Source organism: Ylistrum balloti, unplaced genomic scaffold, assembly GCF_031769215.1.
Source record: "Ylistrum balloti isolate Yb309-2 unplaced genomic scaffold, AGI_CSIRO_Ybal_v1 Utg369668, whole genome shotgun sequence".
Lineage (NCBI taxonomy): Eukaryota > Metazoa > Mollusca > Bivalvia > Pectinida > Pectinidae > Ylistrum > Ylistrum balloti.
Window position 1 is genome coordinate 2,551,132 of NW_026781915.1, and position 144,179 is coordinate 2,695,310.

A 144,179-nucleotide genomic window follows, 5' to 3' on the forward strand; every position below is an offset into this window, starting at 1 on the left:
GAGGATCTAATGTAGAAAAAATCATCAGTTATATGTCTGCAAGTAAAGCTACATATCCAAGAAAACTTATCATGAAACAATTTACAAATATTTGATCCAAAAACTGAATTTGAAACAGCAGAATATTCACCAGAAGTAAAACAAATAATCCGAGCACTTTTCATGATTTGAGAATGTTATATTGGTAATGGTTGAACAGAAAATCGTGAGTTGATGGCACTGATGGAGACATTAACCAAGGTTGTGTTTTGGTGCATAGGTGACTTATTCGGACCTACTCCCAATACATTCCTATTGTATTTTTGAAAGGGGACAAAGAGAAATATCCCAGAAATCATTTACTCACCACCATATCTTGTAGTCAATAGATTATGATGAAATGGAAATATTTAAGAATAAAAACAAAGCAGTTTCACTGTTTTATCTTTATTAGATAACTGGTGAATATAGCAATACTTAGCTATAATACTGGATCTGACATTCAGCTACATCATATATATTATTGCTTAGCAGCAATAATAGTCTTTTTGACAGTCTCTTCCAATCTCTCTGATTTCTGAATTTTGATATGATCATAAATGAAGTTCCTGTTCTTAGTTATAAACCCTTATGATATGAGTATTTTCTGTTGAAATTAGAATCCTGATTTAACACGGAACCTCTCCTGTAGAAGTAAACTATGATCAGAAATTGTGAAAACCAAATAATTGATTTATCATTTCCTAAAACAACACTATCTTACTTTTTTTGATACTGATATATTAACAAAACCAAACCTACATCATACATCAAATACTTCTTTCATATCAACAGGTACAGGCTTTTGTAATATTTTTCTCAAAAAATTAAACGCACAAGTCAACAGCATTCCTTACATTTAAAGCTTGGATAAAAGTAATTCATGTCTGCAAATCATACAGAATTTCTATAAATCATCATCAAGTTTTCAAATATTTTGCAAGAAAAAAACTTCATGAAATCGAAAATGGAAATCCCTACACTAATGTAAAGGGAGATAACCAGTAGATTTTCCTTTTCTTCAAATAAAATATTTCAAACACCCTTGTTTTTTTATAAATTTTCAGGAATACATGTACATTTACACTTACATTTATAATTTTCACACATTTTTCGAATAAATGCAGCTCTCCCCTCTCCTCACATACTAGTATTATAGATCAAAGTTGATTGATAAAACTTTCACATCTTCACATGATTCTGTTATACAAAGCATAAAGTGACATAACAAATAAATAAACTGGTCAAATGTAAATCTCAAACAATATTAAAGAGAGCATCATCAGATGTTACTTACAAATATGGTAATTATCAATGTACTTAATGATTAAAGGATTAAGTATCAATTGCACCTAGTTACACGTACCAACACACACTTATCACATGTAAACTATTTTGACAAGTCCTGAGCCTCATCGTAAAAACACAGTACAGTACATGTTACAATGTGTTATAACACTACACAACACCTCATAGTCTATAAATCAATGTTGAACTCATTTGCCCTCCACCATTTTATCACGAATGATCACAGACTCGTCAAATTCAATCATGAATGTTGTTCCTTTATGCCAATGAGCTGTCACCTTGGCTGGCTGGAAAATATGATGGTGAAACACAGGAGTTAAAGTAATCCAACAAAACAGGAAGATCAGAGCATATTAACCTAACTAAAACAGAATCCTTGTAAGATAAATCAATACTTCACATACTGTAACCCCATTATCCACAAAATCAAACAGGTTTAACTCTAAAGTTTAAACTCTGCAAGACGTATTCTTGATATCCTCAGTTCACTATATTCTTTGTTATAATGGTGTTTCCAGCAACCGTTTCGTTTGAATATTTCCTGATGTGAAATTTAACTAATATCAGAGGATCTGTATCTTAAAAGCACAAGTCTTATAACAACGGATGTGATTAACCATAGGTTTTCCACAGGAGCATCATTAAGGACTGATAATGTTAAACACAATTTTACAAAACAAAAGCACAAGTGTTTCAGAGAGCTTTGTTATTAGTCAAGCAACACATTAGTGAAGGTGTGTCACATGTTAGCATGTTCTGCTGATCAGTTTACAGTTTAAAAATAATACATTTATCTCTATTTCACTACCATAGGTCCCAGAGAGATCTTGATGCCCACCATTGTTTGATCTTTATTTGTTCTATAAAAGTTGGATTTTTTTTCTTCTCTCTACTCTCCTCTGTTTCTGTTCTTCATTATCAAAATTTCTCAAAGAAATTGTGATAATAACCTTAGTCATTTGGTTTTCTGATTAACACAAAATAAAATAGGCACAACTAGGAAACAAAGGAAACCTATATAGGAAAATTGAAAAGATCCCTCCTGCACTTCTCCAGAAATAGTGATAGCAAGAACTGTTAATGTATGGACCCTGGATGAAGGGCAATTCACATATCCCATCATCTATGATTGGCTAATGATGTACAATGTAGGTAGCTTGTGTCACTTTGCTTTGTGCAGTTATATTGCTGTTAAGTTCCATGACCTGTAATCTCAATCCCACGATCTTTGGTTATTAAACTTACCTGGCATGTTCCATTTTCATCAAAGCATGAGCAGTATCATTATAATTATAGGTCATAAATACATTTCTACATGACATCTGCATTACTTTCATCTCCTCAACTAATTATTGTTTTATTTAACACATCCTCTTTATACTGTAATAGGCCAGTGAGTCACCACAGCACTTGAAGCTCAGACCCAGTAAAAAGCCACTGCGAACCACAGCTGGCCAAGCACTCTAGGATTCATTCCCTCTAACAAGGCCAGGGAGTTTTGGCCAAACATAGATAAAGACACTAGACCTCCTTAAATTATCTTACATGTACCTAAGAAACAGTGAAGATTTCCAATCCATTTTGCATTGCCAGCAATTTTCCTCAAAACTTTAAAATGTTTCATGCAAGGCCATTCTCTCGGTATATCAATTATGACAAGAAAACCTGAATACATGTACTTCTAAGTGCTATTTTGCAGTATCTATGTCAGTAGGTAAAACAACACTTCATCTTAATTGGTGTTCATACATGTTAATTAGTTATTGGCAGGTGCTTTTGTAGCTCTGCTGGTATACACACATTTATTTTTCTTCTGAAATTCTAGAAATACTTGTCTACTTACAAAGTTGGCACCATTTAATATGGCCTCTATGATTCCTGCTGTGAATGCTGCACAGTTTAATTTGCCTGTAAATAAAAACACAGGTATTATGACAACATGGAATTCCAGTTTGTAATAGTAATGGTACAATAGAAACAGTGTTCTTAACCATTGTGACTTTTCAACCAATGTTTGATCTGTGAGGTTTTGATTCTTATAGTATCACAGAAACTACTGAATGATGGGACATGATACTGTCTAATCACTTATTTTCATTGGGCTCAAATTTCATGGTTTTTAGAAAATGATGCATTTTCCTTGGCACTTGATTTCTTAGATAAATCTTGCTCACAAAATCCACAAGAACTGAAGTCCATATCAATGTGTACTTACCTTTATCCTTTGGAACTGATATAAATCTGTTGACCAGGTGCTCCGATTCTATTATGTAATCTGGATGAGTCAAGGATTGAGATACATCTTCAGACTTAACAAGAATCATCAAAACTATTCCTACTGCACTAACTTTGGTTTGTTTCTCCTGAGCTGACTAAACAAGGTTTACTTCTCCTATACTGATTAAACTTGGTTTGTTTCTCCTAAGCTGATATAACCTTGGTGTTTCTCTTTCACTAACTAATGTTGGTTCATTTGTCATGTACTCAAATCAACCTTTGTTGGCATCTCTTGCACTAAGACCAACCTTGTCAACACTGACTAAACTGATTGCTCCTGAATTGATTAACTTACTTAGTTTTGTTTTTCCTTAACAAACATTGGTTTGATTCTCACTAACCATTGGCAGTTTCTCTTGTACTGACTCTTGCTTTGTTTTTCCTCTTCTAGCTAACCTTGGTTTGTTTCTCTAGTACTGGCTAACCTTGGTTTGTTTCTCTAGTACTGGTTAACCTTGTTTGTTTCTCTAGTACTGGCTAACCTTGGTTTGTTTCTCTAGAACTGGCTAACCTTGGTTTGTTTCTATAGTACTGGCTAACCTTGGTTTGTTTCTCTAGTACTGGCTAACCTTAGTTTGTTTCTCTAGTACTGGCTAACTTAGGTTTGTTTCTCTAGTACTGGCTAACCTTGGTTTGTTTCTCTAGTACTGGCTAACCTTGGTTTGTTTCTCTAGTACTGGTTAACCTTGTTTGTTTCTCTAGTACTGGCTAACTTCGGTTTGTTTCTCTAATACTGGCTAACCTTGGTTTGTTTCTCTAGTACTGGCTAACCTTGGTTTGTTTCTCTAGTACTGGCTAACCTTGGTTAGTTTCTCTAGTACTGGCTAACCTTGGTTTGATTCTCTAGTACTGGCTAACCTCGGTTTGTTTCTCTAGTACTGGCTAACCTCGGTTTGTTTCTCTAGTACTGGCTAACCTTGGTTTGTTTCTCTAGTACTGGCTAACCTTGGTTTGTTTCTCTAGTACTGGCTAACCTTGGTTTGTTTCTCTAGTACTGACTAACCTTGGTTTGTTTCTCTAGTACTGGCTAACCTTGGTTTGTTTCTCTAGTACTGGCTAACCTAGGTTTGTTTCTCTAGTACTGGCTAACCTTGGTTTGTTTCTCTAGTACTGGCTAACCTTGGTTTGTTTCTCTAGTACTGGCTAACCTTGGTTAGTTTCTCTAGTACTGGCTAACCTTGGTTTGATTCTCTAGTACTGGCTAACCTCGGTTTGTTTCTCTAGTACTGGCTAACCTCGGTTTGTTTCTCTAGTACTGGCTAACCTTGGTTTGTTTCTCTAGTACTGGTTAACCTTGTTTGTTTCTCTAGTACTGGCTAACTTCGGTTTGTTTCTCTAGTACTGGCTAACCTTGGTTTGTTTCTCTAGTACTGGCTAACCTTGTTTGTTTCTATAGTACTGGCTAACCTTGGTTTGTTTCTCTAGTTCTGGCTAACTTTGGTTTGTTTCTCTAATACTGGCTAACCTTGTTTGTTTCTCTAGTACTGGCTAACTTTGGTTTGTTTCTCCAGTACTGGCTAACCTTGGTTTGTTTCTCTAGTACAGGCTAACCTTGGTGTGTTCTATACTAACTAAGCTTGTTGTGTTTCTCCTGTATTGACGAACCTTGATCTGTTTCTCTTGTACTGAATAACCTTAGTTTTTTTCCCTGTATTGACTAACCTTGTGTTTTTTTTTTTTTTTTGTCATACACTGATTACCATTAGTTTGATTTGTGTCAGGTGCAATTATAATCATACAGGTGTAAAGTAACAAATATGGGCATGTAACAATAAAGACTAGCATGCTTTATAACACTACTTATTGTATTTGTATGTATAATGTGTGTGGTAACAGGATTGTAATAAACTTGCAGGTGTGATTCCTTTAGAATTCATACATCCCCAATTTTATCTTACTAATCTAAACATGACACCAGAAGTTCATAAAAACAATTACATACCCAAATTGATTTCCTGCAACCAGCACTAGCTGATATCACAGACACCAGAAAATTAACATATGGTTTACACAGCAACCACGCTGTAAATTAAGGTCATAGGCTGACATACATGTGTAAAAATAGCAACAGGAATTAAATGATGAATTCTTATGAACATTGTGATTAAATATCACAAATAGTTGTGGTTATTATTTCATTCTTTATGATGTGAATTAATGGTATCCAAATGTTATACAGCAATCAGACATTCCTGATATCAAATAGAAAGTTTAAAGACTTGTTCAAAAGTTAATGGATAGCAACTTTGGATCGGCGATGATTCAGACATAAAGTAATCTAGACACAAAAACCTTAGCCCTAGCTAATTTGGAATATAACAAATTTTGGTAGTAGGATATAGTAAGAACTTTGAGACTTCAGCCAAATGACTTTTAAACTGAGTTAAATCATTTATCCTGAATTATATCAATACTTTCTGTGAATGAAAATGACCACTAAACTGGGCGACATTAAACAGAGATTTCCTGTTTTCCTGTTATACTGTTAATAATACCTGATCTGTGGTTGTTTAGAATCAGAATTTAGTTTTACAAACCACAAAATTCTGACCAACTAATGTTCACTCAGTTCTTGCTTTAGGTTCATTAAAAATTTTAATTCTTGCCTCAAATGCAATTCTCTGAAAACCTTTTCAACCACAAATGACTAGCTAAAGTATAATGTTGTACATTTTGAAGTCAACTAACAAAACTTTTCACAAGGTAGTACCTCTTCAAACACTTTGATCGAGGAAAAAAATACATAGAGTTCAGTCTTATAAGATATGTCAATGATAGCTTAGTGTTCAAGGATACAAGTCCTCTCGTCATCATTGGAATGCTCCAGTGTGTCTGCTTGCTTTCCAAACAGGGTCTAAAAAAAAAACACAGGTTATCATCTTTTTCTCAGCGAAACACCCTTTTACAATGTACTGGTGGAAGTGGAACACAGTTGAAAAGTTTCTAACCTACTTACTGAAATATACAATGAATAAGTATTTCTGGTTACAATTTGGACGACCCAGTATTTAAGCAAAACATATATACAACAGCTTAATTTCAAATCAATACATCTAGGTCAATAGTGATAATCTAAAATATAAATCTAATGCCATGAGGGGGATTCTCAAAGAGAAAAGATAAAATGATAGGACGTCATTCAGACATGATACAATCACAGGATCTTCACTCAGACAATGATAAACTTTCACTCAGACATGATCAAATGAGGGAACCTTCTTTCAGCCATGATAAATTGTATGGGGCTGCACTCAGACATGATCAAATGAGGGGACCTTCTTTCAGCCATGATAAAATGAAGTGGCCTTCACACAGACATAACAAGAATTCCACGCGTTTTATGGAACAATAGCCATAGATGTTCATTATATTTATTCCATTTATATCATTTGTATTGCTCCAAATATGACAGGAACAGGGCCAACCCACCTGAAAATCAATCTCAAACAAGCTTCTTTGGTTAAAAAACATCATATAAAGTTTGAGTCTAATTGTTCAGAGAACACTCAAGTAATCACACAAAACAAATTTTCTTTTTATAGCTACAATGACCTTGCCCTTTGACCTTTTGACTTTTGAAAAACAATCCCAAACAAATACCTTTGGTAAGATTATTGTACAAAAACAAATTTTCTATTTATAGTAACAGTGAGCTTTGACCTTCAAACCTGAAAAGCAATCACAAGCAAGCCATTTTCATAAGGAAATACTGCATTGAGTTTGAGTGTAATTGTCGAAAGAAAACACAAGTTACAGCATGAAAACCAATCTGTCCCACTGTCCCATCACTCAGACAAGATAAAATGTGATTCTGCTTAATATTTCAGTTGTTATTAATATATGAGAGAGAGAGCCCATGAAACATTGTTTCAATGGAACCATTAGAATGGATGTTTACAATGTGGTGAGTGAATTTTGAGACAAATGTGAAGTCAGTGTTTGTAATAAAAACACAACTTTTACCGACTATACTTCTATGTATTGAAGACATTTGAAATTTTTAGAAATCTTTTTCATTATACAAATGACCACACACATAAAGAAAGCACCTGCTCATTCTTTTATCTCTACACAGAGAAGAAATACATGTAGTGCAATTTTTAGTGATGTTTATCTGTATAATTTTGAGGTCAACATAACCTTTTTAAGTGGTATTTATTGATGTTGAAGAAGAATGACAGATTTATGACTGAAAGCGAAATATTTCTCCTCATCAGTCGGACTCTGGTAAGATAATTACAGATCAGTTATCTTGATATGATGTGATTTTTTTTCAACTTTTTCATGCATGTTTTCCTTTCCACCTGCAACTGTACATGTGGGTCCAACAAGTAAAGTAATTCTGCTGACAGCACATGTATGTATGTAAATTAGGTACAACGAAATACTGCTGACTACCTTAAACATCATACTTAATCTCTCTATTTACATGTACACATAGTACATACTGCTGACTACCGTAAATATCATACTTAATCTCTCCATTTACATGTACACATAGTACATACTGCTGACTACCATAAATATCATACTTAATCTCTCCATTTACATGTACACAGTACATACTGCTGACTACCATAAATATCATACTTAATCTCTCTATTTACATGTACACATAGTACATACTGCTGACTACTGTAAATAACATACTTAATCTCTCCATTTACATGTACACATAGTACATACTGCTGACTACCATAAATATCATACTTAATCTCTCTATTTACATGTACACATAGTAAATTAATCTCTCCATTTACATGTACACATAGTACATACTGCTGACTACCGTAAATATCATACTTAATCTCTCCATTTACATGTACACATAGTACATACTGCTGACTACCATAAATATCATACTTAATCTCTCCATTTACATGTACACATAGTACATACTGCTGACTACTGTAAATAACATACTTAATCTCTCCATTTACATGTACACATAGTACATACTGCTGACTACCATAAATATCATACTTAATACTTAATCTCTCCATTTACATGTACACATAGTACATACTGCTGACTACTGTAAATAACATACTTAATCTCTCCATTTACATGTACACATAGTACATACTGCTGACTACCATAAATATCATACTTAATCTCTCCATTAACATGTACACATAGTAAATACCACTGACTACCGTAAATATCATACTTAATCTCTCCATTTACATGTACACATAGTAAATACTGCTGACTACCGTAAATATCATACTTAATCTCTCCACAATCACATATACAGAAAACATAAACTGCTGACTACCAAATTTAGTCTCTCCACAATCACTTGTACACAAAGTACATACTGCTGACTACTGTAAATACTGCTAAGTACTGTAAATACCAAAATTAATCTTTCCATAATCACATATACACATAGTTAATCCTGCTGACTACCATGAATACCAAACTTAAGCCCTCGTTTACGACATATACACATAGTAAATAATGCTAACTACCATAAATTTCCACAACACAAGTATGTACATTTCAGTAATTTTCTTACCCTTTTTCACAGGACCTGTAATTTTATCAAATGGGAAAATATAGAAGGGTTTTCTTATAATTAAATTTGGAAAATAATTCTTACCACAAAAGTAACATGGATAGATCTTTGTTTTTATCATTTAAATATCATTACCAGTAAATCTAAGTTTTTAACTTTTAAAGAGCTACATTTTGGAATATAATGTGAGTGCTTTCACATCAAATGTCAGGTTTGGTCATCTCTCTTGTTTATAAACCAGATATATTTATGACTTTAAAAGAAAGTAATTTCGTCCTTTATTTGAAGGTTAACTTATATGCATGTCTGTCTAAATGACATGTAAATTATTCTGTATCAAAGTAAATTGATTTTCTATGGGAGTGCTAATGTTTGCAACCACGTGGTACCAGTTTTCTATTCAAGATATGAGAGATAGTGTATACCTGTTCTAGATACCAACAGGTAGGAGCTGATCATCCTCATGTAATTAGTAAATACTTTCTAAACATTTTGTCCAAATGGCTAAAAGGCCTAATAATTGCCACTTTGAATATTTCTTTTGACAGAATCTAACTGCACCAGGTGCAAATTACCAGGTTTACATTTACATACACAAGTTTAATTATAAATGGACCAAAATCTGATTTTGTAGTACATGTACCAGCTGGTTCATTATATTTAAATGTTGTTCACTTCTTCCTTCCTTTCTTTCCCCTCAGTGAACTCTATAGTATTCCATCTCCGCAGCTTACATTTTATATTGGGGTGATGTAAGACAGTTCTGGCCTACCTACAGATCTATCCAGCCTTGGACATGATCATCACAGGTGGCAAATGAAATATGAATGATCAAAATGATTGACAACAACACTAACAATATTGGATGTCATATATAGTAATGATAACCTCTGACCCAAAATGATCACACAGGTAACACACACCTGTACATGAGTTGTAAATTTGAAGTCATTTTCATAAAAAATGTCCTGAACTTTCAATTTAGTTTATACAGCAGTCATAAATTGTGAAACACCTGATGTATATTATAAGTATTGTGCTATATTCTTTATTCCTCGTAAAACTCATTATTATAGTCTTCAATGCTGCATGAAATTCCATTCTTTGTCTGCTTAAAATCTAGAGCACCAATACATAAATGTCAAGAAATGTTAGCTTTATTTAAAAACCCAAGTTGTATATATATATATTTTATTCAAAATGAAGTTCATCATTATTTTCCTTGTATTACCAACTCATCATAAAACACCAACATTTTTACATTTAAATTTGAAAATGAAGTTTGAATTTTACATAGTATTCTCACAAAGCTTTATCAAGCTAACAAAACTTGATAAAACCTGTATACTATACCTCCCACAGCGTATAGGAGAGAGAGAAGATGCATCACAAAATAGTTTCGGAAGCTCCAGTGATCAACCCTTTAATTTTCAATGTAAGACAAATTTTATGAACATAATTATCTTTAAATTTAAAGATGTGAACTCCAGGACGGAAATTAAAGTACACAGATTTCAATAGCAACAGTGTCAGAAAATTCAGACCCAGCAGATTGAGCAAGAAGTGATTTTTATTTTATTTAGAGATGGGAGCAAAGAAATTTTGGGTTGAAGGAAAGGAAATATTATAGACACGATTCCTATATATATATAGTATAATCGAAAGAGAAAGTGACAAACACAGTTATTATAGGAAAATGATGTAGTTTTCAAATTTTCCGCAACAAAAGCACCACAAACGGATGCAGGATATGACCACCTAGCCTCAACGGAAATCTTTTGATATCATTATTTGAAAACCTGATGTGTTCTTTATTTCTTACCAATCTAACTACATCTTAACAGGCCATTTTAGGCCTTTCAAATCAGTCTACATAATACAGAATTTATCCTAGTAAGCATTACATATATAGGAATACTGATATAGTTCTAGTAATGAAAATTTCACAAGTTAATTCATCAGAGAGACCAAACAACAGCATTCAGGGGAAAAAATATTCATGATAATCAACACTTTAGAAAATATTTCAATCATTATGAATAGGACATGGACAATTTTTAACTTGAAAATTTTGCTGGAAAAAGCAATCTCTAGCTGATGCAAATACTGACAGATTGACCAATATTGAACTCATTTGAGATCTCGCTAATACAAAGAAATAAACAAAATTTGGTTAAATCTAATGAAATACTCAATGGTTATTTAAATGAAATCCTAAAACAGACAGACAAGTAGACAGACAGACCAAAACCAACATGCCTCTCAATCTTAAATCTCAAAAGCATAAAGGTCATGTAACACAATGAATTCAATATTACACCGAAATTTTATGACCCGATACGAACTTCTATGCAAATTTATGAATCAAAACCATTGCATCATCTTAACTAATTAAAAACACTTAAAGAAACTACGCTCAAAAATTATGAGGAGAAAAGGTACTTAGATATTGTGGACTCATCTTAAATTGATAACTTTAAACAGAATTAACAGGAAGAAGATTGAAATGTTCCCCAAAAAATAATCAGGTGTATGCATACTCTTAGGAACAACCCTACCATTGAAACCTGAGTGAATGTTAAAAACATTTCACTATGATAGGTATATTGATGGTACAGTAAATACATTTTAAAAGACAGCTTGATAGTTAACCTGAAAAGAAAATGCCAACTGTACCAGAAGTGATGCCTTTTTACTATTATTTTGGTTACTATTAATTAAAATTACTGATTTTAGAAAAAAAATCATAAAAAATACTTAACAATTCATTTTAAAAGGATATCACTTTTTAGAACAATTTAACAGTCTATTTTAAAAGGCTATCAGTTTTTATCCTGGATATAATCACACAGGGTGTTGATACTGTTGTAAGCAGATGACCTCTTCTACTATTCTGTCATGTCCAATCAGAGAATCATATCATCTACGCTACCCAACTATTCAATATTTTTCTATTTGCTAACATCAGGAGGTGGACTGGAGAAAATTAAATTCTTACAGACAATTACATTAATATAGGAGTACATGTATATCATTCCGCCATGATAACACCCCAAACAATTCTTACAATATCTTAGTCTTAACGTCATGTTTTATCTGGTCTATTTCACCTGTAATCCTTTCATCTGACAGGTGTGAAGTTTAGAATATTTGGGATATTTGGGACCAGTTCATAGAGATAAGTTCAAGTAATAACTCATGTCAATATTTAATATGTAGACTTACCTAAGTCAGAAAATCATCACTAATTTTACATGTATGTTTAAGTACATTAAATGTTGTAAAAATGTATACCCAATCAAAGTCAGATATCAAACTTTTTCTGAAATTGACCTTGTTTTAATGTCTGTCAAATCATTAGCAAATATGGAAAAGTGCATAATTTCAGGTGATAAGGAATAAGAATTAATTACTTGAAGAAAATATTAGACAAGATGATCAAAATCCCATAACTCTGTAAAATACGGGGTCCTTTAACAAATTGTCATCACAAGTGTTATATATATATATATATATATATATATATATATATATATATTCAAAAGCAAACTATCAGCATATACAGGTGAAAGAGAAGACAGGTCTCAGATAGAGTGACAAAGCACAAACTTCCAGTAGTGCCAGCAGGGGACTGAAATCTCTACTTACTAGTCCATTATCTCAATGTACTCTCTATAAAGTACTTATGGAACATATTTAACGACAGTTTTCAAAAATGATTAGAACACTTAAGTGCAAATTGTGATGATGTTTGTACCAACCACATAACATTTCCATCTGATAATAGATCTCAGCTGGTCAAAGACCCAGTCGTAATTTGTCAAACTCAAACTTTAAACCACAAATTAGTCTGCATGGAAATGACAACATCATCGAGTGACTCACAGATCTCCATTTTAAATGTGTTGAAATGTTTTCCAGGTGTTCTTGTAAAGGTGATTAGCTGATAACTTATAGAGGAACTGCACATCAAAACACCATGGAAACCCAATCTGACACCTGTGCGATGTCAGTATCAAGATTTGAGGCATTTAGAATGGAAGGCTGGGTAAACTTGTGTAACTATCTGTCTAGGTCTGCACCCATACATGTACAAATTGACACACCTGTGTACATATATAGCATTTTTAAGATTATTATATGGATTTCATACACATTATATCTTAAGGCTAAACAAATGGTACACACCTGTACCCTATGATTACAGCATCCTATGAAAGAAAAAAAAATGTCACGATGATGGAAATCTGTTTTTAAAAGACTACCAAAATTAGCACTTTGTGCTTAAATGATTTTATTTAGTGGGTATGTAATTATATACACCCCACTGAAATCTTTGTGGTATCATATATGTACGTATAGTGTATATGTAAAAAATAGAAATAAAACCTTAACAAAAAAAACTCCTTCCTAGTGACTCATCTTGCCTCCATTATTTTATTGGAAAAGGTCTAAAGACTTTTAATGAACAAATATATATGTTGTATGTATGTGAGTGTGTGCATTTTACTGTGTCAGCGTTCACCGTGTATAAGCTTGAATTAAGGTACACAAAGACACCAGTTTCAACATGAACTCTTTATAATATTGTCATATTGTAATTAATGTACTTCAGTTAGATTGATATCAAGTGTGAAATTATACTCAACCAATTTTCAGAATTTTCATTTGTTTTGTGGAATTCTGATAAAATATTGCTGTTACCTGTATTGTATACACTGACCTTCCATGTGATCTGTTGCAATGCTGCGTCCTTACCTGTATCCTCTACAACACCTTGGATTTGCATATTTACAGGTATGTTAAGTTTAATTTACATATCCCATAAAATTATTTGATATATGTTTTTGCCTATATTACCAGAAGTAAGCTGCATGACAAATGTACTGCATACATGAATGCCTACTTTTAAGTAGATAACTTGTATGATATACATTATGTTAATACATTTGTTCCTTTTTCTCTTCTCAATAGGTAACATATATGTACTTAAATTTTATTTCCTGTTTGTATTAAATAGATGTGTCAGTTTTCACATTAATATATAACACTCTGAATTTAACTCAATACAAATTTTTTAAAAACTTTTCAAGAACTGTACCTTTTTTCCAAATTAGTAGATAAATGTTAATACATTATGTATAAATAATCTAAGAATAAAAATCACTTTTCCAAACTATTTGTGTAACATCATTACATCTGATTTTTAATACAGAAAAGATAATATTGAAAACTTAGGACCAGAAAAGTATTTAAGTAAAGGTAATTCACATGATTAAAAACCAGCATTATACTTTGGCAACATTGAAGTAACTTACTGTTTCCAAAACAGTAACATATTTCCATAAATCTGATGTGGAAGATTGACAATGAAAAAAAATTCAACATATTAATAAATTTTCGATAGATTTAAACAATGTGTTTAATTAGTGAGTAACAGTCTAGGTATATATATATATATATATGAGGTAGGGGCACATGAGCAACTTCACTAATTATATATATCACTAATTCCAAAATACACAGATATTTGTAATGTTTTTTCATGTTACATTATATACATATAAATGTAAGTCTCGGCGATGCATCACCATGACATTTTCACACCTCCTTCATTCTGATGAAATATAACTAAATGTCGCCAAGACATTTTATGTTTTCTCAACAAGATCAGCTTTCCCATAGATAAATCTGAACTGCATCAGTAGTTTTAATATATTTATATCATTACACTCACTTACACATGACTGTGAATATGACCTTTGGAGTCATTTTAGATCATTCATAACTGTTGTGTATCTAGAGGTAGATCTATTTTTACTAAAACTTATGTACATATTAAATTACCTCAAATAAAGTACAATTTTCCTATATTTCAAAAAGGTTGTCAAAATTATCATTTCCCAATAAATCAGATTTTCTATTCAAGTTTTAAAATATCAAACAAACTTGAAATATTGAGTTTTGGGGTAAATATAAATGGTTGAGAAAGACCTATATAATGTATGGCTTTTTCATCATAATCGGCTGGACAGGTGCAATTTCTAAACTGCATGTGACTAAGAGTCTTGGTTTTATAATTTTGTTGCCAATTAACTCTATTTTATTTGGCAATAGCCCATGTCTGGTAATAAGCCCCCATCCCTCCTCCATGTGTAGCACTCTTAAGTAAATTAATGTTATTTCATTGTCCTGTCATATGCCCCCCTCTTCCTCTATATGTAGCATTCTTCAGTAAAATCATGAATAAATACCATTTTCTTTTCTTGTAGTAATTCCACCCCTGACTTTGAGTTATCAGCAATACATTGGTGCCATAGTAAATTTTTATTTGAACTTAATTTACCTGAGACCATTTAACCTCTAAGACAGACACTGCAAAGCTTCATTATTAATTTTTCTTCAGGTTAGTTATTGACTTTTTGAAACTTGAGAATTGGTCAAGATGGACCCAGACGGTCATGACATATTTCTTTCCTCAAGCTATTAGAGGTTTATGTTAGCAAACCAAGTTTAGATTGGTTTTGGTTTGAATTTACATTGCATAACTCCTATCAACAGTGTTTTGTCATTTAATGACTGAAGATGACAATATAAGGAAGTGAGAATAACCCAAAAAGACAGTGTAGGAGGTGATATCACAGTATAGACCTGACAGCCACTTTTCCAGGGTCATAGAATAATTATCTATATCAAGTATTAAGTCAATGTAAGACTGAAGATGAAATCATAATGTGCAAAAGCGGAAAGTAAGCAATGGAAAAACAGACAAATTTAAGTTATAAATCAACTCAGTAATCAATATTTAGGTGGGGAAGTAAGGGTCAGTATAGAAGTCTTAGGCCTTGTAGAGAGTTTGTAGAGTTTATGTTACAAGTATACAGTACAGCTTGACCTATATATAGTTTATAGAAGTGTTCTCTAACCCTCAACTGCCCTTATAATCTATCATGTTTCACCATGCAACTGTCACAACATCAAAGAAAAACAATATGACACCATCAAATATTCCATTTTTCCTGTTTTTTTATTAAGTGTATAAAAAGTGTGGAGCAGTATTTGTCTAGATACATGTTTCATGTACAATTCTTTATATCAAACATCTACAGTATAAATGTTAAGAGCACACAGATATACTACAAATTGGTCAATGTGAACACAGAAGGCTAACACATTTTTAGCACTCTGGTTATTGTAAATACACAAACCTAACACTTCTTTACCAATGGTCAGTGGAAATATACAAATCTAGCTCATGTTTGGTGCTGGTAAATGTAAATACACAAGATTAGTACCTATTTAGCACTGGCTAGTGTGAATATGTAATGCGTGCAGCTCTTTAACACTCAAATCAATGTAGATAAATACATGTAAGGCTAACACCTCTTTAGCATTGTTCAGTGTGAATACACAAAGCAAGCACCTCTGTAGCACTCAGATTAGTATGAATACACAAGGCTAGAGGTTCTTTAGCTCTGCTCAGTGTGAATACACAAGACCAGAGGTTCTTTAGCAATGGTCAGTGTAAAAACACAGTGCTAGCACTTCTTTAGCAATGGTCAGTGTAAAAACACAGCGCTAGCACTTCTTTAGCAATGGTCAGTGTAAAAACACAGCGCTAGCACTTCTTTAGCAATGGTCAGTGTAAAAACACAGCGCTAGCACTTCTTTAGCAATGGTCAGTGTAAAAACACAGCGCTAGCACTTCTTTAGCAATGGTCAGTGTAAAAACACAGCACTAGCACTTCTTTAGCAAGGGTCAGTGTAAAAACACAGCGCTAGCACTTCTTTAGCAATGGTCAGTGTAAAAACACAGCGCTAGCACTTCTTTAGCAATGGTCAGTGTAAAAACACAGCGCTAGCACTTCTTTAGCAATGGTCAGTGTAAAAACACAGCGCTAGCACTTCTTTAGCAAGGGTCAGTGTAAAAACACAGCGCTAGCACTTCTTTAGCAATGGTCAGTGTAAAAACACAGCGCTAGCACTTCTTTAGCAATGGTCAGTGTAAAAACACAGCGCTAGCACTTCTTTAGCAATGGTCAGTGTAAAAACACAGCGCTAGCACTTCTTTAGCAATGGTCAGTGTAAAAACACAGCGCTAGCACTTCTTTAGCAATGGTCAGTGTAAAAACACAGTGCTAGCACTTCACAGTGCTAGCACTTCTTTAGCAAGGGTCAGTGTAAAAACACAGTGCTAGCACTTCTTTAGCAAGGGTCAGTGTAAAAACACAGTGCTAGCACTTCTTTAGCAAGGGTCAGTGTAAAAACACAGTGCTAGCACTTCTTTAGCAATGGTCAGTGTAAAAACACAGTGCTAGCACTTCTTTAGCAATGGTCAGTGTAAAAACACAGCGCTAGCACTTCTTTAGCAGTGACTGGTAAGCATGAATACACAAGACTTGCAGCTCTTTAGCATTTTTACTCTGAATACAGAGTTAAAGTAATAGCTATTTCCTTCTTCATAAAGCCTGAATCAAAGGAGTGGAATGAAAGACATATTACAACTGAAAATGTTACCTAGTATGTTAGTATTAATGACCAATCATGAACATATATTTTACATCTTTGTTATTTCAGTTGATAATTTGCCTGACATTTAACTGCAATAATATTAATCAAACAAGATATAATTCTAGGTATGTCATATAATGGTTCAAGACAAAGTTGGTCTTTTACACAACTGATCCTGCAGGTTTTAGAAATGATCTATTTATTTATTCCATTCTTTCCTTGGTGTAGCTCAATGTAGGACTTTTCTTATTTAGCACAATATTGTTTTTCATTACAACCAGAATTGGTAGAACCAGTGTCTATTTCAGGAAGAAAATACAATTCAATGAATGTTTAATGGAACAAAATAGAAGTGATTATCAGTCAGAAGTAATAAATTCATAACACGTTTGTACTAACTTTTTACATGCTTTGCTAACAAATGTATGCCCTGCTATTAAAAAGATGCCTAAGTGAGAATGTGTTCATAAAGGATGAGGTAGGGTAGGTACACCTTGGGTAGTTATTGGTCTGTCTGTAAAAACCAGCTATGGTAGACAAACCAGCTCATAAATACCATGCATGGGAGAGATCAAATATTGTCTAAATGTTACAAGTATACACTGGTCTATCGAGGTAGTCCTTGATATATTATTTATAAAAAAGGCTTTCAGCACTTCAAGACAATAGTTTTTTTACTTTGGATTGGCCTCAAGGTATAGAGGTAACCTCAAAAGGTATGTCACAGATCAAACACAGCATGATCAAGTAGGATTGAATGTTTAATCCGAATATCAATTTCAAAAGTGGTAATTACACCAACAGGTCTACAATAACCTAAAATGAAGTCTAAGGAAACAAACTCTTATGATAGAAGAGGAAAAGGACAAATTATCAATGATGAGTTTAACACAAGTCACTGAAAATGTCCTACAACTGTTTAGTAACAGATATTGTCAGAAAGCAATATCTTTTTTTCAGGTATTATGTACAAAATCTCTGTGTATATATATATATGTGCAATTATTTCAGTTTCAAAAGAACATGAGAACAAATTTAGAGTTTCTGATGATACTGAGATACCTGCAAGCTGTCCACATTCCAGCTTTGGAACAGTGTTCAAATAAGTGTTACCAAACCTCATCATATCTTTGTTAGAACAGGTAAAGTAAGACTCAAAGATCCATTATAAGACTAGTGTACAAGCCATTTTTGCAAATTTTGTAAGTGCTGTCTCATACATGTGTGCATATACTAACGCTGAGAAATCTGTTAAAGAGAATAGATATATACCTTCCAAAAGTTGTTTTTAATAAACAGCAGCATGTTGAGTAGCTTGACCTCTCGCTTGTAACCTTTCTCCCTGACAAAAAGTAGATCTAGCAAGTGTGATCCAACATGCTGGCCCATGTCTGAGAGTCTTAAAAGGAAGAATATAATAAGCAATAGCTATTCAAGAATGTGAGGTTCTTAAACTGAACATTCATCTAGATCTACAGTATAAGCAGTTACTACTAATCTATAAATGTATATAAAAATCAGCATCTAGAAATATTATGTCTCAAACAAAATGAAATGAAATCTGTCCTTTACCCACTGTTAAGCAAAACATTATGACAGCATTTTTGCTTTCCTGAATTTATTTGACTTAGTTTTTAAACATATATACAAGTACACAAAACATCAACATCACAATAACTGTGCAATACTGTAACAAGCCAAATACTTTTTTTCGCTTCTTGAAACACTCTCAGGTTAACCAAAATTTCTCGTTGTTTTATTTTTTTGATACTTTTAACTGAGAATGTCATAGTGACATGAAAGCTTTGCTCTTTCCTGGCACTGCCTGACTCATACCATATCATATATCGGGTAAGAGAGGGGTATTTCAATATTGTCTATTGATGTAAGTCAGGCTGTCAGTGCAATATATTTTCCTTAGTTTTGTATATAAGTTGCACGTTTAATTTTACTACTACAATGCCATAGTTTTGTTGACATTGGTTAAACACACACTGCCAAGCGGCATGTGGTACATCCACTCAAGTGATTACTACCGGTAGGTGTGCATGGTTAAAAACGATTTCGCATACATCACAATGCATTCCAGTCTGATTCTCGAATATCTTTAAAATAAGGTAAATACATTTCAGTAACCGATTAATCACTCACTTGTTCTGTAGTTCTGACACACTGTACACACGATTCTGGCTGTACTGGACCATTTCCGAGAACAGCAGAGCAAACGTTGCTACATTTACCTGCAAATATACAATATGTGTTCTTAAACTTAATTACATATAGACTTTGTATCCATAAAACATCATTTAAAATATGCGTGTATATAAATAAACTACCGCATACCTCTGGTTTCCCTCTACCGAGAGGTTTATCTAGATTGCTTGACTTCTGTTTTGTTATGGTCGACATCTTGGAACGGAAGTGGAACTCTTTTTTCGCGTGACGGCAATAAATTTTCGCGGGAATTTTAATGTTTATAGTAGGATTATTAAAAATCATACCAAGACAGAGAAAATAATTGTCATTAAAAAATAACGCTATTTACTGCAAATTCAGAACATGATACATAAGAGCCAATCAACGTTTTGAGCACTTTATGTAGATCTCTGTTCTTATAATCATTTTACTTCTTCTAAGTAGCATAGAGGAAAGATACACCCCTGACTGGGAGGTCATACTAATGTAAAACGAGTCAATGAAACTACCATGACATGTATTCCATAAAATATTGGAAGAGAAAATAGAAAGAAGTTCGGCCATGTTGTAGTAAATACCCTTTGTTAATAACACGTTTAACGAAACATTTCATTTCAAATCATCTGCCTGAAAAAAAAAATCCACTGCCTGAGCAAGCCTGACTCAACTAAATGACTTTATAAGCCCATTAGAAAATGTATCAGATATCCAAGGACAGGCAGTCATTCTTTCACTCTTATTGATACCTTATTAATAAGAATATACTGTTTGATCACTGCTCATCCATCAGGTGCCATATGAACACTGCTGCCCACGCGCATGTAATCTAATTATATTTTTTTAGATAAATCAGTCATGTATTCTATTACTACTTCCCTTTCATCATCTAAACGGATTTCACTTATGATAAGTATGCGAAGAATTCATCAATTAACGATGTACCTAGCAAGCAGACCTTTGAAAAAAACATGGTTAGTTAGAAGTTTAATTTCGACTGTCTAAATTTTAATTGAATATGTTATCATAACCTTATGACATTTCCTGTGAAAGTGAAAATCCGTATACGACCTGTTTAATCAATATTTGTTTGAAAATGAGATTTGTTTACGAAGTCATTAACAAATTCCCGAATCTAGGAACGTAACACCATCTCATAGAGTGGTAAATCAAGATTATACACAAGGCCGAATACAGGACTACTACACTCAGTATTGATACCACTACCCAATAATGAACGCCAGAATCACTGGCATGTTTCCCAACCCTTTCACCATTAAGAATTTAAATATTGATCTTAAACAAAACAAAAAAGTTACTGAATTTTATCAATTACCAATTATGACTTTAAAGAAATCTTCAAACGAAACCTTAGACAATTTTTGATATTTTCACATTTTATCATATAAATGACTGAACCGATTGCCCTGAGAAAGACGCTGTTATCATATTACCTGTTTTAGTTTTACTTCCCTTCTTAAAGTGACACTAAAAGACATCTAAAAGAAATGTCAGTTGAAATATACCACTTATCCCTCCTAACGACCTAACGAATGATGCTAACTTGGTACTGTGATCAGTGGGATTTTTTGGTTATCACGGGGGGAGGGGGAAGAGAGAGAGGGGGGGTCATAGTTTCAGGTCTGGCACCAAAGAAAACAAGGTAAGACATCGTAGACAATTAATCTTATACAAAACCTGAAATACGTTCGAAGGCCTCAGGTACTCTGAATATCGATCTGGCGTCAGATCGATATGAAAGGTCGGTAGAACGCCAGAATAATTCGGACTAGCCTCGAGGGAATTCGGGTTCTTTATAAAAGTTTATCGGTTTCAAACCTACAATTTAAACATGCAACACAATCCAAAAACACATTTGGAGACCAACCAATTAGGAATAAACCAGACTAACCAGTCGTTATAAGGAAACTGCGAGTGAGATTAAACTTAAACGTCCAAATAGATCTCCATTTTTATCCCATTTCATTTTATGTTGATATTGCGGCATGGAATAGAAGAATATAGCATTAAACCCGTCTTTAATTGTACCTCATTACAACCATATAAGTTAATTAGGTTCGCAGTGTCGAGGACAATTAACTGAATAAGACATTGCTGGTGATCGGGTGGCTCAGTTGGTAATGCACTCGCTTCTCACCTCGGCCACCGGGGTTCGGTTCCTCACAGGGACAGATGAAGGTCACCTGCATGACCATGTTGGTTCTCTCAAGGCACAGTTCACGTCCGTTTGCGCTAAAACATTTTTGATGTAAGTCAATATGACTTGATTGATATATCTGGTAAAACAAAGTTTAGTTAAACGAAGGCCAGGAAAATAACCCCTGTCTGTTACCCGAACGACATGTTAAAAATAGGGTATCACAGTATAAATATGGTTTTATATCGACAGGTTTGAAAAGCAGGGTAACACAATATAAATATGGTTTAATATCGACAGGTTTGAAAAATAGGGTAACACAATATAAATATGGTTTATATCGACAGGTTTGAAAAGCAGGGTAACACAATATAAATATGGTTTAATATCGACGGGTTTGAAAAATAGGGTAACACAATATTAATATGGTTTATATCGACGGGTTTGAAAATAGGGTAACACAATATTAATATGGTTTATATCGACGGGTTTGAAAATAGGGTAACACAATATTAATATGGTTTATATCGACGGGTTTGAAAATAGGGTAACACAATATAAATATGGTTTATATCGACGGGTTTGAAAATAGTGTAACACAATATTAATATGGTTTATATCGACGGGTTTGAAAATATGGTAACACAATATTAATATGGTTTATATCGACGGGTTTGAAAATAGGGTAACGCAATATATATATATGGTTTATCAGTACAAAAATTAACATTGTTTGAAGATTCCGTCAGATCATAACGACATGAAACGTCAAAACATTCCCACTAAAACTTCATCTGCACCGAAATCTGGTGCGAGTGTAGCGTCTGGCAAATTAATCAAAATATCATATTAAGAAAACTTGACCGTCTCTCAGTAAACATTTCAAACATTCATATTAAACATCTGTGTACTTTGTAAAAAAACAAACAAGAAAAAGATACTTTGTTACAAATTAAATTCTATTTATTCCATGCATATTGAAACAAGAAAAGTTCACAAACTTACTGCCATACTTTGTTAATTTGGAATCAAAAACAACGATAAATGGATACGTTTCACGTCTGTACTCATTTGTCTGCAATGTATACTAAACTTCAACGGTTTTGATATAACCCCGCCCATCCGTGTTCGTTACACAAATATCATTTCAGCATGGTCGGTGTAAATTTCATCCGGCAGAGTTCGATACAGAAGAGCGCAGCTTCTCCACCACCCAGACACACATCGCATCAATTACGGGCGTGCGCCGTACAATTAAAGCCACATAAAATGAGGGGAACGAAAATTGGACATGACCCATATAACATTCCTCACACTTCAGGAAGTGGTTGGTAGGTACATCAGTTTAATGTAGAATAAACTATACACGTTGTATAATTCATCACTTTGGTATAATAATCTCAAACCGGCTACTTGATTCGGTTATGTTTATATCATAAAGTGGGAAATTGCTGAATTTGTATTGTACACTTTGCAGACTCCTGTTAGTATGAGCTGTTTATAGTTTGATAATCATGAATAATAAAATCCACTTCTATCTGAATTCACAAAAGCGGTCAAAAACTCCTATAACAACACGTCGCACTGAAAAGTAAGAAATACGTCATACGACCATAAACGTCACAGCTGAATTTCAAAATGTTTTCGACTTAAATCTAAAAAAAAATAAGTGCTTTAGTTCAGATTTCTAAAAAAAAGTTGGACACAGCAGCATGACCTCTTTCCTTCGTTTCAATGCAGCCGATGCAAGTTTATTTAAAATACTTTTTGTTTTAAAGACAAATGATTATCCTACGACAGCTTCGGTTTCAGAGTATACTGAAAGCGCCAGTGTAAGATGCATCTTAAAATTGTTAGATAAGAAATCGAACCGATGACTTCAAATGCGCGGCTCGCGGCTTTTGCTTTACTAAGTAACTAAACTACAATAAAAAATATTCAACTACCGTAAATAACGCGTTTTTGGCTAAACTTCATGTACAGAACACTTTGGTTGATAGATGACGGGCTTCTGCAGCCCGTAAATTAACTTTTCATAACACGGAACACTTCGGTTCATAACTTAGTCTGAAGAGGAACGCAATTTCCGTGCTAGCGGAGTCCGAAACCAAAACTGCCTCCTTGGAACCAGAATGGAACCTCATTGATCAAGATTGAACCTCGTTAGTCTTGATACATACCAGATCTAACAAGAATTTGTTCAACATGAAAAACTATAAATATAGAATAAGTTAGTATGAATTGAGAACTCTTGGGGAAAATGCAGCTTGTGAAACAGCAGACTATGATAATCGGACAAGCCCGTTATACATTGATCCGTTTGTCTTTTGTTGACCAGGTGTTGATGAAGGCGGCTACCCGTTTGATCTGACCTCAACACCGATTATATGTATAAGATGATTATGGACCGCGATAGACGTCCTAAGTTAAACAGGTCAAAAGGAAATATTCTGTTTTACAAACTCGGGCAAGGGTATTACAAATAATTATATAGCTTCAAGAAATAGACTAAATAAAATGGAGTAAAAAAAATCATGTATCTTTGTTATCGGAGATATTCTTTTAAAATTGTTTAAAGTATTGGCGGATATTTTCATTTGAAATGTATATTATTGATGAGATATGGCGTGTTTTATGAACATTGATACGTATTACAGGTGTCGTTATCTATGAATATTAAAAAAGACATCGGATGTTTTCTATTGGCATAATGTATCAGATATATGTCACGTTCTATAAATGTTATGTTACATATCTGACGTGTTCTATATATATATAATGTTAGATATCTGACATGTTCTATATATATATAATGTTACATATCTGACATGTTCTATATATATAATGTTAGATATCTGACATGTTCTATATATATATATAATGTTACATATCTGACATGTTCTATATATATATAATGTTACATATCTGACATGTTCTATATATATAATGTTACATATCTGACATGTTCTATATATATATATATATATATATATATATATATAACGTTAGATATCTGACATGTTTTATAGATATTACGTTTGATATATGATGTGTTCTAAAGATATGATGTATTTGATATATGTCACGTTCTATATATGCTATGTTAAATATCTGACGTGTTCAATAGATATTCTATATTCAATATCTTACTTTGTAAGATATTTGACGTGTTCTATATATATATTATGTAAGATATCTGACGTGTTCTATATATATACTATGTAAGATATCTGACGTGTTCTATATATATACTATGTAAGATATCTGACGTGTTCTATATATATATTGTAAGATATCTGACGTGTTCTGTGTATACTTTGTAATATCTGACGTGTTCTATATATACTATGTAAGATATCTGACGTGTTCTATATATGCTATGTAAGATATCTGACGTGTTCTATATATATATATATATACTATATATATATGTAAGATATCTGACGTGTTCTATATATATATTGTAAGATATCTGACGTGTTCTATATATATACTATGTAAGATATCTGACGTGTTCTATATATATATTGTAAGATATCTGACGTGTTCTATATATATACTATGTAAGATATCTGACGTGTTCTATATATACTATGTAAGATATCTGACGTGTTCTATATATGCTATGTAAGATATCTGACGTGTTCTATATATATACTATGTAAGATATCTGACGTGTTCTATATATATATTGTAAGATATCTGACGTGTTCTGTGTATACTTTGTAATATCTGACGTGTTCTATATATACTATGTAAGATATCTGACGTGTTCTGTGTATACTTTGTAATATCTGACGTGTTCTATATATACTATGTAAGATATATGTTCAATAGATATTATGTGAGATATTTCGTTGAGTCTATATATATGTTAGTTATCTATTGTTTTATATAGATATTATGTGCGATATTTCGTTGAGTCTATATATATGTTAGTTATCTGTTGTTTTATATAGATATTATGTGAGATATTTCGTTGAGTCTATAGATATGTTAGTTATCTGTTGTTTTATATAGATATTATGTGAGATATTTCGTTGAGTCTATAGATATGTTAGTTATCTGTTGTTTTATATAGATATTATGTTAAATTGATATGTTAGATTTTTGTTGTGTTCAATGGATGTTATGTTAAATATCTGTCAAATTTTTTATATGTTATGATATAAACCTGTTAAGTTCTTTCCCCGTTCCTCTTTCATTGTGATATCATGAAAGAACGTCATAAATCTTTGTTATTCGTGTTCCTCACAGACCTCCTCCTCAAACATATTGCTTCCTCTTTAACATACCGGAATCAACTTGGGTGTTGTCTTATGACACTTACAGCTAGTGTGTTCTGTAAGTGTTCTCATAAGTTTTTCATTTCTTCAGAAGTAGTCTCTTTCTTGATTTACAGGATGTCTCTGTCTCAATGTTATGACCTGTGATTTCTAATGGTGGTGAGGTCGCTCTAGACAGGTACTAATATTAGAGTTAACTACTGACTCGTGTATATATATGTTATGTCTAGGTGAGGTCGCTCTAGACAGGTACTAATATTAGCGCTAACTACTGACTCGTGTATATATATGTTATGTTTAGGTGAGGTCGCTCTAGACAGGTACTAATATTAGAGCTAACTACTGACTCGTGTATATATATGTTATGTCTAGGTGAGGTCGCTCTAGACAGGTACTAATATTAGAGCTAACTACTGACTCGTGTATATATATATTATGTCTAGGTACATACGACCTTGGTCACCCCAGACACAACAATGGTCGTCTCCGTTTACATTGAATCGGCAGCAATCTTACTCCGAGTGAAATTTTTATCATATTCTCGTACCTTGTAATTACAGCGTGATGTTTGTGGGAGCATGAAAGCGAGGTTGGAGTAAAATGGTCGTCCGCAACTCCGTCTGACCTCGAGGCTAAGTTCTAAATGCCCATTTCAACAGAGAACGATGTGCTTACACTGGTCTTTCGGCACCATTCAATAATAGTCTACATCTTCTTAAAAAGCGATTAGAACAAGTTTTAAGTCGTTAATTTTACCTAAGACACATTTCCCTTCCATACCGGTGATTTTCTCAAATCTACATACAATAGGCGTTTACAGTGGCCCTTAGATATCATACAAATATTATAGAAATAGGACATTATGATCTCTCTGTATTACCGGCAAAGCATTAGAATAGCCCTTCTACAACTATACCAGCCATTCCTGATCAGCTTGTGGCGGGTTTGGTGAGAAATAGAGGAAAGGCCCACTATTATCGAAACAATTAGTTTCGGTTACGCTCCATTCACGAACCTAGCCTGAGCATACGTTATAAACCATACCGTATATAAGATTGACAAGGGGGAGGCTGATAATATTCACCCCCTCCAATTCACTGGATCTGAGAGTGACCTAAACCAGTAACTCAGGGACTCAAGATGTGTGCACTTTAACATTGATTCTGGCTTTTGTTTTCAAGAATTGGACGTGATGATTAAACTTATGGGATTTAAACGGATATTCTTTTCGAGTGGGTATGTTTTTAGTCTTGTTTTGTTTTGTTTTTTTCTCGAGTTTATTTCGAATTTTCTTGACAAATATGATATCTTAATCCTTTATAGGTATATCAAACAATATATTGTACGCTCCCACAGAGAATGCATTGTATCATTATGTTTGTTACGAGATAATATATTATTTAACATACATTTGTGTTCCTCTGAATACATCACACTGCGTATTTTTACCTAAACACAACAAACATGCAAAATATAAAAAAAAAGGTGAAAATGCACGTGCCTCGGTGTAAACCCATCCAACCTGATTAACGATTATATTTGACAGAACGGCATCAATAACCACAGCTTGGAACAGGAATAGAGGTTTGGATGCCAGTGTGAAAAAAAAATACCGCAAGCTGGTAGTTTCAATATCGTACATAAAATTGTTTGTGGTTTATATATTACAGAGATTTGCCCATGCTGTGAAATCGCCAGTTAACAAGATAAATTGGAACACAAGAAACCTACTTGGATTCTTTTCAACAATTGTAACTCTTGACGCTTTTCTATGAAGATTGTGCTGCCCATGCATATACGCACTTCCTTATATTCTAAAGTTCATCCGGTGAAATGACGTTCCTAATGTGATTATACGAGATATTGCCAGTGTTTGTATATAAAGGTAGAGGTAAACCGAGGTTACGTATATTTACTTTCTTTCTGGCGCTTATTTAATGGAACTCTCCGCTTATTACACGAATGGTATTCGAACCGACGAACTTTGTTAAAGGTCGAACCAGTGTTTCGCATCATTCTACGTAAAAGAGGAAAAGTGATTTATTTCTGATTGAACAGCCAAAAGATGAAAACGGAAAGTTGACACCATTGTAATTTAGACATGAGACGTCGTGGGTCCTTTTATGCATGGAATGAGGGGAAAACGATGAGGTTGCTGTTATCTTGATGACGTCACAAAACCTAGGTGATCTATGTCTTTATGGTACGCGTCCGGGGGGTTCCGGGAGATGATTTAGTATGTTCCTTTTGAGGTGTCTACTTGTGAGTCTTGTTGCTGAAGCCCTTACTTCCGCCACAGATCTGGATTCTTCCACGGTCGAGGCCGTTGGAGAAACTACCCAAGGCAAAACAGGTAAGATATGTTTATTTTCTTTCCCTCTATTACCCTCCCCGCCGTTTTCCTCGCCTTCCCTGCTGTTTCCGTATGCTCGGAGATGCTGTGAGGTTAGCGTCTGTTTGTTCGCGGCCGTTTGACCGCCACTTTCAATGGCTTCTTATATCTGTTATTCGACCTTGTGAAGGTCACTTTTATGTACCGAAAAAGATCTAATTATACGAACTCTTTAACCAGAACAAAATTGCTGATTAATTTTATGATGTTGATATACTAACTATGACGTCATAAGTGTCCAACCTAAAGTGCACGGACTAAAAATATCTGGACTTTAAAGTTTTTGGAGTGACAATTTATTTTGTATAAGAACTACAAGAATCATGGCTCTATACGAAAACTGACCCTGTCCAGACCAATTTAAACGATATCCAGAATGTCTGACGTAGAACAGAAACAAAGTCACTTCGACTGAAACAGAAGTGTCCGAAATGAAATAATTGTGAACGGATTGAGAGAACGATATTGGACTGACACAGAAGTGATCAGACTGAAATAAAGTTACCTTGACTGAAACGGTGATGTCTGGGCTGAACATAAACGGCTTGAAACAATGTCACGAGAATGACATATTAATGTCCGGACTAAAACAGAACTATGTGTATGCAAGGGCAAAACATAAGTGAACGGACTGGAACTTGCATGTGTCCGTACCAAAATTGTCACACTGTACATATGGCTTAGTCCGGATCAGTTGTCTCTTTCTGCACAAAAACAGTCTTGTAAAATTTCTTATCACGAATGGTGAAAACTTTTTCTGTATTTATATTCTATATTTTCTATTTCATTTTCCAGATCGCCTTTTAAATAAACTTGGAAAATACGAAATGGTGATTCCTGTACTTGTTGATGAGACGGGACAGTTTCTGAGCTACAACGTCAAACATAGGAGATCGAAACGTCGGAAGCGTCGAAGTGTTAGCGACCATGATACTCCTTTGGAGAAGGAACATCTGAATAGAATATTCTATAAATTATCAGCGTTTGGAAAAGATTTTCATTTCGATCTCAAATTAAATGATAAGCTTTTGTCAACCGGATATGAAGCAGAAGTATGGACAAAAGACGGACAACGCGATTTTGTTAACCGGAAACGGAACTGTCATTATGTTGGATATAGTCGTGAACCATTTACCTCGATCGCCGCAATTAGTAACTGTTTTGGATTGGTAAGTATAAATTATAGACTTTTCTATAATAAAATGTGTATCCTAAGCATATCGAAGGTAGGATCGTTAATACGGAAGCTCGCTACAACAACTGATATCAAATTTTTGTAATGATAACCTGATAGTACTGTGTCAATGCCAATTTATCATCGTGTTTGGTTAGAATTAACTCCCCTGTTCTGCCTTTATAACATTATTTCATTGACATCATCAGACTTATATTTTTCTCATGAATAAGAATGTGACAAATATAATCGTATCAGGTGCTATCAGTGGACGCGGGTTTTGACGACTTTTTCTCCACGAGAGAGCACCACAGACGCAAAATCATTTGCAGTTATACTATACGATTCTTTTTTCCAATTCATTTCAAGAATGTGGTATTTTAAGCTATGTACCGGTAGAAGAGTGAGGTATTTTGCATTTCACCATTGGATGTTCTAAATAAACATGGATTAGCACTAAATAACCACACTAACTCCCGCCAAATATCGTAGATGTTTTAGAAACAGACAAAACAATCTTCGACTTGGTTTTGGCGGTCGAATACAAAGGTCAAATGACGTAACTAAATGAAGTACTAGATGTTATTACCTAGCATTTAAACCAATATTTGAAGTTGAAAACAAGTAACAAATGTCTAGAAACATACATGACAATAGCTAAAAAGCATTTTCATAAAGGCAAATATGTGCAGATATTGAAGACCTGCTATCAAATTCAACCCCCTTTGAGGCGCAGTATTTTAAAATTCAAATTTAGACAGGAATAAGATGGCTGATTTAGATGCGTAAGTCAACACGAGAACAATATCTATGGACCTGTTTGAAAGATATCGCAGCAAACTTATTGAACTCGAAGCTCATGAACAGGTGATGAACGCTTAGTCATGACATTGTTACCAAACACATATTAATGTCGTCATTTCAAAGTCTTATTTCTTGTCATCTGGACGCCACTTTACCAATTATTTCAAAATAAGTAAAAAAAATAATATATATATATATATATTATTCAGTGAATGGCGCCCACTATCTTCCGTGATATTTTGTTTACATATTTTTCACATATTAGCAATTGTTTTCTAGGAGAAATAGTTAACTTATCCAGTTATTTTTCACAAGGAAGTTTGGGGAACAGATTCTATCATGTTTTGATTTTTTTCTAATGTGTAAGAAGATTGTATTCAGCTTCCGAGTTATCGTATGCGTACAACAACACCTTTGAAGACAACATACGCACTCTTACAAATTTCAAAGGGTCTGCAACGGTATCGATGTTGCTGATGAATGATAATTTTGAAAGGAATTCTTTCAAAACCAAGGTACATGTGCTGATATAGCAGAACTACACGAAACCAGACTTGAATTCTTTGACCAGAGAATGACGAACTCTTCTCGGTGCGAAGACATGAAAAAAATCTTCCACAGATGTAGATTAGGTACCAGACAGCGGTATTCATTGAGTGATTAAATCTCTTCTGTTATTGTTCGGGGTTTAAAAATAAAAAAGTTAAACTTTCTACAGCATTGGATATATAACAGGCAAAATTGGGGCAAGGCTGGTTTAGGATGTATTGCTCATACAATACATGAAGCCCGTCTGTCGTTAATCATAAATTCGAGGAAGCGGGAGTATAGGAAGGGGAGGGGGATTCCATTTTGTTTTATCAACGGTATCCGTACAGTTATTTATGATTGACAGAAAACATCTGCAAGGCACTAATCGGTAAGATATGGAGATTTTAGGAATAGCGATGGGGAGGGGAAAGTAGGAAAAGAGGGGGAGCAGGAGGGGAATTGATAGGAGGGGGATTACACACACCCTGGTGCAGGTTGTAGTTGTAATTAGTATCAACCCAAGGAGAATGTTGTATGCAGCGTATCAGAGAGGGATACATAGAAATGAGCAGAGATTTAACCATTCCACTAAAACTTAATGATACGGTTGGCTTGGTCAGGTATATTGTTTTTATCTTCAAATTCAAACACTCGGTGATTTCCGTGTACCAAACTGTTGCTGTAACAAAGGAGACGATATTAAAGTATAAGGCATTTGTAAAGAAGTACCTTGGGAAGTCTGCAGAGTATTACCATATATGTAGTACGATATCTGTGTCTAAAGTGCCCATCGTTGTACCAATAGGTGGCATGATACCGCCAATCGTACCCTTGGTAGTCCCATTACATTGTATAATATTTCCTAGAGTACTAATCAAAGCCCCTAAATATCTTACAGCATTGCCTATCGCACCCATGGGAGCCCCAACAGACAACACAATAGCGCCCAAAAAATCCACCGAAGCCGTGATAGATATCACAATATCGCCTTTAGTACCCATCGTAGTCTCAATGAATAACACAGTATCGCCTATAATACCCATCGTAGTCTCAATGAATAACACAATATCACCTATAGTACCCATCGTAGTCTCAATGAATAACACAATATCGCCTATAGTTCCCATCGTAGTCTCAAGGAATAACACAATATCACCTATAGTACCCATCGTAGTCTCAATGAATAACACAATATCGCCTATAGTACCCATCGTAGTCTCAATGAATAACACAATATTGCCTATAGTACCCATCGTAGTCTCAATGAATAACACAATATTGCCTATAGTACCCATCGTAGTCTCAATGAATAACACAATATCGCCTATAGTTCCCATCGTAGTCTCAATGAATAACACAATATTGCCTATAGTACCCATCGTAGTCTCAATGAATAACACAATATCGCCCATAGTACCCATCGTAGTCTCAATGAATAACACAAGGGTGGTCCGGTGGCGCAGTGTTAACGCACTCGCCTTTCACCAAGCCGACCGGGGTTCGATTCCCGGAACGGACGTGAAAAGGTAAGGGGCCACCTGCCGGACCACGTGGGTTTTCCCCGGGCACTCCGGTTTCCTCCCACAATAAGAGACCCCTCGCGCGCTTACATCCGGGCCAACAAGAGTGATTAGTATAAGTTGACATAACTTGTTTCGCAATTGTTGTAAAATAAATAAAGTTTATATTTATATAATAACACAATATTGCCTATAGTACCCATCGTAGTCTCAATGAATAACACAATATGGCCTATAGTACCCATCGTAGTCTCAATGAATAACACAATATGGCCTATAGTACCCATCGTAGTCTCAATGAATAACACAATATCGCTTATAGTACCCAACACAATATCGCTTATAGTACCCATCGTAGTCTCAATGAATAACACAATATCACCTATAGTACCCATCGTAGTCTCAATGAATAACACAATATCGCTTATAGTACCCATCGTAGTCTCAATGAATAACACAATATCGCCTATAGTACCCATCGTAGTCTCAATGAATAACACAATATCGCTTATAGTACCCAACACAATATCGCTTATAGTACCCATCGTAGTCTCAATGAATAACACAATATCGCCTATAGTACCCATCGTAGTCTCAATGAATAACACAATATAGCCTATAGTACCCATCGTAGTCTCAATGAATAACACAATATCGCCTATAGTACCCATCGTAGTCTCAATGAATAACACAATATCGCCTATAGTACCCATCGTAGTCTCAATGAATAACACAATATCGCCTATAGTACCCATCGTAGTCTCAATGAATAACACAATATGGCCTATAGTACCCATCGTAGTCTCAATGAATAACACAATATCGCTTATAGTACCCAACACAATATCGCTTATAGTACCCATCGTAGTCTCAATGAATAACACAATATCGCCCATAGTACCCATCGTAGTCTCAATGAATAACACAATATCGCCTATAGTACCCATCGTAGTCTCAATGAATAACACAATATGGCCTATAGTACCCATCGTAGTCTCAATGAATAACACAATATCGCTTATAGTACCCAACACAATATCGCTTATAGTACCCAACACAATATCGCTTATAGTACCCAACACAATATCGCTTATAGTACCCATCGTAGTCTCAATGAATAACACAATATCGCCTATAGTACCCATCGTAGTCTCAATGAATAACACAATATCGCCCATAGTACCCATCGTAGTCTCAATGAATAACACAATATCGCTTATAGTACCCATCGTAGTCTCAATGAATAACACAGTATCGCCTATATTACCCATCGTAGTCTCAATGAATAACACAGTATCGCCTATAGTACCCATCGTAGTCTCAATGAATAACACAATATCGCCCATAGTACCCATCGTAGTCTCAATAGACAGATACCAATCATATCTCCAGATGGTTATTTTCCAAATTGTATACCCGGGTATCGTAACTAATTCATTTTGACTACCATTTTGACTTCATTTTGCTTTAACAGATAATACAAATATATATCTGATAAAATTAAAATGATAAGCTGACTTTCCATAGTAAATGTTGACATTCTTCAATACTTTTTTTGTCTGTTGTTCTAGTAATGTCAAAGTTGACAGTTAATTTCAAATTTTAGGAATAGGTCAGGTTACATTAGAGCTATTAACTCCTGTCTGTCAAATATTATACATTTAATGGCTAATGCGCTTTGACCTCTTCTGTTTATTTTCGGCTTTTTAATCCTCAATCCATATAACTGTTGAGAGTGTCTTTTTTTGCCTCAAAATGTCGAGCCTTGTGAGCAAATCATTGTTGGTTTTTCCCGGAGCATCGCATATTTTTTCGGCTACAGAAAAAAACCATCACAGAGTTAATCAAAACTTTCGAATGTTTATTTCGACCGTATCGCAAAGGACTTCATTAATTTTATTGGAGCCTTTCCTTGGTATTCATGGACTGATTAGAACTTACTTCGTTATGGATGATACCCAACAGCACGGTACAAACATTTCGCCTGTTATCTCTTGATAAAACTGATCAAAACTCACTAATTTCATATAGTTTCTTAATATTTTCAATCGATTTCACATATAACGAAAAAATCAAGGATTTTCTGTAAGCCATGAATTTTTTTATTTTGGAAAAAAAATCAAATTTGATGTCAAGGTTTGTGTATTTTATGATAAACACGATCAATTTATAGATGGTGATGATCTAATAGGCAGATCGTATTCCGGAAATTAACATCCGGAATGCAGGTTCCGATATGACATTCCTTTCTAATGGTTGATGTTGTCATGTTGTAAATTAGGATAACATTGCGTAAACGCCTTTGTCCTTATCATGTTATGCGGTTGAAATAAAGTTTACATACCAAATTTATATTTGACGCGTCAGCGATGTCGTGGTGAGTGTTCGGAGATAGTCACTCTTCATTATGTTTTTCTTCTTTACTTTGGGTTACAACACAACAAAAACTGAACCAATGCAAATATCTTATTCAATTTAAAATTCGATTATATGTAGATAAATAAGATTTTAATCAGAACAACTTTCATCTTCATTTATCTCGGACGGTCTTTTTACAATGTATGACACGCTTTTAATTTGAAGATGAGTAATTGATAAATAGAATCTAACGATTGGTTTCACCAGTTTATCTAATTAAAAATCATGATGAAAAGTGGATTTTGCATGAATTTCCATTTCATATGAGATTTAGAGATTTATTAAATTGACGATATCTTATACTTTGATGTCGTCACAATGCATATGACGTCACAAACATATGACATCACAATTGAAGTACCGAAAGGTGGTTTTGCACGTGTGATCATAACAAAATGTATTAAATGGATGGTATGATACTGATAATAGGGCAGTTATGTGTTGAAAGAGATTACCAAACAGTCAAAAGAAATTTCAGATGAAATATCTCATGGGAAAACCGAAGTACAATATTTGTACCGTCAAACAAGACAAAAATCCAGAAGTATTGCGTACCGTCCTGTATAATATGCATCATTTAGAGGGAAATAATAATACAATTGCAGGTTTTTAATCGTATCATGATTAGTATGATATCACTGATTTAGCGATATGAATATCTATTTGCTTGTAAACTGAACTCGAGAGAACATCTTATCAGGTACTACAAAACTTTCTACCTCGTCATAAGTAGTATGTGAGTATTGTTTTGGTCTACAAATGTCATAAAGAAAAACGTGTAGTTATTTCATGTGAAAGAAACGTATACATAACAATTAAAATTGATATGAATGAAAAATGGGAGAACAGCTGATTTGGACTGAAATGTCTCTGTTAAAGTCATATAAGAAACCGTTTGTTGAAGGTCCGTGTACTAACATTATAACAGAACTGGGTCAAAATACGTCGGGATTGAATTATAATGCTAAGTCATGGTCAGCAGTATTTTTGGTTGCGAATTTATACACTGACCAGTCAAACACTAAACACCCGATAGCTTATCACAGCTGCGCGAGCTCGCTTACATACTTATCAGCTGTAGGACTTTCTCATTTCGTTTCATATTTCACTAAATCATTAGAGGAGTAATACACGTAGCTCTTTAGTATACCACAAAAGACAGTCTAAACTCCGCCGTAATCCCACACCGGCTCAATGTACGTACAGTTCACATCAGAAACTCCTTTGTTAATCAATGAAAAAGCAACGGCATTTTTATGATGTATGACGATTTTATGGCGAGTTTTCGTGTAGAAATGACATATATAATCTTATAAACGTTTGTATAGAGTCAAAAAGCTGTTTCAGATTCGATAAATATACCGTTTTACTGGGGACTTAATTCCAAGTGTTAAATCCAGTGACATTTAATTACATCTGCGAACAAACTAAGTCGACACGGAATTTACTGCGGACGGTTTATCGTAAAACGTCTCGTGGCATTTCAGTGTTAAAACAGTTTTTTAAATGTCTGTTCCTTTGATGTACCGATTTGAAAATAAAAATTCAAAGTGTGTTTATCGGTTCATGTATTTCGTAATCGGTAACTACATGTATCACTATTTAGATTTGCAAAACACGTAACCATCTAAACATTCCGTCAAGTCTTTGTCATTTTTTCCTCTCCATACTTTAATTTCCCACTCACATTAAGAAAAGTTATTTACGATAATTACAATGTGACATAATTTAATGTTAACACAAATCATTTGTACTTCGCAAGGAATTAATACACTTTAAAACTTGCCCGACCTCCTCTGGGTATAATAGGCCAGGGGAGTGACAGGTTACCAGAGTAAAAGTTATGATGGTTTTATAAGAAATTGAGTTAAAGGTGTATGTATGATTTCCGAATATTTCGACATGGGATATCAGAATATTCTGGATGTCGATCAATCAGTGTGCAATATGTTTCTCCGGTTGCATACATTTACAATTTCCATTAATACACCTTTATTTATAGTTCGAAGATTCTCCAACTATTAAAAAATAAAATATAAAAAAAAATGATAAAATAAAAATATGCTAATATTTCACGTCTTTGGAATAAGAAACGCACTTCCATGTATTACTGATGACCTATCACAAATTCGACAATGCGATCATAGTACATACAGAAAGCACAATATCGCCAATACTACGATATAACAATGGTATGGTCATCGTATGTTATACTGCTATGCCGATTACGGGTTGATGTTTGCTTCTATAATTTGCTACTTGCCATTTGCTAATTGTCAATACAAGATCATATAATACTTAGATATCATATAAAAGAGAAATGTCGCCAATATCAGCCTAAGGCCAAAAAAAAAAAAAAAAAAATAATAATAATAATAGTGGGGAAAGCGAATTATGAATAAAAGCCAATTGGAAATTGATTTGATATGTCAAATGACTAAAGTATTAATAAAGTTTACAGTACAATCACCTGTACGTGGCATATTGGTCAACATATTCCAATCTATTGTATACCCTTTAATGTAGTAATTATTCCTATTTAGGATGTCCCCTAGGGGCCAGGCATTGTGTTGAAAGGTTTAGTTGTGTTTTGAAATTAAAAAAAAAACCATTGCAATTTGGACGTAGCGTTTCATTTAAATAGTAGTAGATGGCAATAGTTTCTCAATGTTTCCAGCATGGCGTTTTCCAAACGAACGAGGAGGATTTCTTCGTGGAACCATTATGGAACCAAACAGGCAGAACCACCACATTCGGGCATCCACATGTGGTGTATAAGAGATCTGACATCCGGTTAAATCATGAACACAACAGTGACGATTGCGGTGTTACAGGTACGGTATGAAGAAACATATGGCTCAAACCTCTGGTATGCTGAACATTTAAAGAATGTTTACATCTTTCGTGTAAACTATCATCAAATCAGTTATGATTTTGTAAAGAAACGTACAGTTAACATATTTTACAATAGATAGAAGAACCAGCGACTTACAGCAAGCGTAATATGATACAAGATACACAGTTAGACGCTTTAATGTCAACTTCACAAAATTGTGAATGAACGTGTCATTAAGTAGGCGTGGTTTTCTAATTTACAACTCTGTTCTCTCTTCTGTCTGTTACAGATTATCAACAGTTACTTTTAAATCATATCCCTCTTCATGAAAATACTAGAAATGAAACAAAACTACATCGATCATCTGATCAGAGAAAACGACGAAAAATTGACCCTCCACATCGTTTAGGATTTTCACCTAAGCCTAAGCCTAGAATTTCACTGCGGAACGAATACCAGAACCGGAAGCGCCGATCTGTGATGAGCGAAGAGAAGAATGTTGAGACATTAGTGGTAGCGGATAGGATGATGGTACAGTACCACGGGAAAAAGATAATAGAGTCCTACGTTCTATCCATCATGAATGTTGTAAGTGTCTTTTTTCCGGACCATCCAGGTAATGGGTACATGTCTGCTCTTCAAAACCTTTCTTCCCTCGTCTAGAAACTTGTAAACCGTCTTTTCAAAAAGTCGATATTAGGCTTGTAGTCTTAGTTTTTCTACGTTTAAGGGATACCACCGTAGGCAAAACTTTACATCTGCTTTAACACGACTAATAAACACTAGCTGCAGCAACATTTAAGATGGTCATTCCTTAATAGTCAAATTTGAATAAAGGATAACTGGGTCACCCAAGCTTGCGCTGATGTAGACACGAAAATATATTTCACTTTTTTTTGACACAGCAGAATTGACATAAACTACAAAGGTTTGCTTATTTCAGTTTGGAATGGAATCTACTTAGTCAGTTGGAAGGTTGACGCCACGTGGCCAATGTCACATAGTGACTATCTAAATGAAGACGGCAATATGGCCGCCGACGATGTTATAGATTGCGCCGATTCGAAAATTTGAGCGCCTCAATCATTTCATTCTCATTTTATGTCAAATAGCTATTTCCTCCGGAATGAAGCAGAATAAACTGATTTCTCAGTATTAGCTTACCTAGCCCGAAGGGCGCGACGTCTGTTGTCCGTCCGTACGGCGTCAACTTTTCCATTTCAGCGACATTCAAATGTCATGTAATTTGGCTGGTAGGTTGCTGGGATGAAGCCCGACAATGTTCACGAAAAGAATTGACGTTGACCCATATTCAAGGTCAGCGGAGTAGAATTTGTTCAAGCATTAAAACTACTTCTTCTCGTTAAACAAAATGTCTATAAGCATGATATTTGGCTGACAGGTTCCTAATATGAATCCCAACAAAGTTTAAGAAAAGAAATGACATTGACCTCTATTCAAGGTCACGGGGTGAAAGTTCATAAAATCTTAAAACAACTTCTTCTGATTAATCAAAATGTCCAGAAGTATATTATTTGGCTGACAGGTGCCCAGTATGAATCCTGACAAAATTCGCAAAAAGGCATAAGAAAAGACTTTAAAAGACTTCTTCTGATTAACCAAAAGACACAGAAGCATGGTTAAATAGGTCCCTTAAATGAAGCCCGAAGAAGTTTGTGAAAAAATCACCTTAAATTACATTTGTGTTATCAATGAAGTGTGAAAAGAGAAATATTCACAATTTCTTTATTTTCTTAATGTCAGAGGTTATTATCGGTCGACGGTGTTTTAGGTAGTTGCTTGAATTATAGATGGTCTCAGTGTCGAAATAGAAGCGGTACCTTATAGATGGTCTCAGTGCTAAATAGAAGCCGTACATTATAGATGGTATCAGTGTCTAAATAGAAGCGGTACATTATAGACGGTCTCAGTGTCTAAATAGAAGCGGTACATTATAGACGGTCTCAGTGTCTAAATAGAAGCCGTACATTATAGACGGTCTCAGTGTCTAAATAGAAGCGGTACATTATAGACGGTCTCAGTGTCTAAATAGAAGCGGTACATTATAGTCGGTCTCAGTGTCTAAATAGAAGCCGTACATTATAGACGGTCTCAGTGTCTAAATAGAAGCCGTACATTATAGACGGTCTCAGTGTCTAAATAGAAGCGGTACATTATAGACGGTCTCAGTGTCTAAATAGAAGCCGTACATTATAGACGGTCTCAGTGTCTAAATAGAAGCGGTACATTATAGACGGTCTCAGTGTCTAAATAGAAGCGGTACATTATAGACGGTCTCAGTGTCTAAATAGAAGCCGTACATTATAGACGGTCTCAGTGTCTAAATAGAAGCGGTACATTATAGACGGTCTCAGTGTCTAAATAGAAGCCGTACATTATAGACGGTCTCAGTGTCTAAATAGAAGCCGTACATTATAGACGGTCTCAGTGTCTAAATAGAAGCGGTACATTATAGACGGTCTCAGTGTCTAAATAGAAGCCGTACATTATAGACGGTCTCAGTGTCTAAATAGAAGCCGTACATTATAGACGGTCTCAGTGTCTAAATAGAAGCCGTACATTATAGACGGTCTCAGTGTCTAAAGAAGCGGTACATTATAGTCGGTCTCAGTGTCTAAATAGAAGCCGTACATTATAGACGGTCTCAGTGTCTAAATAGAAGCCGTACATTATAGACGGTCTCAGTGTCTAAATAGAAGCGGTACATTATAGACGGTCTCAGTGTCTAAATAGAAGCGGTACATTATAGACGGTCTCAGTGTCTAAATAGAAGCCGTACATTATAGACGGTCTCAGTGTCTAAATAGAAGCCGTACATTATAGACGGTCTCAGTGTCTAAATAGAAGCCGTACATTATAGACGGTCTCAGTGTCTAAATAGAAGCGGTACATTATAGACGGTCTCAGTGTCTAACATAGAAGCTCAGTGTCTAAATAGAAGTACATTATAGACGGTCTCAGTGTCTAAATAGAAGCCGTACATTATAGACGGTCTCAGTGTCTAAATAGAAGCCGTACATTATAGACGGTCTCAGTGTCTAAATAGAAGCGGTACATTATAGACGGTCTCAGTGTCTAAATAGAAGTACATTATAGACGGTCTCAGTGTCTAAATAGAAGCGGTACATTATAGACGGTCTCAGTGTCTAAATAGAAGCCGTACGTTATAGACGGTCTCAGTGTCTAAATAGAAGCCGTACGTTATAGACGGTCTCAGTGTCTAAATAGAAGCGGTACATTATAGACGGTCTCAGTGTCTAAATAGAAGCCGTACATTATAGACGGTCTCAGTGTCTAAATAGAAGCCGTACATTATAGACGGTCTCAGTGTCTAAATAGAAGCCGTACATTATAGATGGTTTGTGTCCATTTGATATTTTGAATTCAAATAACAATTATTCCCTTGATGTTCTTGAGGTAGTTACTCTCCGTCTTCCGAAATATAGTGGATCGTCTGATTCGTTAGGGAGTCTACGTCTGTGTATTCACGTAGACTGGCAGTAACTGACAAACATTTTCAGAAAGATACTTTATAATATATACAAAACAATTAGATGTACATGAAACTGTTTTACTTGCTCATCATAATGTTATTTACGTTTTTATACCTAACATATTTTGTCTATTAGTTATGCGTGTATACTTAAATTTTCACCTTAACATTACCTATATATCTATGTTACCTATCACCTAATACTTTAGATTGTGTTAATTTCACCCTAAATTAACTTAGGTGTTAAAACTTAAGCCTGTTTTACCCATCACCTTCAGATTACCTATGTATTTATTGTGCAGCCTGTTTTACCTATCACCTCCAGTTTACCTATGTATTTATGGTTTAGTCTGTTTTACCTATCACCTTAGGAATACCTTTGTATTTATGGTTTAGCCTGTTTTACCTATCACCTTAAGATTTCCAATGTATTTATGGTTTAGCCTGTTTTACCTATCACCTTAGGATTACCTTTGTATTTATGGTTTAGCCTGTTTTACCTATCACCTAAAGATTTCCGATGTATTTATGGTTTAGCCTGTTTTACCTATCACCTTAAGATTACCTGTGTGTTTATACTTGAGGTCAGGTTGCCCAGCTCTTCCATGATGCCAGTATTGGAAATGCCATTAACATTGTGGTCAGTCGACTGGTCATTCTGGAGAAGGACCAGGTAAGATTAACTAGTGATACAAGTGACGCCAGATTTTCGGTAAGATTCTACATATCTGAACTTGACCTTCGTCTAAGAATCATGTTGTTTCCCCTTTCGTTTTGGGGTGTCACTCGTGTTACGGCGTGTTTGCTATTGTTGTACACATAAATTAGAAGGTTGCTATCTGACTTACAGGAGAACCTGACCTTGAACTATCATGCTGATCGTTCATTGGACAGTTTTTGTCGATGGCAAAATATTCTAAACCTGACAGCTGATGAAATGGGAACCGCCCATCACGATAATGCTGTTCTACTAACAGGGTAAGGTGCAACTGTTTTATTTACATGGAAGTAAAGAATGAGATCAGCCTGTTTGTTTAGGATATTACATTTTCACAAAACCACAGATGAATTCTCATATACTGTAAAACTGAGAGTATTATTTCTCGAATGCGTTTTTTTTAAAGTGGTATTTGGGGAAATTCCTTTTTGTTCGTGAGGAAACTGAGAGAGAGAGAGAGAGAGAGAGAGAGAGAGAGAGAGAGAGAGAGAGAGAGAGAGAGAGAGAGAGAGAGAGAACATGACATCGTTTACAAAAACAAATTTCAAAATGTCAAGATACCATTGAAAGATTGTTCCTAATTATTTCATTGCATACCTTAAAATTAAAAATTAGAATTGAGAATTAATCTTCATGAATACAGCTGGTTACTTCTGTTTTTCTTCATCTTACAGGTATGATATCTGTACGTACCAGAACAGTCCATGTGGAACATTGGGTAGGCATTGCTTTATTTAATAACAGTCTGAAAGAAAATGTATACATCTATAAGTCTGTGTATATCTCACATGGGACATCTTTTAAAGCTATTTAGCATTTTACGTAATAACAAGAATATAAAAGTAAGCAAGGTTTTGATAGAATGTCTATTTTTAAACTGTCATCTGAAATTAATATACCTCACATACACTGTCTTAACTTGTAAATTGGAGGTTAACGTTTTCTATATGTGTGTGACGATTTTTAATATTTTATTGAACAACAGGACTGGCTCCAGTGGCTGGGATGTGTGATGAAGACAGAAGCTGTAGCATTAACGAGGACATTGGTCTTGCGTCTGCATTTACTGTGGCACATGAAATAGGACACAAGTATGGAAGTAACAGTCGTTTCTGAAACACTGAAAAATGCGAAAAGAAAATGATATTGCATGCATTTTAAACATTTACTTAAACAAAACTTAAAGTGTTATCCCTGCGAAAAAGGGTTGCAAACTTGATTCAATCAGGAAAACGAAACGCTTTAACAGTGTTTCTACTGAAAAGAGGAAAAAATATTTAATCCTCGTCTAACATACAAACCTTTTGTCGGATTCAAATTGGTGAAGATTTTTGGTAGTTTTTCAGTTCTAAACCGGCATGCTGTAAAGTGTTAATAAAACTTATATAAAAACCACCACATATTCTCATCACCTGGTTTCTGTACTGTTGTAGTTTTGGGATGCAGCATGACGGCGCTGGAAACAGGTGTGGTACAGCGGGGTCTGGCGAAATGGCTGGAATAATGGCTGCACAACTGACGAAAGACACTCAGCCCTTCAACTGGTCGTCGTGTAGTCGGACCTACGTCACAGAGTTCTTAGAGTGAGTAATTTAGTGGTCGTGACGTTTGATGTATATTAAAACATTTATACCCTAAATTCGAACCAGTCTGAAGCGATATGTGCATCAAATAGGGAGGATATGGAATTAAAACTAGTTTTTATGATAGACTGTAAACTTGGTCCCATCTGGAATTTCCTCAACTAAGCTAAATATTTCACGTTCTGTTGCTAAAATGCACATTCCAGTTTAGGTCTTTATTACTGGAATCCTACATATTATTTTACACTCGTTCAAAAATTTTATCTAACTTTAAAATGTCGATGTTTTTTCGTTACAGACATGATAAAACACTTCTCAGCATTAAGGCTCATCTCCATTCTCATGTATCTGTTAATTCTTCCAATTTCATTCTTTCGTTGATGCTTTTAGAGAATGGTATGATCGTGTAATGTTTTTGCTTACCAGTTCTGATAAAGGACTATGTCTGGTCAACATCCCTTTCTGAACAACTCCTCGTGTAATATTTTTTCTTACCAGTTCTGATAAAGGACTATGTCTGGTCAACACCCCTTCTGAACAGCTCCTCGTGTAATGTTTTTTCTTACCAGTTCTGATAAAGGACTATGTCTGGTCAACATCCCTTTCTGAACAACTCCTCGTGTAATGTTTTTTCTTACCAGTTCTGATAAAGGACTATGTCTGGTCAACACCCCTTCTGAACAACTTCTCGTACAGCCACAGTTCCGACGCTTTCCACCTCAGCAGATTAACTCGGATGAACAGTGTGTACTACAGTTCGGAGAAGCCTCAAGCATGTGTAAACCAGGGGTAAGTATATCACAGTCACAGACAATTGTCATCAAAAGACTACTTTCTGTTTATTCATGTTATAATGTCTTTTTATGTCTTAATTCCTTAACGTATTTGTTATTTTAATTAGCTGTGGAAAAGGACAAACAATTCAAATAAATCAACAACTTGTTTTCATTAAGTTTAAAGTTTATGTTTCTTTGGGAAAATTGCAGAATTTGAAATTATCACATAATTCTTTAATAACTCGAGGACAATTCTGTATTAATGCTTGTAATGTACACATGTATTCATAGACGTTGTGACCATTAAAACATTAATGTCTTCTGTTTCAATTGCTCACAAAACCCTGATTATACCAATAACTTTGACCGAATTAATACTATTTAATATGAAATTTGTTTATAGTTGATATCTTAAGGGATGCAGTGTACATCACAGAAATACAATCCTTTAATATTAATTTGTTTACACAGGAGGTGTGTCAGGAGTTGTGGTGTGTAAATAAACACGGTCAGTGTACCACAAACAGCATCCCGGCGGCGGAGGGTACCGTCTGTCCACTGGACACCGGCCAGAGAGGGGTATGTTACACACGTGACAATGTGACAATGGGTAATGAATCTGTTCGTACAGTACCCCGTAAGGTACATTGTAGATAGTTCTTGAATCAGGAAAGCATACATTGGACACAATAGAACGTAGATAGACCAATAACAATGAGAGTCAAATACTGGTAGATATAACTTTTTGGGGAATTCACTTCTTTCTATTCAATGCAATTGCACGCTTGACAGTATTTAAAGTAAAATAAGCTATTTAATTAAGGTACATACACCATTTGTACATTAACTAACCCATGGATCCAACCTCATGTACCTTCACTATGAAAATGTTTCTGATTCAGTGGTGTTACCGGGGGCTATGTCGGGAACCTCACTACCGACCAGAGCCACAGAACGGAGACTGGGGTGCATGGTCCGAGTGGGACGCCTGTACGCGCACGTGCGGTGTTGGCGTGGAGTCCAGCTTCCGGCGATGTGATGACCCAGAGTAAGTTTCCGAAATAAAGACGTTCTGATTCAAAATTGTACATTAATTTCATTGCCAACAAACGCGTTTACCTATTGTATATTTGTCCTAGAAACTGATATTGGTATGAAAGTAAGTGCATGTTTTATCTACAAAATACGCAGTCAGGGATTTTGCAAGGTTATTTGACTAATCCGACGAATTGAAGAAAGAACGTATTTAAAATCTTCTTTATATATAAGCATAACACGGAGTAAAATGAAATTCATGTTCTGTTGGAATATATTTGTTTGTACAAACCTTTTTACATGTGGTTTGCAGACCTCGTCATGGCGGGAAATACTGCGTGGGAGAACGGAAACGCTATAGATCGTGTAATATCCAGTCGTGTCCGGATAATGTTCAGGATTTCCGAGAACAACAATGCGCAGATTACGACACAAAACCATTTAGGGGAAGGTACTACAACTGGAAGCCATTCTCAGGAGGTAGGTGGATAAAATGATTTCTCATTTTAAAATGGCTTGTCATAGCTCCACAAGAGTTATCTCTCCTCGGACATATTCTTTTTCAGTCCTCTCTATCAGAGTTGTCGTTCCTTACACTTACAAATTGTTTGTTTCAGCCCACAACAGACCATGCGCACTTAACTGTATAGCGGAGGGATACAATTTTTATACAGAACGTGCGCGGAAGGTTATCGACGGCACGAGGTGTTACCCAGACAAAATGGACCTTTGTATTAATGGACGATGTCTGGTAATGGATTTTGATTTCTCTATTTTACTACATTCGAAACTAAATCCAAAAAAATTAAAGCACTTATTGTAGAATTTCTGTAGAAACTTCGGTTAATCCTCATGAAAGTAAAAAAAGGTTTAAAAATGCATTATGAGACAGCTTTTTTTAATCGAAATTGCGGAATTCTCTATAATCGCGTTGCACATTACAAAACAGTTCCACAGTATGATTTCCACTTCCAGAAAATATCTGACATTGAAGTACTCTATTTACGGATAAACTTCAAGAGTGGAAAGAAAGTGCTTGGACCACCGAAATGAGGCTTCGGCTCGTTTTAAATTGCATGATTTTTTGGGGGGGATTTTGAAATTTTTTGATAAATAAAATACGCCCATGGTTAGTTATTTCTGACAAATAAACAGCACCATATTTTTTGAATATAAGTAATAACACACGGACACTTTCTTTCTCGGATACAGATTTGCCCTTTTACCAATAAAGAAAGCGTGATATTTGCTATGGTCATCATTGTCCTTCTGTACTTATTGCTCTCACATCGATTGTTACGCCAGTTTCTAAATATATGCATGTATTTCATCGAAATTTTTTCCCCTTATCAGCCAGTGGGTTGCGATGGAGTTCTGGAGTCTAATGCTACAGAGGACATCTGCCGGAAGTGTAATGGTGACGGTTCCACGTGTCAGACAATCTCCGGCCACTTCGACAAACAACTCCCAAAGGGATGTGAGTAATAGAGGATATGATATTAGTTTGAAATAAAAACCACGATATAAATTATCAAATTTATCTTATAAGCGCAAAATTGTTTTAAGAAACCGATTTTATGAGGACTTGTAGAAGACCATGTAGTTGGACACGTAAGCATCCAAATCTTTGGAAAACCAATGTTACTGCAGGGACCAAGAAACTATATTGTTCACTAACGAATAAATGTGGAAAAGAAAATCCCGCAATACTTTCACTCCAGCGATCAAAGTCCACAAATGTTAAAACAATAAACCGTATATCAGAGGGAAACATTTGTATAAGGTATCATCTGTGCGTGTTATATTTTGTCAATGTTTATAATGTTAAAATGATTAATAGTATTACGTGTTCTTTATACAATATTTTCTGTTTGAAAAAATATTCGTACATAACAAAGTATGTTTTTTATTTCTGAAAACAAATTGCGAAATTTTAACACAATATTGAGTTTTGTTTGTAATTATTAAGAGTAATTCAATTAACCTTCTCACATTAACTTATAAACATAGTAGTAGGGGTAGGGGAAGGCAGAGGATGTAGGCTTCGGCTACTTTCAAGAAGCATGTCGATGCCGATGTGGTAATTACAAGAGATACTGTTTGTTAAGTTTTCGCGAACATTTCAGCGAACTATAATATTTGGTTTCAAGGGTAAAAAGGGACACTGGAGAATATTTTATTTTCTGGTGATCAAAATCGAATTTCAGATCGATAATAATGTATTTTTAACAAATACATGAATGTTGATTTTCAAAGCCAATGAATCACAAAATATATTTAAATGACCAGATTATGATTGATAATATAAACAGAGAACACATGTTTGTGTCACCTTTATGTTACAGTTGTGGGCTTTAGATTTATAAACTATATAGATAAGAATGGATTTGAATTTTCAGCTTACCATGAGATGGTGAGGATTCCGAAAGGAGCTGTACATATCCTGGTGAGAGAGACACAGGAATCCATCAATTATCTGGGTAAGGTTATACCCCATAACTGCACGGTCAACACAATGTATTATTTGTGCAATATTACGGTAAGGTTAAACCCCATAACTGTACGGTCAACACAATGTATCTGTTGTACAATATTACGGTATGGTAAAAACCTATAGTGTCATATACTTGTACATCAGATATAACATACTATATCATCATATGTTTTGATTTTAGAAACATTTAAGACAGAAAATTAGTTATTTCATTGTCTAAATAATTAAATAAACGTACTTCTCGATATTATTTCCAATTTTGATGGAGACAATCACGTTTCAAAGACAAATTAAAGCTGAAATACAAGTCACTTCAACGAAAAACGTAGCGTAAAGAGAGCATTTTCAGTTGTTATAAACCCAGTTAGCAACACCCGTGATATTACACAATAACACTAATTTTACTTCTGTTTCATTGGAAAATTCTGATATAAAGGGAAAAAGTAATAAACAGACAATAGCCGTTTTCCCGGATGATTGACAGCTACTTCCATGATTTTTTGCGTGTGATGTTTTGACTGGATTTCTTAATAATATCAAGTACATTATAAATTTGACAAGGGATAGGTCATTGACGCATACTTATAGGAGTTACTTCCCTTCGTAGCTTTACAGGGTGAGAGTGGTGAGTACTACATCAACGGCGAATGGACTATAGACTGGCCGCGGAAATTCTCACTGGCAGGAACAGTCTTTCATTATGAACGAGAAGACAACGAACCGGAAGTTCTCAGGGCCATAGGACCAACCAACGAAAAACTTGTCATCATGGTAAGAGTGAACGATTTCATTGGTATATTACCACCAATATCTGTCAGTATGTATGCAAGAAATTACATATTTTCTAACACATATCCAATATTAAATATCAAAATTATCATTTATTGCTTATTACAAGGTGAAATGAACACCATTAACTTCGTCCTTAACCATAGTTGTTTGTAGGACGATAAACATTATTAAAGCGAACCATGTCATCAACATTCACTTGTCACACCATTTGTGTTATCAATTATTCTAACATAAACAATCGTGCTATAATCCAAAACAGGATATGTGTCAGAACAAAAACTGTTAAACGACGTCTTGCATTAAAGCTTTGAACCGACTGATAAGTCAGTAGGCTTGCCACTTCGACTTATGTTCCCATTTACATGATAACTTAAAACCAGCCATCATTTCACTAACCCGCTAAAGTCTTCATTATTTTTTTTTATTTTTTAACTTTTTCTGTCTTCTGTAAGGAAGTTCTGTCAAAATTAATTTAATTTAATTATTCATTTCACGATTCTTAAGTTAAATGTTTAAGATTGTTTAAAATAAGACAAAGGATAATCTACTGAAAAGGAGCAAAACAATTATATTAAAAGACTAAAAGAAATACCGACATAGTAAAAATCAATGGAACGATGGAAAAAACCATGTAAATCTTGGTCAGTCCAAGTAAATACGTTCCCGTTCTGAAATGAGAACATGGTTAACACCAACGAAAACACTAGATATACAAACTGACATCTAAATGATTTTGTATGTTGTTGTAAAACCCCGAAGTTATTTGTAGATGATTTTGGATTTTATTTGATTGTGTATTTATGCAACCTTTTGTCAGGTTTTTAATTCTACCGTATCTGTTGCAGATTCTGTTACAGGAGGACAATCTAGGCGTTGACTACCAGTATAATGTTGCAAAGAACGCCACGATATACAATCACGATGCCACACTGTACACATGGCAACATTCTGTATGGTCGGAGTGCTCACATTCCTGTGGCAGAGGTAAGGTATTAATTTAATATTGAGGGATTGATTTCGTTCAGACCGTGGGATTGAGACGGATAGAGATAATCAACTATTTTAACGAGCTCAGTAATTTAAATATCTTTTCAATTTGTTCATATTATGGTTTACTTATGGTGAAAAAGGAGAAGAACTGAACAGTGTTTGTTTACGATAGGCACTCGTGTGTCCAGCGCGGTTTGTGTTAAGAAGGCTGACCGTCAGGTAGTCGACAATGACCTCTGCACTCCACAACCAAAGCCGAGTGATCACAGTAGAACTTGCAACGATCATCCATGTCCAGCCAGGTAAGTAACGATAATCCATATCCAGCCAGGTATGACAGTCCATGTCCAGCCAGGTAAGTAACTATAATCCATCTCCAGCCAGGTAAGACAGTCCATGTCCAGCCAGGTAAGTAACTATAATCCATCTCCAGCCAGGTAAGACAGTCCATGTCCAGCCAAGTGTGTAACGATAATCCATCTCCAGCCAGGTATGACAGTCCATGTCCAGCCAAGTGTGTAACTATAATCCATCTCCAGCCAGGTAAGACAGTCCATGTCCAGCCAGGTAAGTAACGATAATCCAACTCCCGCCAGGTATGACAGTCCATGTCCAGCCAAGTGTCTAACGATAATCCATCTCCAGCCAGGTAAGTTACGATAATCCATCTCACGCCAGGTATGACAGTCCATGTCCAGCCAGGAGAGAAACAACAACCCATCTCCAGCCAGGTAAGACAGTTCATGTCCAGCCAGGTGAGTAAAGATAATCCATCTCCAGCCAGGTAAGACAGTCCATGTCCAACCAGGTAAGTAACGATAATCCATCTCACGCCAGGTATGACAGTCCATGTCCAGCCAGGTGAGATTCAACAATCCATCTCCAGCCAGGTAAGACAGTTCATGTCCAGCCAGGTGAGAAACAACAGTCCATCTCCAGCCAGGTAAGACAGTTCATGTCCAGCCAGGTAAGTAACGATAATCCATCTCCAGCCAGGTAAGACAGTTCATGTCCAGCCAGGTGAGAAACAACAGTCCATCTCCAGCCAGGTAAGACAGTCCATCTCCAGCCAGGTAAGACAGTTCATATCCAACCAGGTGAGAAACGACAATTCATCTCAAGCCAGGTGAGACAGTCCATGTACAGCCAGGTGAGAAACGACAATCCATCTCCAGCCAGGTAAGACAGTCCATGTCCAGCCAGGTGAGAAACGACAATCCATGTCCAGCCAGGTGAGAAACGACAATCCATCTCCAGCCAGGTAAGACAGTCCATGTCCAGCCAGGTGAGAAACGACAATCCATCTCCAGCCAGGTGAGAAACGACAATCCATCTCCAGCCAGGTGAGAAACGACAGTCCATGTACAGCCAGGTGAGAAACGACAATCCATCTCCAGCCAGGTAAGACAGTCCATGTCTAGCCAGGTGAGAAACGACAATCCATCTCCAGCCAGGTGAGAAACGACAATCCATCTCCAGCCAGGTGAGAAACGACAGTCCATGTACAGCCAGGTGAGAAACAACAGTCCATGTTCAGCCATATGAGTAACGACAATCAATCTCGAGACAGGTAAGACAATTCATGTCCAGCCAGGTGAGTAACGAAAATTCATCTCGAGCCAGGTAAGACAATGCATGTCCAGCCAGGTGAGTAACGACCAGCCAGGTAAGACAGTTTATGTCACACCAGGTGAGTTAAGACAATCCATGTTTTATCCAGGTATGTGAGAATGATCCATGTCCAGCCAGGTGATTAAGGCTTAGATAAACGGCGCACTTTTACTTTCGATGACACGATAGATTAATGATAGTGAAAGTTGGTACAAAGATAGATGAAGACACTTATATTCTTTAACAGAGCAAAGTCTGCCGAAACTCTTGATGGCACCTGTGATGAATGTCTAATACGATGATAACGATTTTTTAAGTAGTAATGAAATATTAACGATGGAAATGTTCTTATACACCGGAATGTGTGTCTATAGCTTAATTATGTAAACTGTCGGACTGAATGACTTATGTGATTTGCAAAAGACATTTTACCAGTTTCTAACTTATTGGTTAAATGCCTGGAGTTGATGTTCGGTAGAAACATTCTACGACCACTGTCATAGTACTAAGAATGCCTTTGGGTATTTGTTAAAGGTTGGTGAATTCATCAACTACTGGTAACAACCTACCAGCCGAGTGTTAAGTCGAATGTTCCCTTTGGAATTGTGGGTGGGTTGAAATTCATTGTGGTCTGTTCTACTGCCATATGAAAATATTGATTCAAACGACATTCTCATTGTTCTGATTTCAGTTGGTCGGTAGGACGCTGGTCCCAATGCAGTTCCACATGTGGTGACAATCGCACGAAGATGCGGAGCGTCACATGCGTCCAGACAATTAGCCAAGAGGAACAGGTGATCCTTCCAGACCAGGAATGTCCTTCCCGAAAACCCAACACAAAGCGTCAGTGTCGCAGCATCACCTGTCCGGCTGTGTGGTTCCCCGATCACTGGAGACAGGTATCATTCTTGGGATGTGATCGATCTAGTTTTATCGCACTACGAAAACCTGGTTGAAATTAAATCTTTGTGAATGAAAAGTTGTGCACGTCCGAATTTTTAAGGTAGAAGCTGTATTTTTCTGATATGGTGTCATGTGAAGCTTGCCGCAGAAAAAAGAAAACATTTTATTGCTTGCAGATTAAAGTTTCACCAAATGTGCTATAAACACACCAAGGCCCTCTACTACCCTGCTTGAAACACATTTCCTGGTTTATGAAAGAAGTGTGCTCCTTTACATTTCATGTGACTTGTTTTTGTTTTTGTTTTCTTCTTTAATAAGTCAAAGTTGATGACATTCACCATTGCCTTGCAGTGTTCAGCGGAATGTGGCATGGGAGAGACGACTCGTAATGTTTTTTGTATGACTAGTGACCGCCAGACCTACCTACACGAGACACAGTGTAGTCAGGAGAAAAAACCACTCACATGGGAAACCTGTATACAGCGGCCATGTCCTCCGCCCAGGTGGGAAACAGATAGTTGGGGACAGGTAAGCAGGTTAAAATCATTTTAGTACAAGTATTTCTATCAACAGTGTTCCATCGTCATTTCCTGTAACTTGAAATCAAAGCTTTTCTCGGGAAAGTTTTATGAGTTCTGTATGGACATTTTAGTGCTCCGCCCGCTGTGGAACCGGCCGTCAGACAAGGAATGTTGTTTGTCGGACCTATAGAGGAGAGAGGAGTAGCGACTGCCTTCCGAGGGACAAACCAACCACAATACAACAGTGTCATAACAACTGTGACTCACGACCTTCCGTCGATGGTGAGTAAGACCTATTCAGGTGAAACATAAAAGTGATAGTTTCTCTAAAAATAATGATTTTCAAACATAATACAACTCTTCTTTAACAAGACATTGTAAAAGCACGGGCTATTTTCTATACACCGTGTGAAAATAACAGAATCACATACACTTATAAGGACCTAATCTATTTCTAGATTGTGTGGACCAGGATAAGGCCCAGTTCTGTCCTCTAGTAGAGAGGTTCCGAGTGTGCGATCGGGAGTATTTCTACCGGATGTGCTGCAGGACATGTGTCGACTCGGGCCAACGGACATACGGTTAAACTAAACGCTAAATGTGGATATTTAAAAAAATCAAATTGAAATAGGAATTATTTCAATGTAACTGAAATGAAAAACAGATGATGGATGGTCACTGCAGATATCGTCGGATGACGTTCGGAAATATACTGGTATTCTCTAGACAGATGACGTTAATAAAAGACGTAAAACGACACTACTGTAATTTAAAGAAGATGTAAATATCAACAACGGAGGTAACTTAAGAAAACTGACATAAATACAAACATTGCTACAAACACTTAAGTTAATTGTAGACAGATGAGGGCTGAACAGTCAATCCCGGTAATCCTAGACAGATGACGTTTATGAAGTCGGCGATTCTAGACAGATGCAGTAAATATATTCAGTGCAGGTTATTCTGGATGAATGACGGAGGAAGAGATAAAGTAGATATTTTTAGACATATGACGTAGAGACAATGAATTTAATTCCGGACCTTTAACATAAATACAGGCAGTTGTTGATTTCGGACATTTGACATAAATGCAGGCGTTGCTGGTGATCCTAGACTGAATTTGGAAGAAAGCAAAACACTGAGGTGATTTGTCGATTGATGAAATGATGAAATAACGAAAGGAAAGTAGTGTCATAATAGCTATATGTAACTTAGATGAAAATCGTCACCACTGTCTATATGTTATATGACCACAGAAAGGAGAAGTCAGGCGAGTAGATCGCAGTTAATTATTTTTTAAGCTTATATGTAAGATAAGTGTATTTCTATACTTGTTTCTATCCGTGCACACATATATATAAATTAATTGTAAGTAAAAAGGAGTTTTACATATATGATGTACATTCAGATAAACAACATTATTGTATAGACGTGTAAAGAAGTTTGGGAATTATTGAAAATTTTCGTATTTATCTTACCAAGGTTAAACGTGACGAAAATTCAACTTAGATTTACTATTATTTGTATTTTATGATTTAGAAAATGTTTTGTTTCGTACGAATTCGAAATTATAATAGAATGTGTACGTTTCGTAGATGTTCTAACAGGTACTTATGTAAGTATATTTATAGCTTGGCAATTTTATCAGAAAAGGCTTGTTTGAAATGATTAATTCTTTACAAGTTAATTAGAATGTTGTATGTATCAAACACAATCATAACATGTCGATATGTTGAAGGGAATATAGAGTCTCCACCAGGAGCTTTACACTGTCTAACTTGCCATAATAAAAAAAAACAAAAACAAAAAAAAAACAAAACAGAAATGACCTTTTCTTGCCACATCTGTCATTTTTAGTTGTTGACACAGAATTTATTCTATTATATTCGTATTGGATTTCATGTAATGAATTAGTATGGATATTTATCAATATAAGCACTTATAACTGTATAGGTATAAATTAAGTCATTTGACTTTTAGAATGTACCAGATTTTTAATTGTCAGCGAGAGAAACATTACAAGATTGGTAATGTAATGTATCACACTATTGAACTACAGAAAAAAAACAGGCATCGCTGAATTATATCAATTTATCGAAATGTTATATAACGAATTATGAAATATGTATAAGGTAGGCGAAATATATCAAATTATGAAAATTCTCAAATGAGCATTAGATTTTAAACCAGCATTGATGAAACCGTCAGTGACGTAATCCTACTCGACGAAAACAATGGATGGAATATATATATATATATATATATATATATATATATATATATATATATGAGAAAAGAACCAGGGGTCGGGTCATATTAATGTGATAATCATCTCTGGAGTAGAAACATTTCAAACAATGGAAGAATGTTTGTGAAAAAAACCCTGTAAGTCGAAGACATCCATTATAATGCATTTATGTCGAATGTTTTGTTTCATTTAAATCGACTTTGGTAAAGCATGTAGGATGGATATATTCTGTTGCTATGAAGTTGTAATATGATTAGATATTAGATGAATTGTGTCCTTATACCATTTACCAGTGAAATGTTTTCATATTTAAAATACTCTTTTTGCTATACCCATGGTCAAAATTTGCGTTTGAATAAGTTATTTTCAAACCTTTATACTCTTGGTATATGTTCATGTTTTGATAAAACTCTACCCTGATGTTTAATAAACGTTATATCAGCAACACACCCCGACTATTATATATATACATATATATATATATCTTTATGTGCATGTTTAAGATGGAGTAGTTTTAATACACACGTTTATAGATTAAAAACATGCCATTCGAAAGTGAAAAGTTGTCTGTTTTACATATGATTGAGGAGACAGTGAAATACTAGTAATGCTGAAGAAAGTCTATGTAATATGTGTTTTGTTGAATTCGCAATTCCCATAAACCATACTCCAGACAAAATAAAATCAAAGTCATTTTATTTCATTTTGTTATTGCGTGGAAAGAGAAATGTTGATAAGGTGACAATATATGAAAACTTATTTGTCTACAATTTCCTTAAGTGATCTCTAGAAAATGACCTAACCTTTTTGATCGAAACATCCAGCCTAAGTCATAATGTCTTTACGGGAACAACCCAAAGAAATAAAAGCTTTTTTTTTTTTTTTTTTTTGAAAATGTAGTTTTATTTAATTGAATATCTGTAAGCAACATGATGCATTGTAAACAAGATGACATATTCGACAAATATAAACAACAACAAAGATACGCATGATAATATATACGTGATATTCAAAATGCTCACAATAATATAATATATATCCTTCATTCGCAATTTTATACATTAAATACATAAGTTTCACGTGAAAATATATAATACAGCTTTTTATTTACAAAAAAAGTAAAGTTATATGGAACTTCATGCAAAGTCTGTTTATTTTTTTTTTTGTCAAAAATATATGATAGATCTTGGGATTGTTTGACTACAATTCTATTACATATATTTTTATATCCTTATCTTCCTTCGTACGTACACCAACGTCTTTAACACAGATATTTCTTGAGAAATATTTCAGTTAGATGATTAGCTTCTCTGAGAAATATAAGATATATAATACATCTGTGAAGGATATATCTATTCAAGTTCAGTTTTCTTTTTATTGTCGATGTTAAACCCACGAGACACATAATTCAGGACAAATGCAGCTGTATGATCGTGTTTAATTCCTTGTTTGGCTCTGCTGTACCTAACTCTAAATTGTGTGTCTTTTGTACAATATTCATACGAAAAATACTTTAGGTAGGTTCATAAGTCGATGAAAATGTCATGCTTTTTCAAGTTTGAACCAACCTTGATATCTATTTTCTCCTTTGGGAACCTACTTTTCATCTTTTTGAAGAATACCTGTTCTCTGTAATTATACTCTTGTGAGGTATATGTAATATGTGTAAGGGATACAGGTTGTGAAGATACTTTCTCCTCGTCAGGGATACGTAGTTACTATATGGGATACTCACCTCTTCTAAGGGAAATCTAGTTTCTGTGAGGGAACCGCAACCAGTGTATGGAAGGATATTTTCACATAAGGTGTTCGTATATCATCTATATTTATGCGGGAAATCGTCTCTGTCAGTCACAAGCACAACAATACGCTTCAAAACATTTACTCACGTGAGTAGTTGTGATCTATAAATGATCCCCCCAAAATATGTTCTCGGTCATAGATATACATTTGAACGTTGAAATCAAATTAGAAGTAAACAATGATATACGGTATTATGAGAACACGCTGTCCACCTTCAGACTCGTTCAACAACTGTTACTCAAATACAGCACTATTTAATGATGTAATATACATCTCGGTAATAAACCTACTTAGAATTTGTTTGAGACAAATATGAATGCTATTGTTTATGTACAATTCACAAAATGTAATCCAGTTCATGATTCAGAAATGAAATCCCACCCACAACTTTCATGATACTAAAAGTACATCAAAACGACTACTACTGTTTTCGTTAAAAGACAATACAATAAAGGTTTATTTACAAACTTTCGTCCAGAAACTGGAAACAATCATCATCGAAGAATAAAATAAAACACCTCTGATTCGCACGAAGTTTATCACATAACTGCTGCTAAAAAGGGCTGAAAGAAAAATAAACATTGCACAAGTAACCAATTTATACAGTTTAGGACAAGTGGTAGTCAGGCGAATCCCCATTGATCTGGGTGACACCATGTTGATATTATCTTGGACAACAACAGCAGAAAGTGTTTACCCAGAAAATACAACTATATTGGATATTTTTAACCTGGAGAATATTTGAATGAAAATATATCAGGTTATTTTATAAATTGAAAATTATCAACATAAAATGTCATGTAAAAATGTAAAATCAAATATATACCGATAGTATGGCGTTTGAAAATGTGCAATATGGAAATATTTTATTATTTATATTATATACCTTATGTTTTCGTAATCTAAACCTTGTTTTTAACATAATAAAACGGGAACTTATTCAAAATAATGTTTTTCACTTTCAAATCCTATCATTATTCGTGATTCATATTTGACTTTACATATCTATACGATTTATATTCAAAACTTTTTTGACATAATCCTTAAGTGTTTGACGTCCATTATATTTAACGTTGTATTTTGGTTTCACAATTTATTTCCTCTTTGGCTTTCTCTGTAGGTGATTCGAAGTAACCACTATCAATTGAAATGGAATTTTCTATTGCACAAAATTTGCATTTAAAGAATAGCGAAAATCACATGGTATCGAATAGTACGGCGTTTGACCCTCATAGGATTTTGTTTTTTTGTTTTTTTGTTTTATTATAGTTGTTTTTGGTTAATGTTTTTGTTGTGGAGGGTTTTGGATAGAGGCAAAATTGATACAGATATGACTAAATTCTTTCTTTTTTTCTTTCAAATAGCTCTCTCCTGACCGAATATTTTAGCTTCAATGTGTCGTTAAGAGTTAAACTAAACCTTTATGTGTCATTCAGCCATTGTACGCTGAGATTGATAAAAGCGTGCTATACAAATGATTACCATTAACAACACTAATGGAATACTCCCTTCAAATAAAAAAGATAACGATTTCCTCAGAAATAACCTGAAAATACCATTAATCATAAAGATGAAATAGTTGAACACAGTAGCATATGATTTTATAAAGTACGAACGTGATGAGTACTATATATTGAGTTGATACATTGCCTCACAACTCCGATATAAACAGACAGAGACGTGGTATATATATATATATATGAGTTAGCAGCCAACCACATACATTCGCCTACTGACTAGCGAACGAGATTTCCGTATGGAAACAATATGCCATCATACTAAACACGAGTTGTCTCCCATTAGCCGTTTTTGGTGAATAAGTAAATGGCAGAAGATATATACATATCATTCAACTGAGGGTCATAAACGTTTGAAGTAATTTGAAAGTGTTTCGATCGAAGTAAGTCTTTCACATTTATCCAAACTTGCTTTCATAATTATGACATTGCATCTCATTACAGTACACCAAAGGCTGTTGAGAGTAAAGAGCGAGTACGTTCACACGAACATCGTTCAACGTTCAGTGGGAGTAATGCGCTTGCAACAATTAAGATTCCCTTCTGTTGATACTGTCATGTGCAGCGTTGCACAAGACCTTCAGTATTGCTGTCCCCGTCGGCAGGTCTACGAAACAAGAATACTGAAGTCGTAAAAATAAACGTCCTTCAACATACTTATCAGCCGCGGGGAAGGACATTCTTCTATTGTTAAGAATCCATTTTTTTAATCGATTGCACAAACCATTAGCATCACCTATCAAGTCCCTGCTTCCAACGAATAGTCAGTGTTTTTTGTCTATAGATTTTCCCTCATATTCATGAATCCTGAGAATGGAAGGTAATTAGTCGTACGAAAGTCCTCATTAACACCGCAGTGCGTTGTACTTATCGACGGTTTGAATGATACATCTCTGATGTGATATATCCTATTTGTTCAGTGAATGGTACCGAACGTAGGTATAACACTGCTTTGATATATAAATATATATATATATATAAGGTTTTTTTGCCGTCAATACAATGCAATACTCAATATGAACCCAGCAAATTATGGGAAGCCACGCAAATGGTCTCTCTTGGTTATCCAAAAATGGTGTACATTGACTTTTGTTTTGTATCCATAAGAAAATGGAAATTTCCATCATAAACATCCACCGGAGCATTTTCATTTTCAGTACTAAGGCCCTTAGCAATAGGGGTCATTTCTGTTGCCATGTCCAACGATAGGATATTCATTGTCTTAGGAATCCTTTTCATCGTCACCAGGAACATATGTAGGTATAAATTGACATACTTCTTACATATAAGTAAACAATTCATCACTAAAAGTAAAAATAGTTTAATTTGAAAACTGATTAAGGAAGCCTCTCGTCTTCCTATTCCTCCGCCCACCCCGCGATACGTGGCGCTTGGGATTCGTTCTCAAAGATGTTACAGAGGACGACGTTGAAGAAGACGTTGATATAAATTGTTCGCATATGAACCTTTTTGACGATTTATTACACAGTTTGTTTTTCCACTTCCTTCTGGTGTTGACCAGAACACAGTTCTTTCGATGTACCGTTCTTCTGACCCGAGGCCGACCTCGAGCCCAGCGCGTGTAGCCGAGGGGCTCTCCATTCACGTATCGCCATATCTTTGCGTTCGCTTTGTCATTTAGTCCTGTAAACAGAAAAAAAGATAACTTACATTGTTATCTATAAGGTGATATTGACTCTTTCGTATTTTAATTACACAAGAATCCTGATTTATTACGTAATTTACATTTATATTTTAGTCCTTATTTGTCATTCTTATTAAATATCAAATCGTGACAGAAATGTAACAGATTTAAGGAAGATCTGTTGATTAAAATCTGAGACAAAATTGAATTTTAGCATTTCAATGAAATAATCCTACCAATCCAGAATGAGTTTTTGCCGACAAGTTTCAAGAGCCATTTGTAGTGGCGACGAGATCGGACACTGGTGAGATGAGAACTATGCGATCCCTGGCAATGATGCTCGGATGCTTCCCAGGACATTTTGTTTTCAAAAAATTTGTAACATCTTCCGTCGTACTCTGACCAGCCTAGAGAAAGTTAATAAAAGATGATTCATGATTACCAGTACTTAATATCAGTAGGAGGTAATTTAACGTACATGATAAACATAAAACAAAATAACAAAAACTGGTAGGATTTTCGTTGACAAGTAGCATACCCTGGCATATATTTCCGTATTTAGAATTCTTTGTATAAACGAATTTCCTTGTCGATATTACTTTGACAAGAACAACTGTTCCAACAAAACATATATATAAAGAAAACCAAAGAAAAAAAAAGATAAAGCAATGCCAATACTATAAACAAGCGATACTATGAATGTTAATTAGATATCAATCACATCGATTATTTACATTGTATAAGAAATACCTTGTTGACATCTTGTTGTTGGTTCTGGTTGATCTTGGTTCGAGTCTGGGTTCCATGATTTCCAGCTCTCGCCGTCACATTTGTACATTCTCTGTGCAAACTCGTCGAAGTGGAGCAAGCCCTTAGTACTCTTGGCACATATTTGTGGTGCCTATGAAAGGTGAAATGTCAAGTAAAACTCGGTGATTTAGCAGGACAAGACCGACTAGGATAATAAATCAGAAACATTTATCCCTTAATGGAATAATCAAAGCACATCAATGGCATCAGTGTTGTTTGAAGTCATGATAACCGCTGATGTGGCATTTTCAATTGTCAAAATAAACTCACATGAATGGTAAGTACATTAAATAGGTGAACCTATGAATCTTGTGTTTCAAGTAATATTCAGGTCAAGTGAATAAACAAAATGTTCCTTGTGTTCTCAATGTCTATATGACATTTTTTATTTCGTTTATTGCACGAATTTATTTTTTCACGTGCATTATTTACAACCGTATCGGATATTGATTTGCAAAGAGAATTTTACAGCGACTTTTAACAGCTCTCAAAAATATTCTTGATAATTAAGCATTAAGTGGATACAAGATATTTGGTACTGCTCATTTTGTAGAATAACAAAATACTGATTATGTAGCGTAAAAATGAAAAATTATCCTCATTTTTATGTAAATAATTGTCTGTTACCTGTATTTTCTGTGAAGCAGTTGGTAGATTTGTGAAGATTAAGTCAGGATCTTGCGGTTGTCCATTAGACTGTGGCTGATGGTGTTTGTTTCTCTTGGATTTCTTGATATTACCGTGCCGCCTCCTCTTTTTAGATCTACTCCTTCTTTTACCTTTCTTTCCCTTCCTTCGCGTTGCCGCCGTTTCGTTTTCATTGTTCCTGTTGGATGTGTCCGATGAGGACGATGATTGTTGTGACGAACGTGAAGCCGTGACGGATGACCTCGCCGCAGAGTTAGACGAGGACAAAGTCTGTGCTGGGTCAGTATTGTAAGTACTGTCGAACGGACTTGACGTGTCTATCGGGTTGATATTATGAAACTGCAAAATGACAAACACAGAAGGTTTAACAATACACCCGATCACAGTGGACGTTTACTTAGGCTCAGCAAATAAGTTACTTTTCGTTGAGGCTAATTTTTTGGGTTTTCTTAAAACACGGCGTTAAACAGGGAAAACGTAACATGGATATTTAGAACTAATGGAATTTGTACCCATTATTGGTTAACGAAATTAATTGTTGATGAAATTCGTTTAGTAAGTTGTTGTATATAAATATATTTAATCACACGAAATTTATCCAGTTATACCAATTATTGCTTTGTTTTGCATCTTAAAAGATGTCACATTGTAGTTATTGATAAGCGATGAAGTAATTTCTAATGCATATTGACAGTAACCTGAACTTATTAAAGGAAAAAAAACTCGTATAATAATAAATAGCTTTAATTGATCTCAGTGATATTAAAATATATCAAAATAAATGAGTCGGATATTCCGCTGAATGTAGCAGAATATTGTACTTACAATCGTTTCCGTTTCGTCGTTGACGTCACTTCCTGGGAGCAAGAATCCGTCACCTTCGTTACTGTCAATGTTATGTTTGCTTATCATGCCAAAATACTGGGGGCATTCTCCTGGAATAGATGAGGTCACAGGATTGTACAACATGTTCATACACGAGATGCCTCGTCACGAAATATTTGACCTTTATAAATCAAACATTACTAGAAGCACTTGGCAAAGACATCGTTTGTACAACAATACCGAACAGTTATACTGAAGCATTCTCGATGTATACGAGCATTACGATTTAATATATTACAAGGAGATGAAAGCAAGCTCAGATATCAATGCAAAGCCTGTGATTTTCATAATACGAGAAATTATACCGACAGCCCTGACTGGCTAACAGAGAAAGAATCTGATACCTATCCCTGATGTTCAACGAAAATCGCAAAAAAAACAAAAAAAAAAAAAAAAACAAACAAACAAACAAACAAACAAACAAACAAAAAATGATTAGGTCTTATGAAATAGCTGTCTTTAAATTCTCTTACCATTTTCAGAATTGATAACCCTAACGCTGGCTTTGTTGTTCTTTCCTAATACGGCATTAACTGGTTCTTCAAGAGCGATCCTAAATTTCTCAGTATTCTCCAGCAGGTTATCATCACGGATAAGAACGTCCCATGTCGCCCTAGCCACACCTACATAAAAATGTTTATCGTTAGCTGTGTATATATGGAGTGAAATAATTAGTAAAATTCAAGTGAAAAAAGATTGGACAGCGAAAATGCAGAGTAGGTGATGGGAACCCTTTCTATGGTGACTCCTGATAAGTGCACCAACCATTTCAAATTCTTCCCGAGTACCAAAAATATGCGTCCTCGTCAATAAAAGCAAGTTACAGAACCTGTTGAAGGAACGAGATGTTTACACCAATTCAAATATCAAGACTATAAAAAACAAACATAGCGGCTCTGAAATAATTAACCGAGAAAGTGGCTCCTCTCTGCTTTGGTGTCCCGTTTGCAATTAACATCGGAGCGGTAAAGAGGGTTATTATGCATCTCCTGGACAAAAATATGTCTAATGGGGTAAGCATTGTTTTTCGTGCGTTTATATGAAATAACAACCATATTGACAAAGTGCTGTGGATGAAATGGGAAAACATTATCGAAAAAGGCAGGACTTTTTTTTAAATTCCATCAAGATCTATCCTGTGATGCATCGCTTATTAGTTATCTTTTAAAAAATATAGAATCATCGGGAGCCAAGCTGTCTTGTCTATGCTAATCTATCTATGAACTCCTTGTTCACAGACCATATAAATATATTTTTATATTATAAGATATGATGAATCAATGAAAATCAGGTTAAGAAGCGAATAATTGATTGTATTTACATTCTACTACTGTGAAGTAGATAATTAGATAAACGAACAATCCTGTAAGTCGAAATAGATTGATGTATAACAAAGTATTTTTCTTTTTTCCTTAAGTTATGACATTGTTGTGCTGTTAGATATTAATTCAGTTTGAAGGAATAAGTTTGAATTATACAGAGTAATAGCACCAAATGATAAGGAACTAGTCGATTACTTAACCTTGTCCATTCAGGTGTAGTTAAGGGTTTAAAAGAAAAAAAATGCTTAATTTATTTAGTTTAAATACCGATGGTAAGAACCTTCATAATACTTTGCAAAACCTTATTATTCTTAAATAAATAATACCAATATAATCACTACTCAGATATACCATACCTGGATTGAACTGGACTTGCTGAGCCGTGCTCGGAATGAAGTCTTGTCCTTTTTTGGCCGACATATCGAATACTTTAATGCCGACAAATGCCATCTGGTCAACAGCTCCTTGTCTCACCAAGCGAATGCTTAGAGTTCCGATGTTCTCACAGACAATCATACGGGTCTGGGAAAAACTGATGATCGACCATTTAAGTGAGAAACTGAAACATAAATACAAACATACACGATCAGGAATGATTCAACAATACAAGACAAATTTAAATGAAATATAATATTCTTTACAGGAGCTATTAATGTTAAATACACTTTCACTAATAAGCGCAGGGGATCAATTTCAAAATAAAAAAAAACAGGTCGTCGGTCGGCGCAATGGTACCACACGCGCCTTTCACCTAACCGTCTGGGATCTGATTCCCGGAACGGACGTGAAAAGGTATTGGTCACCTGCCCGACCACGTGGGTTTTCCCCGAGTACCCCGGCTTCCTCCCACAGTACGACCACTAGCGCGCTTCTATACTGGTCAACAAGAGTGATTATTAAAAGCCGATAGCTTGTTTCGCAATTGTTGAAAAATAAAAAAGTTCATATCAGATGAAAATAACAAAAATGAAGATGAATCACCAATTTTCTTATAATATAATAATGTATAATATGAAATACTTTCTCTAGTTGCTTATACTAATAAAACTGACGAGGAATTTTTAGCAACATATTTTCGTGGTTGGCACTATATTTGAAATATATCTGAAGATATCTAAGTCTGTGTAACTTACACTTGATTGTCCAGGGTGTTTCCTCTCGAATCTATCACACGGAACATGAAAGAGTCATTTGTGGCCCTTGTCCTTGAATTCAGGACATAGCGAAGATCGTTATCGTTCAAATCCTCCTGTGAGAACTTCCTTCGAATGTAACGTTTTGTCGCCGTATTTTCGATCTGTCCATGAAGTGGCCGTTTTGTCATAATGAACATCAAGTTTTCATTGTCTGTGTCGGAATCAACAACCTTTAGGTTTCTGTTATTCAAGCGGAAACCGTATTTCCCTTTTCCAAAATGCTCAAGGACGTCAGGATGACTTGAGACTAGTAATTTCGGAGCATCGTTAGCAATGGGCTTAACAAATACACTACAAATGACAGGTGTAAGTTGTAAAGTACCATTGACGAGAAACCCACTGTGTTTTCCGTCACTTAGGCTGAAGAGAAAGTTGTCCAAACCAGCATGGGAGCCGTAGCTTTCATATATAACGTGCCCTCTGTCTATATCAAGTTGTGTGAAAGACTGTGTGATGACAATACCACGGTTATAAAGTAGACCGAACGTTGGAGGTTTCGCTAATAAGTAGGTAACATTCATATCTGCAGTGTCCGGATCCTGAGCCCTTAAAAGGTTCTGTGACAAAACGACTTCACCACCCTGCACAACCTCGATAAGATTATTCGTAATCAAAGACGGAAGGACTCTATCCAATGGCTCAATGTTAATCCTAAACTCGCCGTCTTTGGCCTCACTCAAGCCATTTGTTACGGTAAATGTAAATGAATCGTCCGTGATATCACTCTTCGTTAAGTGATTATATACTATCCTCTGAGCGGCAAGATCCATTTGTGTGAAACTACTTATACTAACCAGTGGTCGGTCTATATACTCGATCTGTCCAAGCGTTGGCGGCCGAATAATGGCGAAAACAATTTCGTCGACTTTTGTACTTTCGTCCGTTGCACTTAGACATGTTGTTGTGATAACTGTTTTGTCTCCCTCTCTCACCTCCAGCCCTTTGTTGAGCAAAGCCAAATTCGTTTTCATGGAATTTCTTATAAGAATTTCAAAGGTTTCTATTTGCCTGTTGTTAATTCCATCCGTTAACATAAACTGAAAACTGTCAGTTTCAGCGTTACCCATACTGTTTGTGTGAATGTAGCGAATCCTGTTCATGTCAATGTCATGTTGTGTAAAGTTCATCCTCTCAGACATATCTTCACATTCTGATGATCTCGCAGGAGTGAATGGGTCGGTACAGAACTGCAGGAATCCCTTCCTTGGTACTGTAGCAAGTACATAGTATACCTCATTCTCGCTGTTATCTGGGTCCATGGACTGTAACACAATGCTAGATATGAGGCCGTAGTCTCCATACTCAATCTGCAGGCCGGCGTTCTTCGTTATCTCGGGCACCTCGTCATTAATGGGTGTTATTGTGATGTTACATATTCTTTTCACCTCGTATCGTCCATCTGACACTGTCACCGCAAACCTATCTCTGAAATTTTCCGAGTGATCATGTCTGTATTTTAGTTGCATTCCACTGTGGAGTTCGTCGACGGTGAAGTCTGCGACGGCTGATTCAATATTTCCGTTGTCTGTGGGAAGCAATATTACTATGTCACCATGTTCGGGCTCCTGTGATATAGACAATGTGATTTGATCCTTTGGCATATCCATGTCTATCGCGTCCAGCATTGTTTGGTCTATTATCATGTTCTCACCTTCATTTAGATACATGTCTTGTATCATGAGATCTGGAACCTCGTCGTTCTGCGGATCTATCCGAATCACAAAAGTCGCCTCGTCCGATTTCAGAGTTCCGTCTGTAGCATATAACGTAAATTCGTCATACACGGGTTCCACACCTCTGTGTGTCGCCTGAACATAACTGATTGTTTCGTCAATCACATCCTGAAGCTTGAATGACATGATCCGTCTACCAGCGTTACTTTTCTCCGATCCAGGTCGTGGTTTTCTATTTTCTAGATATCCCCATTGAGGTTGATTTACGATGAAAAACTGGATGTCTTCAGGTGGAGTGTCTGGATCTTTCGCCGTCAGAACGTCGGGAACAATCTCGAAACTCCCTCCTTCTGGCACTTGTACCTGTTCACCTGTGATGATCGTAGGGCGGGAATTGTCGACAGGTGTTATCGTGATGTTCAAATCATAGTATGGTAGATCAGCAGTGCCCATGTATCTTTGGTCTGACACGATCAGAGTCATGGAGTCCTTAAGTACTGTTGTACCGATCTCTCCTCCAGTGTGAATGTATTTCACCATCCTGTTTTCTACGTCCTGTTGAGTGAATTTTACAGTCGGTCGATCGTCAAGACGAAGGATTCCATACTTCGGCTGTTTAACAATAAGAAAAACGAGCTCCTGATCATTTGTATCATCATCCGTAGCAGAGAGGACTTGAGGGGAGATCACTACCTCACTTCCCTCTGACACAATCAGTCGAGGACGTAAGTTGTCGCGGAGTTGAGGTGCTTGGTCGTCGAGAGGAACAATTTCCACAGAAAACACTTTGGTCACTCTGTTGACGCTGTCCGTCAATGTTAATGTGAATGTGTCCTGCGTGCCCTCTGCACCATCATGAATGTACCTGTAGAGTATACAATTATCAAAGAATGTTATATTTTTGTTGTAAAGTCAAACTAAGTTTACAGGACAGGAGTGCAGTAATTTGGTTCAATATCGCCAATAAGGGTTATACATTTAGCTGCTGTTTTCTTTTGCTCAGAAGCTAACATATTGTTTTTGGTTTTTGGTTTTTTTACACATTAGGACAAAAATGCTGTCAATTCCCCATAACAGCTAAAATTCATTTCGGACACAGTTGACTATCAGAAAAATATACAATTTAAGAAAAATAACGAGACGCCAAGAATATATCGATTTTTTAAACATAATTCGATTATGTGATTCGGCGGTTATGCAAACAACGAATATTTAACAAGGTTGGTTAGGAAGTGAACAAAAATCCGAAAAAAATCTCGAAGTGACTTACTTATGCCATATTAATATATGTTAATTATTTAGTATTGGATAAGCAGTATAGCGAAAACATTTTTATAATCGATCCCATAGCTCCTGATTGAGAGTCATTTTATACGTTTGAGATATTGCAAAAAAGTTCGCATTTTACTTGTCATTTGAAAGATATTGTGCATATTATGCTGCCGTTAGCTTGTAATCCATTGTATTTACCTGACATTCTTACTCTTCAAGTCCTCCATATGAAATGTACCTCCTTCGTTCAGAGTAAGCCCATCTTTCTGCAGAACTCCAAAATTCGGAATTTCATCAAGGATGAATTCGAGATCGGCCTCAAGTGTATCCGAATCAGTAGCGGACAGCTGGTTGACTGACAGACCAAGGATACCACTTTCCTCGACAAGAAGTTTGCTGCTGACAAAAGCTGGTGGTTGGTTATTAACAGGCTGGACATCAATTTCGAAATATTGTCCGAGTACTTGGTTTCCGCTGGAGTCTTGTACGGTATACACAAACCGTACAAGTCGGGCTTCAGGACCAATGTCGTCCATGGGAGGCATGTAAGCGATCTTCATATGGTTGATATCGGCTTGTTTAAAAGTCTGAACTGCAGGAATGGACGCGTTCTTGGATACCACTGTCAGGTTATGTGTCTGGATAAGTTTACCTGCGTCTTCATAACCAGAATTGTAGACAAAGAATGGTGATGAGGTAATGATATACGTCAGCTCATTATTTTCCGTTTCGACATCGGTGTACTCTAGTTCCGCCTTGGTAATGTAGGCGGTGTCAGTCTCCGAAACATGGATAAGTCTGGTAGCTTGTGGCGCCAGTTGAGGCGGATTCTCATGGACTGGGTTGATATTTATATGAAATGTTTCTATAACTGATCTATTAGGAGGGTCTTCATGGTCTCTTACTTTAAACTGAAAAGAATCGGTGAATACCTCATGACCGAAATGATGATAATATATCTGTCCTTTCAGAAGATCTCTCTGTACGAACTTATTAATTCTTGTTCCCGTGTCGCCTGGTCGTAGTCTGCGGATAATTTCACCGGCTTTAGGTGGATGTGTAATGATAAATACTATATTTCGGTCAACAGAGTCGGTATCGTGAGCTAACAACATTTCCGTCGTGAAAGGTTTTGTATCACCCTCATTGATGTCCATGTCGACATTGTTTATGAGGTAGGGTGGACTATCGTCTTTAGGTATGATAGTTATTGGGAAGTTCACAAGAACCGTGTTGACGCCATCACTGATTCGGAAAGCTATGAAGTCCTTTGTCGTGTCACTGTCGTCATGGTAATAAATGACAGATCTTCGTTGAATATCCTGCATAGTGATGGCGATCGCACGGCGGCCATTGATTTCAAGGCGACCATACTTTAATCCACCTGTAACATACAATCTGACACGACTCAGGTTATCCCTGTCCACGATCTGTAAATCGTCCGTAGTAATAGCTCGGGACTGTCCTTCAAGAAGAACGATGCCCTTGTTAAAAGATACGCGTGGTGCATTTGTTGCGGAAGACCGGACTGCCATGTGGAGCGTGATTGGCATACTCTCTGAAAAGTGGCTATCGAAAACTACAAATTCGGCTTCATATACTCGTTTGTTTGTGTTAATACTGGAATCTGGAGGTTGATAGGCAATTCTGTGATTTTCCAAATCTTCTTGTTTAAATGATGTGATAATCGTTGTGTGGTCATCCAGACTGACGAAGAAACCCTCTCCCTCTGCTGGTGGTCGACTGATATTGTAAATAAGCTGATCATTTTGTGTTTCATAGTCTTCTGCGGCTATCACACCAGGAATGATCGTTGAGAGGACAAATTGATCAACGTCCATCATGTACATGCTCATGAAGGAAGAACGTGGCGGAGTGTTGGGAATCGCGCCTTTGATATGTATGGGCAAGTAGTAACTCTCAATTATCGTCTCATCGCTAATTGAAGGGTCAGTGAGTTCAACCTTCAATGGGAGGTAGTCTACATCCGGGCTTGGTCCTCGCAGATGTTCATAGTGAAGATGCATGTACATGAATTCACGGCAACTTCGCTTCAAAGCGTTAACTCTTTCCCGCCTTTCTCCCATCACAATTTGTCCAGCAATAGGCCAATGTGACAAGTATTTGGAAAAGGACACCACACATGTTACATTTTGTATTCCGCTATGGTAGAATCGAATGACGGATGCATCTATCGTGTTTGAAATTCCGTTAAATTCAGGAACGACTACTGATCTCAGTCCTCGGGTTAAAACTACTCTACTGGTAGTGTTAACGATTTCAACATTCATGTAGAACGTTTCAGATTCGGTCACTGTCGGTGTAAATCGGTAGACATGTAGTTTGATGCGGTCTTCCCTCAGTAACGGCGACCCACTGTGTGTATATTTGATAGTGTTAGGTAAGTAGTCACAGTCAAAAATCTGGAATGGCAAAAACAAACGGAACATGTTATTGGACTTCCGCATAATCCTATAACGTTATATACTATATAACATGTAATATACTATATATATATACATATAGAAAATAAAGTTGTCTTGTTAAGCTTTATCGGACATTACCGTCTACAACGAAACTTGTGTGCCCATAAATTTGGTCATAACTTTATAGGTAATTTTATTAGAAAATTCGACATAAAGTGAAAAAGCAAACCATCACTGGATCGAACTATTCGAAAAACTGAATGGTCATGTTATCATCAGCATCGGTCCTAGGTAGACGTATTTCTGGTAACGCAACGTAAAGTAGACTGTATTCCGAGTGACGAGCGTAAATTAGTCGTGTTTTAGCACCTAACAAAATGTCGTTATCGTATCATTGCTTTAATGAAAACGCACTATGATGACATGATTTCAAGGTCGTTAGAAAAAGCGATTGCCTTTGTCTCGACTTATTGATTGGCTGGTACGTACTAGGCCATTCCGATCCCCCTGTCATCCATCATGACATACGGGAATGTATGGTCGCTACGTGAGCGCCTCCGCATCATTTGTACCATTGTATACTTATATACATTATTTATTTGAATCCATTTGGGAAAACTAAATACGTCTCGGTGTTAGAGATGGCCAACACACTCTAGAATGGTCGGAAGGAGCTAATGTGATACTCTTAAAGGGATATGTTCTACATTATGTGATTCTTCAGCAGGATATATGTATCTATCTATGGTAAAAATTAAAAGTTAGTATCCACAAATATCACTCCATTTCTAGACAAGCCAGCATTTGCTAATTTATACCTATCTAACACCTATGTAGGTATATCATTTTCGACAATATCTGTCTACGGGTTTCTGTCACTAGAAAGTAACGCCCTGCGATGATAGAATCAATACAAATATGATTTTCCAATTTTACTTAAATTTTTGTGGATTTAATTAAAAGGAATGTCCATTAATCACATGTAAAATAAAGGAAATTAAGTTGATGATTTTTTTTCTCGGATAGACAACAGAAATTACCAAGATAGACAGTGTATTACTGTTATCTCGGTAAACATACATGTCTTCTTGTCTCTCATGTTGCTTTAAACATTGGTAGGTTACGCAAATCTATTGACGGGCTTCCGCAATTAATAAATACTCTGCCAGGGCGAATAACTGGACGTGTTTGTCGTAGGTAGGGGGAGTATCCGTGGGGGTGGGCATGTTTACCAGAGTCAGCTGCAGGTGTCCTCCGAGTAAAGATTCGGACGGAACAAGGTTATCAATAGACGGTGGTAGAGCGTCTAACACCGAGGTAGCTCTCTCCTTATGATCACATTGTCAGGTGTTCTGACTTGCATCTAGTTGCATTAACGGCTAAAAATTGTCTGTTTGTTTGTTATGAAATAATTATTTCTTTCGAAATATGTCTAACAATAAACATGTTTTTTCGCTGATAATAGCAATTTATGTATGTTTAATTATAAAGTACTCCGATGTTGTTTGATATAGATCTTAAATTTCACCGAGAAATGTAATGGCTAATGTGCTCTCTTATGATACACGTACGGTATGTGTAACAATACACAACAGAGTTCGGGACTGATTTCTAATACACGATCCAAATCGTCTTTCCCCATACCACGTTTAGTCCAGGTATTTGTCAATCGAACTGCCATTTTCCTGTTCTAAAATGCCAAATTATAAAAGGCACTGGTTAGCCTCTCCACACCAAATTTCCATGACGTTAAGGCAGTCGTTCAGTTTCTAAGAGACAAGAGTACAATGCTACAGGACAAGGTTACAAAAAGTAACAATATAATTAATTATAAACAAATTTCCTTTGACATCCTCCTACTGACTTCTCGTTAAAGTAACATGTAAAGGGTTCCTAAGGAAATAACTGTCAGCTCGACCTATTAAAGGTTACAACTCTACTTGTGTGGTATAGAGTTACTTGGTATTTCAATCAAATATTTACGACTAAAACCTTGTTTTCGTTACACTTTCAGAGAGTTAATGTGCCAGACTGCATCAGATAAGCTCCAATCGTTTAGTGAATATGTAAATTTGATCGATCACCTGCACTTTAAAAGTAGAATGAAAGAAAAAGCCAATTAAATTTCGAAAGTTGTGATCAATTTCTTGATTTGCTTTACTTTTTCGGACAATAAAATGTTTTTGCAATGAAAAATTCAAAATTCTGTATCAGAGATAATCAACTGCTGAGCACTACAGCATAGATCTTTGAATAATTGATAGCGTTCGATTTTTAGGATACAAAGAAATGGAATCGAGATCAAAGCGAAGCGTCGTGTGCAGCTCATGTTACTGAAGTTAGTGATGGGAGAATCGCATGTTGGTCCTCTGTTGTCACGGTTCAAACACAATAAAGAACCTTATTTGAAAGTCTAATGACTTTATAAATAATGTAGATGCTGTAACATTCCTAATTCTTACATTATCATTAAAGTAGTACTCTGAAAGAATAAAAATGCTTTCACACTGTCTGTCTGTCGGTCTGTTATGCTTTACTATGCAGGAAAGTAAATATGTATATGAATTTATGAAAGTCTTTTCTTCTCTCTCTCTCTCTCTCTCTCTCTCTCTCTCTCTCTCTCTCTCTCTCTCTCTCTCTCTCTCTCTCTCTCTCTCTCTCTCTCTCTCTCTCTCTCTCTCTCTCTCTCTCTGGATTTTTTTCTCATCCAGTGAAAGTATCATATTCTTAGGACGGTTAACTTCCTAACAATAGAAAATAAAGAAAAATTCACAAACGAAAATGAATATTCTGTACATTTAATTTCAATACTTGTATTTTTATTGAAAACAGGGAGAAATTGACACCATACCAACCTTCATTAAGTATACGATAGTGGATGTAGCAGACTGACTTTGAGATGTAAATCGATGTGTGGATATATTCTTCTCCTTCCTCTATCATTATCGGCCTATAGCATTTACACGCCCTAAGTAAAACAACCATTATCGTAAATACGTGGACACAGGATTAACTTTTGTAAAGAGTTTAGCAAAGCAATTTATTGCTCGCCAACCCTATACGTTTTGGAGTTAATGTATAGTTAGCCTAATTGTATACTAACGCTAAATGCATCGCTAATTGGCTATCGGGATTGTACACATTCCCGTCTGTTTCATTTAGACTCAATTTGCCTGGTGACCCGACCAGATTTAATGAGAAAGCCTTGCGTTATAAAACATCGTTCGCGTCAGGTAGAAACCTTAGAGAAGAAATTGGTCTTAAAATGCCATTTTCCTGTTTGTTCTCGTGTGTGCGATAGAGCTATTCTTTTCAAGGAAACTTTCTTATTTATACATTAATTAATACCTAAATAATTGAAGTATTTTCCGTACGTCTTTATCTCGAGATAGTAAGTAGTTTGTTGAAATTTACCGTCTAGTAACGGGATAACTCCTTAATTATAATCCTTGTTTTGTGATGTGGGTGATCGGTTTTAACCACAAAGTTAAGTCTCCCCTGACTTCACGACGTTGTATCACAATATTACAAATGCCATATTCTCATTCTGATAAGACTTTGAAACTAATATCTTTTTAATGGAAAAAAAAAGGGCGATCATAGGTTAACCAAACTACTTCTATCAAGTTCATCTACACTATCTACACTTACCTCATGTTTTAAATACGAAAATGTATTAAAGTTGTGCTACACTTTACCTGCGCTACATGTATTTTACCTATGCGACAACAGGTGTTACATATGTATGAGAAAGATTTTACAAGGCTTACTGCCGAAGTTGATTCGGTACACTTTGATGGTCATTTTTGGTAACGTCACTAACAGTGAAATTATTATCAAAGTTACACCGACAGAAAGGTTGGAGAAAGTTTAGAAAAGCTTTTTGCTTGTAGATATTCAATAGGTTTTTGAAAAGGGTGTTTTAAATCTATAAGTTCAAGTAAACACACGAACGCAGTTTTTATAAAGTTCAATGCGCCGTCAATGTAAAAGCGGTGACTTTGCAGGTGTTTCATATAAAAACGCTGACATAACACAGTTAATTGTTTAGCTGTATTTTTTTCTCATAAATCAAAACCTTCTGCGAGAAGCTGAGTAACAGGTATGTTTACAACAGGTGGGTGATTGCTAGCTTTACACCTTTTCGAAAAACACAGGTGAGGTTTTATCAAGAACATTTCAATTAACACAACACGGACAATTACAAAATGAAAGAGTAAGTCGACAACCAAAAATCAAGGCAAGATTTTCATGTAAATCAATTTTTTTTGTATTTTCGAATAATTTATGGGGTGAATATCAGTTGTCCTGTATTTATGACGTTATATATTGTGCTTTGTGATACAGCAGTTTTTCTGTCTCTTGCCGAGTTTTCTGTGTAGTTGTATTACATGCATATCAAACATTTTGATGATTTCTAGTGGAACTTTTGTAATTTGTGTTGACCGATGACTGTTTCCTTAATACTTTATTTGGTGGTGTAATACCTCACGCGCCCTCCCACAAATGTTCATTTCAACTCGCACGGCAAATACAACGCTAGCTTTACACACACAATGGCATATTTGTATGTTAAAATATCTCTTTAAAACTCAAATATTGACACATGTACACAATTAAATATCAAGGTGATACCATATAAACCTCATGTTTGTCATTAAATTAGGGGAGGCAATGTATTATGCACACCTGTGGTCCCTTTAAAGGGTCTATCAGTGATCCCCGGCCAGGAATCGGAGGGGGCCCCCACTTCGCTTATTGACAATGGGACCTACCCTGGGTAGAACGTCTTCGTTGTAATGTGTATGTTTGTATTTAACACAATACAACATTACACAGATATACATAATAATTTATTATCAATTAATCAAGGAGTGATCACCTAGCTAGCTTCTAATCACTCCTGTAATAGGCCCAAGGACTCTCCAGCAGAGATTTGTATAATCTGTATCATAGGATTCATCAAAGATCAATTACAAGACCGAAGCTTTTTTCTTCATAATCTATTAACATTCACAATATGAAAAGACAATTTCAGATAATACCAAATTGAAGAGGATCCTGGATTTGTATGATAGTGTGGGATCATACCTTGTCTAATAACTTTTTGAAAAACATCTTCGAGAAAATATTGAGAGAGCCCAACCATTCATGTTAAGATATCTATATCCAGTACATTGACAAGGTATAAATGAGTTGGAAAATACCACTTCCGGTACATAATTCGTCGATTCCTTACTGGTCGTATATATTTCACCTTTCACTTGGAAATTATCTTTAAATACATAAAACAATCTATTGTCGTCATCTGAGGGGAATTTAATGTCTAGATAGAAAATGTTTTGTTTAATCTCTGAAAGTGACTACGGGAAGGCCTTAAAATTGCGGAGGATGCAAATTTCAAAGTGCGGCGGTAAAGATATAAAAGGTTGATGAAACATAGTCATTCTCCCATAGCATTTTAATTCCAACGAAACGTTTATTTATTGCTTGGCTTTAAAAGCTTGGCCTGTACGTACAATCTCCGCCCAGATGGTATGTAGACAGTTGCTTACCTGGCCCTGCATGACACGAGGTCCGGGCAAATTAAATTGACGAAAGTTCATTCTATAGCGTAGTAAGCTATTCCGAAATAGTGTTGAATAAGTTGTACCTGTATTAGCAAAAACACTTTTTACCTCAAATATAAGCAACATAATTTGAAGTCCCCCCACCCCCACCCTTTTTTAATTTGTTATTTTTTTTATTGTTAAAGTGCACCTTTTACAGTTACAAATACGTGTATCTATTTTTATACGTCCATAAGTCACGTGATATGGATGCTGTATTTCCGTGTGAGACTGGATGTAAATGTAGAGCTAGGTCCATAATGTTTATCAAGTGTATACTTTTTATTTCTTGTTCTGTTGAAAATAAATGTTTCTATTTACGCCGGAAGTCTCAGGTTCGATAAAGCTGACGATAGGATTCACCCGTCGATAACACTTAGTTATATGTCTTAGGTTAATATCTCACTTTCACCTTTCAGCTCTTTATCGTCAACATCGTCATTAATCGCAAATGTCATCAAGTATTTCGATAGATTTATTTCTAATTAAAACTAAAGTCAATGCTTTTGCTCCTTTCCATAACTCCGTTATTAATACCAAACAAAATATTTTATATCTCTCCTGATGGTGAAGATAATCTAGATTTTGTGTATATAAGAACAAACAATGTGTAAATTTTATCATTTGGAGTTGTTTTTATAAACATGTTAAGGGAGATAATTTGGAGTTGTTTTTATGAACATGTTATGGGAGATGATTTAGAGTTGTTTTTATAAACATGTTATGAGAGATGATTTGGAGTTGTTTTTATAAACATGTTATGGAGGATGATTTGGAGTGTTTTTATGAACGTGTTATGGGAGATGATTTGGAGTTGTTTTTATGAACATGTTGTGAGGGATGATTTGGAGTTGTTTTTATAAACATGTTATTGAAGATGATTTGGAGTTGTTTTTATAAACATGTTATGGAGGATGATTTGGAGTGTTTTTATGAACGTGTTATGGGAGATGATTTGGAGTTGTTTTTATGAACATGTTGTGAGGGATAATTTGGAGTTGTTTTTATAAACATGTTATGGAGGATGATTTGGAGTGTTTTTATGAACGTGTTATGGGAGATGATTTGGAGTTGTTTTTATGAACATGTTGTGAGGGATGATTTGGATTTGTTTTTATAAACATGTTATTGAAGATGATTTGGAGTTGTTTCTGTGAACATGGTATGGGAGTTGGTATGTACTTTGTAACATAATTTTCCGAGGGTTCAATATTCAGATTATTGACAACTACTTCCCTAACCATTAACCTACATAATGGTTTATTTAACAAAGAACGTTTAGTATTACCGAAACGTACTTTTACAAGGTGACTAGCAAAGAGTAAAAAAACTTGTATGAACGACATGTTAGATTTACATAATGTCAAAAGATGAAATACTGCAAGCCTCATATAAATGTTATCATTTGGTAAAAATCTATCATTATCTTGGAAAAACAGTAAAACGGAATTTAATCATCGGCATTTGGCGCGTCTGTATATTGTTTAGTATAGTATTAGATATCTTTAGGGTAGAGAATAACATATTCAGTGCTCTCACATTTGACAGAAGCATCAGATTATGTTCATGTTTCTGCGTGAACTCTATCAGTATTTTAAATCTGAAACTTGAAGATGCACCTATACGTGACTTTAACATGCTTACAATCCACATATCTATCAATGTCATGATGGTATTGATTATACCCACCATGCAAGGTATAGGTGATTCTTGGATACCATTCACAGCAGCATGTAAGACATTGGATTATGTAAACCACTTGACACCGAATTCAAGTCGAACAGTATTTTTTCAGAGGTTCAACTTAAACGCAGCATCTTCAATAAAAAATTAAGTTCTGAATTAATCTATTGGCACGTCATTGAATAAAAACAATGCAACCAAGATTTTCAAAGGAAGTGGGGTAACTGGTGTGTGATTTTAAGAAGAAGAAGACAACTTTAATATCGGTCAATTAATGCAATGTATATATTATAAATCTATTGCATGATTTTGAAAATATGAAAAAAGCAGTAGACATCATTCGAGGTCTAGATAGTAAAGTCTGAAGTTTTCCCCCTTTCAGAACAGAACTATCATACTACAGACATTAAATGCTACAGGGAAAGCACATATTGGAAATGCTGAGGTTGTAAAAATACTTTTTTCTGTGTCTCTGTAGTTTTCATACGGGCTAGTATGGTTTGAAGATGTTGTATCTTATTTACGTACAAATGATTTCATCTCAGCTGTTTAAGTGTAAAAGATACTTTCTATCTCTGAGTATGAATGAAGAAGGGAATGTGTTCTCAGTTCTTGCCTGGATTTTTATCCTGTGGCTCTATAAGTGAGCTACCTCTTCATATCTCAAGAGAGCTGGAATCTTCGAATTTCCCTGGTGATTGAGACACTATTGTAAAAAGAATTCCAATATTCCATTGTATCAACGGTTAAGACTTAACGAGTGACTCTTAAAATTTAACCCAATCGTATAGAGGGCAACTTAAGAGCAAATCTCCCAGCATGTTAATCAAAGTTCAGAAGGTGTGGTGTTTTTACCTTTCGCCAGGTGAGAATTTTAACCAGTGTTCTCGATGGGCGGTCGTTCTCTATTTCTACATTCCGCCGTCAACACAAAGTTAGATATTGAAACACTACAGTTATCGCTAATCATCCCGTGATTATTACCGATTTTGTGTCAAAGTTATCCCGGGGTATCGATTTTATAAATATATAAATACGTCCGGTTGCTTGATAACTGCAGATATTTTTATAGTTCGTCAATAGAAATATTTCTGTTCCGATATTTAATCTGATACTTGTATCGTTTAAAGAGATGAATCATGGCCATACATCACTGTTTAATTTGACCCCAGAACAGGCTGCCAGGATCTAGATGTAATGTAACCGTTCGTAACTGGGATTCTGCCATGCCAGAACGATGTTGGAGACAATACATCACGTACAACTTCTAAACTTATTTTAGTTTTTGCTACAATTTAAGTTTTCTTGTACATGTATTTTGTCAGGAAATCAATTTACTAACATGATTTATATATGACTACATGACGAATTGCAAACATTTCTGTTCTGACACGCGATGGCAAACATGTAGAACTTTATCAAATAAGACAATATTCGTTAGAATGATTAAAATGCATGAAAGATAAACATTTAGACCAGGCAGGCAGACAGACGAAAAAGTCGATGAACATAAGGTTCATCGATTACGTAGCTCAGTATTATACAGGAGTGACATTGACTGCGGAAATTCAGTACTGCGGAGTTGTACGACAGGAACGCCAGGACAAATTATCGGGTGATGGAAATTGTTTTTGATTTTACAGGACGTTTAAATTATTTTGGTCTTTAAACTTTATACATGAGAAAGTCAACTAGTCATAAATAGCTCAGAGAAATGGACTAGTCATAAACAACACGGAGAAAACCCTGGTGGTTTCACAACGCATGAATAGATATCATCTGGTATATTTATTACAGATGGACACCCTCGTTTGCATAATTCCGATTGTGCCGCGCTCAATCAACCCTCCGTTATAATCACAACCAGTACATATATATATGTTGATATAAAATGAACGATTTTTTATTTGATTATACTTGCCCATTTCAAACTGACACAAGATGTGAGACTTTCTACGCCAATTTCATTACAATACAAATCAAATTTGGCGATGCAGAAATGCTTCCCTGATGTGTTCCGCCATTACAGTAATTTAAAGAGGAGTGATACGTGTCCGTTTACTTCCCTCGTTTTCCAAGTAACTAGACATTAACTACGTCTGCCGTACACCAAGTGACCTGCACCACGGTAACATTTACAGGGTAAGAACTCACACGTTCTCTATAAACGTCGGAAGGACGCATTATTCTAAAATGGCGGTTCTTTTGCAGCGGTGGTACCGGAAACTACCTCAGGGTGAAAAGAATATATCGGAAATAGAAGGAAGGAGGTAGTAATTATGGATGAGGTGCTGAGACGGTAGCAATTACGGTGGGACGGGTTCGGAGTTGAGTTCTTTAAGCGAGTGGTTATTTTTTCTATTACACTTTGAAGGAAGCAATCTTCCGATGATGTGTTTTTTTATATGAATTCTGAATTCCATTGATACAGAAAGAGATAATGTACAATAAGGGGGTGAGTAGCTTCCTGTTTGGGTTTCCTATCGACATGGAACGGGACAGTCACCCTTTGGTGGAAGACTGGACAGCCAATCATTCACAGTTCACAGTGTAAGGTTAGAAGTTGGACAGCATTCTAACATTTCTATCAGAATCGCATTCTCGTGATTTTTAAAGGCACTTACTCCCAGTATGCTTGAAAGCGAAGGCAAAACTTCTGTTTACACCATTGGTCTCCTCTCATTAGTATTATTACTTTGACACGAAAGGCCTTGTTCTAATAGTCATCCTAAATGACGAAAAATATATAACAGGAAAAAACCCCAAAACTTTAAGTCTTAAACTATTGTTTGTCAGATTATTTCGATAACATCAAGAGACCAAATGTCATTGTGACCTAATGATAGTTGAAAATTAGATGATGATTCCTTATATGGCGTATGCCCTCGTGAAACTTTCCCGACTTTTTCTCCGATTGGCGTATACGATTAAATTTATATAAGCTAAGATATAGATATTATCTTACATAACAGTTTACCGCAAGCAGGTAACCTAGCGACTCATGTCACAAGGTAAATTCTTGCTAATCAGTAAGTAACGGCATAGAATTTCAACATAACAATCTACCACCAGTAGGTCATGTGGTATCTCATGTCACAAGGTGAATTCTTACAAATTGACCAGTAACGGTATAGAATTTCATGGAAAATATATAAATTCGTCTTCGGGAAGATAAGAAACATTTTTGGTTTTGAGTTTTTAAATTCTTTTCCTACCGAATCTATCAGTGAATTTACATGTGACCTTTTTGTACCTTGGAGTACTGACGGTATCTCTATCAGAGTTTACTTCATTTTAATTAACTAATGTTTCTGTAACTCTCAAGTTACGTGATGACTAAAAATTCAATGAGATACACCGTCTGATTAATTATTGAGAGTGACACTATTTCCAGAAAACGGTGTGCTGAATCATGAGAAACTTAAACACATACTTTTGTAACTATTTGATTGAAACATCAACCCCCGCAGATTTCCTTACTGAGTAAGTCATTTTTTTCATTTTTTTTCTTAGCTGTATAACTCTTTGTATTTGGAGTGTAATACAATAAATATGAGCTCTCTAGTGAACCATCGCTTATGGGTGTTTTATTTTTATTATGCGTATGCGTAATTTCAATATTTTTATATTATTTCCACATCGATAATTTTTTAGATATATGGCAATAAAATGTATTCTCCATTTTGTACCTGAAATCTGTAGGCGATATCGATAATATGCACTTGTTCACCTCATGTACATCACATTCTTAATGATATGTATCAACCCAAATATGTTCTATTTTAGCAACAACATCATATGGCTCTGACTTTCATTACACTTTAAACTGCCCAGAGATGTTATCTATATTTTAATAAAAGATCAAAATCGTTTACACCTTCACATAAGTGTTACACAAACTATTTTATCAGGAATCACTGCAAGGAAGAAAAAATGAGAAATATGAATGAAAAACGATCATATAACATAGTTAATAAAACTATATTAAACCATTTTGTCATAAAACAGTTTTATCTGGCTATTCAAATGCACCAGAGAGTTCAGTGAGGCGTTGATCGAAGGCGACATAGGGTCGGAAAAATCGTTTTTCGGCGTTTAACCATAATGAAATGTGAATGATGACATTATTATAAAAATGATGACAATTTCATGCGATTTATAAAGAAAACTAAAGTCGGATTTCCACGAATGATGAATTTAAAATTCGCCAAAACTTACACATAAAATGTCTCAAGAAAGTGTTTCGAGGTTGTCATTGGTTGGTCATTGTCTGGCCTGTCGCTCTGTCGTGGAGTGTGTCCATGCGTCTCAACCTTATGTATATTTCATGTGGTGATACAATTATGTACGATTTTTTGTATAAGTGGATCAAGGAATTTTAGCTTCCCAGCGTGACCTGTTCTATTTAGAAAACTATTCACCCGTTTCTATTCTACAATTTAGCGCATACCGTGTTCAAGTAATCCCGACAAATATCATTTTTGCGATTTTTTTTTCTCAGAAACTTCACTCATAAGGACTGATGAGAGCAAACCTAACATCAGTGTCCAACAAAATTTCACTTTCCTGTATTCATAATCTACTAGTATGTTACACTTAAACTATTTGATTTATATATTCCCTGAGTAGAGTGATTTACGCCGAGATGATGGTCTCCATACTATTTACGACATCGCTCCGTTTTTACTGATGGTCTTTATCACTATCTTGTATAGGTGTTTTAACTCCAATCATCATTTGAGTACCGAAGAGAGGTTATTCAAGTGTTCCATACTGTTCAGATAGATTTGGTCGTAAATTAGGATGTGATTTTGAAGCAGTTTTGATTTACGATTAATAACTTGTAATGTGTATATATCACACGTGGGGAGGGTATATGTAGATTTGCTATGTTGAACATCAAAGGGTCCGTGTTACAATATTTGTAGGATACCCACTTATTACATTTTAGAACACATGTTTTCCCGTTTTCCCCCTCACATTTCATCTGCAACCTTTGCGGTTAGGGAACCAATTTTGTTAATCTTCTAAGAAAATGATAAGGGTGATTCTCGCCAGCTCGTCCTTGGATATATCTTTAAATGTGTTTCTTAACAGGAGAGATAAAAATATCGTGAACGTATATAATGAATTTGAACCTAGTCCCAAATTTAAAACAATTTCAGTTTCATCGACAATATCAGTTTGCTGGTTTTACACACTGTGTTTTGTAATTATCTACATTGATATTTCTACAGCGCTAATGAACTCGAACGTATTTATAAATACACGTATATGTATGTGACAGGATTCATAGACAAATATCCATTAATCGATTAATTCATTAGATTGAATTATCAAAAATTGTAACTATGTATATATGCAATCATTTGTGTGATTCAATTTCCCCTACTCCTTGGCAGTCCTCCAAATCATTTGCTGAGGAAATAAAAAAAAAAAAAAAAAAAAACAAAACAAAACAAAAAAATTTTTTTTTAAAAAAATGCAACCTTAAAAATACAATACGAAATAAAATCGAATGTATTAATTCTTCCGGTGTTTTCTTACTCTCAATTGAATATTAAACCGAATAGACTTCCTACTGAGTGACTCTAGATGAAATGATATCGACTTGTTATCTTAGTAACATCTTTATTACAAGTGACCAATGTGTGTAGTGAACAGTACCGTATATCACTATAGTTTTAAAATATGTTGAACGATGTTAACTTTGCTCGTAAATAACAATGGTTTTAAATTATGTTGATTTACGACAAATCTTTTTTCTACCAAATTGATGTTACAAAGTAACACAAGCGATGGAAGTGGAAATATCGGAACATCAAAAAACCTCCGTCCTGAACAATCTAAAAGTCGTAAACTGCTTTCGAACTGTGATGGCATTAAATTATAATCAACCCGTAACACATGGGAAGTTTAAAGTGACGTATCGTGAAGATAATTGAATGAAAGTTTGAATTTACGACAAAAATATGACAAGCAATAGGTGTTTATATTAGAGCTCTAGACTTGTGTTTATCACAATGGTTGTTCTCCAGATAAAGGGGAGTAGCAATTACATATATTGGCGTCTTCCTCGATAAATTTGCTTATTTATGAAAAAAATGAACAGTAAATTTTACAAGGCCCACCACGGTGGCGTCTTTGAGGTCACTGTGTATGCAAGCAGTCCTAATTTACTCCAGTTATTACAACCTCAACAAATTCTTTGGATTCCCGAATTCAATCAGAATATTAAAAAAATCTGTCCGATGTGTTGCTGTTGATAAATGAGATACAGATATTTGAGAGATAATTTGAGCAAAAATAGATTTCGGGTTTTCTATGATAAAGTCTCTAAGCCACAGATAGCTAGGGTTATTGAATTTAATGTCGTATAATGGGTCCAAATAAATATAACAAAGGCGTCAGGAGATGATATCCATATTTACCCGACATTTTCAGTTTTATAAACACATACATGTGTTTGAACAGCAGATTTAAATACAACTTCACAATTATATCAAAGTAATGAGTGAGACTTTATCATACACCTGTTTCGTCATTCTAGCGTGTTGATTGAATGAATGATCAACTCCAATTTGTACAAATGTAGTTTTTTCAGCCAGATTTTAATTCTGCATTGAAACAGTAATAGTAAAAGCCGTATCATCTATGGAGAGTTGAGATTTTTTATTGCTACAAGATTTTGTACCCAATTAACATTTTCCAGATTTTCCTTTACACTGAAGCATCCTCTCACACAAAACCACATCGAACTCGGGGAACTACAACTTAGCGCTTCATTACAAATATTGTCGAGTGAAAGACTACATGTGCGATTTCCTTGTTTAGTTTCAAAATCCTATTCTAAGGAATGAATCTTCAAAAGAACACAATGAAAATCTGGAGATTTTAATTAATGACTGAGGATAAATCGATGGAGATAATGTCAGGATGAGAAGCGAGGAGCGAGAATCCCTTGCCAAACGCACAACATCTGTAGGCCCGCAGTTAATTACCCATAGTTCCGTGAAAAAAGATGTACCGCACACAATGGATTTTCTGATAATGGTTGGTTTTATAAACGTTAAGTTCTTACTGTTTCATTGGTTATGGAGAAATCATATTACCAAACAAAATAATTAACCGATATCTCCTATCAATCTGTAATGAAATTCCTATGTCATCTTCAGTAGGTGCTTGTGACCCACTTTGTGCCAGAAAAATTATATTTGCTTGAATTCGATACAACCAAGTCCATAATTATACTGTCAAATAGTAAAGTATGTCGCTGACTTCACACATCTAAATAAGTAACTTTACAGTATAACAAATTAAGACATCTCCGACATGGCCAATGTATCCGACATTTCTAGTTGTTGTTAACAGAGGCGGGGTATATCTGGTATCCTGTAGTTAGCAGTGTCGTCCACTTAACAGGTGAAATAGATACTATTTAATCATACCCCATGTTTCCTTTACACTATTGCCTCGCTTTAACGCACAACACTATCTCCTAAATCCGGGTAATTTACTGAATGAACACCACTGAGGAATCCATTCAAGAAGGACACACTTGCGTGAGAATAATAGTATTGTAACATAACATTTGCCAACAAAGTTCAATTTTTCCTTTTGCTTTTTTTTCTTTTCAACTTTTTTTATTTCCTTTTGTAGATTTATTGCTTTTTTGAATGAAATGTGATATGCATTCTTTCATATTAGCTTCTATATAAGAAAGTTGATATTTAGGTCCACCTGCCGAAGGAGTACGGAGACCTAACGTTCTAAGCACGATATGTCCACATTTTGACAAAATTTTGTTAACGTGAGTTTTAATTGACCCCTCTTTTGTGTACATAAGAACTCCAACCACCTGTTGCCGTGACCTTTCTGCTGCAATCACTATTTTAAAGTTGGAATTCGTTCTTGCGTAAGGCAGGCAGCGGTTAGAAATATAGTTAATGCACTATGGAATTCTACTTCGTTCCTGTTGATACAATTCTTCTTTGTCGTCGTAGATATGGTATATATGATTTCACCGTCTTTGGCATAACTTTATATAATTAGATTTGGAATGAAAAGGATGATTGATAAACTCATATATCTGTTGGCATACTTAGGGCGTACTGAAAATGTACAACGGTCAAACCTTCGTTTTGCATGTAACGTACTTCGATCTACACGAAATTATAAACAAACACAGGAAATAGCTTAAATATCAAAGGAAAAAAAATCAGTATTGATTTTCGTCCAAATTTCTTTTTTTTTCTAATGATATGACCTATTATTCACATAGTACCGTCTGCAGCTAGAGGCCTCAGGTCACCATTTGTCACAGGGATGTTCCGGATATTTGCCAGAGAAGTGTTTCTAAAACTTGTCAGAGGAACGTTCCAAATGCCGCTTTTCCCCTATAACTGTCGGAGAGGAGCTTTTGATACCTGTCAGAGATATAGTCTAGATACGTGTTGGAGAGGTATTCAGTATACCAGTCAATGACACAAGTCTCCGAATGAACAACACACAGGAGACCTGCTGCATGCTATACAGAACAATTGCCGTGAAACGTCTTGCACAAGGACACAATAAGGAGAGTCCATGTTAAAAAGCCCCATGAGAAACACAAATCACTTCAAGTGCTGGGTAGGAGCCATACCAAACGCCACTGATCTCCACCTGACCTATCGACCTAGACATTATAATAAGTTTTGCATTAGCATGTTAATTTTTTTTTTTGTTTAGTTTGATTAATTAACTGTATATATATATATTTTTAAATTCAGTACAAACTATTTGCCGATTAACTACTGCAGCGTGGATTATAAAATATTTTCAATCATTGATCAGTTAGGCAATTAGAATTAAAACATATAATGAATTACAAATGAAATTCGAGAAAAGGACAGCACTAGTAAACCCTTATAAGTCTTAGCGTGGACCTCGCGTACCTGTAAGAAATGTGACACGCGTCAACATCGTCATGGTCAAAATTCTTTGAAGGTACATTATCGTTGATATCGATATGGTGATTAATCGATAACCCTGCCAGAAAATATCAATCAGATCGATCACACCGGTATTGATCAGGTTTGACGTAATGACATTCACAACAGTAACGTCGATTGCGAGAATCATTCACAGTTCATGTCCCGGCAGATGTGTCTGGTATGTGACTTCATGGATAGGACTCCCGCGTATTTTGATGACAGTTAAGCGTATATAACGAGCTATTTTAACTTCAATAAGCCTAACTGGTGTAAATACACTGCTGGGGTGAAACATTCCTGTAATTACCATTGTCATTGACTAGTTTTATCAATATCATTAAATGATTATTAGGAAACATTCACAACAATGAAATAAATGACTATCAAATAAGTTACCACTGTGGAAAGTTAACGAACAGTAGATGTTCCAACACAGAAAAATAACATACGCAGGTTGTAGAAAACAGTCAGAATACAAGAAAAAGATTACAAGACTTAAAACATATTTAAAGTCACTAAGGACACCAGAATCCCTTATTTCTGCTTGGTGTCACCAAAGTCTTCTAGCTTCATTGTTTTTTTTACAGTGACGTACAGATTCATTTGAATCCATATAAGACAAACTAGACCTACCACAGGTACACCTTTTGTTTTAGCATTATATATATATATATACGTTGTGTACCTTTAGAAAAAGAAAAAGAGAAAATAAATAAACTCTATTTTATCGAGGTTTTGCTGTGTATACAGGGTTCTGCTGTTTGAATACCGTTTGTCACGGTGTATGATAAAATTAAAGGTCCCTGTGTAGATGTCAGTTTCCCTCACATTTACTTCCACATTTACTGGAGCAAACCCGACATTTTGACCATAATTAACTGTTAATTATCACGAAAATAAGATAAAGGTTATTTGAATGTAAACGGACCATTCATTTTTGTTCTAACTAGTTTTGACCCCTTCTAACCACAAACAAAGGTTTGTGATAGAACTGTTCTTGTGTATAATTACTTTGAACGACCCCGGTAATATATCATGTTCAAGACCCCCTTAAACAAATCAAAACACACACCTGTGCTTCAGATATTCAATTGCGATTACAATCAGATGTTATACCTGTGTACATAACTCTTAATCAATTTACCGCTTGGGACATTCTACAATGATACCACAGAATCTCGGGTGTTAATGTAGAACCGAAGCAAAACAAAACCAGAACGCGGATTTAGTTAACGGATGAAAGCATCGTACTGATGATAAAGTTTAGGGTTTCGAACACACTGAGCACCCGGGACGATTACTAATGATATCATTGAAAGACACTTTATCTGAAATGCAAGTCATTGTCGGTCAGTGGGACGGAGATCTCCAGGCTAGGTGAGGAATTCTCGTATTATTTGCATGTCTGATTCAGACTGAGACTGTAATGACATGTTCCCCACTGTAGAATGGTGTGTCAACTAGGACTCTGATGTTTCGCTAAGATAACGGTCAGGCCAACACTTAAAGGTGTCGGATATCTTATCAAATCATATCTTAATGCTTTGGTAAAGATCAGCCACCGATCAGTCATTCAAAAAGCTCGAGTCCATTCCCCATCCGAATACCACATTTCTGTGTTAGAAAGCACTTAAATATACACTGCCGCCTTGGCAATTCGTTTTGGTTTGCACAGATCAATTTGTTTATATCTTAATGAAATTTACATGCGGTATACAAGAGATATTATCATTTCTTTACCTGGAAACTACATGAGAAGAACTTGATATGTCTTAAGGGTTGAGACAATTATCGAAGTGTCTTTTCTTTACCGAAATGTTTTCTCCGTAAAATCGGTTAAAACACAAGAAGGTCACAGTGTAGAACAGTTAAAAAGATGTGCTATTTTGTTTAAATTAGAATTGAAAGAAGAACATGTACACCGTGAGAAAAGCTCGAGAATTTGTGTCGAAGTCAACTGCGTCCTGCACATTAACGCAATAAATTGAGTCTATTATCCCATCACAATAGGAGAAAATAAATAAGTCACTTCTATCGTTACAGGTGATTAAAATTTCATTATAGATAATATTTGAAATATTTTTAAAAACACGTGAACGTCAATGATTGTGGTTATTCTATTATACTTTTATCGTTTATAGTGTATACATGCACAACACAGTTTTTAGGTCCTTTAAATTCTTCAGCAGTAAAAAAAGTTACCAGTAGGTGGAGCGTATGCTGGGTGTCTCCAGCTGTGTTGATGCAACGTTCGCGGGACCAGAACGCTGGCAAACCAGCGGAAAGTTGTTAAGAAAATTAATGATCCCTAGCAAAGCGAATAGCTATACTAGTATCTTTGTATCTCATTCGAACCTGCCTCCTTTACAAACCATCCTCTTTTGACACCAAAATTGAATAATGAATGATAATTTGTCCAAAAAATGCGCAAAAAGTTTCTTTATTGATAAGAAAATTAGTAAGAAAAATGCAGAATTATAACAGTATTATGAGTATTTTTATCGTATTTAGTGAAAACAGAGAAAAATATGAAAATGTATGGCACTATTTAACTCATTTACTCTCCGAGTAAGTTTAATTTTTTTCGGTATCGTTTCATTTGCGAATTAGCCTTCCCTTTTCCTTTGCGTATTTCATCCTTATGAGAATTCGACATCAAACATGTTTGGGCAGCGCTAGGCTCGCCCACTTTCTTAGGATATGATTGACATTAATCAATTTCATACCTTCCATCTTCTCTTAATAGAAGTTTCACAATTTTTGCACCGGAGTTGTTTGTATAGAAGTGTTGGCACTGAAAAGCTTTCCAATAAAATCAGTGTGTTTAATGACAAATATCACATTAGGATATCAGCCGAGATTGATGATTTAGGCTCGATTGAATGTACTCAACGGTTTTTGTGGACGCATATTATGTGATGCTAAATGCACGCCTACCTAAGTTAATATCGAAACATTTGTAATTCAGAACATGGGAAACATCCTTTGAATATGTTATCACATTGTTTATAAATGCATTTCAATTCATTCATGAATCAAAAAGATACAATTTCCCATTACAAAGTTAGTTTTCCATGAAATCTGATTTGTGAGAAATACAAATGTTCTCAGGCAACCACTATCGTGTTTTAATTCCTCTTCCTAAATTCTTTGTTACATGCCCTTATGACTGAACATTCATTCATCATGTATCAAAATCCAATTTTCCTATGAAACTTACATAGCCATTTAAAATCCTTAATTTAAAAGTCCAAACCAACAATATGTGAAGCTATGTAAATGTAACATCTTTAAAAGGCTTCCTACATGGATAATATTTCAGGGATTACAACGTTTTATTGGAGTATTATCCCCTTTACTTGTAATAACGTTATCTATTTCTATGGCTAAGCCTCCACATCCCACCCTTCTTCTCAAACGAATTTCATCAACGCAATTTGGACATGGTACACTATTGAAAAAAAACTGTCTTGCGTATAACGCGATTTTAAGATTTCTTTTTTCTCCTAATAACGAACTCGTTCATGTTTTTGAGGAAGTCAATTATGTGATTTTATTTTTCGGAAATTCCGTGGGACTTCGAGCAGGTTTTCTGTGCTATTAAATGTATGTAGATATAATCTGTTGGATTCCTCATGATAAAAGCTGTGTCGCGGGAAGGTTCTGTTACTAGATGCAAAAACAGAGAGAAAAAACGTAACAAGAAGCTATTGGAGCCTGCGAGTTAGCTTTCTCTATCTGTTGACACAGATCTCTGGGTTTCTGCAATGTGATCGGTAGAGAGATTGTAAGTCATATTGGTGGGTTTTTTGCTGGCCTTGCGCTTTCTATAAGAAATGTTGAAACTACTCAGCCATCTACTGTTTACTCCAACTAAGACGAGATAAAAAAAACAAAAAACATATAAATAAAACAAAATAAACAAAATGTGCTGTCGGTTCAACAGTATACCGATATGGAAAAGTTTACTTAGGCGACTGACATGGTTAACTACGTCAAGCTTGAATATGAAAATCCTAAACATATAGCCATTGTGCAGGTAATCTTATTTCTCTGATTAAAATCACGATGAAATCCAATTCTCTTATTTCGATATACGAAACCCTTCATTTCTTTGAATCAATTTTATGCTATGTGCTTTCGAAATCTATGAACATACGATAACGTATTCTTGAAGTCAAAACTCGACAGAAGGAATTCTAATTCACTCATTCTAGCAAGTGTCTTGAAAGTAATTCAAAGCACGTGTGCATTTTCTACTTCGCTAAACAGAAAATACGCCATTAGAACATGCATTCTCTGTTTTCTGAAGAGGATTTTTTTTCCTGAAAAAAGCGAGAATTTTCACAAATTCCGATCTTAAAGTGTAAAACAAATTGCTTCCTTGTGTAAGTGTTTCAAACCTATGTAAATGTTAATGCTAATTTTCTCTGTGGTAATGAAAAACCTGCGCGGCATTAATGAATAAAAAACACAGAAGACCGATTTTGGGAATTCTGCACACGTCTACAGCTGACTATAGTAATGATGGGAGGTGGATCACTAAACGGTAAACGGCAGGATATGGTACAAACGTAGTGATTAAACCAGAGATTTCTTATCATCTTTTACTCGGTTTCCTTAATTCGCTTTACAATTGATTGAAATGTCATTTTTTAAACAAAAAATCACTACAGATATTGAAACCACAGGACGACGTCAGAGTACTTAACATAAATTCTATACTGTAATGATGAGTAGAAATCAAATAGTAAACCATACGTTCTCTGTTTCTATTGTTGTTGGTACCTACTTGAATATTTTGCACTGCTTTTCAATATTGTGTTCAAACACTTGACATGACGGTGGCGCCTTTCCTTTTTAACCTCTCTCTGTCTCTCACTCTCTCTTTCTCTTAAATGGTTTGAAAATAAACATTTTGTCTAGCTATCAAATCAGCCAGTCGATTCACCCTGTTTGTTCAACTGTATAAAAACGTGTTTATGAAGATACAGCATATCAGACTTTCATATCAACAGACTGGTAAATAACACACACTGGTAGTTTACATAGACAAACTCTTCATATTGTAAAGACTCGTTAGGTTGGGGATTTTCATGTGATATGTTGTGTTTAATATCATGAAATATTCCATTTTGGAACTAAAGACTCTCGCTGTTTGATGGATAATCTTATTTGTTATGATATGATGATATTGAGTGAAGCTTATGATCCATTCTGGAACCACATGTATTCATAATATTCTTAACGTTGAATAAAGAAACTTGAATCTCAGACTGAAAGTCTGTAAACATGTTAAATTTGTACTTTATCTAAAAAAAATCACAGATTTTCTAATTTAATCTTTCATTTATTAGGCTTCGCCTGAAACCAATGTCAATACGAATTACAGCTTTTGGCGCGAATGTTTGGGCGTAAAAAGAAGTTGTAAGGTTTGTAACAGTATATAAAATCATGTCTTTGTCTAGTGTGTTTAAACGACCCCTGCACCGAAACAGCCCAAAACGCCAAAACACAGATAGGAATCAGACCAAGTGTTAAGCACGTAATTGACAGAGTGTGAGGCGGAAAGCTTCCTGAAGACCCAGAACACAGAGAGCGTGAAACCAACCCCGTCACATCGGATCAAACAAGATGGCCGATCTTTTGACATGCTAATGATAGCAGTAAGACTGCACTTGTTGAAAGGATTTCAAAACGAGGCATCCAATTTGTATCGTCTTTCCTTACACAACTCGGTTATTTAAGATCTGCTCATTTTCCATCCTCTTGCGCAAGCGTATGATTTTCTAACACATTTATGGCAGGTTTTTACAACGTATTACTTGTGTTTCCAAGATAATTGTTCATTTTTGCTGCTAATTACCTTTCAGAGACTAGAAGATTGTAAGGGTCTTCAGTAGTGTGGCAGGCTTCTAATTATTACACATCAAATCCCGAAAACACATAACGCCTTGAGTTAAGACGTCGCCGCGTATATTTGCCTTGCGGTTAACGTATATTGTATATTGAGAGAAGATCGTATCTGAAATTTCTGCTGCAGACAAGTTTGATACCTTACGAAATGAAAACCTTATATTTTTAGTCATAATGTTTCATTGAATAAAGGACATGAAGTTCGTAGAATTCCTTCATTTTCAACACTTTGATTCTATAAAAGTTCTCCTCTCTCTCTCTCTCTCTCTCTCTCTCTCTCTCTCTCTCTCTCTCTCTCTCTCTCTCTCTCTCTCTCTCTCTCTCTCTCTCTCTCTCTCTCTCTCTCTCTCTCTCTCTCTCACTCTCTCTCTCTTCCTCTCTCACTCTCTCGTCTCCAGTTCTCGCGGCGTCGCAGACAACTTCCATCAGACTCTTGTAAGTGTGATGTCATTGCTTGAAAACCAGTAAACTTAATACATATATGTAAATAAAGTTCTTTCATGTTTTCTTTGTCAATTCTCGATGAAAACCATATGTTAACTTAATATTGCAGGTGACATGCCACACATCTTTTTCTTTAGTTTGTTTCATGTTTTCTCACCACATAATGTTGATTAGACTCTGGTTGACTCCGACTCCTGATTAAGACACGTCGTTTTGTTTTACCAACATCTCTTCATGCTGTCGTTCTCTTTTATTTTAGCTATCATTAAAGAATAGATTAATCCTCTACCGTTTACCCTGTCGCAGAGATTAGATATTAAAGGCATCGAGCTTAGTTAAGGTATTCACCAAAACACTTGTAAACACGGATTTTACGTTAAAAAAAAACAAGGATGTAATACGAAGGAGGATGCTTATTAACCAGATTAGAGTATGGTACAAATGATCATGTGGTTTAACGTATAGATCGGATGATATCAATGTACAACATAATCTATGACATCAGTTCTTGTTGAGAAGATTACAATATATTATACAGAATGCTACTTAAAGAAGGTGTAATGTAAACTATGTCCAAGGTTCTGGTGGAAAAGTACGCACTTAGCTCCAGTTATGTGTTGATTTAGAGGCTTGGAATGTTAAGTGAGTAACTCCATTGAATTTCAAGGCAATAGTATACTAGAAATCCCAAACTTTACTAGATTTGTATGTAATATATCTTGCAAAATGATACGTTGACGGCAGAGTGTTGGGTCTCTCCTACATATACTGATAGAGGGACATAAATTGATTAACAATAAATGACTCCGCACCGAAAGGTATTTAAATAAAACTTAGATCACTTACACAGAAAACGATGAAAAGTTTAGATAGTGTTTGATGAATGTTTTTGGGTATCAAGATAAGCGATCGATGACAGAGCCTAGATGATTCCCTACAGATACCGACCTAAAGCATACACACTTCGATACAGGATACACATTATTACCCTCTAACCAATAACAATACCATGTAGTCTCTAACCAAAGTGTCCATACAAAACATTAGTATATGTAGTCGTTAACGACGGGTCAACATGATGATTTAATTATTTATATTAGATATACACACAAGCATGAAAAAGTGGTGATCGGATGCGTTAATTAGAGACGGCAATATATCTAAACCTAGACACGGAGAACCAGCAAGATCGGAGGGAGCAGACCTGCCAATGGGCCACAGTAATTGATTGCTAAAGATTGTAAAAGTCTGTTTTCTTTAACTGGCTTTGAAATTGAAAAATTACACCTAAATGAACTTCAAGCAGCTTACGGTGCAGGAGGCAACTGTTTAAGATAAAGAAATGCAAAAAATACGACCGTTGGAATGCCGGCTTACATAGAAGCGGAATATATACTTGCGTTGAATATTCATCAATCAATCTATGTTACAAGGTCAAATCTTGTTAAAAACAATGTTAGAGTCCAAGAAGCTACATCGTTAGACATGGCCATCGGTTGGATGGAAAACAAAGACTGGATGGATATTCATTCTTACCTCTCCTATTGGTTTGTAAGCGTAACGTACGTGATGTTAAAAAAAAGAAAAGGAACCTGCAAAGTATGTGCCCAATATTGTCCATACCAAACAGACTTACATCAACGATGGCAACGAAGACAGAATGGCTGACCGATTAAGTTGTATTGCCAGTTCATATAAATTCGAAATGTGAACAAAATAAAAATACCCGTAGGTTTAGCTGTGAAGTAACCAGTCATATCCTCCATGTTCTCCATCCGCTTCATTAATGTCACCAAGCTATACTGCATATCATTTCATTTATAAGATCATTGATATTTTGAATCTTTTATATAAGATTCTGGTGTGGAATCTTGACAACGACCCTTTTACCTGAATAACTATTATTTATAGAAACGCTACGCTTCTGGTCTACGTAATCAGTGGAATACATCAGCAGATCCTGTCCACAAAGAAACGTCCCCGCATATAACCAATCTATTTTGAAGCTTTGTTATCTAACAGCCTTTTAAAACACGATAACCGATGTCCGTATACTGCTGATGAAGTTATATTAAGGTTTTCATTTGCATAAACAATAGCCAGACATTGGCGTTGATTCCTATACACGAGGTGTAACTTGTAAGAACCAAATTGTACGCCAATTTACGTCAGATTCTTGCATATGTTACGTCGCTTTCAAATCTCTTTTTGTCGTCGATGAACCACGTAGTGAGACCCGTGCTACTTCAACCTCAATGGGGTCAGCTTACCATGGTTTTATATGTATCCCTAACGTTTGTGGAAAGCCTCAAACACTACACGGATTTATTATCTCTTTACTACCTAAGACAAGGACATAATTTGCAAACAGAAGCAAGCCTACATCTTAAATGAACGTTTTATCTGTAAAGAGATGCTTTTATCCTTTGTAGCTATCCAACATGCACACAAAGGGAAAATGTTCAACTTCAAACGGCAGCAAAGCGAAGGAGTAGCAGTCTAGAGTTATTTGACAACGCTCGTGTTGATGGCCCGAACACATAACAGTCATTTTGTTTTCAAAAGGATGATAAAGTGTCTGTAATTGCGTAATAAGTTAGATATATGCGGTAAGTGATGAGGCTGTTGTATGTATCACTACACCTGTGATACAAGGAGGGAAATATCTCGCTCTCTCAGTAACCCGTTGCCGAAAACATGTGTATCCCGTGTAAATAGGCATAACCAATTTACAACATGTACATTCTTAATTATGACAAAGTACTTCACTTAAAATCTAGACTGATATCTCTTGATTAATTACATGTACAGTGACAGCTAAGATGATGTTGTCAAATCGTAACTATAAAGCTTAACCGATGCGAGCAAAAATGTTGAATTTGACATATTTAACCAAATCTTACAGTTATGTGATTTTGTTGTTTCTTCTTCTTCTTCGTTGTCGTCGTCTTCTTCTTCTTTCGATATCTTTGTAATGTATAAGTGACGGTTTGCAACATTAAATCTACATTTTCGTAAATGACGTGTGTATTATACTCTCTCTCTCTGATTTGCATTATATCGTATATATGTTACGAGAAATTACATATACATCGTCTTTCTTCAAAATCTGTCTCAAGACGACGTATACATACTTCCTAATATGTGACGTAAACAGGAAGTGCAACCGTCCGTTGACATAATGGTAGTAACGATTTCAAAGGCAGACTTGGTCATAAAATAAATTACCTGGATTATAACGGGCTAAATATAATAGACAAGACATTGATCAAAGAGAAATTCGTAAGAGCGATAGCAGCGTGATGGTTCGGAGTCCTTGTAGGAAACCGACGTCAATATTATCTATAGCACACCCCTGGCTCATGTGGAAACTTCATCAGTTTTTTTTTTACATCAACAGTATGTTCACGTTTTGTCGTCTTTACACAATATGAGTGTTATAGTATTTCCATATTCAGGAATTCGTCAATGAATTTTAGAAATTCATGGAGTAATTCAATCAGTGTTTGATGAATCGGATATGAACAAACTTATTGTTTTTCGACTAACCAAAAAAAATACTCATATTCGACGGTTTAATCCGGATTTTTAGTGTAAGCTGACTAAAACTGTATAATGTTAATTAGACAAAGCACTACAGGGTCGTTGAGAAAAAGCTGATAATGTGATACTAACGAGGTATTTTTATGTAACACATAGAAGCCAAATTACAAAGGTTATATAATATGTCTATACAGTACAATTTAACACATCATACGGTATGTTTAAAATACATAACGCGAGTCTGCATGAAATGTAATTCTACATTACATGGGTGAAGCAGCATGTTACACTGTATCACACGAGTCATGTGGTATATTACACCACATTAGTCAAAAATTGATATGAATCATATTAGTCGGAACGAAATTTCATAAAAAAAATGCCCAGTGGTGCAATTTTCTTTTCTGTAAAGAAGGAATATTTTTTGTTATACTTAGAAGGAAGTAAGGCATTTTGTGGTTCAGGACATTCACCAGCTACATTTCAAAAGCACAGGTATATGATCTTGATTTCAATCTTCTACTTGAAACAGTTAAGATAATATCAAGTGATTTTATTTATAATAAATTGTTGTAAAACTTCTTAATTTATGTCAAGTACTTCAATTCAAAGAAAGTGATATTGGCCCCATGCAGCTTATAATACCTTACTGTTTGATATTGAAAGCCAAAACCAAACGAAACCGTAAGCTGCTGCTCGGAAGGGCATAACATGATTTCATACAGAATCCATTTTGATTGTAAATAAAAAAGAAGGAAGTTATGGCTGTATCAAATGTAAACAAAAGCCATTAACATATTTGTTAGTGTCTGGGATGAACGACATATCCATGTAGTTGCAAAATGAGCAAGCAAGAATTATGAGGAAGTATGAATATATTTATTGGTGTCTAGGTTTCTTCTTCATTTTACGGAAAAAGGCGTAAAGATAACATTAAAATTATTACACCTGTTTCGTTTAAAATTCCAATAGACTATTCCGTTGAAGTTGGTGAATATCATAGCAGTGGGTCTATAAAATGCCTTCGTGATTTCTTCAAACGTGTTCGTATGGGGTTTGAGATTAGAGGTGATAGAGGGTTTTACGTCGCCGAAAGTTGTATGGAAGCTTAACATTGTGATCCGCTATGCACCTTTTTTTCTATTCAATTCTGGCAATACAGTACAGGAGTCCGGCGACTAGAGGATACCGCCCAGCCTTGTTAATATCCAGACACCTCTAACTCACTTTCATTACAATACCAATTTCGTTCAAAGAGAGAGTTTCCTGTTGTATAGAAGTCTCAGCGTTTGCACCTTTCATAGATCGCATTTCCACTCAATATGCACCACACAAGATGGTATTGTAACCTTGCTAGCAAGATGGCCGTTCTGTGGCCTGTTCGCACTGCTAACGTCTTTCGATAAAATTTGGAAAACGTCAACGTCGTTAACTGAAAGTAAAATTAGACTGACCAACCCCAGCATTCTGATAAATGAAAACTGTTTTGTAGGATTGGAAAGCACAGAATATTAAGTGATATTCAATTTTCCTCTCTACCTGCCCTGGACAAAATTCCTTTTTCATTATTGATACCGGCTTCCATACAAATGAATGGAAAAAAACACTCAAATATACACCAGAGAAAATTGTAAGCTAGAAACTCCCTCGTTAAATTCCGATATTTCATGCTTAACCGGAGTCATTAAAGGGAGATTATGCTGGTTATTCATATAAATCAGTGACGGTTTATATAATCTCAAAAGCAACTTTTGTGATATTTTTTTTAAAATTTTGAAACATCTTTTGTAGATCTTTGTGGTATGGAAAACTCGTGGTTTTTATTGATAGCATAAACGCATCAAATTCATCGTGTATATTAAACGCCGTCTTAACACGAAATTATGTTCTGTACAACGGTGATGTATTAAACCATAAGTACCGTCATGAAATACAGGCGGGATAGTCTAGAAAATTATAGTCGCGGAAAACTCATGATACTTACAATTTGGTTCTAATCTTAGAAACGATTAATATATCTTACATGAATAAAACTAAACTTGAAGGACTCGAATAAATAAATTAATAAAAAAAACTTTCATCACTTAAAAGAGTTAATCTAATAAATGATTTTGATAAAAATAACCAGGTTTCTACTGTCAATTTTCATGAAATCATAATTTGACAAGGCATCGAAATATGCTCGTTACTTGACAATAGTTGAAAGAAGTCGATGATCTTTAACAGTTCGTGGAATGTGACTTGTACATGGTATTTATCTGTACTACATAACACGAAAGATCCGTCGACGTAGGTTTTGAAAGTTCTACATGGGGGACTAGAGTTATTGATATCGGCATTTAACCAAAAAACCCATAAGTTTGAATAATATATGTCTGTTTACCTTTCATGTATAATTTTAAAAAGGGTCTGGCGATAGTAATTGGAGGGTAATTTTCATAGCACGTATTGTACACTGTAGAGACCTTTTGATCGGCGTTATGATAGATGATGTCCCTCGCCACCGGAGAAATGCATTTCAATATCAGTCCTTCATCTCACAAGATCTCAATATTATCTCAAGTCCATCTAACCTGGGATTTACTTTTATCCAATCTCAATGCAATTTGTTATACAAATAAATACTCCCATATCACTGCAGTGTTGATTTAAAGTACACCTTTAAATTTCACACCTGTAGTCGACCCACGTTGAAATATCGATAGAGACTTAAGTCATGTTTATTAAAATCATGCTCAGGCTATCTTTTGATCTCATGTCATCACATCTTGCGTTATTGCCATATACGTACTCTATGCACGATACAGGTCAACGTTGATAAATTTTAGTTGTGGACTCTGGAAAAGGGCTGTGTTGTAGAATCAATGACTTTGGGTCTCAAATTTATCTCATATCCGCACCAAGTCTACAGTTTCATTTCATTCTGAATTAGTTTATCCATCATTCATTACATAACTTTCAGTAATTAATCATTATAAATAACGTTGTATGTGAACAATGGAATGTAATCAGTTTCGAAAGCAAATTTTGCCAAGCTTAAGCGCTATATTTACTCTACCCAAAGAAGTTGTGTATAATTTGTAACTCGCTGCGTGTGATCCTAATTCAAAGCAACCCACCGAGAAAAGAAGTAAACAACGATATACCACTTAAACTCTCGGCTATTGAGTCACTGTTGATGACAGAAACTTGCATAATCTTGACAGGAGATCTGCCTTGAAAGTCGAGAGGTTTTGTCAAAGAACTCCGACATACCAGGTGAGCGGTCTTCGTTTTGGGTAAGAACAAACAATCATTATCAGACTGAATACTGCATCACAAGAACCCGAAAAACAGTGTGCCCTCCGAGTTAATATATGGTGCTTCACATTTTCACATGTCCCAGAGAAATATTCCTCGGTTTTATTGGATTCATTACGCAGGGAATCTATTATGCAGGAACTCCATGAGTTGTTTACTATGACGTGTAGAGAGGAAGGCTAGCTTAAAGTATTAAGATAAATCGCCTGAGTATTCCAATTTCACTAAGGTGTGTGATTTCTCCAGACTATATCCATCACACAAGACTACCAAAGGTTAAACATTCAACTCTCTGTTGTTGATATCGGATTCCAGTTGAAATCGCACACATGTATATTCAAATACTGTTTTTTTATCATTATTCATTTAACATCGAACTATCTTAACAAAAACAAATCCATTACAACAGTTGAATCGTTGTCGTTCTTCTTCTACTGAAATTATTGCAACTGGCGATTGCTTTTCCAGAGAATGGAGTAATCCGTCTCTATAAATTGATGAGCTAGAACATCGGGGTTAGCGGTATTAATGTCAATTTAACCAGAGAATGGTTCATTATCAGCCAATAAAAAGGACATGACTTTACTCTGTCGACGAGCTAGAAATCAAAACAAAAGCACATTGATCTAGATATTCACGTTGATGACTATATTTCTTAAAGAATGGAAATTCAGTGCAACAAGCATGTTGACGCCAAGGTCCTAGATGGAACCCTTGCCTTCATTTCGTGTCAAATATTCTCTATTACATAAAAGTACAACAAAAGTGTGCTTTCAAGCAAGTGCGTTCTTTGTGAAGAGTACGATTTTGTTCAGTTTCCTGAGACACCAAGTCGGAACCCTGATAAACAAGATAAAAATGCTACAATTTACAAGGAATCGCTGCAAGCACAGTACCGCCGAAGGAAATTTTTCACCATCAATTATTCTTTTCTGAAGGAATATGATATTAATCAATTTGATTTTAATTACAAGCGTTTGAACCAAACTTCGTACGTGCCAAGGATAAGCGTGGCTTCAGGACGGAAACACTCACTAATGAAATGAAGGGAGGTCTTCGAATAAAAACCGAGAATAAGGTTTGATTTAATTCACACAGCGCCATCTTTTTATAGATTTTAATATAAGTATCTATCGGTACCTGAACACAGTAAATTACATCAAACCTGCCGTTTAGATTTTTTTACGGCGACTCGATTTCAGATAAAATGTTAAGTGTCAAATTAAAGAGAAAAAATCACACACAACACGTTACACGTCTTTTGCCATTATCCGTAGTCCCTATACTATTTTACCTGTGCTGAAGTTCAATTGCCCATTAATGTACTAATGCTCTTTTAAAATTAATAACTTTGTCAGTATTAACATTGATAAGACATAAGAACCCACGAAAATTCTGGTGAATTACATACATCTGTCTATGGTCTTCAATTTCTCCGACCCACTTTTTATTCTACTATACCTAGAGACCCAATATGCACGCTTGAATGAACTTTGGAGAATTAATTGATATCTTATACATCATGTGATTACCTAAACCCGATAGATTTCTTATTGATGCCGATATATTCATAGAATACACTCAAATGTTTCTCTCGTGGATATCATATTTGGGGCCAATTGACGGGGACATAGTCAAGCTGATTCATAATCAATTAATACAACTATTAGATTGTAAGGAAACTGGAAATGTCTGTGAAAAATGACAGTGCGGTGAAATTTTAGTACATATTTTAAAAAGTCAGTCGTTCGAAGGGTCTCAACTTTAAGAACTTTATTTTTTTAATACTTTTTAATTTACAGGGTGGTTTGATGGCGATAAAATGAACTGTTCATTGCCAACGACAAACCATGCTTCCTAAACTATGAAGTATATAGATGTTAATATTTTTAAGTAAATCGTACTGAGTGCTCTCAATTCCAGGGCGCCATCAGGTATCACATTCGGCTATCACAAAACATACATTTCAACAGCATAGGCCAAGTCAGAAAGGCTCAGCTGTACAGGTTCCATATCTTAAATTCATTTAATAAAAAACAATATAAAAGTTACGGGAAGATGTAACGCCACAAGGTTTTATAATGTCTGGAACGAAGCAGAAAACTAGACGATATCTTCTGTTCAGAAAGTGCAATATTTCAGGAAACAGTTCAAGGTCGGCGAAGAGGCCATTTAGAATATACTTCATTCGTAATGTATGCTCAATGTCTTAAAATGGCAATATGTGGAAAAAAAGTACATCAACGAAACAATGAGATATTATCATAAGGTTTTGGTTATGCTGAACATCAGAGATTCTACTTTGACAATAGCTATATGATATTCTGTCTGCACCTTTAAAAGACAATCTAGCCAAGACTACTTCCTGTCTGAAAAAGCTAGTTTTTTTTAATCTAGGCTAAATGTTGTGATTTCTTAGATACGTCCAAATCAGACGAAAGGGGTGGGGATGGGGAGGGGGGAGGATACGCTAATGTTTACTTGATGATTCTTACAATTGGGGCTGGAAGCCAGAATATATCGAGCTTCAGCCAAGAATCTTAAGGGTGTCATTTGGCTTCAATATAACTATCTGTCCAGATTAAATCTTTAAGTTGATACAATGTAAGCCCACAACTAGAATTTGCATGACAATGCCCCGTTCTCCATCATAAACATCCCCATGAGACCGCGACAGGCTGGTAATGACTTATTTACTAACGACGGCGGTGTCAGTGCGGGCCCTATGTAGAGGGCATTCCTACCCGAGGCTTAACAACAGGATTGGAGGGGATTTCATTAGAATTTGACCTGAGGGATTGATTGAAAGGGAATTTCTGTCATCATATTCTGGATGGATGAATAATTGGTTTTCAGTTTAAACACCTGTGGTCGGCTTACATAAAGTGTTGGGGTCAAAATTTAAGGAACTCTTCTCTAGTCATGTTTTGAAGTTAACACATCGTGTCCCTAATTGACTTTAAACCATTCTAGAGTAAATTAAAACATTTTGTCTATCATTACTTATCCGATTTCCTATCGGTCTGTCACGTTGTGTGCTGTTTTGCCTTCTCATTACATGACAAAGGATGCGTGAACATCGCCCGTCATTGGGTTAAGTTTACCGGGGCTAGGATCCTTAATATAGGGTTAAGAGATGAACTCTTCTTTGATCAAAAGCGAATACTAAAACTTGACCGTCCATATATTCCCATAGTGGATTTAGGTGTCGTCACATGATTAAGGGATCATCTCTCGGTGTACTAAAGGACGCCACCTAAGGTAGGGCCACGATGATTTAAGGATGATAGCACGTCGTTTTTAACGCCTTTCTCGTTGCACATCAGAGGACATCACCTGCAGAGTTTACCCTTGTAAGTTCTTATTTACGAGGCACAGGATGTAACGGACAACAGAAGTGACCTTGAAAAACATTTTCGCAGAATATTCTTAACGTCCGTTATTCAGTTTGAAATTATCTCTTAAAATTTGTTAATATCAATTTTTTAACAAGACCCAACAGGTGGTGCATGATGAATATGATCAACAAGTAAGTATGTACAAAAATCTTTTCCAGCCCCGTGGCAGAAAAAAAAAAGTTGATGTGACGTTTATCAAACGAGGTAAAACCACTGGAAGGACTCCAAGCTCCCCGAGAGTGTACATCCCGACAAACTATATACTGAGGTAAAATGTCTTTATGAATGACGTTGTGTGATAGCTCTGGTCAGAGCCTTTTATACCTCCCGTACTACACCAAAAGTCTACCCGTGAACCGCCCTGACTCTCCCATACAACTACGTGTCTTCAGGTTCGACAACTAATGCAGTGTAATGTTATCGGAATATTTGTTAAATGTATCCCGTATGTAACGACAACTAGAAATCCATGTTTTGTTATTAAAAATATTTGAAATAGTTTTCACTAAAAATTGTGAACCTTAAATAGCTAGATCCGAGAACGTGTTGGTAAGAAGATAGGGTTGTTTTCCGTGTATACCCCGCCTGGCTTAACACTTACCTGTTACCAGGCGATCTCCTCAGTTTATTAATTTCATCTATGTGGCTCCAATATCATATTTCCGGACTTATAGGTGGAAGAGTGGTGATTTTTATCTCCAGAATATTTAATAATCAGTCGTATGCTGTTGTACTTTTTACATACATTACATATGGTAATGCGGAGCATGTACACTACTGAGCTTTAACAGGACCAATACGCTGTCCAATGATATTCTACGGGTCGTATTTTAGAGAGCAGCTATTCTGCTAATAATGTATGTGTATAATAGAGAAACGCCCTACGCATGTTATCTCATGGAAATAGACTATTTCTTCACCATGTACAACAAGGACCCTGGGCATGCGTGCATACTGTTCCCATTCTTATAAAAATATATATTAGGATGAGGGAATATTATCTCAGCCGATAATTGCTTTGCCTCTAAGACTCCAGATATCCCTGATGATCTGTCATACCCCTCTCTACACGGTCAGTATCCTACTCTACAATGTTATTATGCATCTCCATTATTAATGTCAATACACTTAAGTTTGTAAGTCATTACGTGTACTTATTAACTGTTGTGATAACAGGAAAACTTTCTGTGGTATTATTACAGCTTTATCACACAGAGTTGATGACGAACATAGCTAACTAACTGAGGGCTTTAAGTATCTTAAACAAGTGTATAATATCTTGTAATTTTTCAATTATATCATCCTAATTCGAAATATTAAATAGATTGTAAATTATAAAGAAAGTAAATTTGATAAAACATGCTGGGATTAAAATATGATGATTATTTTGAAAAAAAATCATGTCCTAGGATCAAAATTTGATTATTATCTTTCGAAAAACACAAAACTGTTCATTAATTTTTCACATTAATATTTTTGTTGTTTTGCCCAGGTTAATTAAACTTAGTTATAAATCCGCACTCTTACAACACAGATGATAATATTCGTTTCTTATTTTAGTTTCGTGTTTTAGACAACGCCCGTGCATCAGTCAGGGTCCTAAGAGTTCGGATATCCGGAGGAAAACAAAACACGTTAAACAAGAAAAAGGAAATAGGTAAAAACACCATTCTGATCCATTATCTATAGTCATGTATTTCTCTTTCAGAGTAGCGTTTGTTGAGGAGGAGGAGGAGGAGGAGGAGGAGGAGGAGGAGGAGGAGGGCGTGAACGAGGTTGTATGTGTAGACAAAATTTCAAAAGGCTTCCATTGCTTTAACAAACGATTAAAAAAGAGGGGACATCAAACAATAGAATGCACTTTAGAGTGAATATGAACTTTCACAGTGCCGATACAACAGTAACAAAATATCGTATTACAGTAGAGAATGTTTGCCTTTCTAATATGATAACGTAAGCAGTAAAATACGAGATCCGATTTGCGAAATGTACACTAGATGATAAAGTTGCTCGTATTTCAATAATTAGTTTATTCCCACCATACAGCCAACCAAAATGATCTACAGTAGCGATTTCATAACACAATATATAAATATAACATTGTGAATGTAAACGAGGTCATTTGGTACACGCTGTAAAACACGTTGAACTTTTTAACAACGTTACTCAAAAAGGTAGCTATTTGTTCTGAAACTGGCAGCTAGCGAACACCTGTTATTTATAAAGGAGTAAATCGGCCATATCGTCGTATTCTATCTGAGGAATATTTGATATGAATAGAAATATATTTAGTTGGTTTCCTTTGAAGGTATGCCAATGATTGGTAAAAAAGAATATCATAAAAAATGAAAAACATGGTACTCCCTCTGTTGAATTGCTCCACAATACATATTTTGTGACCATATGTGTAATGACTAATATACGTAAACGAAGAACGGACATTAAATAAGGAATCTTATGAAGGCGTGTCCGGATCTATTGTCCGGGGTTGGGCTGAGTATTATACACTCAAAAGAAGACCACCATAGTTGTTGAATACAATCATGTGTCTATAATAACTCTTTTTTCCCTTCATCACTAGAAGAATTATTTGGCACGATTATAGATTATCTGGAGAAACATACAGGTAAAAATTCTAATCGACGATAGTTCCATGTAAAATACTTTTGTAGTAAAGCCTGCTGGTGTTTTCAAACAGATATATAGGTACGTCTACAGATATGTTCATATTGTAAGAGATGATTTCAAGCACATTTGTAAAACGAAAGAAATTGCAATGAAATCGGCAATATTTTCAGCATTACAATGGTTAAACGATAAACCGAATCAAGTGGATATTTGTGACACCTCTGTATTCCCAAAAGCTCTCCACAAGCTTGAATAAGTCTGAACGAGTACAACAACGACCTTGACAATACATACACACCTAAAATACGCTAAATCTTCCTTATCTGTTTGATTTATTTGATTTCGCCGACAACATGTATTTTTTAAAATTAGGAATGCGTAAGATGAAGGACGAAATATAAGCCTTATATCCCGTTGAAGTTGGACCTGGCTATGCTATAAGTTAGCCTGCCTACGGTATCCGGCTCTTCCCCACGGACGACCTTATCTTGGCTTTAGTGTCGCCCGGGGTGTTGTATTACTTTTAGGTTTACGTTCTTGGCCATAACTACGACAAGACTACTATCACTTAGAACGTTTTCTTGTAATAAAATATCTGGTGATATGATGTTATGAATACGAAGACAAATGATTATAGATTAGCGATGTTGGAGTTTTAGCATCAGTAGCTGATAAAGGCACATGTATTGTTTCGCCAAAAGAGGGCGTCTAGAACATTTATCAAATCTCACAAAAACGAGATTTCGCGATAGAATGATTCTGCACTTTGTTGACACTATTGAAATGTTCGGTGTCGAAAACGATTGCGGTCGACAAGTAAGTCTTTCGGACCGAATATTGTAATGTTGATTTGATAGCTGTCGTTCATTTGAATGACGAGGTTTTAATGTTAGTGGTATGCTTTATCAGTGGTTGAGCAATAATCTGCTGTATCAAATAAACCACAGATGATCCCTGTGGATGGATACCTGAATGATTTTTACGCAAACGTACTTTGAAGACTAACCTTTAGAAAGGTGACAAAATAGTCAGATCAGACTATAACAAAATAATGACGCCCATTGTCAGGCGACTTCTTTTTAACCTCCGTTCACAACATTCTAAAGAATTCGGGTAAACATCCCCGTCATCATGTTTGCTTATTCTTGAATCTTTTTTTCTGAAAAGTTTACAGCTTTACACAAAAAAAATACCAACTATATTACAAGTGATAACGCTAATGTTCGTTCCACGTGCCATTTTTGTTATTTCAGCGCTAACGATAATTGAGCCTGTACACCAGGCAGATACCATAAATGTTTACTTCCCTTACAGCTTAAACTTGTAAATTTTGAGGTCGCTTAGTCGTGCCTTCTATCAATATATTATGTAAGAATTCGTTCAGACGGAAGTTCTTGTGTTCATTTCATTGCCACCGTCTTTTACAAATATTTTAACATTAATATCAATATTTAAAGAATATATGTCCCAACAGGAAATGATGCTTTTTCTGTACCCCAGTCTAGGTATAAAATTCACCACATTTTGCATGCTATATTTGGATGCCTTGACACGTGATATTAGGAGGCCTTGACAAACACAGCTGTTTTCACGCCCCAAGTTTTCTTGTAACCTGCGTGAAATGACATCGCTAAGTTAACTGACCAGTCGATGATAAAGCGTTGGTGTCCCTTCACATGAAAATGATGATAAAATTTAACATAAAAATATCCCCGTACTAAGTAATCATGGATCTAACACCATCCCAGCAAAATGCTAGCCAACAAATGACAGGACGGATCAAAACACATCGCGCATGGCGGTAGAGGTAGCCAACCTGAGGAGAGCGGGCCATGTGTCAATGTCACTTAGAAGCTTTGAAGGCAAATGGCCGCTCCAACAGCGAGACTGTGCGGTGGTAACATGGTAGAAGAGCATAAAACATCAGCTCTGATGCCCGAGCACGTGTCACTAAGATACTTGAACCACTATGGGGTTGATAGCATTAAAATGAAGGCAGTTTAGAGACAGATCACCAGTTGTTATATATCACGTTTCGTGATTCGAGAAGTATTTCGTCTTTTCAGTGGTACACAGTAGGAGGTATGTAGACGGGTGAAATATCAGAGAGAAACACGTATTTTCTTGTTATGTAAACGTGAATTGTACAAGTCCAGATTTTATACTCACAAGGAAAAGATAACTGGGCAGTAGACATGCACAAATCGTCACATCTAATGAAATAAACAAACAACATATATATAGAAATAACTGTAGACTCGCTGTGCACAAAGTCGAGTACTGTCCTGTATTGTTCCTGGTATTGTCTTTTACTGGCTTTCCCACCTTCTATTGCAGCGTTGTGGGACAGCAAATTTTGGCGCCATTTCACTAAAACTTCTGACTTTTACTAACGATGGACTAAGCTGGTACCAGCAATGACATTTACTCCAGTTAAGTTAACTAGGTTCAGAATAGCTATATTAATCATGATTTAAGTGTCATGGCGACATTTATCACACATCGTCTTGGCGGTCGAAGGTAAGCTCAAATCGACGGACCTTAACAACATCAAAATGTTTGATTAATTCGTTCAGTCTATATTAAATCTTGACCACAACAATATCTATTGTATATAGTGACCCAGGGTCGCTCACCTGTCCAGTGACGTAACGCTGCACGTGACTTATGTTGTACGTAGAGTAAGATTTATCGCCGGCCTCAAGAAAATGTGGCAGTTGTTAAGCTTTTACTCGAGTTAAAAACATGACAACATTTGTCACAGGTTTCCGCCTTACGTTCCAAAGGTGACAGTATTTAGTAATACACGAATTAAACGAGTTGTTAACATTAATCACACAATTCCTCGCGGTGATATTTCGATTAACACAACAAGTCCATATATACTATTGTACAAAACAATTTCTATTGAAACTATTTGTGTGCTTTTCTCAAAAGTACACTGGTTCAGAATAGATTATTTACGAAATCTTTTCTTATCATTTCCTGACTTCCACTGAATACTGGTCAGAAATTTAACACATTAAACGGAAAAGTCAATGCATGTCTCCAAATCACTCAGAAGAAATTCGCCTTGCTTCACATCAAAATGATATATACCGTACGATGTAGTTAAAAACCAGTTATGGAATGTTGAAAAAAAAAACTGAACTCGCGGATATACATAAGTGATCATTGGCGCTGTACCTGTAGACGTTGATGATAGGACATGCGCACTATGTGTGGTCCGTCCAGGTAACATATTCTTGTGGCCACCTACAAGGACTTTTTTGCTCTTACTACTTTCACCGTATATAAAACTGCACTCTTACTTTTTCTGTGGCAATTATAAGACAGAGATGTTATATATCAGCCTGAGAGATAACACTATTGTTATCACCTGCTTTGAATATAAGATTGTATTTGGTTGGCTCTCAACGCAGTTTTAACATGTAAATTAGTTGTTTATAACATCTTTACTTCTGATATTTTTTGGATGTTTTCCTTGTATGTTTATATAAATACAGTTCCTTGGCTTGTAGTTTATAGCGATAAAAACATTGACACCTAGACAGAAGCAAACTGATAGTTATACGTCACCATAGGATACAAAAAAGTAGACGACAGTCTAAAAATAAAATCGATGAGATTACGGATACTACGTAAAAGAGACCCCGTTAGTTGTTACTACGTAAAGGAATATAAGAAATAAAAAAGTCGTTAAAGTATTGAGATAATGGAATATGTTATAAGAAAACAACAACAAAAACAAATACAAAATTAACACAAAACCATGGAGATTTTTTCTGCTTCATCACAATTTTTAAAAAGAATTATAACAAAACATAAATTTCATGCCCTTAATACACAATACAACTGATGCTCGAAACAAACTAATTTTATTTACATCAAGGTTTGGTTTTAACATTTTAACAATTAAACGGCACAGTACCATTCAAACCCAAACTTTTCGAAAGGTTCCTATCCTGAAACGATAGATTTTCGTTAAAAATTGAATAGCAGTGATGCCTTTTGTTTCCGGATTGAACCTGGCTTTTGTTTTTTGTCAATTCATATCCGGTTCCGCTCTTCCTTTCCAGCTTATTTTTTTTTATTTTTTTGTAATCCCGTGCTAAAGTATGTATTCAAGTGGCTGGTAAATTAAGCGTATAACGACTTTGTCAGTGATATTGCATGTTGCGTTAATACCATGAGAGTGACGTAGACATGCTGTTGTTTTTTGGAGGATTATTGCAGAACCATTTGGGCTCTTGTTTTACAGCTTTGCTGTATATTATAGACGATATGGGATATTAATCAACTTGCGGCCATTTTCATGTACAAATACCTCAACAGTCAGTAAAAACAATGATAAATGCATTATGTCGAATTTGGAAAATATGTCGGAAGAGAGCTTTTATCTGCTGAAACAATACAGTAATTCCTTCCAGATTTTTTAATTCTCTGCATGGATGGTGAAACAAAGAGGGAGATTACGCGTGGTGTACGTCTATACACGTGCGTTTTTGTGTTGATTCGACTAATGCAAACATTTGACGTTTTGGTATGTATTGTAATGAAATATACATAAAGGCTTTCAGTGTTTTTCTACGTGCCTGCCAAAACCGGTGTGGTTGCTGATTTGACTGTGTTTAAAGCTATGACGTTTGGTATGTATCACAAGTTGTATCAACAGCGTACACGATCATAATGAACCCACATGTGTAAGTGAGCTGGAGCTGCATTGTACATATTGCGTTTTCAACACATGCTCAATACAGGTTGTGACATATTGCAGTTGACAGCGTTGGGTGCGTTGTTCAAATATATATCAAAGTCCTTCACCGAAATATATGTACCGAAAGCTTTCTACCCAAACGAATTGACGGAAAGCCGACCATCGAACCAAATGTGCGGAAAGCTGACGATCGCAACAAATGTGCGGAAAGCTGGTAATCGAACAATCGTAACAAATTGTGTCGAATGTCGGCCATTGAAACAAGTGTGCGGAAAGCTGACGATCTCAGCAAAGATGCAGAAAGCTGACGACCTCAACAAATATGCAGAGAGCCGACAATCGAACACAGATACGGAGAGCTGATCCGCCGGAAGTCGGCCTTCGAACCAAACGTGCGGAAGCCGGCCATTGAAACAGATGACGGGAAAGGACGTCATCAGATAAAACAAATGGGTTGAAAGCAATCAAACGAAACAAAAGCGTAAAAAAGTCTTCAAGAGAAACAAGAAAGCAGAATGATTTCCACGATCGAAAAAGTGTCCGAAAACTGGAAAGATTTTAGACAAAATAACGTCCAACTGAAACAAATGCTGGAGTCCGCTTGACAAAACATTAGCAGAAAACTCTCCGCCGAAAAAAAAAAACAACATTGAATGCTTCAAGGAGCAGCATAATATGTGTAGGCCAACATACACCGTGTTAGTATCCTCACAAAAGTCCCACGTCAGAGAGGTTTATGCCAAACAACAGCAAACGCCAATGATGTGTATACCGAAAGTATCCCAGATGAACAGGGAAATCGCCGACGCCATATATGTGGGGCGATGACCTTGTTCAAAATTTGAACCAATTCAACATTTGCCATTTTTGCCCCATCTTTGCTGTTACTTCATAAACTTCTTCAATCTCATTATTTTGGATTATGTCAGGTTATTGAGTAATTATCTTGAACAAATTTGTTTGATCAATGAATCATTGATAAATGACATTTTCAACACATATTTGTCTACTTTATTATTCGTCAGACTCTTAACAGTAAACTGTTGTCTAATGCTGAGTTTTCTAATCAGGGATGATATAAATACATATATTTATCAAAAGATGACCGGCTGTCCTCCGGTACATTTATTTCCAAATACAATTTTTTGACAGTACCTGTATTTTGTAGAACTGAAAAAAAATCTTCATATTGAACCATATTTTATGACCGAATGGAGAAGTATCATTTGACTTCCAGCACATACCGTTCTACACAATTTCCACAAGGCTTGCAGATTCTCGCATTGCTCCAATGACCTGTTTTTGGCTTTTTTTCGTCTTGCGCACGAAATCTAATCGGTATCATGGCTGCAGCGGCTGTGCACGTGTTCTTATCGAGGCACGGCTGACTTGAGAACCCGGGGAACATCGGCCCGATGGCGATTGAGAAAAAAAATTATTTATTGTTCAAAGGCATTTTTCAGATTAGCCGTATTTTTAGAATCGATTTCAAATCGAACAATGCTTTATTCGTATAGTTTTATGCATTACTACAAAATAGGTTAAAAAGCAACGAAAAACGCTGAATGTATTTTGACTGAAATATGACCGCGCATGAGATCAAAAGAAGGGTTTCACGTGCAACACAGAGATGTACTTCTGTCTGTATTGCTCTTAATGAGCTGTTTGGATTATAAATTTCAAAATCAATTATAGCTTTGATTGACATTCAAGATCCTCTATTGATCATCATTCTGGCCATTCTACACCCCCTACCATTGATCTTTTGGTCAAATGGTCAAGCTGGTGCGGCCAGTTTCGACTAAAGCTTTCAACCAAATATTCTGTCCAACGAGCTCATTCAACCATGCGCCAATACCAATTGCTTCATCACACGGTGTGACGGACAGTTCATGCAAATATGCACAATACGTACTCGCATAAAAGTCTAAACTGACCACTAATGGTCTGATTAACATCTCGCCTGTCTCACCACCACAATTTAGCCATTTGACCACACAGAATGTACGAAATCTGTTCTTATCTTCTCCATAGCGGCTGACTAAACACTCAACTCGTGAACTCACCGAGGCCATTTTCTGTTCGCTTGAGCAAGGCTGTCTCTAATCATGGAAGTTATCGGAGGTGAATGTCTTTATTTGAGAACCTTTCTGCAGGTAAAAGAACACGTGACTTCAGTTAACCGGGTCAGTGATAGACAGGCACACAGCATCCCAACACAAACAGTCCTTAAAGTGTGATGTTTATCACATGCAGTCCTTATCTAGAATCTCCCTTTGAACGCATGGCGAGAAAAAAGGGAATGGGAAAATCTGTGTTCGAAACACGATACCGATATGTAAGTAAAAAGTGACATTACGCACTCTGTTTGTTAATTGAATTCTGCTCTTTACAATTTGACCCCTCTTTTTTCGCCAAGGTGACTTCGTTAAGATGACACACGCTGCATTTTTTGGATGTCTTTGTATACCTTTTCAGAATCTCAGATTTCATCATCTCGTGAAGATGTTACAGTTTAATATTAAAGAAAGAAAATCCTCGCGTGAAATGAATCTTCAGCTTAAACTAGCTGTACCAGCGTTCTAACGCCTAAAGCAGTCCACTGTTATTGTAAAGATCGACAATTTCCACTTCATTACAGGAAGACGTCTCACCTTTACAACGGAAAAGATTGGTATCTATCTCTGAAATATCATCTCGACTTTCTTGAAATTGTAAGACAAAATTTCCTTACTTGGGGTGGTGTTTATTGTTGACCTACTTTAAGAAGAAAATCGTATTCATTTCTTTGCCTTTGTCGCCAACGAATTCCCGCAGATTAAAAACAAATTCGATGTTATGTAAGATCAGAGTATCCAATGTACGTGATGCAGGTCATATAGCTAGGATACAAGTATGAAAACTTAATGAGTTATAACGTTATAAAAAGATGAGAAGGAGGATGGGCAGAGATGAAAATGCTTTCAGTCCCGATAAAGTGACATCTACTTTGACACTTTCTATAACGACAAGGTCAAAACTCAGCTGATGACAAACAACATTGTGTTGAGACTCTCGACGAAATCTCTAGTCCACGGACAAAAGATAGATAACATCGCTATCAGAATTAATCATTAAACATGTCAGGTAGATTTCATGTACAAGTTACAAAATATGTTTTGTCAAGACACAATACAGTTCCAAATCAGTGGACCGGAAATAAGACTATCCCTGTTCTCGTGCCTGCTTTCCCATTGGACGTAGTATTAACAGCGCGAATTCTGCCCCCGGTTGTGTAAACAGCGAGAAAAACATCTAATTGAAATGAGCTAAATTGGATTTTTTGTTAAACATAATAGAAACGTGTGAGAGCGGATATTAAGTCTGTGTTTGACACACCTCGGGTGACAGGTGTAGATCTATCCTCTAATACAGGTTAAAAATTGTTGTAGGGATTAAATCCTCGGTCTCTTCCTTTGTGTGCCCCTGCAGGAAACTACAATTCGTTACAAATCCTCACAAGGCAAACGTAGACATCTTGTGACATGGTTTCGTGAATTTCCATACTTGAAAACGGCGAAGTAATTTCATTATTTTACATAGATTTTCTGTTGTTTACATGGATGCCAGGCATTGAGTGATATGGTTTTAAATTGAATTTATTGCATCAAATCTGTGATACCGTGCTAAATAAGCTGCTCCCGTATTTTTTTCATAGGCAGTCAATTAATGAATATCGTTTCGAATATTTTTATCACAGACTCCATGCACCTCGAGTGGGCGAAGTGTATAAATCACACGACACTTCGGTACAATGCCTGTTAAACTAATTGACTCGACGGGCCTCGATGTAGCGGCATGAATTCCGTGACATGCAAGCAAAACATTTTCTACATGAAAATAATTTAAGAAAACGCAAGTTCCTAAGAACCAACCTTGGCGAATGCCTTTAATTATGAAGAAAAGTGGTATGCATTTTCTATTCATTAAATTTTGTAGGGGATATTAAATTAAATTAGGCGTGAGTGACATTACGCGATACCTTGTGACGTTCGTTTAGAATACAAAACTAACGATGTATATACATTGTGGAGGGTTAAAGATTGGAGTCGGGGGTTAGTTCTATCCGCCGGTATGTGACGAGTAAAGAAGATTGGGGCGGTTCAATGCATCTCGTTATTTCTAGAGCAGGTGGACGATGTTGTGGAGTATCAAGTGTATAGCACCCCTACAGATAGTGGCAGATTAAGGAAACTTCTCTTACGTACATATAAAACCTGTTCGAATATGATATGGGTTTTAACAGTATAGCTCTATAAAGATGGCTCTAAATCAAGAGAGAGAAAGTGTGGTTTGGGTACATCTCCGAGGCCCTCCCGCAGATACAACCCACTAATAGGTATCCTCGCGGTAACACTAGGAATTCGGAAGTCTAGAAGCTCACGTGAAACATTTGGCAACTATACTCCTGTATATGCGTTTAACCTTTGACCTTGGATCCATTCACAAACGTGTTCAGACGTTTTGTATAGCATTTAACTGAAACCTGTACAACTAAGTCTACTGAGGTTAGTTAACTAAAGCAGCAGACTGTTGACCTGTTGTAGTGAACAATTTTGATCAGATTACAAACCTATCTACATGAAAAGTGGCATAATTTTTTTTTTAAATTGTATTTCATCTTATCAATGTAAAATATGAGAATAAAGTAAAGTAACAGGTTTTAGTTTTGAATAATTCCTATATACTATGTAAGTTTTCTGTAGAAACGAAAGCACTCAAATAAAAGGGACTAAACTATAAATCAACAAAAATCCGAAAGGGGATATTACGGCGTATTTTTACAGATGACGATGTGAAGTATTTTGATAACCTCCTACAGACCTCCATTTTGTTTTTCATTAGTATACAAGTATCAGATACATACCAGATGGTTTTAGAAAGAGCAGTGACCCTTATTTCCATCATCTTTACTGGAATAATTGGCCCTTTGTTTTTCTCCCAGAAACATCGCTCTCAACTGAACAGGTAATGTTTTGTTTGAGTAGAAAATATATATCTTATGAGTGTTTTATAAATAGCTTATGTTATGAGCAAGAGGAGTTTTATCTCTCTCTATATAGCTTCTAGGAATTTTAGTACCAACTTCATATAGGTTCCTTTGTTATATATCTTATCCGTTACTTTGTATCTCTTTTGTGATATATATGTATCGCGAGAGACTCATTAGTATATGTAATATACAAGTATAACAATATGACATCATAAATAAAGCATGGAAAAGGTTTGGTTCATGTATCGAAGATTTGGGGATGGGGAAAGGGTCGTTCAATTATCAGTACAGATAGGTTGAAAATGGGAAGGGTCTTGGGAGAGGGAGTGGGGAAGCAGATGTTGTAGCTCGTGCACCACTCGGAGTCATGAGCTTCTGTCGAATGGTTGGCATCTACCAAATGCATCATTTAATGAGCTTCTACAAGGGTTGGTTTTCACACGCTTCGATTACATTGCTGGCATTATGAGTATATACAATACCGCCTGATTATGATAAAGCTGCCGACAGGAAAAAAGGAGGCGGATCTCACCTCAATACACAGATGTGTTTAGGGTGATGTAGGTACTGTATAGAGCAACGAGCTCAAAACTAGAATCATCAGTTGTGAAAACAAAGTGGTGGGAGTAGTCTTAAAATATACACATTAGCCTATAGAATCTACAAATCAAATATTTCTAAAATCAATACTCGTAGTTTTAAACTTAGTATGATGAATAATATAAGAAATCATTTCAGCTAGTATAACTTTGAGTAGTTGGAGTAGGTGGCTGGTGTCCTCGTTATAGATATCACGTCTTGTATCTCAGTAATCATGGCGTCATATTTCCAGTTTAGCTGATCATGTGTTATAGATATACCTAAAAATGTCTGCAGGGACATCCCGTCCGTCAATCAGTTACATATCAAAATATGTCAACCGCGCGCGGAAAGCGCGTGCTGGAGCGTCACGCGGAGAAATTCCACCTCAGCAGCCGAACATAATCTTACTAATGAGTTTCCAGCCGAAAATGGATATTTACTCGCAAATAATACCATGCATGTCAACAGTTACCATTCACACGGGAGTTGGTCTTAGGTTGTATTACGTATTGGCGAGGGATGCTTTTATCATAAGCGTGTAAATATTCCATCGTCTGCTCGCAAAATACCGATTTGACCGTTCTCATGGCTTTTCTAGTGTTTCCTCTGCATAATTGTTCGGTCTCTCCAAAATATCTAGTATCGTATCAGAAAGCCAAAACAACGGATGTTTTTGCTGTGTGTGCACCAAAAATGATACGTTTGGGAGCGAATACTGATGAAAACATGACTTACAGGTGGAATGATCTAACTTGTTTAAATATTACTGACGATGTTTTGTATGGCACACATATCATTTACATGCATGAATATTAATTTCCCGTAACACCATAATAATACCTACCTCTGGTTCCAGTCGTCCGACTCTGAGTGTAATAGGGTCATTTTGGACAACCTGCACCCGGCAATCTCCATTGGATTCTGTCCGACCAAACCTGAGGTCATCTCGACGAAAATACACACTTCGGCCAATCCTCACACTTAATTCCCTTTTCGATAATAGAATCTGACCACTGGTCAACGAAATAAAGGAAGAAAAAAATAAGATCCATTTGAATATATCACTGCACACCATATCCCTCATATTGAAACCTTGTATATATCCATGTAATATTTTTTTCTCCACGCACGTGTCGTCGAAACAGGTTTTAATCCGGAGACCTTATTTAACTACCTTGACGTAGACCATGCTTCCCTTTAAAGGGGTAGGTTGAGGAATTGATCCATCGGTAGGTCACGTTTATTTTCCTGTGCAAATATTCCACTGTTTCGTCTGTGATTTCTTATCAAAGCGCTGACTGTTATTTTTCAGTACTGTCTCGTTCTGCCCTGAAGTGAAATCCTCTCCAACCACCTGTTGATATAAAGGTCATAAGCAATCCTTAGTGGTAGGTATGTAGGGGGTGCTCTCTCTAATTAACAATAGATATAGTCATGTCGATTGATTAGAGCCTGTTATACGGTATATACCTGTATATGTAGGTAGACCAATATACCTATATATAATACTTATATATTTGTGTGTACATTTCATACCGGTCTGGGTGTTATTATGTAATTTCGCGGCATAATATATACATATCAACGTATCTATAAAATCTATTGTTATAGTATATATATAAAATTTATTGTTGTGATATATATATAACATATTGTTCTACAGTACATATACTAGATATATTCGGTTTTTGTTTACATTCATGATATAAATAGGATCTTACTACCAGCATTCATTTTTTTTTTCAATTTAGTTACGCGGCGAGCTAAAAAAGGAAAAATTGTAATTTCGTTTACAAACCTCATGTAATGAAAACGGATTACAATTTTTCTTAACACAATCACCTAATTTTCGGATAAATTGCAAAAAGAATCTATTGTTTTCATTCTTTAAAAAAATGTTTAAATCTTTATATAGTTTGGCAGCTATGTCTCATGAATATATATGACTCGTAATGTTGTAAAGATATGTGTGAACACATATATGTGAGCTATATTCAAATTGCTATACAAGTACTCAACAACACTGTAAATATTTAATGTAAAATATTCACCCAGTAGCTGCTTCCCGTGCAAAAATATTATTAGCATTACACATCTAACAGTACATTACGTACAACCGGTAAGTATTTTACAAAGACACAAACTATCAGGACAGGTATACCGTATATCATATAGACATCAGTATCTTGTGTAGGTGTGCCTTACCTGGAACCTTGTCCTAAACATGTAGAGAGATAGAGATTCATGGTATATAAGTAAGGAAAAGACTTATCTACCGATAAGCATAAGCAAAAACAACTGAATTCTATATCAACTACAGTATCGATTTCACATCTATTTCAATAGTTACGTGAATACCAGGACAGGTATTCAAGTCGTTACGGGTGAAAGCACGTGGTTTACACGTAAGCTCGCGAGGCGTGGTCGAACCCCGGATAATCTGGTACCTAGACACCATTGGCTTCCAATAAGAGTAAATAGGGGTTATTAGCGAAAGGGACGGAACCACGATCAAACCCAGTACAAAATAATACTGTCTCGGCGACTTAATCCCTCCCAACTCCCCACACCTCGACAATATGTTGTGGTTTCAATATATTTAGGGTATTAGTAAGTGTGTCTGTGCAGGCCCGTCTCTTTTGACTGCTTAAAGGTTTTTAACTTCGTTTGAATGACACCATGAAAACTGTTTCGTCTACTCCTGTGGGGTATTACTACACCTCTACACTAAAACATGGGTTCGACGGACAAACTGCTCAGGATTATTAAATAATATTTTTATGACTTTATTGACAGCCACAGAATGAATTATTAGAGCTTGTGCAGATGAGATCAACTATCGTGTTACGGTACAGAAATCTCTTCATATATATCTTTGGTGAATCGAAATATAGGTAATTACTGATAATAATGTACATTCACCACAACATATATACATATAGACACTATCTTAACACGACAGGCGTAAACATATTTCATATAGATACTTACATATAGATATAAACTATATACAACAATTTTTTTCAAAAACATCGGCATGTTTCGTCCAGTGTATATTAAACATATAATTTCTGATATATACCTACACTGGGTCCTAACGGCTAGCAGATTCTATCTGAAATTACCTACTCCAAATTATACATTAATGATTAATTATAACATCACAAGACCCAGCTGTTATCATACTGTATATTTTATAATTTTACAAAATTCTATGTCGTGTTTATGGCTTCGAATTATCAGACTAATTCAATCTGAATTGCTGCTGCCGTAGACTCATCAAAATAACACGATTTTAATTTCAACAGATATCTAGCATCTACGCACGTATAACACACAATTTAGGTTTAACCAGACATTTAACACTCTACATACAAATCAGAGATTAGGCTTTACCAGATATCTAACATCTACATGCAACGTCAGAATTCAGGATTTCGGCACTAAATTAAATTAACTTCTGCTCAACAGTACTGAAACGTTTGCGCAAATACGAACCAATGAACTTATTTACAGCTTCCCAAAAATGGTTAAAATAAAAGGAACAACGGAATAAAAGAAATGCCAAAGAATGCCTGGTGTCAGATATAATGTTAAACATGAAGTCAGTAGGGTTCTTTATTTTTACGCAATATTTCAAAACAATGTTAAAGTCATTTACCACAATGACAATGCTAAACTATTTTCCTGTGTAATAATATGGTTAGTGATGTTGATTTAGAACCAAATTGTTTCCGTTTGTTGTTAAAAACAAAGAGATCTTGTTAGAAATCGAAACTGGAGCAAGAATGTCTCACGGTCTCGCGATAATACTCGCTGGCCAGAAGCTAACGGTGGATAGTCACGGATCTGAAGGTAAAAGTTCGCGGTGTTTATCAATGAGTATCTGGCTCGCAAGCAGACCTTGAGCAACGGAGGGTGCTCGCAGCTGTGTTAGACTCTGACCCATAACACTAGAGGGGATGGTGTTGGAAAGCTGAGGAGGACGTTCTCACTAATGTCCGTTCTGTTGTTTTAACAGCGTAGGAAGTTTGTTGGCTGGGAATGAAGTATAAGCAATGGAACGTGAAGTAAAAATCTAAAGTGTGATGTGAAGTCAGATATAGACATCACTTCTGTAGTACAGACAATCCTTTAACATATGTAACATTTCTATTTTCTTATATATTTATTCAAACTTTCAAATTTCTCGCACTGTTATCTTCTTTACATTTATTTATTGTTATAAATAAGTCAAAACAATGCTTAATCACATGATCTGTGACGTCAGAAAAACCTGCGACAACATGAAGATAATTGTATAACAGCCAGAACAAATAGGGCAATTAAAAAAACATCAATTCAATAATTACGGAAGCAGAATCGAGTCGAACATATCTTTTTAATATGTAACGAGATAATTTTACTCTTTAATCATGTAAAAACGTACTTCTTCTTATTTTTTCTAGTATTTAGATATATAGGTAAGGATCCATTTGAAAATGTAAGCAGGATATACATCCATTCGGAACTCACAAGGACAAGACTTTGTCTTGTAACTTCGCCAAAACGTAGGGATGCGAGATAATCATGGCAACCAACTTTGTGTTTTTATACCCGTAAGCTCTCCAAAGACAATAGAACAAGACACCACGGGATAGGGGGATATCACTTATTCATTGTGCCGTTCTGAAGGGTGGCGGTTTGAGATGTTAATAGCAGTAGTGCTAGCAGCCTTTAGACGTTAGTTTAGTCAAGGTCTAGACGGAACAGCTTCCACAGTTTATGTTCTGTAATTGCGCGGAGTAATTTAAGCGATATTGACTCTAGCTGAGTATTTATCATACCTCGCCATTCCTCCCTATACCTCTACATTCATCGCAGTTTACACAAACGTTTATCAAATTATTTCTAAATATCATAATTACTTTCACAGCAAACGGTCAAATTCACCGCACACTTATTTTCCATAGACAAAAACAATCATAAAAATAATATTTTCTAAACACATTGATAATGGGATAATAATATTTTGGTTAAGGGTTGTAAACATTCCTAATTCATATATACAATGGTTAAAAGAATGATAAGTGGTGTGTAAGTATTCTGTACTATAAGCCTTTACTACAGCCATCTGACTACAGCCATCTGACTACAGACAGTGGTACCCAGTACTCAGAACATTCCTGGTACTGGTCATTACATATTAACGTTTATTTCTCTTTGAAGCTGATTTGATAAAAGTTTGCTTTTCTTCCTTGTGCCAATTCGGAGAATCATCATATGAACCAAATTTTGAAAATCCTTCTAATTGCAAATGTCTCGGAAAATATTTTTTTCTAAATAAACCATGTGTTAGATAGATTTTTTTTCACACGTGATATGGACAATTCAACTTTGTGACCCAGCGTGTTACCTTAACATTTTTATACCACTACTTGTAAAACCTTGATGACGGACAACGAGCTTGGAGCTTGCGATAATTCTGAAAATTCCGTCATTTTCAAGTACAGCTCGAGTACTTGGTAGCGTGAACGAGTACCCTATTGGAAAAGTAGTATTGTAATACTGGGATTAAGGTGCGCGGTCAGATCCCTTCGGACGGCAAACAGAAAAAGTGGGCACACAATGGCACGGCGGAGGTATTTTAAGGCTTTATTTACTTACGGCGGATGTCTAGGTGATACTAATTTAAGAACTGTCAACTTGCATTTTCAAAAAAAAAAAAAAAAAATGGGGAGGGGCGGGGGTAATTTAGTTTAGTTTGTTTGCAGATGTTCATATTAATATATACGCAATTTTTACCTGGCGGTGTTTAAATTGAGTCAAAGTAAGCAACGTTTCTGTTTTCATAGTTATGATTTATGTCTTGGACCATGATATCGACCTAACCATACATCGGATTTCTAGTTATAGGGGTGTAGTCCGGAGAGGGGACATATCGTGGTAACGAACAGTAATACCTCAAGTACAACACTTCAGTATAATGAACTAATCAGGAGATAAATAGTTCATCGAGATAACTGTCAACAACTGGCCAATATCGGGACTGTAAAGGACGTTAGAGAAACAGTGTAGGAAAAGACAATATTGAAAGAAATTGTGATGACGACGTATAACTTCACTCGTCTTGTGTGGCCGAAAGAAAAACATCGTATTTGTCAGGTTAAACAGTTGTGATGGAATTTCGTTAACAAGTAAGAATAATGAGGTGATAGGAAATATCAATATTTAATTAACATCAATAGAGATAACCTGCATGACTTAATCTAGTGATAATGAAATAGCCCCATACACCATTGTCAGCTTTGGGAAGTATTGGTCCAAATCAGCAAAAGTCAACGAAGAAATAAGAGAGAAAATCCAGCTTACGTCAGACAGCCTTGTCTACGGACAGAAACCAGAGACGTTTTATTTACCTTTGTTACTGCTGGACTTATTCAAGTGTCACTTATCAAGCTAATAGGTCTTTGAGGTTTAAAGCTAGGTGTCAATATTTACACCTGTGAAATAAATCTAACACCTTGTCAACTGGAATCATAACTCTGTAAGGAAGGTGTTCAAACCAAACTGAAGTGGGGAAAAAAGTCAGGAAATTGTTTGTCTTAAAAATCAGTCCTACAGTTAGCGTGAACAGAATATCAACAATATTTAGTCCGCTTCAAGGTAATAGGTTTGTGTAGCAAAATAGGCTTCAGAAAAAAATACGGGTATTTAACAATGATCATCCTCTGAAGATTACTTTTATTTTCAAGCTTGAATATTTAATAAGGTAAAAAAAAATCATATTTTTAGGGAATATCACATATCTATTCTTTATCTAATCGAGAGATTAAATAGATTTTTCCGAAACTTTGTTTTTTATATTTTCTGTTGTGAAAGATTCATAATTTCTAATCAAATCACAGTATTTATTTTCAATACAATATTTATGTATATAATAGATAATATACTAATTCAAATTTCTATTAAATAATTATTTACTTTACGAAAACTATTTAATTGAATACTAAAAAAATCCTAAGAACCATGTTACCTTAAGGTTTGTTCAATAATACAGTGTAATACTGATATCTATAAGTATACACAGATGATGTTCGCTATATTACTAGATGATTTAAACGTTATTTTGGGCGTGTTCGATATAATTTTGGAGGGTTCATATTCCCCATTAATGTTCCATAACCATAAATTATTGATAAATCAGGTAAAAATTAACTTAAATACAAAACAACATGTGTAAATATCTGTCGCATAAATACTTTATAGAGTCATTCGATATATTTTAAAAGATTTTAAAGACATCCTAATCTGATTTTGTCAGCAGACTAGGAGGCGTGAATGACCGTTTACAATATAAAACATGTGTTTTATAGGCCTCCAAATCGATTTATATCCGATGTATTTAGTTTAAATTTGATATCGCTTAAAGTTCATTGAAACAAAATACAGGTGTCATTAGGTGAATTATATACAGGTAATTTCCAAAACCGGGTGTGACAACCAAACTATGGTTTATAGGTTCGCAAGGTTTTAAGGGTCATCCTCCTGAAGTTTCAACAATACTGTTCAACTCTTAACTGATTAGACAGGTAAAATAAGTATTTTATTACCACTAAACAGGTAATTTAATCATCAACACCACAGGTGTCGAGATATTACCTGCAAAATACAGGTGTTCAATAGTATTTCAAATTCTATTGTTTGAAGTAGGACGTCGCTGGGTGAAATATCTTTAGCAAATTGACATCCGGGATATGCGATAAGTTCTATCTGGTATATATATTTTGGGGGCAATGTAAGGCAATGGGCCACATACCGTTCATCACTTTAATAATATCTTATTATATTCAATATTTCTAAATCATACATAAATACCAAGCACGCAATGATAGCTATCTTGCGATTAGGTTAAAACTAATATAACTAAAAAGAAACCGTATCTCTCTTTTTTATCTTGTGAAGTGTTCTGTCTCTAATCATACATAAACCGGCACAAAATGTCAACAAACAAAAATCTGGCTGGATAATCGATTCGGACGACACAGATCACCGAGAGGATAAATAAAAATAGATCATCAAAGATGGTAATTTCTTTTTGGCCTTTGAAGTGTTATGTTTATCATAAGATGTCTTGTGCAGCTCGCATGTGCAACTTGACACTACAAAAACGTATAATTTGTCTACATCACTGCCTTATCTCTAACGTGGATGGAGTATATTGATGTTTATGTAATTTCATCTAAAATTTTTGCTTGAGATAGAAATTCTAAAAAATGTCTTTATATACATGTTTCTGAATTAAATGATGATGAACTTGAGATTAAACTATTTGGAGCAATGCATACCGTGTTATAGCTACCAGAGTCACTATCATTACTGAAGACAGTTTATTGTGCCTGAGAGTCGCGCAATTAATGGCGGAGATTAATAGCCAACGATAATGAAGAAATATTGGAAGAAAAGGGGACAGCATGTCAGAAAGAGGAAAAAATCAATCTCAAAGAATCCTAAGCTGCATTCACTGACTGGACGTGTACACAGGTGAGGCAGGACACAGAACACCCTGGTATTATCAGGTGTGTATACTGACCACAGATAGGAAACCATCGATTTCGGGAGGTATTGAGCTATTATAATAGTTCTATTCTCTATTTAAGACGATGGATCGGAATGTCACGCGATCCAAGTTCCCAAACCCTGCACAGGTGTGTAGCGTCTACTCAATACCCGGCAGCTTTACACCTTTAACAGACCCCGTGTACAGGTGTGTTACCTAAATAATTTGTATAAACACACACCTAGTATTGGTTTTCATTTTCAGATAAATACTGAACGTCTTTTCTGAGTAGCTACCGTGATAGAGCTGGTGGTATGAAAGGAAGCAACCTTGTATTGCATGCTCGTGTAACGTTGATAGGTGATTCTGTCTAGTTGCTTTGTGTGAGAAAAAAATCTACTGAAAACTGACCCCTTTAGTTCGTTATTTATTAGATAAGATCAGAAAATAAAAGATAAAATTGTGATAAGATGTTATGTGATGTAAAAAGTTTAACATTTAAAACCAGTTTGTGATTTTTATCTCTCTAAAGTGTTACCTCGGAGGATCGGTTTCATTTTTATATATGCACTCGTTTTCTATATAAAAAAATCCAGGCTACAACAAAACTATCCTGTTCCTTACTGCATCCTATGATCTTTTATAGTAACGTATTTCCCTCCTGAATATAGATAGTTTAAGCAAATATCTTGATAAATTATCACGCGATCAAAGAAAAAACCACAAAAATTGTAAACGCATGTCCTGTCATTAAAATGAAAGCGTAATATGTACTAAAACCACAACAATGTGTCGTCCAAACAATACACGCGGGGGAGCATCAACACCAAGGCGTAGTAGAAATATTTTATAAGGAATTACTAAATATTTCTACCATAATGAAGAAAAAGTAACCGTGAGAAATGGGAGTAAGAAAATGATAACGAAATTGATAGACGAGTAATGAGAGAAATTTAGAGTGTAAAAAATAATTCAAAACCTACAACGAATTATTAACATTAGGACTGACATTAGTGGCAATTATATTTTCTATATATTTTTTATTATTTTTGTTACTGTGTTAAAATCAGTAGGATTTGTTGATTTAGAAAAAAAGACATGTTGATAAAATTATATGTGGTAAAAGTTCAGTATTTATTTTTGTTTAGACCTGTTTCATGTTAGTGAATTTATCTGAACCCAAATATTTACTTTGATAAAACACGAAAACTTTTTAACGTGTTTTGATTTGAATAAAACATGATAATATCATCATACATATAAACAGAATATCGTTAAACATATAAACATCGAATTTAAACGTTCATAAGAAACACAAACACGCAAACGACAAGGCCGGTAGCATGTAAACGCTCAATATCAAATTTGACAGACAGGTCGGTAAAAAAAAATCAACGAACTGGTGAGAGACATGCATGCACGTGTAGGGTACTTAACAAGAGTCTGATAATGGTAATTGCATATTTGAACTCGCACATTCCTAACTGTTTCTGCAATTACATGTTCTCTAACGAAATAGCATGACAGTGGGCAGACCTGTACGTACAAACGTGTGTACCGTTTCAATCTTCTTATCATTGCTATCAACTCACCAATCTTTCGTCTGCAAATGTCGAAAATCTGTCGCCCGTATCTCACTCCTCTGCTATACAGAATAATTCTGGGAAGAAAATTTAAAGAAATATATACCAAATGCAAAAAAAGTGCACGACTCTTTTAAACAGCAATTTTATGCCTCAAAGCAAAACACATCCATGAACGAAAATCTGTCCTCCCCGAGTTGGTATCCCTTTGTTAATTATTTTCCTTTCATGTAAAAGTAGAATCCATTTTGATATCCCGTACTGTCTAAATGAAGACGATCCAGCTATTTTGTAGGGAATTTTAAACGGTCCATTGAAATATATTGATTGAAATATTAATAGTATCCCAGGGAAATGATATGACTTGAGAACACTCTCCAGTTGATCCTCTGCCTCAGGATACTAACGAATTAGCACATCTGCTTTATAATGAGCGAACAGACGGTATCAGTGAATTTGGCACGAGAAAGAATTGAAAGTAGGAATACTGACAGCAAATACACAATGACAATATTCAGTGATTCGTGGATTCAAACGTGAGTTTCACACACTTTGATTCTCAAACTCCAGCTGTATTTGATATGTAAATATCCACTAAAACTAACAATGGTGTATGGCTGAATTCGACATCCCGAAGACAGACGGTGATTCGTTTTTTATCTTCACTCAGAGGTGTCTGTCCAAGAGCATTGACTAAATTTTTTCACGTGTGTGAAACGTTCCTCTGCTCCTCCCCTCAATGGTGATCACGTGACTAATTCATCATACCAGGTATCTGAATGCGTATTCATTATACCTGTGTGTATAGGGATTTCTACACCTATACCAACACAACGTTAGTAAAAACAGGCAGGACTTCGGTCACAGCAACGAAAATACGGCTGCACACAACGACACAGAGTTATTGTAAATATTTTTTTCTTCAAAAAGTATCTTTAAATGTCACCCGAGACTAAATATGAAATTCATTATACAAGTGACATATATTTATAAGTATATATGCACGTGATGGATGGTAGTCCCGGTATGTCGTTCCACTAAGCATGTATGTATGCAGTCTCTCCCATGTATTGTCGGCATGTACTCCCGTCACTGATACAACAAACTAACTAAACTCGTGGTGGCCACGGCCTACGTATACAACCCGTGTGTTAAAGCTACACTGCCACTCACTGCCTAGTAATATTTGTATACTAAGTCACTCCACCACACAGTCAATTAAAATACACCCGTGTTTTCTTTTGTATCCATCTCGGGTTTTGACATGAAGCGCTTTCGCCGGTTGGATGCGATATTCATATAAAAATTAACTTGTGTATTCTAAATTGATTTTAAACGTCACGCTATCTTTTAACATTGCTGTGAAGCCTAAACGTATTCAATGGTCCTGCACGAGCCATTCATGAAATTTCTGTACGATGATATTGTTTATTTTTTAATAGGGTGAATTTGTATCACATACATATTGACGGGAACATATGGTATGGGATAGGCGTATTCAGTTTATTATATAATGCATTATTCATGTAAATATATTCATTTCGCGATGACAACAACCAAGAATACCTAAATTGTTAATTTTTTTCAATATTTTATTTTAAAGACATACGATCTCTTGTTTGTCTCCGTCTCTGAATCACAGAATTTTTTTTAGTCCATCCTGAAAAACAGAAATAGTACCTCTCGATCATAACTACCTGTACAGTATAGAAATTAAGTGCTTTGTGTCACTGATTGTATTAATAGTACATTATTTACTTCTTAATCACTATTTCACCAAATAACGTACAATTCGTTACTGTATATCTCTATGAAAAGCTGTACACAGTGTATCGGTCATTGTGATCTTATGATGCACAAAATCATGCATGAATCAGACTTCACAATCGTCTAGACGATACGTCTTAGCCGGGCTTTATATTCACAGTTTTATTTGATCTGAATTTGATAGTTTTCTAATTTCCTATTGTCTTTCCTGCCTGAACAGTTCGATAACAGGACCGTACACGCGCTCATTGTTCTCGGGACTGTTTTGCCGGTGTTTATGTTTTAACTCATCTGTTCTTGTTTCCTTTTAGCGTCTCTGTCATTTCCGGTTTAGGACGCATTCAAACTGATTAAAAGCAGACTTTTTGCTCATCATAGAAACCTCTAAAATGGTGAATAAGAATTTTCGAAGACCATGTAATAAATGTTGATGACTCCCTTTTAACAACTCGGTATTTTATATTAATTTTTTCTTAGAAGTAGAATCTTTTACTTCTGGTAAAAAGCGCTTGCAAATGTGTCAGAACTCACCACTCGTTTAATTGGGAATTTTGACATAATTAACCACTCATTATAATGGGGGTTTTGACATAATTTACAATCCATTATATATTGTGTTTTGAGATAAGAAATCTTTCTTTGGGTCTTAATATAAATAACATAAGTAACTATTCATTACATTTTGGGTCTTGACATAAATAACCACTCATTATATATTGGGGTCTTGACATAATTAACTATTCATTATATTTGTAGTCTTTGACATAAATAACTAGCCATTATACTGTTGGAGTCTTGACATAATCAGTCATTTACAATATTGGTGGTCTTGACATAAATAATTAGTCATTATATTGGGGAGTTTGACATAATCAACTATTCACTATATTTGGGAATTTGACATAATTAACATTTCATTATACCGGAGAGTTTGACATAGTTAACCATTGACAATATTAGTGGTATTGACATAATTAACTATTCATTATATTTTGGGAATTTGACATTATTAATCATTTATAATATTAGTGGTCTTAACATAAATGACTTGTCATTATATTGAGGTCCTGACATAATTAACTATTCATTATATTTGTAGTCTTTGACATCAATAACTAGCCATTATGCTGTTGGAGTCTTGACATAATCAATCATTTACAATATTGGTGGTCTTAACATAAATAACTTATCATTATATTGGGGTCCTCACATCAGTTATTTTTTTAAAGTTCAGTTAAATTGGTGGTCTTGACGGTCTTTAAGCATTATTGTTTGTTTTTTTCCCCTATTTTACTTTTTTTGTTTTGTTTTTTTTTTGTTTATTTATTTATTTTTTTTTTTATTTTTTATTGGGAGGTATCTTTACATGATTATCCATTCATTATATGGGGCTTTTGACATAATTCATAATTTACTTTTATCATATTTTGGGTTTTGACAGTGAACCATTCCTTATAATAGGGGTCTTGGCTAATTAACTTTTCATTATATCGGTGATCTTTACGTTCTTTTACTATTCATTATATCAGGGACGTTGATGTGCGAAACATTATCGTATTGGGGGCTGTCTAGACATAATCTACCATCCATTATATTTGTAGTCTTCAGGCACTAATCTTTTCTGGATTCTGGACATAATTAATTAATCATTTAAATTTTGACAGTCTTGACTCGTGTGGCCATTGGATGATCTTTACACGATGTAACATGGGATTTAGATACATGATTTAGATAAGCAAGATAAATTGATACTATGAAGGAATACACTAGATAATCAGTGTTATCGTGTATTATGGCCTGGATTCATCAAACTATCTCCCTTTTCATGTGAACATATCTTACCTTGACAGGTCGAGCTGTACACGTTTGTGCCATAAGAATCAATTAGCCTAGCAAGTCATATAAAATGAGACTCTGACAAGATCGATTGATGTGATGTATCGATTGATAGGCAAGAGCTCAAGGTCGAAACATTTTTAAGACATTCAAAAACATTTCCTGATTGGTGGAACACATTACCTTCAGCACGACGTCTACGCATTCATCAGAAAAATCATTGAGTTTTTCTAATGATTATATTCCCTCTAAACATGCAATCTACTGATGAAAATATTTTTTGAGATTAACCGAAGTTTGGAATCACTGTAAACGGAGACGTGTAGATTCACACAGATACAACGTGGAAACTATTACAATTGATGTTTATTTTTTAATCTGTTGTTTGAATCATACTCAATAATCCTGTTTGTTTGATATATGGATACGGTAAAGCAAAAGAAGGAAAAATACATTATTTCAATTTAAATACACATATAGCATTAGGAAGAAATCAAGAGAATTTTTTGTCAAAATGCAAAATATGGATCAGATTGAATATGAACTGTTAAACACATAAACATACTCATATATATCCATATTGTCTACACCGAACGCAACCACAACTTGTCTACACTGAGTACCATAGCAACCTGTTAATATCAAGCATGATACTAAAAACTGCCTTCACCGAGCCCTGTAAAGACTCCCTAAACAGACCACTTTTTCAACCTGCCTGCACCGACCACTATGACAAATTGCCTATACCTATCACCATCACAACATCAGACATCATTGCGACCTGTCTTTATCGAACATCGTTGCGACCTGTCTACATCGAACACCATTGCGACCTGTCTTTATCGAACACCATTGCGACCTGTCTACATCGAACACCATAGCGACCTGTCTTTATCGAACACCATTGCGACCTGTCTATTTCGAACACCATTGCGACCTGTCTACATCGAACACCATTGCGACCTGTCTACATCGAACACCATTGCGACCTGTCTACATCGAACACCATTGCGACCTGTCTTTATCGAACACCATAGCGACCTGTCTATTTCGAACACCATTGCGACCTCTCTACATCGAACACCATTGCGACCTGTCTTTATCGAACACCATTGCGATCTGTCTACAACTGTAGTACCTGCCTACGCCGACCACCGTTACAATATGCCTATGTCTGGCACTTTAACATGCCTGCTTCATGATAATTATCCTATTTTGATCACCATAACAACCAAGATGTTTATGTAGATTATAACTATGTCTCAGATTCTCCACGCTTTGAAACCAACTTCGCTGAACGTGTTGATTCTCTAATTTCACTACTTAATTACAGCATCTTGCAATCTGCAAATCTTTTTTCCATTAGATAGAAGTTCTCGATCAGCAATTGTATATACTTCGTGGATTCATACTCACATGACTACATTGATTAAGACTTCTATAACTGACGTTTCGGTCAGAATTAGATTTCAAATATGTATACTTACCAACCTGATGACGAATTCATAAGAATCGTTTTGAAAGTATATTGCAAGTAAGTCCAAATTTGTATTGGTATATAACTTTTTGTACACACAATATGATTCCAGTGGACATTTATTCTCACAGTTAACATTATTCAATACTTGGGTTCTATCCTTTAAAATGTTCTTTCTATGATTCCATATTCTGTTTCATATTCGCTATACTTTCACTGTGCAGCAAATACATTGGCATAGACAAATATAACACAGAGGCATGATCAATAGGTGCGAAAATAAAAAAAAATAATACAAGACACTAATTGACTTTCTGCAATATATATTCTGTAGTATTTCATCACACTTGGTTTGCAAAGTCTCCCCTCTGTCGGATTTATACTGACATCTGACATCGGTACAAGGTGTCGTGTCATCACCAGTTCTGATAGGATGTAGTTTACACTGTCCTCTGTCCTGTCATCGACAGTTCTGATAAGATGTAGTTTACACTGTCCTCTGTCCTGTCATCGACAGTTCTGATAAGATGTAGTTTACACTGTTCTCTATCTAAATATGTCCTGTCATCACCAGTTCTGATAAGATGTAGTTTACACTGTCCTCTGTCCTGTCATCACCAGTTCTGATAAGATGTAGTTTACACTGTCCTCTGTCCTGTCATCACCAGTTCTGATAAGATGTAGTTAATACTGTCCTCTGTACCAAAGCGTCCTGTCATCACCAGTTCTGATAAGATGTAGTTAATACTGTCCTCTGTACCAAAGCGTCCTGTCATCACCAGTTCTAATAAGATGTAGTTTACACTGTCCTCTGTCCTGCCATCACCAGTTCTGATAAGATGTAGTTTACACTGTCCTTTGTCCTGTCATCGACAGTTCTGATAAGATGTAGTTTACATTGCCCTCTATCCTGTAATCACCAGTTCTGATCAGATGTAGTTTACATTGCCCTCTGTCCTGTCATCACCAGTTCTAATAAGATGTAGTTTACACTGTCCTCTGTCCTGCCATCACCAGTTATGATAAGATGTAGTTTACACTGTCCTTTGTCCTGTCATCACCAGTTCTGATAAGATGTAGTTTACATTGCCCTCTGTCCTGTCATCACTAGTTCTGATCAGATGTAGTTTACACCGTCATCTGTACCAAAACATCCTGTCATCACCAGTTCTGATAAGATGTAGTTTACACTGTCCTGTCATCGACAGTTCTGATGAGATGTAGTTTACATTGCCCTCTATCCTGTAATCACCAGTTCTGATCAGATGTAGTTTACATTGCCCTCTGTCCTGTCATCACTAGTTCTGATCAGATGTAGTTTACACCGTCATCTGTACCAAAACATCCTGTCATCACCAGTTCTGATAAGATGTAGTTTACACTGTCCTGTCATCGACAGTTCTGATGAGATGTAGTTTACATTGCCCTCTATCCTGTCATCACCAGTTCTGATCAGATGTAGTTTACACCTGTCCTGTCATCACCAGTTCTGATCAGATGTAGTTTACACTGTCCTCTGTCCTGCCATCACCAGTTCTGATCAGATGTAGTTTACACCAAAATGTCCTGTCATCGACAGTTCTGATAAGATGTAGTTTACACTGCCCTCTGTCCTGTCATCACCAGTTCTGATAAGATGTAGTTTACACTGCCCTCTGTCCTGTCATCGACAGTTCTGATATGATGTAGTTTACACCGTCATCTGTCCTGTCATCACTAGTTCTGATGAGATGTAGTTTACATTGCCCTCTGTCCTGTCATCACTAGTTCTGATATGATGTAGTTTACACTGTCCTCTGTCCTGTCATCACCAGTTCTGATGAGATGTAGTTTACATTGCCCTCTGTCCTGTCATCACTAGTTCTGATATGATGTAGTTTACACCGTCATCTGTCCTGTCATCACTAGTTCTGATGAGATGTAGTTTACATTGCCCTCTGTCCTGTCCTGTCATCACCAGTTCTGATGAGATGTAGTTTACATTGCCCTCTGTCCTGTCATCACCAGTTCTGATGAGATGTAGTTTACATTGCCCTCTGTCCTGTCATCACCAGTTCTGATGAGATGTAGTTTACATTGTCCTCTGTCCTGTCATCACCAGTTCTGATATGATGTAGTTTACACCGTCATCTGTCCTGTCATCACCAGTTCTGATGAGATGTAGTTTACATTGCCCTCTGTCCTGTCATCACCAGTTCTGATGAGATGTAGTTTACATTGCCCTCTGTCCTGTCATCACCAGTTCTGATGAGATGTAGTTTACATTGCCCTCTGTCCTGTCATCACCAGTTCTGATATGATGTAGTTTACATTGCCCTCTGTCCTGTCATCACCAGTTCTGATCAAATGTAGTTTACATTGCCCTCTGTCCTGTCATCACCAGTTCTGATCAGATGTAGTTTACACTGCCCTCTGTCCTGTCATCACCAGTTCTGATCAGATGTAGTTTACATTGCCCTCTGTCCTGTCATCACCAGTTCTGATAAGATGAATTTACTTCTATTTGTTCTAGTGCTCTTTTCCTTAAGAGTGAAGCAAAATTGATGTCTTTTTCACGAAAGACGAAAACAGGATAGGAATTTCAATTGTTTTTTTCTTCCATCCCCGAAGATAACCCCTGTTGTTTGTATCAACCTTTACCTTCATATTGGTCTACTTTGCAACATCCCTATCAAAGGTAACTTCCTTGGCCTCAGATCGCTGGAACACAAACCATTGTGTCTTACTAAGTATCAAGCCTCTACATGTCTGGGTACAGTATTTTGAAAGGAGAAAGTAGTTTTTGTATTATGTATTCTTAGGCAACAAAATGGTGTCAGTTTCAAGAGATCATTATAATGGCCGATCTTATCTCTGATATTCCAAGGTGTTCATGGATTATCATTTATTATTTCCACGGAAAAAAACTTGAATTCTGTAATCAATCATGGTAATAATCTCCTCAAAAGTTGTTTTTTTTTAATTTGGGATGGCATCAGCTTCGTTTTAACACGATGCCATTATTGAACACGAAAAGAGATACCATATCCAGACGCCATGAAAGGTTTTGGGATTTGGCCTCCCTACATTCCCTAGTTTACTTTTCCATCATTGCCTAATGGTCATTTATTTATAATGTATCTTCGGATCCAATAGATAAGTTTGGATGATCAGTATCGAAATTCTTGTATGTTTGAACCATTGCGATAACACAATGCTTAACTTGTAAAGACACTTCGCTCAATTGTTTATACATTGTTAATGAACATTTCTAGTCTCTCTTATTTAATCGTTTACATCATTTTGGATATCAGATAGAAATATTAACAATCGGAATCATGGAAACTATATGTGTTTCAAGCAGCGTCTAGGGTCATATTTGTGCGTACGCAGTCTACGTGACAGTCGGCTTACAGCTAAGTACATTGAGATATTGTCCCGCTTGGAAGAGAAAGAGTGAGGAAAAGTATTTCTTCAAATTTTCTTTAGACATTATTCAAAGACAGTGCAGTCGGAAATCATCTCAAGCTATTAAAAGTTAATACAAAATAGTACGACAGTACAATGTAGAGTAAAGAAAGTTTGTATAGAGCTATAAGACGTCGACTTCAGAGTATCAGCTCTGTCGTTAATACTTTTGTTCGAATGCCTTTCCAACTCATGTTTATTTTTCAAAATGTAAGTTTTGACCAGATTTTTAGCATCATTTTTATACAGTTATGATATCAAAGTTTCAGTTTCATTTTTTAAAATCGAGATACTATCTAGCATAGGCATAGTGCTTCAAATTAATTTTAATGACGGATAAAACGTTTTTTCCTATATCTATTAGATTAGTGTTTCAATACGACTTCCAAAATGACACAAATTATATTGCCGTCCCAAATATCAGAGAAAAACCAATGGATTTTTGACAGACATGTTCTTCATTTGCAATGTCCATATCTTTTATCTGCTAATCATTATATCACACTAATTATCATTGCAAAAATGTAGATGTTCTATGTGATATAAGGAAGAACATAGCTAAGATTTTCACCTGACTGAAGTCCTTCCAGACTAATCAATACCACAGTAAGATCATGAGAAAAAATGAATTATGTACCTTTAACCCCACGTGTCTTGAGTTATTTCCAATTAGTATGTCAGTATATTCTCATCATCTATCATCTCGCACGCCCCGAGATCTCCCCCCGAGATGAAGCAGATTGTCATAATCATTAAATCAAACTCGTCATCGACGTTGGTTAAACGCTTGTCAGGCACAATAAAGCCAAAAGTCAAAAGAATTTCTGTTTTTTGTCTTTTTGCCCTCGATGTTTCCCGCCACACGTCTTAATTACGATAAGCAAAACACGTAACACGCCGTATTGTTGCCAAGTTCTGTTATGAAACACTCCCTAGAAACACTTATCTGTCATAGAATACAGACATATCACAGAAATTTGAACTTTAAATAATGTTAACCACAATATATTTTCTTGGCAGACAATGACGCGGATAGCGTAAGAGAAATGGGGAAAGTGAGAGGGGATTATCAGGGTTGATGTTGCAAAATCTGGCAAACATGTGTAAATATTCTCTCTTTAAGTGAAGAAAGAACAATCAAATTTGGCCAAGCCTTGATAAATATACACAAAAAACCACGTTCTCACTTTGTTAATCTCGTTGTTGGACTTCAAGGAGTCTTTCCTGTGCGTTATGTGCTTTACTGATTCGCAGTGATAATCGGGTAGGCACGTCACCTGCATAATGTATCTTGTATTAATTGTTTTCATTTAGCATGGAAAACTTTGATTCCAGTAATAATTAAGAATCTCAGCGGATGCTAATGTTCATTAAAACTAATTATAGACATGGTATATTATGATACACATTTTAAGTAGCATGCAACGAAATGTTGTCTAAAGTTGTTAAGACTACAGGGTGCGCCAATGATCTGGAACAGCCTGAAAGCCATGGCTCAGTGAGGTAGCACTTATGTATTATACTCCATTGAAAACACAATAATCAGCAACGGAACAACCAGGCATATGGACATTCATCGAAAACATTTTACATCATATCGGACAACATCTTTTATTTAAAACGGTCATAATGGTGACTATAAATCTTCCCCATAGCTCTTCCAATCGAAAAAAAGGACAAATTTCCCAGTCTAGCTCGTGAAAGTCACATTAAATTATGATTATACAGTTTGGAGGTAAAATTTCTTTTCATTTGGGATTATTGAAAACGATGCAAGTTTTAATTTATCATTCCTTGGGTTTTATGTTTTTCATTAAATTTCGATCCATCATACGTAGCCATAATAAAAGAGAGGCTTCAATCATGACATTTAATTATCTATATGCAATTGAAAATCGACGTCAGATTGTTAATGCATAAAAGACGAGTTTCCGTTTGCAGTATGGAGGTGTAACTGGAATGCCGAGTAGATAAAGGTGTATTAAGCCTGGAGTTGTAATGTTGACCGCTCTTGGTTAAGTACACCTTGTCGGGATTACTTGTGTATGAAGAACTTTACACCTCTATCCCATATTACTGTCCCTAATATGAAACTTATATCAGTTTTAATTCAAGCCTAACATTCACCTTATTTCGAGGAAAAATATTTCGCTGTTGCTGTTGCGAATCTATCTTTTTGTAAATGTTTTTATAAGTGTGTAGATAATATGTTCGTTATAACACCAAACGTTGTAGAGTAAATGGAAGACTTGTATGAGAGAAAGTCTCCAGTTAAAAGGAGAAATTATTCAAATAGTGTTTGTTTGGTATTTTGTTTTATTTTGTTAACATCTTCTTTTACGAATAAAAGATGCATTGTTTTACAGATATCTTGACCGATTTGCAAGCGAATAGATTTGAGCAGTAGAACATAAATTTGTAAAAAAAAAAAAAAAAAAAATGCAAAACGAGTTTACATGTATATATACATATATATGTTTGTTTGTTTTCTTAAATTGAATGGCTGCAGATCTCTGACTCACAATGTATAATTACGTGTGCTTTGATGCATGGCTTTTATAAGCAAATGAGAAATTACAAGAGTGCCATATTGCAGAGTAATGAATAGAACCTATTTGATATAATGTTCGAACGTTTCCAAACCCTACATCAATGTTTTCGATGAACAATTTTCCTTCTGTCGTTATGTGAAAGCTAACATTATTTTTTCTACCGTCGTAACGGTTTTCCACTGACACTTTCAAGGAACTATACATATCATTCAAACATTTGGCGTCAGTATAAAGTAAAAAAAGTTGTTTCTTTATGCACTCTTTTCTTCATAGAACCGACGAATTAGGTACAAATGTTTTCATTTTTCATAACTTTTAAATGCTACTGCACGTGCTTCATGAAATAAAACATGTGTAGTGCTTTTCATACCGTGCAATTTCATGAGGTCACGATTTCTTTTCGATTTCATGTGAAGCTTGAGAACGCTTGACTGTAACAACACAGTTTATTATCGCATTTCTTTTCATTCTTTTATAGAATTTGAGCTTCTTGTGTTTTGTCCTGTCTAGAAGACGTTAGTTTACCACAATTATATTTCCAATATACCTATGTGCAGATGGTGTGCACTGGAACAGGTTTTAAGCATACTTGTATTCCATTACAAGGAACAGCGACAAAAACGGTACTACCTACTTGAAATTGTAGTGCCATAATATACCGTCCTGCTGTTGTCATTCATCAATATGTTATCATTCCGATGTGAGAGTTCAATTCCATTCATTAACACCAGACTCAGTATTTACTTTACCTTTTTTATAAAGGCTCATTTACTCACAAACATATAAAGCAATTTTCTCTGTTTTTATTTAGTATAGAACACTTTTCTCGTGACTTTACATCTAGACAATTTGTAGTTTTTATCAAAGACAGTATTTACTGGTTGGTATCCTCTGTCAGATGATAGTAATGATGATACCACAGAACTTCATCGTGTTTTCATTAACAACGTTCAGCATGTCTTCAAAAACATAAAGTTCCCGCATGGACCACACGCGCGCACGTTTACGCGGGAATAAGCATGCAATACTTTAATGAGGCAAACATCAGTCGGTGCCATATTACTGCTATCGGTTATATGTCTGCACGTTCATTTATGATATATTAATTGTTTGATCTGTTATTCACTAAAATTCGTTTTTGAAATTTGGTTTTGACTGCAATTTTATTAGAAACCCTACAAAGTTAGTTAATACTTATTACAGTAGATACGAACCGTTTCATCCTTACTTTGTAGGAGTTCTATTTTATTGGATTATGCATTTGGTAATATACTCCATCTGTTTGTGGTTAGAATTCCAAGAGGGATTCAGTTTCACTGCAGATGTACAAACTATAATTTATATATCTGTTTCAAATGTACAGAACTATATTGTGGCCTTTTAGCATCACTGACGTGTCCAAGTAGGACGAAGCAGCTGTATGGTGTAGCATCACTGACGAGTCCGAGAAGGACGAAACAGCTGTATGATGTAACATCACTGACGAGTCCGAGAAGGATGAAACATATGTATTATGTAGCATAACTGACGAGTTCGAGAAGGAGGAAACATCTGTATTATGTAGCATAACTGACGAGCCGAGAAGGATGAAACATCTGTATGATGTAGCATCACTGACGAGTCCGAGAAGGGCTGTGTGATTTGTAGTTAAATTCACAATTTCGGTAAACTCTAGCTAATTCTAATATTGTACTCACTAGGTTGTCTTTCGTATTGCCCATCCGTATCATCTTTGCAAAAAAAACTTTTATGTATCAGCTTCAAAATTGGTATCTTAATGTTGATTACAATTGTCTAAGACCCTAGAGTATTTTCTAGGAAAATATACCGGTGTAATTAGAGTATGAACGACGGTATAACACAAAACAACTATATACATTGAGATATATCTCCCACGCTAATTCGTATAAGGAAAGAAAGCGGGGATATTTATAGAAACATTAGACGTAGCTATATCCGTATATAGATATGAAATAGATTTATCTCGTATGTGCTGCATACTAAGTCGCCAGCAAGATCATTGTGAAGTCACATTACAGCGGGACCAGTTGCAATTTATTTTTATAGTCTCATAATTAAATTGGCCGTTTAGTATTGTTGTAAGTGTCGACGGCGGAAGGCAAATGTAAGTATTGTTCAAATACATGATGACAGTAATTCATTATCGGGTTTCCCGACAAATTCGAGGAAGAATTTAGTCCCATAACATATTAAACATTGAATAGAAACGACGAATGAAAAATTAGCCAATCACTCAATGATTTAGGTGTTGATGTAGTAAAGGTCATATTATCCAAAACCATATTTCAAATCACCGGGCTTTACTCTCAAGGAACTAGCCTCTTTCTGCTTCGATACCAAGTGTGTTGTTTGGATAAACAACAGAAGATATGTCACATGTGTGTGTAAGAACGTATATCTATCGACAAGGTACGGTAAACCAATGCTACGTTTATAGTCAATTGTATACTGCGACTTAAACAGAAATGAAATAAACAAAGCAATGAACGACCTTCGTCGATCAAACTGAAAGTCTTTCTGTTAATAAGATATAACTATATATAACAGGTTTAACTAATTTGAAAAGAAATATGTTTGCATCTCAACTATTTTAAGAACAAAGGCTTTTATATTTTCTAATGTTGAATGCATATTGTAACATATAAAACTTTCGTGAGATCCTGTATCAAAATACAAAAATATATGTTTTAAGTGATAAAGTATACATAATCATACAGACGAGATCCATTTATGTTTACATTATAATTAAGGTATTTGTAGAACAAGAGATATTTTGAATCTGTAGTCTTTTAAAAGTAAAAACAGTATTAAACTTTTTACTGGAGAAGATTTTTAGAAAGATTAGATTTCAGAGAGTAGATTAGAAGCAAAAAAATAATAAGCTGCTGCACTACTTTCTCTGATGTAGGCGTCAGAATATATGTAACCGGAAAAAATAATTTCCATACATCATTCTTAATGTTTTCCTAAATAAAAGGACATTCTTTGTTATTTTCGCGGCAACCCTTTTTACTATCAATTTTCGTCTTTCCTTAAAAGGTAATAGTATGATTCCTGGATGCTAAGGAAAAAAATGTGTAAAAATGAAAGTTTCATTTGACTTTACTAGCTTAAAACTGCATTGCAACCATCAATGAAAATTTGCATAACTGACATTAATAATTTATTTGACCATCATCTAAAATTTCATTTTTTTCTTTTTTTTTTTAACCTTTTCGAGTGTACTTTTCCTGATTTAAAAAATGTTATCTCAGTGAATTTTGCAATTTTCACCCAATAGCCATGTTTTTGCGATATCAAGAAACAAGCTGAAGAATTTGTTTTCGGGTCAAAAAAGGGAAAGTTGTCCACCAAGTCAGAATTCATGAATTTGAAATATGTAATTTCTGGTGATAATTCATGCAAAATTTAGTTGATATCTACTTCCTATGTTAAGAGAAATACCTTTCTTTCACAATAAAAAACATTGAACGCATAAAAACAATCAGCATATAACCTATGTATAACTAAGGATAACAATCTTAATAAACAAAATTCAACACAAAATGTTGGAATTTCTTACATCCAGTCAAACATCAAAGGAATACACCCTTAAAACACCTGTGTGGGTTAAGCATTTTTAAAATGGATTTTGCCAACTAGACACGATAAGCTTCACAATAGTAAGATGAACTACATGAATAACGCAATAGTGATGAAACATAATTTTGGAATCTCATCAGTCTACATTTCTTGAAACCACATAATGTAAGTTTGTAAGTTTTCACAATCAAAGTAATGATAATGATGCTAAAAGCTGGGAACAAACACTTGATATCATAGCCTGGGGATGTGGGAATATTACTTTCTAGAAATGGAAAATTCCTAATATAGAAATTGAAACTATACCATAAATGAAGTTCTGTACAAATGAATCAAAAGTGACTCTTAGGGTACGAGTTCAAGTATACACAATATCTGGGTTGTATTTGATATACAGAATATCAGGGCTGTACTGAATAAAACAAAAAGTAAATACATTATCATGGTTGTATTTGTTTAATAAGTAAACACATTATCATGGTTGTGTTTGTTAAATAAGTAAGCACGATATTGCATTTGATAAAAGTAACACATCATAAAGGTTTAATTAAATGCAAACACCATGAGCGTATGTAAAAAAATTAATGTAAATTTTCTATTGAAAATATCGTCATTATATCGAATTGGTTTTTAATAATGTAATGAAAAATGAAATACAAGGTTCGAATTATAGAAAATACAAAGTGTCAGGAATGACATACAACATACTGATGTCGTAAAATGCAAAAACATTAATATTTTGATCCATTAAAATAAAACCACAAAAACGATATAAATATAAAGAAAAAAACGCATTGTGAATGTATGAAAAAATAAAATTCCACGGAAATTTATATAGAAAATTAGAATTTATATTATAAAATATATACCTCCAGGTTTAAATGAAGTAAATTTCAATTTATATAAACTTTGGTTACATAACTACAGATAACCTCTCATTTAAGAGCGTAACATTACCTGAATTAACCAAGGTTTATATAACGGATGTCGACGATGAAGCAGAAGGCGCTTACTCTTCCGGAAGAACTGGTCTTGCTCTCTTTGTATTTTTTTTCAGGAATCTCCGTGCAAATCTTGAATTTGTTCATATTTTGCCATAGTGTAATGCATTTTTATAATGATTATGTTGCAATCTTGACACCCACCCCACCCCCTCCCCCAAAACAAAACTCATCGTTATATAACATGAAATGCATTATGTTTTGTTAATAACTATGGACGATGTTTGCGTTAAATGAAGAACAAAACATGTTGGATTGTATAAAGTTAAGTATGCAATACACGGATTGCATAAGGAGAAAATCATTACTGCACGACACACCTACATATTTAAAGACGTTGTCATAATAAATGTAGAAAGCGCACACAAATGAATACCACATTTTGAAACAAATTAATAAAACTGCATCATATAGCTGTTTCGTCCTTCTAGAACTCGTCAGTGATGCTAAGGGTCTATGAGGCGACTGACGAAAATGTGAATTGATTGAAAGACAAATAAAATATTACATAGGGAGATGCACTAGCCTTATAGTTAAATAAGTTTCGTAATTTCCATATATCAGACCCTTTTAAATGAAGTAAATATTAATAGACGTGATAAATGAAGTTTTTAATGTTTGCATTATCTTAACTGTAGTACCCAAGTTGTATTGAATAAAGTACAAGACACTCGGACTGATATTAGATAAAATACACAATGCACGGGTTGTATAAAAAAGTACACTTTAAACAACTTTTAATGATGTACACAATACCCGGATTGTAATAAATAAAGTACAAAATATATGGATTGTATTAGATGAAATATACAATACCTGGGTTATATTCAATACATTTTACAATACATGGGTTATATTCAATACATTTTACAATACCTGGGTTATATTCAATACATTTTGCAATACCTGGGTTATATTCAATACATTTTACAATACATGGGTTATATTCAACACATTTTACAATACATGGGTTATATTCAATACATTTTACAATACATGGGTTATATTCAATACATTTTACAATACATGGGTTATATTTAATACATTTTACAATACACGGGTTATATTTAATACATTTTACAATACACGGCTTAAATTCAATACATGTCACAATACACGGCTTATATTCAATACATGTTACAATACACGCGTTATTATCAATACATTTTACAATACATGTCACATTACAAGGGTATATTCAATACATTTTACAATACTTGGGTTGTAATGAGGAAGACAACCCCGGTATCGTGTACTTTAAAAGAAGTACACAATACTTAGGTTCTGTTTACATGAATATATAGCCACTGTTTACGTTGGTTTATTAGACACATATTTTGCAATATAAATAATTACAAGTTATACGTCTGATGTAGATATTGTTGTAAATTCCTCTCCGTGTCAGGAAGTTTGGATTTGACGAGGATCATGACACAAGATGTAGAACAACCTCAGTAAACTACACCAACTTCTGTCAATTTTCTGTCACTTCATGTGTGTGACTCTATTTTATTTTCATCCAACTATCTAAATCGTTGGGATCAATATAAAACATACACAGTCCATTTTATAAGAAATTTACTGATATGTTTTTTGTACAATCTTGAGACTGGAGGTGGCAGTCACTGCTGGTGGACTTTAAGTCTGAAAGATTTGCCGTTTCCATGTTCAGAATACAAACATACACTTGACACTCTTAAAATCAGAAATCTGTTGAATAATGAGGCTGGTGCTCATCCCCATCTAAAATTCTAAAACGTTACATTTCTTTTGACAGGTTTTGATTACCTCACACGCCCCCTAGTTTTCAAAATTTAGACTTATACCTTCATTGAGGAATTCTAGAGGAAGGAAACGTTTGATGAAGTTTGATTCATTGCTTTTTGTATCTAATTCTAACTTTGTTTTAAAAGGTGTTACTCGCTTGTTTGTCCATTTTACAATATCTCAGAACATGTTCAACTTTGACATTTCTAGGGCCAATGTACCCATAAAGATAATCATTAAATCGTAATGCCGACTACCTTAACTTTTCAGGTAGAGTCACAATGCCCCATAAAACGTATTATCATATATTTACAATTCGAAATAATTGCCTGTCCTTTAAAAGGGGGACATACGTACAAATAGATTCCTCTATAGATAATTTTATGAATACCAGGTTTGACAATATACAACATACAGAAACAAATTATTTGTCAATCAAATGGACTTCCGGTCA

At 35.4% G+C, this 144,179-nt stretch overlaps 3 protein-coding genes across 3 annotated transcripts; 1 reads left to right on the forward strand and 2 right to left on the reverse strand.

Moving 5' to 3' along the window:
* Positions 1–410: 410 nt before the first annotated feature.
* On the reverse strand, positions 411–20,044 carry LOC132560875 (trafficking protein particle complex subunit 5-like). The gene is made up of 7 exons (XM_060225580.1): positions 19,979–20,044; positions 19,787–19,875; positions 18,908–19,034; positions 6,400–6,457; positions 3,542–3,601; positions 3,170–3,234; positions 411–1,613 (listed from the first exon to the last, which is right to left on the reverse strand). Exons 1-7 carry the CDS (start codon positions 20,042–20,044, stop codon positions 1,515–1,517), a joined length of 564 nt encoding a protein of 187 aa, XP_060081563.1. The 3' UTR covers positions 411–1,514.
* Positions 20,045–28,510: 8,466 nt separating this feature from the next.
* Positions 28,511–53,470, forward strand: LOC132561470 (A disintegrin and metalloproteinase with thrombospondin motifs 6-like). Its single transcript, XM_060226180.1, has 23 exons — positions 28,511–28,625; positions 29,460–29,833; positions 37,789–37,945; positions 38,237–38,535; positions 42,051–42,134; positions 42,312–42,439; positions 42,854–42,897; positions 43,165–43,270; positions 43,613–43,762; positions 44,404–44,551; positions 45,010–45,117; positions 45,441–45,586; positions 45,887–46,053; positions 46,191–46,324; positions 46,927–47,050; positions 47,973–48,053; positions 48,675–48,838; positions 49,705–49,843; positions 50,022–50,151; positions 52,152–52,359; positions 52,715–52,891; positions 53,016–53,166; positions 53,343–53,470. The coding sequence occupies exons 1-23, from the start codon at positions 28,511–28,513 to the stop codon at positions 53,468–53,470; spliced, it is 3,462 nt and encodes a 1,153-aa protein (XP_060082163.1).
* A 6,287-nt stretch (positions 53,471–59,757) lies between these two features.
* Positions 59,758–117,237, reverse strand: LOC132561554 (FRAS1-related extracellular matrix protein 1-like). The gene is made up of 10 exons (XM_060226253.1): positions 116,998–117,237; positions 68,102–70,326; positions 64,896–67,496; positions 64,119–64,321; positions 62,914–63,063; positions 62,381–62,490; positions 61,535–61,894; positions 60,848–60,998; positions 60,334–60,504; positions 59,758–60,096 (listed from the first exon to the last, which is right to left on the reverse strand). Exons 1-10 carry the CDS (start codon positions 117,235–117,237, stop codon positions 59,774–59,776), a joined length of 6,534 nt encoding a protein of 2,177 aa, XP_060082236.1. The 3' UTR covers positions 59,758–59,773.
* Between the last annotated feature and the right edge of the window lie 26,942 nt (positions 117,238–144,179).

Coding starts and splice junctions, on each gene's coding strand:
- LOC132560875 (XM_060225580.1), bottom strand. CDS start 20,044: ATGTCGACCATAACAAAACAGAAGTCAAGCAATCTAGATAAACCTCTC. Junction 19,035..19,786: donor GTGTCAGAACTACAGAACAA/GTGAGTGATTAA, acceptor CTTCCTTTTAAG/ACTCTCAGACATGGGCCAGC. Junction 3,602..6,399: donor CAATGATGACGAGAGGACTT/GTATCCTTGAAC, acceptor TGACTCATCCAG/ATTACATAATAGAATCGGAG.
- LOC132561470 (XM_060226180.1), top strand. CDS start 28,511: ATGTTCCTTTTGAGGTGTCTACTTGTGAGTCTTGTTGCTGAAGCCCTT. Junction 42,135..42,311: donor TCATTCTGGAGAAGGACCAG/GTAAGATTAACT, acceptor TCTGACTTACAG/GAGAACCTGACCTTGAACTA. Junction 49,844..50,021: donor CTCACATTCCTGTGGCAGAG/GTAAGGTATTAA, acceptor TGTTTACGATAG/GCACTCGTGTGTCCAGCGCG.
- LOC132561554 (XM_060226253.1), bottom strand. CDS start 117,237: ATGAGGGATATGGTGTGCAGTGATATATTCAAATGGATCTTATTTTTT. Junction 63,064..64,118: donor GCAAGTCCAGTTCAATCCAG/GTATGGTATATC, acceptor ATTTTTATGTAG/GTGTGGCTAGGGCGACATGG. Junction 62,491..62,913: donor GGTTATCAATTCTGAAAATG/GTAAGAGAATTT, acceptor CATCTATTCCAG/GAGAATGCCCCCAGTATTTT.